The 105,448-nt window shown below is 46.1% G+C and overlaps 6 protein-coding genes across 27 annotated transcripts; 2 read left to right on the forward strand and 4 right to left on the reverse strand.

Moving 5' to 3' along the window:
• Window positions 1-6,902: 6,902 nt before the first annotated feature.
• Window positions 6,903-16,160, reverse strand: gtf3c3 (general transcription factor IIIC, polypeptide 3). Its single transcript, XM_035392655.1, has 18 exons — window positions 15,721-16,160; window positions 15,053-15,143; window positions 14,663-14,946; window positions 14,273-14,396; window positions 13,719-13,910; window positions 13,228-13,393; window positions 12,695-12,842; window positions 12,432-12,567; window positions 12,176-12,276; window positions 11,531-11,702; window positions 11,049-11,251; window positions 10,770-10,871; window positions 10,359-10,494; window positions 9,924-10,149; window positions 8,968-9,158; window positions 8,415-8,539; window positions 7,895-8,047; window positions 6,903-7,519 (listed from the first exon to the last, which is right to left on the reverse strand). Exons 1-18 carry the CDS (start codon window positions 15,817-15,819, stop codon window positions 7,397-7,399), a joined length of 2,772 nt encoding a protein of 923 aa, XP_035248546.1. The 5' UTR covers window positions 15,820-16,160; the 3' UTR covers window positions 6,903-7,396.
• Window positions 16,161-16,624: 464 nt separating this feature from the next.
• Window positions 16,625-33,710, reverse strand: pgap1 (post-GPI attachment to proteins inositol deacylase 1). The gene is made up of 27 exons (XM_035394426.1): window positions 33,467-33,710; window positions 30,928-31,081; window positions 29,794-29,969; window positions 28,999-29,170; window positions 28,345-28,505; window positions 28,126-28,178; window positions 27,564-27,630; window positions 27,151-27,256; window positions 26,945-27,003; window positions 26,770-26,853; window positions 26,619-26,668; window positions 26,178-26,229; window positions 25,793-25,870; window positions 25,515-25,590; window positions 25,294-25,367; window positions 25,141-25,192; window positions 24,612-24,678; window positions 24,395-24,500; window positions 24,230-24,268; window positions 23,933-24,026; window positions 23,746-23,836; window positions 23,274-23,519; window positions 22,968-23,103; window positions 22,685-22,735; window positions 22,297-22,511; window positions 22,016-22,120; window positions 16,625-21,231 (listed from the first exon to the last, which is right to left on the reverse strand). The coding sequence occupies exons 1-27, from the start codon at window positions 33,596-33,598 to the stop codon at window positions 21,093-21,095; spliced, it is 2,835 nt and encodes a 944-aa protein (XP_035250317.1). The 5' UTR covers window positions 33,599-33,710; the 3' UTR covers window positions 16,625-21,092.
• A 1,220-nt stretch (window positions 33,711-34,930) lies between these two features.
• On the reverse strand, window positions 34,931-37,824 carry maip1 (matrix AAA peptidase interacting protein 1). The gene is made up of 6 exons (XM_035393977.1): window positions 37,819-37,824; window positions 37,237-37,579; window positions 36,400-36,471; window positions 36,128-36,254; window positions 35,761-35,911; window positions 34,931-35,571 (listed from the first exon to the last, which is right to left on the reverse strand). Exons 2-6 carry the CDS (start codon window positions 37,546-37,548, stop codon window positions 35,493-35,495), a joined length of 741 nt encoding a protein of 246 aa, XP_035249868.1. The 5' UTR covers window positions 37,549-37,579; window positions 37,819-37,824; the 3' UTR covers window positions 34,931-35,492.
• Window positions 37,825-37,831: 7 nt separating this feature from the next.
• tyw5 (tRNA-yW synthesizing protein 5) lies at window positions 37,832-42,422 on the forward strand. The gene is made up of 8 exons (XM_035393976.1): window positions 37,832-38,221; window positions 38,318-38,472; window positions 38,679-38,748; window positions 38,923-38,967; window positions 39,197-39,334; window positions 39,511-39,598; window positions 40,127-40,243; window positions 40,579-42,422. Exons 1-8 carry the CDS (start codon window positions 38,138-38,140, stop codon window positions 40,923-40,925), a joined length of 1,044 nt encoding a protein of 347 aa, XP_035249867.1. The 5' UTR covers window positions 37,832-38,137; the 3' UTR covers window positions 40,926-42,422.
• A 521-nt stretch (window positions 42,423-42,943) lies between these two features.
• Window positions 42,944-44,302, forward strand: LOC118214384 (coiled-coil domain-containing protein 173-like). The gene has a single exon (XM_035394300.1). The coding sequence runs from the start codon at window positions 42,944-42,946 to the stop codon at window positions 44,300-44,302; it is 1,359 nt and encodes a 452-aa protein (XP_035250191.1).
• Window positions 44,303-46,128: 1,826 nt separating this feature from the next.
• On the reverse strand, window positions 46,129-103,396 carry lrrfip1a (leucine rich repeat (in FLII) interacting protein 1a). Of its 22 annotated transcripts, XM_035393973.1 has the most exons (28): window positions 102,303-103,396; window positions 84,314-84,400; window positions 74,732-74,749; window positions 74,348-74,395; window positions 71,837-71,881; window positions 71,032-71,082; window positions 69,890-69,934; window positions 68,519-68,575; window positions 67,799-67,840; window positions 67,406-67,465; window positions 66,582-66,665; window positions 65,951-65,995; window positions 64,901-64,966; window positions 63,682-63,759; window positions 62,139-62,237; window positions 61,389-61,424; window positions 60,350-60,475; window positions 60,132-60,203; window positions 58,961-59,131; window positions 58,469-58,561; window positions 57,831-57,923; window positions 57,266-57,358; window positions 56,766-56,910; window positions 49,102-49,151; window positions 48,708-48,825; window positions 48,280-48,359; window positions 48,084-48,188; window positions 46,129-47,832 (listed from the first exon to the last, which is right to left on the reverse strand). In XM_035393973.1, exons 1-28 carry the CDS (start codon window positions 102,390-102,392, stop codon window positions 47,722-47,724), a joined length of 2,208 nt encoding a protein of 735 aa, XP_035249864.1. In that variant the 5' UTR covers window positions 102,393-103,396; the 3' UTR covers window positions 46,129-47,721. The 22 variants fall into 22 exon arrangements, with proteins under 22 accessions (XP_035249864.1, XP_035249865.1, XP_035249866.1 ...); XM_035393974.1 differs by lacking the exon at window positions 62,139-62,237 and having other exon boundaries at window positions 102,303-103,393; XM_035393951.1 differs by lacking the exons at window positions 46,129-47,832; window positions 48,084-48,188; window positions 48,280-48,359; window positions 48,708-48,825; window positions 49,102-49,151 and adding an exon at window positions 50,842-55,853 and having other exon boundaries at window positions 102,303-103,378.
• Window positions 103,397-105,448: the final 2,052 nt, after the last annotated feature.

Below are 105,448 nucleotides of genomic sequence, written 5' to 3' on the forward strand. Positions count from 1 at the left end.
CACTTCTGATATGTTTTCCAGTCAGATGATAGTTCTAACATGGCTTCAAATTGGATTATACAGCAAGACAGGGTGTTAAACCCAATTCCTGTAGAGCTAGTGTGCATAAAATTCTGGTTTAGCTGCAAATTTCTCTCTTTATGCGTTTCATTTGACCAATCCTTCACTCAAAGTAGTATTTTACAGATGAAGAGTGGCTGATTTCCCAAGATATTGTACCCCAATACATATACAAAAATGTGCTCTGCATTAATATGAATGTAGTTTGGCAATTAATTGGTATAAGAAAGTAAAGGGTAGTTGGTTGGAACCAAAAATCAGGGTCATAATATCTGCAGGTTTCTGTGGTTTACTTTCAACAGCCAATTTAGATCTTGGTAACAAGGTGTATAGACATCTTAGACAACAAATGACTCAAGTGCTGAAACAAAAACAGACGCAGCACTCCAGGACTGGAGTTGGGGTCCCTTGTACAGTGTCCAATGCAGGTAGGTGTGTTGCAGGGGGTCAAGTCATCCTTATGCCTCCCTATAATTCACCAATCCCTGATAATTGGCCGTCCGGCTCCAGTGCCCTGGGAATGCCCACTCTAATGAGCGGAGGTCCCAACCCCTGGGCCTGGAGAGTCCGCAGAAGTACTGCTCTTCCTTGTGTCTCAGCACTTCACCAATCAATTCAAGCAGTTGATTACACAGTTCAGGGTTCACATCTGCCTGGTTTCTCTAGTCTAAACTGCTGGCTGGTGTTCAGGCAAACATCCAGTGGACCCTGCAGTCCTCCAGGACCAGGATTGGGAACCCCTGCTATAGATGGTTTTCCAGAGAACAAAAAGGACTCTCAGACCCCTTCCAGAGATGCCCCTCTGTAAAGGCCAGGGGCACCGATCTAATTTCCCAGCGGGCTGTGTGCAAGTTTCTGCTCCAGCATCTGCTCTTGACATCTCAACCTCCCCAGCCACTTACTAGATTAGGTCCTTTTGTTAAAGTCATCATGCTTGAAGATCTCACACGCTCCTTAACAATCAAACCTATTTTGCTGCAACTTGTGGAAGAGAGGCCCATATACCTGAATGAATGCCTAACACAGCACCTTTCACACACTGTTATAGAGGTATGCTGGAGAGCAGTGTGCTCTCCATGACCGAGGGGTTGGAGGCAACAGGACCCCAGGGGTGGAACCTGTTAACGTTGCCCATGGGACACTCAGCGCAGGAAATTCCAGTCATGTCTACAGCGTTGTTCTGCCTCATTGTTCCCTATCGCGCGGTGGGTATTTTTAACCCCTCTAACCCCCCCACCCCTGCAGCCTCACTCCCAGGGGAGGCGTTCCACCGTTGCTCCGACCCCCCTCCTCCCCAACCTCGGGCCAGCGAGCGCTCAACCAATGAGTCGAGCCTTGCTGCTCAGCCTGGCTCAGCTGCTTGCAAGCTCATTTCCTGCCCCCCACCCCCTCCCCATCCCTTTCTTTCTATCCCTCCCTCTCTAAACCATGCTCCTCCATGCCTCCCACTTTCTCTCTATCTCTCCCTCTGTCTGCCAGAGATGGTTCTTGCAGCATTCACAACTGCTTCTGCCACTCTGCTGCACTCTGGCAAGAAGGTTACAGTGAACAGGGGCAGATTTCTCCCATCAACACTCCAGACATAGAGGCTGATTAAGCACACTGACTGTCCTGGAGAGGTTAGGGAAGAAACCAGGCTCGGGAAGAATTCACAGATGTATTAAGTCGCATGTTGATAACAATGTTTTGAGATAGGCAAGCATTAGTCAGGAAATGCAGAAATAGCCTATTTAAGGGTGAGGGTCTGGTGTCCGTGACACTGGCAGAGATCAGACGCAAAAGATTGTAGGCTATTTCTATTTCGTATTTTAATTCCAAGTGGGGGGGTTAACCATTCGTCATGAGAATAACATGGCTGTCGCTGACTGACAGATTACGCGTCTTTTCAGAACCAAAATCAGAATCATGTCAGTCTTGGAGATAGGAGGGATGGAAGAAAATTGTCACCCCTCCCCTCTACAGAAGACAGCCTGTTCGGTAGAATCTAGGGCCCTCCTAGTCGGTCTAGATAAGTTTTTCACTGTTCCCTACCCACCGCGTCAGGTTTGAGAAACCCACAGCGAGCGCGACTCCCTGCTGCGACAGCCTCGAATGCCCCTGGTCCTGCTGTCACAGCTCCACTACCGATAAGATTCACCATCAACAGCTCATATGATCTCGAGCAGTCACTGTCACTTAACATCACGATATAGGCTACAGTGTCACGGTATCGTTTACGCATTAAGGCCACGGACTAGCACAGTCTACGCATTTACCGTACAGACATATTGACAGATAAATAAATAATAACTCTCTTGTGTGTTGATGGCCCTGAACTCTCTTGAATTCAACTGCAAAGCTTGTTGGAGTGACGCCGGTTGACAGGCACACTGAAATGCATAACATTGCGTTTGTCATGAGAAAACTAGATACGTACCTCACAGCCATCGCTAGTGTCCGCTACAGAGTTACTTAGGGAATTCCCTCTATGATTTTGTATTTATTTGTTTCCATCAGTGTCTCAACACAACGCAGTAGGCTACAGCTCATTGTAATGTCGGCTTCAGTAAACAAACTAAACGTTTTCTTTTTTGTTCATTTTCTTTTTCTGTTTATTTATTATAAAGTGCGGTTTCCACGCATAACAGTCAACTGCAAAAAAAAAAATGTCAATGCCAGGTTGGTTATATTTTACTGCGGACCATATGCCTAATAAACAACGCCTTCATCATTTGCGTGCGAAGCTATTTGTTTATTTTTGTACTGTACCAAGAAAAAAACAATTTCTGGGCATTTGAAATCAGAGCAAGCAGCGCATTACGTAAGCACACACCTCACCACTTACCCTCAGAGGGACGTAAATCCGAGGAAAGAACGAATAAAACAAAGGTGTTCAGTACACCGGATTGAGTTAAAATGGTTGCGTTTCACGGTTCTCATGAGATGCAGAATTTCTTTGTAATTCCTGCTCAGAATCGGGGTCGCAGGCGACGTTTTACTGTGGGCCCAACCCTGCTGTCGAGAGTCAGCCGTGATCCAGCGCTCGCAAACCGTAGCGACGTCTCCCTCTATACGAACAAGGATTTTACAACACCGTTGGCCGTGGTTGCAAGGCTGAGGGGTAGTATACGTCCGTGTCTGTTATATTTCGCCGTGCAATGGTTCTGGAATTGTGTTCGGTTATGACAGGAAAGCTGGACCAGTCTCCCCTACATTGCTCAGCTCATCTTTTATTTATTTTGAAGACCCGTATCCGCCCGTCCGTTTCCGCTTTTGCAGCAACAGCAGCTCGTTCTTGACGGGAGCACACTCGGTTTCATCTGTCCCGATGGTGGCCCAAAATACACTGCGCTCTATCCCGTCCCTTCCGTGTGTATGAATACGTACACTGAGAAAAAAATGGACTATAAATTAGTCGTATCCAGTTTTTGTTAAAACATATAAATAAATAATTCGACAAATATTCTCCTTACTACAGCCTACAGACTCACGTAGCGTTAAAGGGCCGTTGCCTATGGATATCGTGTGTTGCGTGGACCCCGGAGCATTCGTTTTTTTCTAACGTTTGACGTGTTCCCGTGTGTGAGAAAGACTGTTGAGGCAATGAGAGGGGATAGACCAAGCCCGCAGAGAGGGAGGGGGATTAGGGGCTAGCTGGTCCCTGGAAACAAGGTCCTTTTATTTAGCGTACCTCAAGATACATATTGCGCGCATGTTCGCCAGGACTGTCTCCACTTAGATCATTGTTTAATGATCTTATGAAGTTCTCGTAAGACGTGGTTTCGTCTGCGATTTTACATTGTCACGTGATGCAATAGCACAATTCACACCAGAATTCATTTCAAGAGGATAAACTCTTCTTTGTCTACGGCAGTTTTTATTTTATTTTTTTATTTGCAGTCCTAATTAAGCGGTTCGACCAAGTGAGGAATTGTGCCTCCACACCAGTAATGTAGTCGATACTCCAAGCAAGGTTTTATATATTCTCTCAAATTGTAAAATCGAGAGCAACAACCATATTTCTTTAAAATAGCAGCGTATAGGTTAATTTTTTATAATGTCTCCTGGAAAAACCAAGTCTGACTTTGTTTTATAATCGAATTCCATAGGTTCCTCAGTCAAATGGACTTTTAAAATCAGGAAGCCACCTGTAATGCCACTTCCGACTGAATATTAAAACTTCATAATTAAGATTTGTTATTTATGATCTTATCATCTGAATCAGATGAATTCTATAACTAATTAAACAATCATATTTGTTAACATGTTTTAGATGCTAATATTATTCACAATAAAATGTCACCCAGAAAGTTCTGTCATTTTCTGGGTCAGTGATCTCTTTCTTTTACAAATAAGGCTACATTTGCAAGCTATGGTTTCTGTGTGTATTATTTTAAATATACTCTTAATCATTAAAGAGTTAGAACAGACATGTAACATAATTGTTAGGTATTACCGTTTAAAGAAGCATAAAGAGAGAGAGAGAGAGAGAGAGAGAGAATGCATGTATTGTGCACACAACCGCTCACACTGAAATACAACAATAATATGGAGTAGTGACTATAGACAACCACAAGTCTTTCACACAAAATGTCTGGTGGCTTTGATCATGGAAGAGTATATCTATCATGGAGGCAGCATGACATGTAGCAAACATAAATGAGTATGTGTTGATAATAGTCATGAAGCTGTGCCAACAGTTTGTCTACTCAAATGTGAGAGGAACAAGAGAATATTATGATAAATTATCCACAAGTCTAAACAGGCTGTTAGGAGGTCATACTGGTGGGGTTTTGTACCAAGGTCACATTTTGTGAACACAGTGAACATGTCTGGTGGTCAGAGAAAGAACATAAAATGAAGTCACACCCAGCTATTTGCATACATCTACAGACTGTGTCCGAACTATTGTGCCAACTATAAGAAATAAGTACCTTAAAAAATTCTTCATATGGAAAAATAGATTTGATAGCAAAAAGAGTTCAGTGGCACTAGACTTCCTCACAATGTTAAATATTTTACCCAGATATGTGAACCAATGAATGTGAATCTGGAACCAAATCAGACAAGAATAAGTTATGCAAGGAAACTAAGGAATATAAATTAGGAGCAAACTGATTTGCTTTCAACAACAGCAGATATCAGGCCTGACAATAGCCTCAATACACATCGTTATTGGTTTTGACAGCCTAATTACGGTAGCTGCAACTATTCTCTTCCAGTACTGAACTCGCATACTCAGTATATGCCTTCGAGCCAGCTCGTTAGTTCCAACTTGCAAAACAAAATAGTATGTTAGTGACCCCCAGTGGTTGTTTTCATAACAGCATCTCAATCTACAGTAAGAAGCTTTTGTCATGGAACTGGAGACCTGCCTTTGTCTGAATGGAAATCAATAGGGAAAAATGGATCACAAAGGCAGCAATTAATTTTAGTTTGACAGCATCCGATAATAAAATCCATCATGTATATAAGAGAGTCCAAGTGACTAGTGCCTCCGGAAACTAAGAAAGATGATTAGCCTACAACAGCCTGGGTTGTTAGGTAATTTACTCATGTAGTCTACGGGAATGCATTGATTCGGACCTGTGTTAGATATACTCTTCATCTTGGCTCATAACTTAGTCTGATTCAAGTATTCGTCGCGATTGCATATGACTAATTTAATTATATAGAAACATGTTTGAAGCTCAAAAGTTTTTTATGCACTGTCGAACATGGCCAGAGAAAATGGTCACGCGGAAACCAAAACGCTAAAACGGCCGCAAATTGAAAGTACAGAACGTCGGGGTTATCATGTAGCCAAGTGCTTCTCCATACACAGGCAATCCATTCACATTTTACAGTACAACTACAACACAGTCACGGAGACGTTAATAACACCGGACGTTCCAGACTGGTGCAGCCTATATGCCACGCAGACCCTGTATTTGGGTTGTAGCATAAAATTAACTTCGTGCAGCTTTTTCAAAATGAAACGTGATCCCACAAAGGCAAATCAATGTTATTGCGTTATTAATTCCCAGACGGATATGCGCATTGACCCAGTCACAATAGCAGCTTTTGTTTACTGACGGTTACAGTAGGCCAAGTAAATGTTTTTAAATGTTGCACATGAATCATGTGCAGTCTATTACTTTTGCATAACACACATCTCAAAGTAAACTGTTAATATTGTATATTACAAATATACTTGCATTGAGTTCTTTCTTGAGGCTATTTAATATTTGTTGTAGCATTGAAAATAAATTTGGCCTTATATAACATTGCTCGCTTTAATTATTATTTAATTTCTTTTATTATTATTATTATTATTATTATTATTATTATTATTATTTAAACGCTCACATTCAGAGTTGTATACTATTCGATATTTCATAAAGTGCTCTCGGTTGACTGTCAGACTGCGGCTCACATCGGAGGCGTGGTTTGTTGTCTCCGAGATGAACTCCGCACAGCGCAAATCTGGAGAAGCGCCAGATCGCAGCAAGCGCTTCCAATATCTGCAGACCCCGCTGCTAAAACGTACAGCATCCGCAAAAAGCTCATGCCGACAAAAACAAGCTGTGACAAAACTGACAAAAACGCTTACAAATCCCATGTCTTACAAAGGCCAGGTCCTCCCTAGCCCTCCTGAGAACTCGACGGACACTGTACGGATGACATTAGCGTTGCGCTGCAGTCTGTTTTTATGTCATTGAGCTCCTATACACTTCAATATCGCTTTTGATAATGTGCTAATATAGTCTGATGAAGATGACGTTACCCACATGCTACAGGCATTCTGGTGGAATTTTGCATTAGCAGGACTGGCTAATAAAATCCACCTATGCATTTAGCATAGTACTGTACATAATCACAAATAACATATCTGACATGTTTTATTTTACAATGATTTTCTTAAAAAAATAAATGTATTTTTAAGTCCAACATTTTTACAAAGGTAAACTACAGATCACACAAATAACCACGGGAGTGAAGCTCCATGATCGTGGAAACTAAAACATTACCCAAGTGTTTTCTCTGATCTTCTGTCGTCACATCCAGAGGGCAAAGGTGAGGTCCAGACCTATGCTCAGTCCAGACTCATGTTGAAATACTAGTCAAAGTCTTACAGATCTCTGACAATGGAATAAAGAAATGATCTACCCACAATATCTTTTCAGAGCAAAATTCTTCACTCACAACATTGCACTGTCTCGTACGTAACATGCTTCTGTAAAAATCCACAGGAATCTGCAGGAGCATTTTCTAATTTTACCAGCACCTGGAGTTACAGGCTCTCCTGTTCCTCCTTCCTGTTCCTGCAGGTGCCGTATCTGACAGCAGGTGTAGATTCGGTGCCAGGATGGAGGTATCAGATGGTGCAGTAGGTGTACAGAAGGTGGCGCACCATCTCTTTGTTACCACTTGCCTGGTATATGAGTGACAGGTTGAAGGCAATTTCTCGGCGCAAGTCTACCTGGTCGTCTTCAATACCCTGCCAAGTTAGCACGAGGGATGGGTAACAGAAAGAGAAAGAGAGAGAGCAGAGAAAATGCAGAGAGGGAGAGATGGGGTATAAAAGGAACAATAGAAAGAATCAGTGTAGACAGACTGTAAATTCAAACTGAAAACTAAAATGCTCTCCAGGTCGACTGAAGCTTACAGTATTTCAATAACAGCTGAAGTGATACAATTTTATCTATGATTTATGCTCCTTATATTTTACTGTCTGACTGAGCAGAACATATTAGAGTTTTGTATGTAGCATTTCGGCGCTTACTACTGCTTTTCAGACTTTACGTGTGCGTGTGTACGTGCGTGTACATTTGTAGGTGTGTACGTGTGTAAGAGCTGTTTTGAAGGGGAGTACCTCCAGTGAGGGTGGGGGGGTGTTCAGGGCCTTCTGGTAGTAGTGTATGGCCAGATGTGACAGCCCCAGCTGCTGCAGGGCGCGGCCTATGTTGTACAGGCTCTCCTGGGAGTGGCCACGGAGCTCCGAGTATCGCGTCAGGAAGGAGAAGCCCTGGCAGGCAAGGGGGGGGGGGGGGTATTACTAGTGCTAGTGCTACACACTGTATGAGCCATGCAGTACAAAAACCTCAAATAAAAAAGGAAATTAAAACCATCACCTCTCCTCCATTTCCTTCCTTTAAATATTTCTGCTTACTGTTTGAAGAGAAAAATGCTGACTGTAGTGCAAAGTTTAAATTCAAGTTGAATGTAAGGTGATACCGAGGGGGCGGAGCTGAGGGCCAGCGGTGCCTATGGGACTCCTCCCCCATCATGGAGCCCTGACCTGTAGGAGCAGGGGTAGGAGCAGGGGGCGGAGCCGAGGGCTGCCGGAGTCAGCCCTCCTCCCCCCTCACGGATGCCTGACCGGGGAGACTGACCTGCAGCAGGAGGGGGTGGCGCTTGACCACAAACTTCTGCGAGGCCATGTGGAAGAAGGTGAGCCCGATGCACAGGTTATAGAGCGGCTCATTGGGTCTGGTGCGGAAAGCCTGCATGTACTGCCCTGTAGAGACAGAGAGGTCCTACATCAATGCACAGGCCTTCATCAGCACATATACATATACATACACATATGCCTGTAATTACCGCCTCAATGCACAAAACCCTTTCTAAAGATGTGCATGCATACACCCACAGATGCATGCATGCAGACCCAGACACAGTAACTGCCTCAATGCACAAACCCATTTCTAAATCGCGCATGCACGCACCCACAGATGCATACACGCATGCACGCACATGCGCATGCACATACGGGGTCAGCATATCGATGCACCTCGCTAACCTTCACTAACGCAAACCTTTAGTTCAGTGCACCAGGCATAGCATTTCACATTCGGGCATTGGACAGATGTGACTCGCACAGCTTGCACTCTTTGCACAGGACCCATTAGCACAGCTGGACGTGGGACCGCTTTCTCGCTGGCGTACCGAGCGCGTGCTTGAAGCTGCCCGAGACGAAGCCGTTGTGGCCGTTGAGCACGCACAGCGCGTGGTTCTCAGGGTTCTTCAGCATCAGCCGCAGGCAGAAGCGATGGTGCCGCACGTCCTGGGAGTGGATGGTCACCTGATTAAAGACGTTCCACAGCTGAGGCCGATCCACACTGTCCATCAGCATCAGCCTGCAGCACACAGACACACGGACATGCCCTGTAGACTTCACACTATGAGCACAATATACACTTACATGCCCTATAGACTTCACACTGTGAGCACAATATACACTTACATGATCTATAGACTTCACACTGTGAGCACAATATACACTTACATGATCTATAGGCTTCACACTGTGAGCACAATATACACTTACATGATCTATAGACTTCACACTGTGAGCACAATATACACTTACATGCCCTGTAGACTTCACACTGTGAGCACAATATACACTTACATGTCCTATAGACTTCACACTGTGAGCATAATATACACTTACATGCCCTATAGACTTCACACTGTGAGCACAATATACACTTACATGTCCTATAGACCTCACACTGTGAGCACAATATACACTTACATGTCCTATAGACTTCACACTGTGAGCACAATATACACTTACATGCCCTATAGACTTCACACTGTGAGCACAATATACACAAACACACGCCATTATAAGAGCAATATACTACACCTGCACACCATTATAACAGCTATTTACATACTTACACACCACTATAACAGCGATACATACACCTACACATTACTATAACAGGCTTATCACCTGGAACAGCCAGACACACAGTACACACAGTTACACACACATACATATACAAACAACAGCAGACTCCACTGCCTGTGAAACACATCAGTGTATGCATATCACAAACCGTCACACACACACACACACACCCACACACACACACACACATCATTGATCTGACCTTATGTAGCCGTAGGCCCTCCTGTAGTTGCGGTCCAACATGGTGGCTGACAGGCCAAAGTACTCCAGCTCCTTCCTCTTGACGCGGTCGTCATAGAAGGAGTAGAACTCCAGGGAGGAGTCCACCAGAAGCTCCGCCTCCTCGTACCTGTGCAGCTCACAGAGCACGCACACGGCGCGCAGCAGCAGCTGCCACCAGTCGTCCTTCGACAGCACATTCGTCTTCCCTGGGGAGGGGGAGGGGGAGGGGCAGAGGGCGGGGCCATATCAGTACCAGCGTGAGAGGGCGTGGCCATCTCAGTACCAGTGTGAAAGGGCGGGGCCAAATCAGTATCAATGTAAGAGGGCGGGGCCATCTCAAGACCAGCATGAGTGGGCTTAAGTGAAGAGAGAAATGACAGACAGGTGCCAGGGAAGTGCCAGTCAGGGACATTACCTACAACATCCAGGTAAGCGGCCTCCTGGTCATCGATGTCAGAGACCTTGTCTGGGGTCACCTTGACGAGGTAGAGGTGCTTCTCTCCAGAGCGAGAGCTGGAAACCACACACACCTGGGCCCTGTTCATCGCCACCTGAACACACAAACAGAGGAAGAGGGACAGAAAGAGTGAGAGAAAGAAAGGAGCCACAGAATGAGTAAAAGGGCACCACAATTTTTCACAGAAGGACAACTTTAGATATATATATATATATATATATACACATTGTCTTTGGTGCTGGGTCCTCATTATGTGCTGAATGAAACAGAAGCCCATCATTCACAGAGTGATTACACACAGCATGGCATTAGAGGGACCATGATAATACACTCCTGTACTGTAGAAACAGAGACGGGAGTAGTGGGGACCTTGAGCAGCATGGCCAGCATGGTCAGCACTGTGTCCATGTAGTCCTCCAACCGGCCCTGAGAGTTCAGCAGGGTGGAGCGGTGGAGAAGCAGCTTCAGCTCCTGTACACACACACAGCATGGGGTCATTCACTATACACACATGCACACACACACACACTATACACACACATTTCACTATACACACATGCGTGCGCACACACACACAAACACACCCCTCAGACACACACATTCACACACACTCAGTATATACACACACACGGCGCCCCCTGCTGGTACCTGCTGAGCGGCGGTGGAGTCCTGCGCCAGCGTGTCAGGGTCGTGCATGGACTCCAGCGCCTGCAGGGCCTGCTCGGGGTGGCCCAGCTGCTGCTGCAGGGTGGAGAGGGTGAGGCGGGCCTCCAGGTGCAGGGGGGCCATCTCCACCACCTTACTGTAGCTCTTCACCGCTACCTCCATATGGCCCAGAGCCTTCAGACACTCTGCACACAGCACACGGGCACACGGGCACACGCGTGTTCAGTGCACAGGCTCTACATGTGCTGTGTGTACATTGTTGAGAGGTGTGTGCATGTGTTCAGCAGTAGCGTACTGTATTGGGGGGCAGGTGTGTGTGCATGTGTTGAGCAGTAGCGTACTGTATTGGGGGGCAGGTGTGTGTGCATGTGTTGAGCAGTAGCGTGCTGCATTGGGGGGCAGGTGTGTGTACATGTGTTGAGCAGTGGCGTACTGCGTTGGGGGGCAGGTGTGTGTGGGCGTACCTGCGTGTCGGAGCCACACCACGGCCAGGTTGTATCTCTCAGAGCAGACGAGAGCAGACAGCAGGGGCAGGGCGGAGCTGTACTCCCCCTCGTCCAGAAAGGCCTCGGCCACGTCCAGGTACAGATCACCCAGCTCCTCCGGGCTCTGCTCCATCAGCGCAGTCAGCATGGGCTGCAGCAGGGAGACACAGTCAAATATACACACACTGAGTCATATACACACACACACAAGCACACAGGCATATATACACACACACACACACAGTCGTATACACACGCGCATGCGCGCACACACACACACGCACGCACACAGACAGGAATGAGCACTGAGACAGAAGTGAGCACTGAGACAGAGAGGAAGTGAGCACTGAGACAGAGAGGAGCACTGAGACAGAAGTGAGCACTGAGACAGAGAGGAGCACTGAGACAGAAGTGAGCACTGAGACAGAGAGGAGCACTGAGACAGAGAGGAAATGAGCACTGAGACAGAGAGGAGCACTGAGACAGAAGTGAGCACTGAGACAGAGAGGAGCACTGAGACAGAAGTGAGCACTGAGACAGAGAGGAGCACTGAGACAGAGAGGAAATGAGCACTGAGACAGAGAGGAGCACTGAGACAGAAGCATAGGGCGTGTCCGTACTCACGCCCAGAGGTTTGAAGATGTGCTGGTGAATCAGGCAGACCATCAGCTTGATTCTGATGTCCACTGGGATGTGTTCTGGGATCTGAACACCCTGGACCTCCCCTGGAGAGGAACACAGTGAGGATCAGTCCAGTGTGTCAACAGGGGTTATAATGTGTGATAACTACTCATAAGCAACTTGTCTATATGCTTTCATTAACCCAGCAGAGGCTGGCACCCTCAGACAGTTCGGCCTGATAAAAACCAGCCATATGCACCTTCCTCTTCCTCCTGCGGTTTCTCTCCCTCAGGTCTCTCTGGCTCGCTCTCTCCGGCCTTGTCCGGACGTCCCCCTGCTGCTTCCTGTTTGGACCCGTCTCTCTGCAGCACGATGCCGCAGAACTGCAGCAGAACCTGGGAACGAGCGAGACTCACTGTCCTCCACTGCGTCACAGCTAGCGTCTGACTGTCACTGCGCAAGAACACTGCATGCTTACACTACCCCTGTACACACACACACACACACACACACACAGCTGACCTGCAGGGCCTTGGCGTGCTGGCGGTTGACGATGTACAGCTCGGCGGCCATGTTGACGCACTCGTGCGTGACGAGGTCGGGGTGGCGGGACAGCGCCTCCTCGATCACCCCGATGGCGGCGGGCAGGTCGCAGGTCTCATAGTAGCTCCTGCGACAGAGAGCCACACGGCCGCTTCAGAGCGCGCTCCGCCTCCTCTCACCTCCTCTCATCTCCCTCACGCTTCGTTTGAAATGCACTTTATTACTATAACGCTCCTATTTCAGTCTGACGCGTTATACACAGCTGTATAGATCATAAGTGTTCCACAAAATAAACTCTTAAAAGCATTAAAGTCAATGATTTTCCCATTATAACAGGCTGAAGGGTTGGGTGTGTGTGCAGCGTTAGGCGTGTGTGGTGTGCTTCTATGTGTCTGTATATGCGCGCGTCTGTGTATGTGCATGCTTGTGTATGTGCGTGTGTATGTGTGTATGCGTGTGTGTATGTGCATGCTTGTGTGTGTGCGTGTGTATGTGTGTGTAAGTGCACTGACTTGGCCATGTCCCGTGACAGCTGCATGAAGTGCTCTCCGTCTGTAGGGGGCAGCAGGCTGAGGAGGCGTCGGTATCCATCCATGGCCAACTTATGCTCCCCTATCTGCTCATACAGCTTAGAGCGCTCCCACAGGTAGCGCACGTTACTGCTGTCATACTTAATGGCTGGGGGGAGAGGACGAGGGCAAAGAAGAGGAGAGGGAAAGGAGTCGGCGGGGGGCGGGTTGGGGGTTTGAGAGAGAAAAAAGAGAGAGATTTACTGGGTATAAACACAAAGCAAATAGCTTGTATGTAAAAAGGTGCAGATTCACATCCAGATAATCCACAAACCAGGAGAACAGCTGACTGACGTGCTATGCTACCCAGCAGGGCCAGATGTCCGACAGTATGGCTCTCCCCCGGCTCTGTGTCCCCAAGACGTCACACACAGGGAGCTGGGGGGGGGCTCTCATCCTTAGAGTAGCAGATGGGGGGGGGGGGGGGCTCTCACCCTTAGAGTAGCAGATGATGGCCTGCTTGATGTTGTCCTGCTCCAGCGACATGTCGGCCAGCTTCACCCACTCCTCGCAGTCGCTGGGGTTGAGGTGAGCGGCGATGAGGCCGAACTGCAGGGACTTCTCCATGTCGCCCTGGTCCTCATAGATCATGGCCAGGGTGGAGAAGGGTTCATAAGCCAGAGGGGCTGGAGAGAGCCAGGGACAGAGGGAATGAGGTTGGGTACAGGACACATACAGGGTAAGAGAAGCAGCATAGGTGAGCACAGAAACGGTAGTGTTGGGTACAGGAAACAGGTGCAGGGAGAGGGTACAGGAAACAGGCGGTAGTGATGCGTAGAACACTCAATCTGCTTACATATGTCTGACTACTCTGCTGATTGCCAGAATGAGCTTTACTAAGCAATCACCCTAGATGAATAATTCTCTTCCTTCTTACTACCTCTAAGATCTGTTATAATTCCCACTGCTCTCACTTAGAGAGCGCTGTGGGATTATCTCATTGTGAAAAAGAGTGGCTTTAAATAAAGTTGGAGTGATTGAATCTCACCCTGCCTGATGATCTCCATGCACATGGTGATGGCGTCCTCCTTATCCCCACGGGCGTAGCGGATGTTGGCCTCTCCCATGAGACCCCGCAGGGCTCGGGGAAGCTTGCTGCGGTTCCGCCTCTCCTGTAGTTTGCACGTACACACACACACACGCACAGACGCACACATACGCACGCGCAGACGCACACACACACACACAGATACAGACACACACACATTAAGCCAAGTTTCAAATCTACCAAGATCAGGCTTGAAATCAGAATGCGTATTCTAGTCTATTAAAGTTAAAGTACAACACACAAAGCTTAATGGAGAGCATGTGCTTGAGCGTTATGATACAGGACAGCATAGGGCCTGAGTGCTCATGTGTGCCCACACACAGTCCTCACCCTCATCATCTTCTTGTTCTCTCGATTCAGCTCCATCTCCAGGGCGAACACGTCCCCAGCGGAGGGCAACTCTATCCGCTCCTCATCCTCGTCCTCTCCCGCTGCCTCCTCCTCCTCCTCCTCCTCCTCTTCCTCTTCCTCTTCTACACCTCCTTCTCCGTCGTCATCGTTGTCCTCCTCCTCATCATCATCCTCATCCTCCTCCATCAGTTCCTCATCTTCCTGCTGAAGCATGGAAGAAAAGGCCTTGTGGACGCTGGGGCTCACCCCCTCTTCCACGCCCTCTGTAAGGCAAGAGAAGAGACGCATCAAGCTCAATTTCTGCGGCGCTACTCTGTTCAGAATGTGGATATGAGGGAGGCCCTGAGACGGGGAGGCAGACGGACGCACCTGCCTGGCGCTTGCGAGTTCTCCGGGGGACACGGGACGTGCTGGGGACAGCATCGTCAGGTGGAACCCCATCATCTTCATCTGAGCCCGCCTGTAAGAGAATGAGAAAATAAAAGCCACCCTTTGATATTCTCCGTAAACACAGCTTTCTAGTCAACAATAGCCATTTCTGATAGTATCGCAAACCTAAAAGTCTAAAAAGTTAGGCAAGCATGGATAAGATAAGGCCAATAAGATATAGTATTTGCAATACTAATGGAGGCACATGACCTCATACCAGTCATACCAGTGAATTTTAAAAGCTATAGCTCAGGGGCTAGTAACCCTTTCCGTTCAACCTTATAATATATAATTGTATTAATTAAGAGGCTTAACACATGTGACTGTGTGTTAGAAGCACACCGTGTTACACCACTGAGACTGCATATTCAGGTTCATAACAATCCAACTCCAGTACCAAGCCCAAGGTTTGCTGGTCCTGCTGCAGCGAAACAAAAATAGGTTGCTACATATAAGCTAATATTATTAAGTTAGCTATTATGCGTACGAGACTTAACATAATATGACTACTGATAAAATAGCTAACAAGCAAAGTCAGCTATTAACGTTACTTCAAATATGAATGCTTTACAACTCGGTCAGATAGCCGGTCAAGGAAAAAACTTTACCTTCTCCTTGGATTTTCGCTCTTCTCTCCGTTTCTCAAATTCTTCGAAAGAGATCTTGCCTTCTAAATAGTCAATGAGTTCCGGGTTAAATCCAGACATAATGCACAGAAGTCGTACAATAATACTATAAATGCTGATGTGGACTAGCTCTGTAGCTTGTTACTGTGCTTGTTCAACTAATACCAGCTTGGACCACACTCCCTGGTATTCAGGGAGTTAACATGTTAACATGTATTGGTATCGTGAGCTTATTTTCATATTAACTTCATTGAACTAGATGAATGCATAAATTAAGGACATGTGTGATAACTTCAGCTAAATTAAATGTTGTTGGTATAGTAGCTAGCCACAGCAACTAACACCGTGAACACAATTCATGCATGCCACACTGAATTGATGACAGCAAATCAACAAGACCGCGGTAGTAGGCAGACTCGCGAGAAATCCAAGTCCTATCACAAATACCTTCCCCCTGCATCCAATAACGTACATTCGTTCCGTTTTTTATCAAGCTATTTTATTGTTGGATTATTCACATTGAATAATCAGAAGTGCCATCTAGCGAGCTGTTTTTCAAGATCACAGTAGTTCCACGACGGATTACAGGCAGAACATAGGTAAATACGGGGCAAAGGGCTTATCCTGGACTGTTGGGAACTCTACAGTTGTGACAGTGAAACTGATGCTATCCCATTACTTAGTCTTGAAAATATTCCCAAATTAACAAAATTTCCAATAGCTAAATTGAGTTTATCAGGTCAAACACATTCAGCATAGCTCTCTGCAATGCATTTATGAAATGAGGGAGTACTTTCCTGCTTCTGTAGCGTCCTGCTGTTTCCTTTTCAGGGTCGTTTTGAATGGTTTGTTCCAAGTTTACAAATAAAATACAAGGACAGACAGCTTGTTTCCCTCATTTATTTGTACTTTCATTGGAACAACAATAGTGTGCACAAATTGCACAAAATGTCAACTTAAAAAACAGTATTTTAAAAACTGTGAAATGAAAAAAAATAAACACCACCACCTGACATCATCTTTAGTAACAATGCTTACACCTGAGAACTGAGTACGTGTCTTCGTCATGTGACCTTGACCAGATAAACCAAATGGTTACTGCTCAAAGAGAGATGTCTTTAATCTTTGTGACCGAAACAGGTTAATGAAAACAGTTCAGAAGGTGAATTGCAAAGATTCACATCTTCAATCGACTCCGCCCCCCCCCCCCCCATCTTCAACTGACAAATTTAGAAAATTTCTCCCCCTGCAGCATAATTCCCCTAGTCAGGTAATCCTGAGGACACCTTGTGTTTATAATTGCCGTGGTCACATGTGCAAAAAGACTGAGAAGTACTCTGACCATCTCCACACACAAATGAGGAAATGACTTAAGTAGATAACCTCACTAATTTGCTCATAGGAAGATAGGAGGGCCATTAAGATTTATAGCTAGGTAGATTCTCAGGTAAAAAAAGAAAAAACAGTTACAGCATTGATACTATTAGGCATTTATAGACATTTAATCTCAAGCGCAATACCAGAGGGACATTTTTGACTGCAACTGAACCCCAACAGGACCAGGCTGGTAAGATCCAAATCAGCGGTCAAAGAAGCTGAAAACAAAACAAAACTAACAAAAAAAAAACAACCCTCGGGTCCTGTTTAGAGTAGAACGCTAAAATAAGCCCTCAGCTGGGCTGACGGCGACGTGTGCTTGTACTACAGACACCACTGAACACAGATCAGTGAAAAAAGGCATTCACAGAAGACCAGATGTGCCTTCCGCACTCTTATTACTCCAACATGGTCAATAAGCAATTTCCTAGTGTGCTAAACAAACAGTGTAGACAGCCGGAAAATGGGAGAGTCCTATTCACAATGTGGAGCTACCACAGGCCATACATTTTTTTTTTCTTCCTGAAAATCTGATAATCATTTCTTCATTCCTCATCCATTTAGGTGTATCCATAGCTCCACACAGAGCAAGGCTGGAGTACAAGGTGCAGCCAGACCAGATATGTGACTTTGCTTGGGCAGACTTCATTTGGACCTAATGGTAACGATGCCACAAACCACACATAACTGGCACAGAAGCACTCTAAGTTAGCAGAAATTTTAACATTTGATAACAGCTGGTAAACAACTCTCCTACATCACAGCACAGTCACATTGAGCACTGATATAAACCACAATCATATCAATATAAAACATCTCATTGTGTGTGTGTTTTTTTATTTCTTTTTTTAAATCTTTTTTTAAAATTAAGACAAAGTTCGGCCTGTACAAATTTGTTCACAATTAACATTTGGTCAGAGGCAGGGTCCGTACAAGTTAAAGCACGGGAACTGCACCATACGCACATGCACACAGACATGGACACACACACGCTCACATACGTGTACACACGCACACACATAGCCTTATGCGCAAACACAGGCACACACACACACACAGAGGTGCAGGTACAATCACAGTGCAGGAGACACAGACCTGTGTCGGAGGTGTGTATGTGTGTATCACCCTAGCAACCAGGAGAAGCAGAAATGCCAGAAATGGAGAGGGGCTACGATATTACAGGGAGCCAAACGCTCATCGGTTACAGGTTGAGGCAATGGTATATCTCCAACAGAGCGGTATTCTCAAAGAGTTAACTCTGGGGGTGGATGGAGAGCTGCACAGAGAGCTGCATATTCTGCATGCACACAGGAAAGCAACAATCTGAAGGCCTCACCCCAGCAAATGAAAATATGAACGGATGGGGTGGGGTGGGGTGGGGGGCATTTCTGCATGAAGGCACCGGCTGTGTAATTGAGGAGGGAGAATGGAAAGGCGATGGGCGGCACTCCTGTTCAGAATCACGGCGGATTTTCCGCCAGGCCTTGTAGGAGAATGGCCAGGGCCTGTATCATGAATCCGGGTTAGTGAGCTAGCTGGATAACTGCCCCGACTAAAACTAATATATGCATAGTCCCCACTGGCAGAATGCAGGACCAGCCCAGGGAGGCTAACCATAAGAGAGCTCATGGATGCCACTGACTTTCCTGTCCCTTCCTCATTCTCCACCGGTTTTAGTACACACATTCCGAGGAAGTCTACATCTCAGTCTCCGCTCATATGAGGGAAACCCCCACCCCCCTATGTGCACAGCGGCTAGACAAACTGGAGTGAAGCGTAAGTAAAAGTGAACACTGTTACAGCATATGATTAAAAAAAGTTTTTGAGCAGAGACAAAGAACTGCAATAGCCTACCAAGTAACTGTTACTAAGCCACTGATTGACAGCAACACAAGGAACTCATTCTTGTAAAAGTAGAGGGCTGGGGAATTACAGGGGACCAGGCTAGTGTAGCGCCCCCTGGTGGCCGTGAGGGAGTGAGGTAGCAGGCGCGGCTTGGGAGCATGAGAACAGCTGTTCAGGCGGGTCTCACTCACGCACGCACACACGCATGCACGTACGCACGCACACGCACACACACACACATAACGCAACAGACAGCAGGAAAGTTAGCAGTTGTAACCTTATTTGCACATCTAACCCCGTACGATTCAGTTTTGCCTGGCAAAACGGCTAGGTTTTTTTTCCCACCCAAAATCGGCAACCGAGAGTTAACTGTGCAATCACTTGCTTTGACTGATCAGTTAAGTGCTGAGTAGCAGTGAACACCTGCACACCCTGTGGCTCTACAAGGGCAAGCCTGAGACCCCTCATCCAAGTCAAACTTAGAATACAGGGTGTAGAAAAATTCATTGTGCGAGCAGGCCAATATATTGCACCTAGTAAACACTTTTAAGGCAAATGACCAAATTCACAATATTTGAGCCATTCAACCCCTGGGTGAACGATGGAAAAGTACCAGTAGCAAGTTTTCTATTGATGTGCGGCCGCTTTTCCTTTCTTGAACTGAATCTGAACGCTTCACAATACATTTCGTAGATGTGAAAGTTTCTTTATATAAAGGGACATAAGAAGGGAATTAACAACTGATTGGTAAAACTGCTGAACCAATCCATGGAAAGGAGGTATCTTCACATTGTGACAGTGTGCTGGTTTGATGGAAAGGCTCAATATTGCCCCTGTAGAGTGACCAAACTGCCGGGCATGCTGTCCAACGCCCTGCTCATGCCCTGCTCACGCCCTGCGTTTGCACAGCGCGCAGAGGGAGTGTCAGGGTCACGCAGATCATCACAGGGCAGGGGGGAGTTTGGGAGGGGGGAGGGCAGGGGCAGGCAGGAGGACAAGGTTGAGGGGTTGAGGAGTGAGCCTGCCTAACAAACAAGTACGGTGTTTAAAAACAAGAAATCTTCTGTCAGGCTCATTCCATTGGCCGAGAAGCAAGGCAGTGGCCTGCCTGCTCAGAATGACGGACACCTCTTTCAGAGAAAAGGCAAGTCAGGAGTTGTAAGGACATCAGAACAGATGCTAAAACATCATCCACACATTCAGCATGTCCAAACTTTCGACTTGACAATTGGAGCTGGCTAGTTTGTGGCATCTAGTTGTGCTTGTTTCAGGATGTGCAGGTGGACAGTGGGGGCAGGTGGATTTTGGGTATCAGACAGGTTCACCTTCCTGCTCTTTCCATACTTCCGGGTTCCGAAGTCACTTGGTACAATGCAGCCAAGATTCCAACTGCTTCCATTCTGTTGCTTTGAGTAGTGATGATTGCTTAAGGCTAAGAGTGTTTGGCCACTGAGGTGACAGCACAGATCATCTATTGCAGCCAGATGGTCAGCTCCATATTTTTCACAATGAAAGTTCTGTCCTTGCCACTGATAAAGCTGCAAGTGTTCCAATTTGCTGGTTCATTATGAATATTCACGATGGGCATGGCTGTATTCAGAACATACGCAGCTACCACAGCAAAGCAGATGGCAGAGGAACCACCTGCTGCCAACCAGAACCTTACTGGACAAGGAAGTACAGAGAAAGGGATGCAGGAGCTGACCATCTGGTTTGCACATAGAGCATCTGCGGTGACAGCGATGAAGCGCCTGGTAAGGATGGCAGTGCTGGGTTACAAGTAGGGACTTACGGAGAGAGACACTAAAGTCTCTCCCAACGACCAGATTATTAACATAACACAGCCACGTCACAATACCAATAACAACATGATATTGGAATAGATAAATTAATGTACAATTATAATAATAATAATAATAATAATAATAATAATAATACCCTGTTGGGAATCCCCAGGAGTGACATCATGAGACGGGGGGTGGGTTGGGGCGCAGGGTAACTCCACAGAGATTCCCGTCGTCCCCCACAGGGCCCCGCAGAGAAGCATGGCGGGTGGTCCCGCCCCCCTGACCCCGCTGTGCAGAGAGCCCGTCTCTGTAGGCGGAGCCTATACAGGTGCGGGAGGCGGAGTCTCACAGGCGCCAGGCCAGGGCCAGTAGGGCCAGCGGCACGCACAGAAAGTGTGTCACACGGTAGAGATGTAGCATGGAGAAGGTCACCATGGCGATGCACAGGGGCAGCAGGATGTGGGAGCTCAGGGCCAGCAGTTTACTGCAAAATAAAGACGTGCACACACACAAACATACACACAAACACACACACACACAAACAAACATACGTATGCATACACACACACACATAAACAACGCATGCACACACACACACACAAACGCATATACACACAAACATACACAAACATACACACACATCCACGCAAACACGCATGCACAGTTCAATGAATCATGATCCCATCATTATAGCACGTGTGCCAATAAGTTGATTTGTGATATCCAAAAAATACTGCCATACTGTCCATAATACTGTCCATACTGCCTCTACATACAGAGACAGGAAAATACAAAGAGAGACAGACAGACAGGCAGAGACAGACAGACACGGGGAGAGACAGATAGACAGACACAGGGAGGGAGAGACAGGCAGACAGGGAGAGACAGACAGACAGGGAGAGACAGACGGACACACGGAGAGATAGACAGGGAGAGACAGACACACAGACACAGGGAGGGAGAGACAGACAGGGAGAGACAGACAGACACAGGGAGAGACAGACAGGGAGAGACAGACACACAGACACAGGGAGGGAGAGACAGACAGACACAGACAGGGAGAGACAGACAGACACAGGCAGGGAGAGACAGACAGACACAGACAGGGAGAGACAGACAGACACAGACAGGGAGAGACAGACAGACACAGGCAGGGAGAGACAGACAGACACAGGCAGGGAGAGACAGACAGACACAGGCAGAGAGAGACAGACAGACACAGGCAGTCACAAGGGGCAGTCACACAGGCAGGCTGGTGGCTGGTGTACCTGCGGCGCAGTATTAGTGTGTTGCAGTTGACTAACAGAGTAGTGGCGGTGAGCAGAGGAAGTGCAAATGGCCAGCAGGGGTCAGGATCCAACCGTACAGAATACCTGCAAAGAGAAGAACGAGAAGTGTGTGTGCGGGGGTGTGTGTATGGAGAGAAACAAAGACAGAGCGACAGAGAGAGAGTGAGTGCATGTATGTGCGCGTGTGCGTGGAGAGGGAGATAAAGAAAGAGAGATAGAGAGAGTGAGTGCCCATGTGTGCCTGTGTGTGAGTGCTGTACCTCAGGCTCCGGGCCCAGTGGAGCAGTGATGGAGCGTTCAGCATCAGGGGCACAGTCAGTAAAGCAGACAGACTCAGGTGCAGCTGCAGGTCATCTGTCACCTCCTGCAGCGCTGACTCCGACAGCAGGGGGGCGCCGTTACATTCTTTTGAGCAGCTCTGACCCACAGCGTCCCCTGAGTCTTTCTCTTTCTCGCCGTTCTGCTGCTGGGGAGCCTGGGTAATGCGGTGCGAGACAGGACAATATCAGCTGCCAGCAGGAACCGCCTGAGTGGAACTGAAAGTGTATGCTAATGCTAACTGTGCTATTGAAGTGACGAAACAGACACAGGACACCCCATTTTTACAGAGTCCATAGCTGGAGCTGACCTCACTGCAGTCACACTTACCAGGTTCAAAACGTTCTCCAGCGTCCGCTTTGACATCTGCAGCCGAAGCACCTGTTCAAACAGAAAAAACACAGTGAAGGCACAGTCCAGGGCAATGCCCTTATTTATTGTGTGTGTCAGTGCACACATCTGTAATCCACAGTGACTTATGTTTCCACACCTCAGGATTCCTGTCATCCATCTCACACAGCTTCATGTTTACCGGACAAAATGGGACTTTGCTCTCCCGTATCGAGAGTGGAACCTACGCCCCTCTGGTGCTCTGACGGGCGGGCCGACTCACCCGGTACAGGTGGAGCAGGAAGGCGGCGGTGAGGGCCAGGGCCCCGCAGGTGGCCCAGCCCAGCAGACCCAGGGAGGGGATGAGCAGCAGCTGGAGCCAGGGGTGTAGCGTTCCCCCGTCCCGGGACGCACTGGGCCTAGAGGGACACACGGACAGACCCGGGGGGGGGGGGGGGGGGGGAATAAACAAGATGTGAGCAATTTCATAATTCAGCGGGTTAGCGGAGCCGAATGTTGTAGGTCATGACCCCGAGTTAAAGAGAACCTGCAAGGCACAGGGTGATGATGTCACAACACGGCGCCTTGCCTGTGCAACGGGGCCAGGACCAGGGAGAGCATCCGGAGGAAGAGCTGGAGCAGGGTGCTGCCCCAGAAGGCCACGGTGACCCCCAGCACACACAAGACCAGCGACAGGAGGCGGGTCCATTCCTCCTCAGGGGCCGGCCAATCAGAGGGCTCCGAGTCCCCGCCTCCAGCGTCCAGCGACGACAGCGGCAGGCCGTCCACAGGGGGGAGCCAGAGAGCTGTCCAACCCTCCTGGAACCAGCTGAGCCTGAAAAAGGGCGTTACAACTCTTTCTTCAGCAATGTGCCATAACACATTATCTTCTCAAAAGTGAAATCAAATCAAAATGTGCTGTTATTTCCTCCATTCAAAGAATTCTGACACAAACCCATTTCCATCTCTGTGACAATGTTATTTCAGTGGGAGAGATTCAAAACCAGGTGCCATTCAAATGAAACCCAGTAGGTAGAGTGAAGAGCAGTTATATGACTCACCTGAGCAGCAGGTGCAGTAGGTAGACGGGCAGCTCCACCTTAATGGGCAGAGCAACTCCGCCCACAGCCTCGCTCATCTTCACAGGATGACCTGCAGGGTGGCAGCATGTCACTCACTAACACACATACACACGTAGCATTACACACAAGCACACATACACAAAAACACACAGAGTGCATCACTCACCAGTCCTCACAAGGGCCTTCAGCTGTCCCTCTAAAGCCAGCAGAAGCCCCACTGCAGTGTAGACAGGCAGGGTGGATCCACAGAACCTCAGGACCTGAAAACACGCACACGCACATGCACACACGTGTGCAAGGACACACATGGAACATTGTCAGTGTTACCATTTGTCCAACACATCTCTCACCAATGACATTCCATCCCATTATCTAGGATTCGTTCATCATCGTTCGTGTTCCTTTAGGTCTGAATATATGAAGCTGCTGTGTTTTTCTTTGAACAGCCTTCCTCAGGTCTTACCTGCCCCAGCACCTTGGGAAAGGAGGTCCTCACAAAGATCTGGAGCGAAAGAGAGAGAGAGAGAGTGAGAGAGAGAGAGTGGGAGAGAGGAATCATTAAAACCATGCCGTGGACTGTGGCTCAGTCAGAATGGAGCATGGTGGGAGAAGCGATGGATGCGTTTACCTTGTACTGGCAGTTGGGGGCTGTGTGGAGTTGAAGCAGAGCGCTGGATGTGTTGCCTGGGCGACTGGTGTGCAGCATGGCTGCAATCTCTGTAACCGACGGTAAACTGAGGGACAAGACACAGAGAACAACGTCAAGAAAACGCCTCAAATGACAACGGTGAGTGGGAAAATAAAAACCAGACACACGGGAAGATCTACAGACATACAGATCTAACCTGGCTGTACTGAAGGAATCTTCTCTGAACCACGGCACTGTCAGTCTGTACACACTGGGCAGTCTGTCTGTACAGCGGAACAGGGATAGAAAGAGAAAAGGAGAAGGACAGCTGTTTGAGGCATGCGGTTGGGAGCAGTTAATCCTGGTACAGATATCGGAAAGAGGCGGGGCTGGGGGGGGGGGGGGTTACGTCATTAGAGATGATGTTACTGACACACTGCTGGTGAATGAGGAACACACAGAGGAAGTCACTGACACACTGCTGGTGAATGAGGAACACAGAGAGGAAGCTACTGACACACTGCTGGTGAATGAGGTCCTCAGAGAGGAAGCTACTGACACACTGCTGGTGAATGAGGTCCTCAGAGAGGAAGCTACTGACACACTGCTGGTGAATGAGGTCCTCAGAGAGGAAGCTACTGACACACTGCTGGTGAATGACGTCCTCAGAGAGGAAGCTACTGACACACTGCTTGAGAATGAGGCTCTCTGATGCAGTGAGGTTTGGAGAGAAAGCAGGCGCTCACCTTTGGCAGCTTTGCACTGGCCCACGATGGTGATCCTGAAAGCCTGATAGACCTGCCAACACACAACAGCACATTCACAGAGGGTCACAGAAAGAGATGGAGCGAGAAAGAGTGAGAGAAGAAGAGGGGGAGAGAGAAAGAAAGAGAAAATACCTGGTGGAAGTGCTGAAGCTGAATGTTGTGAAACAGCCCAGATGAGCTCAGAGTGACATCACTGACCGTCAAACCTGAACACGGAGAAATTTGCTCAGGTCAGCACACAAATAAGCACACACAACACATATTTAAGCTCGCCATACACCGTATATTTTTTATCTGTATAGCATTCAGGTGTGGGAAGTGGGTGGACTAAGCCAATGACTCCTCCCACTTACCGAAGGACAGCACATGAGGGACAGGTACGGTCACGGTCCGAGACTCCAGGATGAGCCACTCGCACTCCACGCTGAACTGTGACACAAACGTACCAGAGCGAAAAGTTATCAACCAAGTCTGCAACAAATACAGCTGATACCAACAGAGTCAGAAACGTATGCTGTTATAAAGCACGGGACAGGCTGGTTCCAACCGTGGCTCCAAACGGACAAGTAAACTATCAGACATGTCTAATGAACAGGAGTGGGGAAAAAGCAGAGGCCTTAAGAGGTGGTACCTGCTTCCCACTGAGGTTGGAGGCACCAATGACCAGGTGAGAGATGGAGGATAGATCGCTGAGCTTCACTGTAATTGCCTGGGGGGGGAGTGTGACAGATGGACAGACCAATCACATCATGGATTTATCTGTGCTTCAAGCAACAGTGAAATTTACATCATCATATGCACACAGGACTCTGGGCTTGGTTTGGGTATGAGGAGGGAGATCATATCTGGTAGGTGTGAGTATCTTGAAGGAGAACACATCTGGGTATGTTTGAGTATGTTGAGGGAAAGTGAATCTGGGTAGGACTCAGCATGGTGAGGGAGAGTATATGTCAGTAGGTTACTGTATGCTGAGGCACTGTCTCTGGGTAGATTAGTGTTAGGGGTCTAAGGGTTACCTTGTAGGCCGGTAGCAGCTCTGTTTCCCAGGAAAGGTCTACACCCTGCACACTGAGAGAGGGAGCACAGTCAGGGGTGAGAGTCACGCGAGCTCGACATCACCTAGGACCCATATCACTATACTTTCTGTCTCACGTTTACCTGAATGCCCAAGCTAGTTACTTCATCTGAATTGGTACAGCAACTATTGTATACTATAAAAATGAAGACACAAGACATGAAGAAGACACAACATACTGCCTCCAGTTGTTCAACAACACATCCTTTCTCAGAAGAGTCCATCTCACTAAACTTTTGAGGAACAAAAGAAGCCAAATTGACAAGAGAGGGGATTGTAAAGGAGGGAGGAGATACCAAGACTAAAAGCGAGAGAGAGAGAAAGAGAGAGAGAGAGAGAGAGAGAGAGAGAGAGAGAGAAAGGGAGTGAGAGCGGTACTCACCACATGGAGCCCTCCATCCGAGTGCAGCCATAGAGCCAGCTTGTCACCTCCTGTGAGCACAGAGCAGACACAGAGCATGCTCAGACCACACCCCACACAAGAAGCCACTGACGCTCCAGCCAATCAGCGGAGAGGAGAGCCGTTCACTCACCAGGTTGCTGCTGCGACAGTAGAAGTGGCTGTAGGCTTTTCTGCGACTGGAGAGGGCGAAGAGGAAGTACTTCACTCGCGGCTCCTGAAAGAAAAACATGAGGGACACAAGATACGTGACGCGTATCCACTTAGCACACTGGACTCTATTGCACACCTGCACTGTAGAGTCGCACCTTAGGGCTGCTGTAGGCCAGTCGCAGCGTGTTCACCTCCGTCCAGGCGTCGGCAGGACCTGGGGAAAGAAAGACAGGGAGGCGATTCTGAAAGGGTCCAGGCACCTTAATGTCTGTGTCCTGACCACTCATGCACCTCTGGTCCCTCCCCCTTTCTCAGGCCCCTCCCCCGTCCCTCCAGCCCCTTCCCCCTGCTGGATGCTGACCGGAGAATCTGATGTGAGTGTCCTCCTGGACTCCCAGCAGCCGCACAGGGTGCCTGACGAAGTGATGCCTCAGCACAGTCATTCTCAGCACAGGGTCATCTGTGAACTGAGGAGATACACACAGCTAACACAGGGGACCTGAACACAGGAGATATGTACAGCTAACACAGGGGATCTGAACACAGGAGATATGCACAGTTAATTCACAGTAAACTGAGATACATATGCAGGTAGTGCAATCACCATACAGATGAGACAGGTTAACCAAGCACAGTCAGATAGAGAACAAATGCAGGTGAACTACAGATACATATTCATACACACAGTTGGTGGGGTAGATACTACAATACAATACAATAAAAATAAACAACAGAAACATATGCACGCATTAACACTCAGTTTGCATTATTCACCTGTCTTGTGTCTGGATCGATGAGGTCAAAGAATGCCCGTACCGTAGCAAGAACCAACTCCTTGCACCTGTAACACACACCCACACATGCACATATACACACCCAAAGCATTAAAACTGCAGACAAAAATAACAATGAACTACCATTTCTCTTAAATAATTTTGGGTCAGCTAAGGTTAATGGAGAGCTGGGGTGTGCGTATTGAACTGTCAGGATTTAATTACATGATTTAACAGGAGCCACTGATTGGACGATCTGAGCCTGCCATCTTTCTAGGTGACAGTTGGCTAGAAGCCATCCCTAAAACCCTTGGCATTGTTCTCTAAGAAAGGGAGTGAACGCAGAAGATGTAGATCATCCACAATCTCCACTGAGCCACCCAGGAACTGACCACAAAACACTGCTACAGAATACCTTCATCCATTTGATTGGCTAAGCCTGTTGGGATGTTTTCTGCTTTAAAATATGACGACTCTTACCTCCGCACCCACAATCCCTTGCTCCCCTCATCCCGACCCCATTCAACCCCCTCCCTCCTAGCAGAGGGCCCTGGCAGACCTACCACACAATGGAGAGGTGGTCCGTTGACACCCAAGTCCTGGGGACAGCTGTGGCCTTGCAGAGAGAGAGAGAGGGAGAGAGATAGAGAGAGAGAGAAAGACAGAGAGAGGGACAGAGGGAAAGACAGCATTATTGTTCATTGCCACTGAATCCAGAATGGCCCACTGTGACATCAGCTTAGTCTGTGATAGAAACAGAGGGCGCAATGACTCAAACCTACCACTAGGGAGAGCTTGTTGGGGTCCCCCGCTGGACAGGGCAGGGCAGTCAGGCCTGAGCGCACCTGGTAGTCACGGTAGCCGCCCCCAACTGATAGCACCGTCACGTTGTGCACGTCCGTCGCACCACTGTACCAGCGGCCCTTCACTGCAGAGTAAAACTCTGGAACAGGGACGGACAGACAGCATATACACTCAGCAGCACATTTAAGAACGCAAAGAATTCTTCCTCTTCTTTTTTTTCCTCATTATTAGTAACTTCCAACACAATATTATTGAGAATGACATAGAGCGTGTTATTAACAAGAGAAATACAACAAACACAATTACATTACAACCGCTTGGCAGACGCTCCTATCCTGAGCAACAGTAGTGAAGAATGCCAGCGTTACTCTCAGGAGTACAAAAATGTAGTATCAAAAACGAATGGTTTAAAAATCTCTGGCAACATAAACCTTTACATTATGTCAAGGAAAAAGCATTGATAAACATAAACATAAAGATCAGTGAATTCTTGCCACATAGTACAGACTTCCACATATTGAACACATACGAGCTGCATGAGTTTCACTAGGTTTAAACGAACACAAAAGGCCAGTAGATGAACCCAGCGATTTGATAACCTCTCCATGCGGGGCAGCGGGGTGGGGAGTTACCGAGCAGCTGGGTGTCCAGGGGCAGCACGGGGGCGCTGTGGGGGGACGCCTGGGTCAGGATGAGGCTGACCAGCTGGGGGCTGAAGCGGGGCAAGGTGAAGAGCGCCCGGGCCACCACGCCCCCCATGGAGTGTCCCACCAGCACCACGCTCCGCGGGGGCTGGGCCTGCTTCTGATGGTGGACAGCAGATGGGGGAGAGGGGGGAGGCGGTTAGTTTTGGGAGGGAAGGGGGGGGGTCAATTATGTTTTCACCAACTTCCAGTTTGATCTCTGCCTATTTTTTCGGTTACATTAGACCTGCTGAACTGGTTTTTTCCACGGGTACAAAATGCCATCTGCCTGCAATCCTTTTGTGTCAGCTGTTTCCAGCTCCCCATTTACACCTCAATTTCATGTTTTATTTTGTTTTTTTCATTTATCTCCCCTCGAGCTTGATTTCCACTGGGTTCAAAACCTCGTCCTGCAGCCAGTTGCGTCTGCCAATGGACTCCCAGGCCAATGTCAAATACATTAATCTTTCCGAATGCAAATGTACAACACTCTTCAATAAGACTCTGCTTGCTTATCCATTGTGTGAAACATGTATTCTACTCAAGAGCAACACACCCATTGAAAGCTTTCTCCTCACCAATCAAGTACATGTGGGGTGCAATTATTTAAATTGGTAAAAGGCCAATAGAATGTTATGCGAAGGGGCTTATGGTAGATGGAGTTCTCAAGCTCTCACCTCCATTCATGAATTTACCCTTGACCACCCCCCCCAACCCCCACCCCAGGAGATCACGTGACCTGACCCTGTACAGCCGCAGGATGGCCTTGATGCACTCGTGCAGGAAGTGCGTCTGCCTGTACAGGCTCCCGCCGTACAGCGCCACCAGCTCCTCGTTGAAGTCAACAGTGAAAACGTTTAGGTGCAACTTGTTATCCATGGCTTCTGCTTTCCGAAGGGCCACTGAACCCAGGGACCGAGCTGGATGGAAGGAACAGGAAATGTTTCTGTGTACAAAACCCATTCAGTCAAAATCCCATTCAAGTCTAATAACATGGGTTCAGCAGGCAGATACAGAATTGCATCTGGATTTTTCAAATTGGATCACAAAAATATATATACACTTAGAAAGGCCTAAACTTTGTCTACAGACATAATCAATATTGAACTCATGGTCCTGTCAGAGTACTTTCTTTCACTCACCCATGGAGAACATTTGTATCTCCTGGTGGAAATTCCATCTACCAGACTAAGATGGAATCGAGCTGGAACCAGTTTCTGCTCCAGCTGGATACCATCTGGAATTTGGGGATGGTCTGTTGTCTGTACGAAGCTGGCCCACCAACTGGACATGGTCTTGCCAGCATGGCTGCTATCTCAATCATCTTGTTGCCAGATTGACCATCTCCAAACCAGCTTCAAACCAATTGGACCAGCTTAAAACCAGGCTGGTCCAACTTAAAACCAGGCAGGAACCAAGCTGGAATTTCCACTAGAGTTCCATTTCCACTAAGTGTGTGAATCCACAATTGTAGCTTAACAGTAGTAACTTCTACGATAATGCGTTCCCTTTACTAAGGGAAATTCCAGAGAGCGCAAGCGTTTTAAGACAGCAAGGAATGATTTTAACGTTTTGTAAAGAGGTAGGCTACTTGCAAATCTGCCAAATAACCGTTAATCCTTAATACCCATGACGTAGTTCAAAGTCACCTAAGCCTGGTTTAACAGATGAAAATGAAATAAACATTTTTAGAGCGATTGCCCTCCCTCCTGCACTAGTTCAAACCCTAAAAGCTTGAAAAAGCTCAGATGCTGATTTTACCCAAGCTGGATTTTAGAGGGCTTACAGACAGCTTTCAGGCCAGGACAAATGCCCCACGGCTCTGATGCTGGAGTGCCCTGCTGGGTGTGGGGCCCTGTGGGTGCTGGTGGTTCTCACCTTGCTTGTAGCTGCCTGCATTTCCTGGGAGAAAGAGGACAGGGGCGCCACTTAGCTTCAGGCCCCGCGTCTCCTGAGCGTAGAGGCCCTCTCCGTACAGGTAAAGCCCGTATCCCGGATACCGCTGAGCCACGCGCTGGGGCAGGTGCACACGCTGGGAGACGCAAAGAAACACACGGTGCAGCAGCTTAGCATAGTGGTTAGGGAACTGGCCCGCTAACTCAGAGGTTGCTGGTTTGAATCCCAACTGGGGCACTACCATTGTACCCATCAGGAAGATACCTTACGCGAATGGCTGTAGAAATGGACTGTGGGACCACATCAATATAAAACTTAGGCCTAAGCTACTTAAATTTATATGAAAAAGCCAGTCTGTTTAATGCCTAAATGTAAACAAATGGGGCTGTTGTAACAGAAAAAACATAACAAAAAAGTACCTGGTCTGGTAAGACTCCCATATATTTCATTGCTGAAATCTCCACCACTTACCTGCTAAAGCAGGGAATGTGGCCTTACAATTACAACTGGCCATTCCAGTTTTGAGTATGCTGATATATATTTTCAACTTATTTCAGCTTCACAAAAATACTCAGGAGGGGCGCTATGTCCCAAAAAGAATGAAGCAGTTTTGTTCCACTACTTCCCAAAATGTAAATTGGAAGTAACAGGGAAAAGGCAGCACTCCCAAAAATAACAGTGCAGACAGAGAGCAACCTGGTTTCACATCTTCACTATCAAACTTAATGAAAGACCTACGAGATTCATGCAAATGTGTTTCACCGGTATTTCCTTATGGGAAGGCCTGAGCATCCACAGAGACAGGGATTCTCAGCCCTTCAGACCCTCAGCTCAGACTCAGTTCCCTTCAAATCAAATGCAAAAATGAAGCATAGCTATGAGAGTTGCACCTTCCACCTACCATTTTCACTCTTAATAAAGTTCTGACAGTATTCAAATTTACAGCTATTTAAATGATTTCACAGTAAAGATGTCCCCTTCACCACCCCCATCCACACCCTTACGATTACCTTGAACAGGGGTGAGGAAGGAGGAGTGTATCTCTGTCTGGAATTAATGTGTCCACTCAACTCTTGCTCTTAATGGTCTATTTAGCCCAATCATTCATGTGAAGTTACATTTAGCAACATTTCTTGATAACATCATGAATGAAAGCTGAAGATTCCGAATTAGTCCCAAAACAAACATTTTCGTGTGGTCTAATCTGAGTGAACTACCATTAGTGTGCATGGCTAATTATCTAATTGAGCCAAGGTAACTGCTGGAAACAAAATCCTTAGTACACACCAGCTCTCCAGGACATTGGACCCCATTCCCAATTTACACAATGAAATAATGTAGGTCAAATGACAAACATAAAAAATCGTAGGCTATAGGCTAATGACAAGACAACAGGCATTGTGACAGGCTAATGGAATGAGGATCCGATGAACACAGGACACAATATTCCTTAAATTGTCAAAGGTGGGTAATGTACAGAAAGCATAGATACGCTGATGCAGCAGCAGCGTGAGCACATATTTGTATTCCCAAATCAAGAGCAAATCAAAGACAGACTTTACTGAAAAATTAAGAGAAAAATATAAACACATGAAAGTATTCGCAAGAGGTGAAAGACGCTTTCCACATGGAAAAAGAGAAACAACTCTTATTATGAATTTCCGAGAAAATTCATTTTCAAAAGATAGTAAGATATGAATAAAGAATGAGTTTTGGAAGGAACACGTGACCATCCTGTCTGGTAGGAAGCAAGCTGTCGCCACAGGGACCACCTTTTGATTATAATCTCATGGGGGCACAGCGGTTGATCCACCGTTTGGTACAGTAACTAGACAGAGACGTGCGATTATAATGGATGATCCGAGAGTGGCAGACTGCTGATTTATTAATCACCTTAACGTGCTCAACAGATTTATTCCAAATACGTGTGATCCCGCGACACAGCAGAGATCAAACACCCGACACATGAAAGCGCTGAGTGGCCCACACGCCCAGTTACTATCACGTTAACACAGTATCACACATATTCGGTGTAGACGGCCGGCTGCCCAGCTGTACAGTCGAACAGTGGGAAAAGACAGCGGCCTGGCTAAAGTGATACTACTTGTAATATGACATTTGTCTCCAGGAAGGCGACGATCGAGCTACACTTGTTGAAGAAAAAACCCAGTTCAGTACCAAAAATGTTATACATGGGTGTGCTGACAATATCGCTGGAATGGACAAGTAATTAAATCACGACATGGTGTGAAAGCGATCAATACGGGGACGGGATAGGTTTAAGGCAATTTCGAAGCTTGTTCCAGGTGCCAAAACAACAGGACGTGCAAGCAAACTAGCTAGGCAGCAACCTTACTGAGGAATTTAATGGCATTTCCGCGTGATTCGTTCCGGTTCTAGAGCAAGATAACGAAATCATAACACCATGCTAGTTTTGCATCGGTGCGTCTCCAACGCTCACTCATTAAATGGAAAGACGCTTTGCTTTCCGCATGGGCAAGATTGCTAGCGAGCTACTCACCCGGTACTCAGGGTATTCGAACATGTAGGTCATGCTGCATCTGTTTTCCTCGAACCCCGATAGCAGCTCACGTAGCCCCATCGCCAAAAGCCCCAGGGTACAACCATAAAAGGCCACAGTGGCGATTTTCATTGCTTTAATTTGACGTCTCTATTTATTGTTGAGCCGTTTCCATGTCTACCCTACCCTGTCTACTATCTATCTCTATTGTATCATTCCAATGCATATAGTGGTACTGCCAATCTCTTTCCCGGTAACGTCAGTGTGATTGTTGTTGCTGCTGACCTATGAAATAATACGATGTCAGAATACAAGCCAATGAAGTATAAGAGTAGGCGGGCCTTAAGAAATTACTGATGACGACAGTGTCATATGAAACTTACGAGCGCAAGGTAGGCGTTGTCGGTTTCAAGCAGCCCATATGAAGTGTAGGGTAAGAGAAAGGTAATTTAGTAAAATTTTCCAAAAGGTTCAAATAGTACCATTTATTACAAACAGTTTTACAGTTGTATTTAGTACTGATTCGATGTGATGTCGAAGTGATGACAGCTAAAAGTCTTAACAAGGGCATAATTTATGTGGGGGGTAGGGCGAGTTACAATCCTCCCCAATATTTCAAAACAGGGCAACCTCCCCAAATAATGTAGCTAATAATTTCAGAAAATAAAAATAGGATCTCCATGGTATGATTGGGATATACTGATCAGTATTCTGAAATATTTCTCCCTTGGAATCCAGAAATGGTCATTTCACAGCTGTTCTTTTAAAAAAAGTTTCAGGGGTCATGCTCCTGGACAACCCTAGAGGGCTGCAGTTCTCAAGGTCTATGCGTTTCAAACCCCTCAAAATTCAAACTAAAGTTAGGCCCTTGAGTCTCATATTTACAAATGGGCGTTTCAATTAAAAATTATTTACACTCAAATGCACAAACAGTGCATGCACCTGAGAGTTGAACCTTCTGATTAATGGCCAAGTTCTCAGTCCTCCTGATTATACACTATATAACTGCAAAACCAGGGCCATTTATATTTAATACATAGATCATTTTTGTTACATATATATTTAAACTAGATAGATATATGCACCATATTTCTTGATGGATAGATGCACATACACACTTCAAATGGCATCACAAAAGAAGAAATGAGCAATTTTCATTTTTCCCCCATTTTTTAATGGTTACAAGTAACAAAAAAAATTATGATATCAAGTCAGTTCTGAAATGAAACACAGACATGACCTGATGTAATTCCGACATCTGAGATTATTTTCAACCACTTGCATGGAGTTATGCACACTTTTAACACAGGGAAAATACTGCCACAGATAAAACATACATACCATTGTGCTGTATGCTGGCCACACACATAAACATATGCTTACAGAGCCCGAAAACACACAGAATCATGTAGAAAGAAACTCAAGGACACACGCACTCCAGGAGCATCTTAGATGAACAACAAATTGGTTTTCATAAGATATTTTAATAGATTAATACCGGCACCAATCATCTTTGACACCACAATATCAATTTGCAAACCATACTTTAAAATGAATAAGGGATTTGAGTGCACGTTTCCTTTATTTTTTTCTCCACATTGCAATGGTGTTGCAAGCTCTTCTGCACTGTAGACGTCCACACCACAGATGACATGGTCCCTGCAGCAGATACACAGGTTCTGCCACTGAACATTGGTCAGATGTTCCCAGCAGTGACACAGTCAACCAATCAAAGTGTAAAGCTGACAGTGAATGGGATCCTGGAAGGTATTCTTCCTCACACTTTTACATATCTCTGACCTTCGTCACCATTGTTTCCATTGCTCTCCTGGCCCTTCAGGCCATGTTCAGGTAATTTGAAGGTCAGTCTTAGTGCTTTGCAGGGGCAGGTTTGTTTACAGGTTGGGGCTACAAAAAAGGGAGCTACTGGGGAAGGTTCCCCCATTGCCCCTGTGGTGTCTGTCTCTGCTGTAGGTCTTCTACTGTCATATTACCCCTTACCACCAACCCATCCCCCCCGCCCCCCTCAGTCAAGCAGTTTTGAGTGCTCTATTCTGGTGATGGTCCAGTCCGGTGGAACCCCCTGGGTAAACTCCCGCTGAAACCTGCCGAAAAACACAAGAAATCTGATAGAAGTACCTCTCATAACCAAAGCACCCCCCCCATCCATAAAAATCTCTCTAGCTGCATACTAAAATGCACACCTGCATATAACATACTTTCCCCCCACTAACACCTTTTTCCTGGGGCAGTCTGCCATTGGAGAGTCCTGAGACAGCCTCTTAGTTACTTACTCGTAATTAGCCGTGAGCAGTCTCTTTTGTTCTGATATCCTTTCTCCACCAAGGGCTACCTGGAAGACGCGCGCGCCATCCAGGGATTCATCCGGAAGCTCAGCACTCGTTAAGTACCAGAACCGCATCAGAATACTGACAAACTTACGACCTGTGAGAACGACAGGGAAAAGAGTCAGTGTACGCTACAATGTGGCGGAACATGGTGTAGTTCTGTTTAGTGCTCGTGGTTCAAATCTTGTGAATAATGAGTTGTGAGCACGCAGAAATAGATTCCCACTTAAGTATTAAGTGATTGTTATCTTAATGCCTATCTATGCATTGCTACACTGTACAACATTCCATTGTTCACTGGTTCTGCTGTTACCATTGTCGTCATAATAGATCCCCACATCACTTGGTGTGGTGTACATGATTTCATCTGGTTCTGCAGAGAGTGCCTCCCGGTGGCTTGGAGAAAGAAGGGTACATTTCTCCTCCAGTTTGCCAATCAGCTGTATGGAAAAAAATAAAATGATCCAAGCACGTATTATGCAATTTGCCCCACTGTCAAAACAAGTTTGACAAATATGGTAAATAATCAAGTAGGAAAAAAAAGTTGAAAGTAACTTAACATGAATGTTATATAGGTTCACTTACATCTTTGGCCACCAGACCTTCAAGAGCCTCAAACTGGCATTGAGAAAGAAGCCTTGAGACAAGGGAGAAGGCCTGCAAAAACAAAAAAAAACAAAACAAAAAAAAAAACAATCAAATCATTGACAGGGGTTAAGACATTGATACACTGACATTGTTACCATAACAATTCTACAAAAAAAAATTATGTTAATATATGTCCACTTTCAGACAAACAAGTCTAGCATTACTTTGTTTTTGTTAAGCTTCAAAGCTAACGTTATTAGTCGTTAAATAATTCTGACTAAATTCTAACCCTTGTGTAAAGGTATTTGAGTCACGTCAGCTTGACAGGCTTATCGGGTCAAGTAAGGACATATGAAGCCCTCTGCCCAAGAGTTTGTGAACCGCCAAACCAACGGTAATATTACTAGTATTTATTCCACCACTATTTTATTGACGTTACAATACTGTACGTTTGATGATCTGGGTGAGAGTGCGTATGCAAAATACGTTACAGAAATGTATCCAGCCAGACCATACATTCACGTTAAATTCAGTGTGTTTATTCGTAACGTAAAGGTATTTGAGTCACGTCAGCTTGACAGGCTTATCGGGTCAAGTAAGGACATATGAAGCCCTCTGCCCAAGAGTTTGTGAACCGCCAAACCAACGGTAATATTACTAGTATTTATTCCACCACTATTTTATTGACGTTACAATACTGTACGTTTGATGATCTGGGTGAGAGTGCGTATGCAAAATACGTTACAGAAATGTATCCAGCCAGACCATACATTCACGTTAAATTCAGTGTGTTTATTCGTAACGTCTCATCACATTATCCCGGCACATACCTACCTGCTTTGCCCCATCCGTAAAATCCTCGATATTAAATTCCTTGTCAAAATAGGACCTGATCAAGAAGTAGTATATTCGGGTTCTGAACCATACAAAAGGGTTGGGGACACCAACTACTACCACTTTCTTTGTCTGTCTGTTGGAGTGTCCATCACGGCGTGAACTGAACAGTCGAACCGTGGACAGGACAGGAGCCACCGGTGTCCGATTTATGCTCGTAGTACGGACCAGTACACCCCGATCAACTCTAAAGAAGCGAGTTAGTAACGTTGGAGGCCGGGTGCAACACCTCCCTAGAACGGGCAGCGCCATTGTGTGACTCCCATCTACCCCTGGGCTCCGTCTGTAATAAAGTCCGACGGGAAACATTTGGCATAAAGAAGATATCAGCGAACAAATTCGTTAACATATTATCGACCTCGGAGAACTGTATAATAAATTTTATAATGCAGTATAATAAGATCTTTCACAGTTCTGTAATCGGTCCTCTTCATCTTTTGGAAGTGGACATAAAAAATACCGCCTGCTCATGTAAACTCTAGCTTGTTACAAGATGCAAACACATAGCCTATGTGTTGTTACCTACTAGTGTCGATTTTGACCGCATGCTTATCTTATTATATTAGCAATACAGTATCTTCTTATTTAATATAAAATAACTCTACAAACCAAAAAGACAGCTGCCTGTCTTTAAATTCAAAATTAGGTTATGTTTCCGGGGGAACATATAGAGCAGACACTCGTAAACAGCACGCTGGACAACCTGCACCCGGGGTTTTCTTTGCTGCAGCGTATCCGTTGAAATGTACCTTATGTAGTTAGCAACGTGGTTGCCAGGGTTCGCCCACCCCCGATTTTATTTATTTATTTATTTGACGGAACTACTGGTCGGATTGCTGTGATGATGCAGCATCCCGAGAAAGTTTCGGTGCCCGTGTATACAGCGGTAGATAGGGAGATCTTCCTGAGAGAGATTTACCCAATGGTAAATATATCACCACTACACAAAGCTGAGTATGTACATGAACTGCATTGTATGCGGGAAACAAGTTAAAGAATTGTGTGTTTATGTGTGTTGCAGCGCACTCCGGCTGTGCTAAGGGGTGTCTCCCTTGGGTCTTGCCTTGACAAGTGGACAGTGGATTACCTTCGAGAAAAGGGTGGTGACAGAGAGGTTAAAGTTCATGTATCTTCTGTACCACAGATGGACTTCCTTCGCAAGAATTTCCTGTACAGGTAGCGCCCTGGTTTTGCTGCTAGCTATGCAGCTGAAGAAATAATGTTAAGTTCCCCAAAAAGAAACTATAAAATACTGGGCTTTGAAAAGACTGATCGTATTAAAAACAAAACAAACGAACAAAAAACTTCTCATAGTTTAGTATTTTCCCTATGCATGCAGAAAAACCCTCACCTAGACATCTCTCTTCTGTGTGTTGTCTCAGGACACTGCCATTTGATGTGTTTGTCCAGAGAGCTGCAGAGGCCAAACACTCTGATTTCTTCATCTCTGAGGTCAGGGAATGTTTTAAAAACTTTAATATTAATTTTGATTAAGTTAGATGTGAGTACCATAGGCAGGGTGAATCTATGCACCTGCCACATCTCTGAAGAGAAGGGGGGTTGACATTGCTGGTTTTGAGGGTTATTAGTCTTACCCAGTCTGATTTTGTTTGTGTGTCCCAACAGGAGGAGAGTTACTACTTGCGCTCACTAGGAGATGACCCACGCAGGGTGAGTTTAACTCGTGCATATGTATCTGTTTAAGAACCCTGCAAGACATGCGCAATGTATTCCATGATAATCAATGGCTTCTTTCACTGCCTTCATCCCTTGGCAGTTTTTTCGCTTTTAATGGGATTAAAATTCTATAATCTGAACTATCAGTTATTTATCCTTGCTGAACTTGGATTTAGGAGCTTGTTGAGGGTGTGTTGAACCTGAAGACTTCTCTGTCTTTCAGGAGCCTGCTGACCTGAGGAAGCAATTTCCAGGCTTGGCGGAGGACTTCTCTACCCCAGAGTTCTTTGAGCCTGAGCAGTTTTTCTCCTGCGTGTTTCGCATTAGCTCCTGTGGCCTACAGCTGTGGACACACTATGACGTGAGTGATGGGAAGAAGAAGAGCAGGGTGGTGTGAAATGAGAAGAAATGAATGAGGGATATATGAGAAGGAATGGAAATGTAAAAGATTAGGAAAGTGTGAGGAACAGAGATGCATACAGGAAAGAGAAGGACAGCCACACCCTCCTCATGCTTTCTTGTTCTCTCCTCTGTTAGGTGATGGATAACCTGCTGGCTCAAGTGAGCGGGCGGAAGCGTGTAGTTCTGTACAGCCCTCAAGATGCAGAAAACCTTTATCTATCAGGTAAGACAATCAATTTTATTTACACAATGAACCTGTAATTCTTGTCTGAAGAATCCTCACCAAGTTTCTGAAACCTGAATGGGTGTTGTGATATATTTTCTAGATGTGCCGAGGGTGCTCCTTTCCCTTAAAATACAGACAAAGAATTAAGTTAAAGGTTAGGACACAGAGTGTAAGACATCAGATAAAATGTTCCTTTGAATGTTTGGTTTCGGCCTTTATACTGTATGAAAACTGAAAGTTACAGTGATTCAAATCTATGAGGAGTCATTGGAAAGTAAATGCTTCCTGAATCATGTCATTACAAATGAACATCCAAATGTGGACTACTGGTAGCAAAACGATGGACCTCTTAATCCCATAATCATTCTACATTTTGGTATTAAGTGATATTTTGCGTTTTTGGGACCCCTTTTAATCTAATTACATATTACGTTACAAAGATTAAGGGTTTTTAGTGGCTACTTTTTGTCATGACTGTTGTTGCAATTATCAGCTGCTGCTTAAGCTTCTCATTTCTCTTGTAAGGTGACAAGTCGGAGGTTCTGGATATTGATTCCCCTGATCTTAAGCAATACCCGAGATTTGTGAAGGCCAGGCGGTACGAGTGCGTGCTTGAGCCCGGAGACCTCCTCTTTATTCCTGGTATGGAGGCCTGGGGGTCAAAAAGCATTGAGGCTAGTGGGTGGGGTGAGAGATAGGAGATAAAATGTGGGAGAGGCTGGAAACAGGACCTCCACTTTTGAAAAGGAAAATGTAACCGCAGATCCACAAGTCCTCAGCTCCTTATTCCTAGCATTGAAGGTCATGTCTACTGTCGAAGTGAAAACATTCCAATTTCATGTGTCTTTGGACAATTTGTTAAAGGAACAAGTAGAATACTGCTCTGTATTAAAACGTGAAAAGGTGAAAATAATTTCAAATAGATCATGCACCATAGAACCTTTTGCATCCCTCTAATGATTCCCTTTTTCCCCCAGCTCTGTGGTTTCACAACACCCTTGCTCTGCAGTTTGGGGTCGGTGTCAATGTATTCTGGCGCCACTTGAAGGCTGAGAGCTACGACAAGAAAGACCCTTATGGGAACAAAGACCCTGTGGCTGCCGCCAGAGCGATGCAGGTTCTGGAGCGTGCGCTGCAGGCCCTGGAGGAACTTCCGCCTGACTACCGCGACTTCTATGCTCGTCGCATGGTCCTGCGTATCCAGAGCTGTGCTTACTCCCGCAAGTCAGAGGTAGCAGTGCAGGGGTTCAGCCCCACTGAAACACTGACTGCCAGCGATTCAGAGACTTCAGTTCCCAGCAGCCAGATCACTCACCAGGACTGAACATTTCGCCTTATTCACATCATGTATCAAGAAAACCATTACAATTCAAAGATGTCAGGTTTCTCACCTTATTTATTTTGATGTCCCCATGTAAAGAAATACATGGGGCCGTTGGAAAAGAAAAAAACAATCAATGACCAAACAAGACCGAGACAATTTAATATACAAAATGCAAAGTCTTTGGCTCGCACAATCCAAAGAAGCACTCTTCCCAAGCAGTGTAACATGATGCCTAAATTCTTTTAACTTGGTTCAGTCTCTGCCTCCCCACCCCAAATTAAACATAGTACTGTGCAGTGCTCTTAGGAAATATTTATATTTAAGGGCTGAGGCCATACACCATAAATACTGCTGAGCAATATTTGACCCCCTGTCTTTTAAATCTAACTGCTCATTGGCTGGTTTGTTTATTTCTGAGCCACCGTCTTAACAGCTGTAAAATAATGTTAGCCTTGCAATTTTACACCATCAACTAGTGCTGCTATGACCAATTGAAGAGCTGTTTGTTCTCAAGCGGTCCAAACCAAAAGAATAAATTTAGATACACTTTGAAGATTTTTTTTTTTCCAAATGAAAATGAACTATACGTTGCATATTTCTAAAATGGTTTTGGTGTCAATTTTTTTTCAATGGGTCTTTCATGACTGACTATGATATGATGAGGAGACATGGCCTTCTACTGTTTAAGCTCTCACTTTTTCAGTCACGGCAGGCGGACAGTTGAGGCCAGGTATTTGAGGTGAGACGGTCAGCTGTAATTGCAAAATAATTTTTGATGGTGCTACTGCAAGTCTGCCACTTTAGACAGCTATTTTTAAACAACTATAGACTCATACCTAACACATTCTTCTTCAGTAAAAAGTCAGGCTTTCAAATAAATCAAAGCATGGAAAAGGCTCTAGTGAAAATAGTAAATACCCTCAGGTTAAGTTTTGATAATAATAATGTATCACTTCTTATCCTGAATCTAAGTTTTGCATTTGATATAGTAAGGCATGATATATTAACTGACAAACTGGGTGACCTTTCTGGCAGGTCTTTTTGGTTCTGTACAGAAATATAACAGGGTGACCATTCTTTATCTACAGTACTTTGGTGACCTTGTGTCAAAGACGGATATTACCAATGGAATTGCAAAGGGAAGTATTCTTCGGCCACTTTCTCCCAATGGACAATATCATAATGTTAGTTTCCATTGTTATGCCGATGACACACAACTGTATCTGGGGAACAAAGCAACCCGAGTGTGCTCAATGTATTGACAACTGACTTGTCAGCCATTAATGAGTAGAACATGCCTGAAATTGAACGAGGTTAAGACGCTCGGATGGACAATCCAATCTGTTTTATCTATCGCGGCTTTCCATCTCGAGATAAAAATTTGAAATCTGGGAGTTGGACCATGGTCAGTGACGAAGAAAAATTGCAAGTGAGACCCTTTTAAATACAGTAATATGAGGTGCTTTATAAATAAAGTTTATTATTATTATTAAATCACGTCTGTTATTTTTCCCCGATGAAATGAAACGTCCTTGCCAGGCTAATACTGCCTCCGTCGTGAATCTCCTGAGATTCCCGAGAAAACATTCTGCATTTTGGGAATCACCAACGCTCAAATCGCGCAAAAGCAGTTTGCGTGTTGCGATTGTTGCAAGGGAAATTTAACATTATCTCGACGTCTGGTGATGCACAGGTTGCTGGTGGAAGGTACTTTGTTCAGTTGAAAAACGTTTTCTATTTATCTACTATTTTTCCATTCCCCAAATAACCGAGTAGCCAAAATAGCTACAATCAAGGCATCACTGCTGAAATACCATACCCTAAATTAACCGGAAATATAAATCTCTCAGTGCATGGTTCTGTGACGTCGGTGCATAACCATAAGTTCTGATTGGGCTCGGCACTTTCAAAGCCAGTTGGGGGGTGCGAAACTTGGATGACGTCACAATAAGGACTATGAAGACTCGTAATTCCACTCTATAAAAGAGCGATCTGAAAACCTTGACAATGACGTGAAAATGGAGGAAGGCTCTCTCACCAGGATCCAGGGTGACAGAGAGCATGATGCCAAGGGCCTGCTTGGGAAAAAGAGAGCTGAGGCTCTGGCTAAAGCCACGCGCCACCAGTTCTACCAGAGTGACCGCGTCAAAAAGTTCAACAGCATGCTCCTGCTTACCGAGACCCTGAAGGTGAGAGAGGAGCAGATGGAGATAAAGCGTCAGATGGAGATCGCTGCCGAAGAGGAGACCAAGAAGTTCATGGCAGAGATCAGGCGGCAGGAGCTGGAGGCCGTGGAGAGGGAGCGGGAAAAAGTGAGGCGGCGCGAGAGGGAACAGGCGGCTAATGCTGAGTGTCTGATGCAGCAGCTGAAGAATCCGGACCTCACGATGAAACTTGAGAGGGAAAAGGAGGTGGAGGAGTGCCAACGCTGGCGGGAGAGGTACGAGCGTGAGAAGGCTGAGGTGCGGAAGAGGGAAAAAGAGGAGAAAGTGAGCGCCAGGAAGGCGCATGAGTTCCTCGTGTCCGCGCGGGACGCTATCCGGGCAAGGGAGGCGCAGAGGCACGAGATGGAGGAGGAGCGGCGGAGGCTGGCGTACGAAGAGAAGGAGCGGAGGGCAAGGAGGAGAGAGGAAGAGGGGGCAGAGAGGCGCAGGCAGATCCAAATGTACAAGCAGAAGCTGGCGTATCAGCTGGCTGCACAGCTGCAGGAGAAGGCCGGGCGACACGACGAGCAAACTGACAGGGCCATGGAGCAGGCCGACGCCCGCCACAAGAGCGAGGCGGAGCGCAAGCGACAGGAGAAGGCCGAGAAGACCAAGGCCACTCTCAAAGCCATCGCTGCCGCGAGGGAGCTGAGATGTAGGGTGCTGGAGCAAAGGGTGCAAGAGGAGCAGAGGATTGCGCGGGATGTGCTCCACGCCAACCAGGAGGCAGACCGCGCCCACTGGGAGGGGCAGCAGCTGAAACGGCAGAAGAAGAAGGAGGCGCGCGGCTCTATGGACGGCATACTCCGACAACAAATGGCCGAAAGGCTCACCAAGGGGCAGCTGTCGAGGAGCGAGCTGCTGGACTTTGAAAAGAAGAACGCTCAGCTGCTCGCAGAGGAGGAGGAGCAGTTCCAGCAGTACACAGCGGAGGTGATTGAAGCGGCCGCCAAGACCAACCGCAACACGTGTGCACTCCGTAAGGCCGCCAGGCAGACCATGGTGTGTGGACTGGGCCCTATCACCGGAGGAATGAGGGCCGGTTATCTGATCTCCAGCAGTCCCTCCCATGCAAGGGTGCCCAATTACATCGGCACCACAAATGAGAACATCAAAAGGCTGTACGCCAGCACTGGTGCCCAGCACGACAGAAGAATGGACTTCATATGGTGAAGATAACCTGAGTAATAGTTCCTAATGAAATATATCATCTGGCAGCTGCATTGGGATGCAACGTGTATGATTTTCCTTATATCACCTCCTTGTGCTATATCACCAAATATAGCACAAGGAGGGTACAACACCAGAGAAAAGAATATAAAATTAACAAAATACTTTAAATACAATGCAAGTCAATTATCCTCCACACCCCGAAAGGGGACCAGGAATAATCTAATGCCAGAGAAACTCAGATGCAGAAGTAGCTCATTGAGCAGGGGGTGTAGGGTGGAGCAGCTCAGTGAGGTATGAGCAGGGTGTGCTGTTGGAGCAGCCAAGTGAGGTATGAACATGCCGTACTGTTGGAGCAGCTGAGTGAGGTGTGAGCAGGGGTGTGCTGTTGGAGCAGTTCAGTGAGATGTGAGCAGGGTGTATTGTTGGAGCAGCTCAGTGAGCTATGAGCAGGGTTGTGCTGTTGGAGCAGCTCAGTGAGCTATGAGCAGGGTTGTACTGTTGGAGCAGGCCAGTGAGGTATGAGCAGGGTGTACTGTTGGAGCAGCTCAGTGTGGTATGAGCAGGCTGTAGGGTTGGAGCTGTACAGTGAGGTATGAACATGGCGTACTGTTGGAGCAGCTCAGTGAGTTATGAGCAGGGTGTACTGTTGGAGCAGCTCAGTGTGGTGAGGGGGTGAAACCCATTTAGTAGGTAAAATGAAGAGTTTATTCTGATTTGATGGAGAACCAGTACAGCTTACAGTGGATGGGGTATGCTTGGATTTTTATTTATTTATTTATTTATTTATGTATGTATGTTTGTATGTATTTATTTATTTATGTATTTATTTATTTATTAACTTTTGTGGTGTGGGTTGTTACTTTTGACAATAGAAATACAGTAACGTTCCTATTAATTTGAAGGGTAACCTGAAGATATAATTAAATTCAGTTTGAGCTATAGCAGGACATGTGATCAAACTGTCAGAACAGTTTCAAGACCTGATTCTGCGGTAGTGTTTTCATAATGAAATACTGAAAATAGTATCTATAATTCACACAAATTTTGAGGGGAAAACATAATTTAATAAATATATTCACTTAAGGTATAAATACTTTTTTTTAGGACATTGCTTATTTGAAAAATTCAAATTTTGTGTTAGGATGGGATGATATGATGGCACACAGTGCCACCTACAGACAAGCATGTTGAACTGCACTTTTAGAATTTGGCCCAAAACAATAGCCTACGTAAGTACGCAAACACAGATGCTTTGAGCAACGCAGAGTCGATTTCATGCATTGTTACTTTCAAAAATGTCACCTGAAATTCCTTACGCAAAGCAAGCCTGAGCTGCGGTGTCAAGCGTCGCAGTGTCGCCGCGAGAGGCGCTATAGCAGGTATCAACAGGATGAAGCCATCTTGGATTTGTGCTTTCTTCCGCTCAGTCTTTTCACAACTGTCCTGGATCGCCCCGTAAGGACTCAGGTTTATTACCTCTACCGGGACATAAGTACGTGAATGCAAACGATTCAGTGCCGGGCTGAAGCACTGTAAATGCTCCGTTAGATCCTAGATGATCTGGGTACATGCTGTGGGTTTTCAGAAATAATCAGAAGACTGGAGAATTTTTGCACAAGAATTCTCATATGTTAAACACATGAGGATGGCAGCGGTGTCGTAGCGAGCTTCAGGAAAGCATTTGAGTTCTTGTTGTTGGTAATGCAATCTGTTAACCAAGTTGTCTTGCTAATAAATAGTATGGGACATCACACCAATAGTAACAACTTACTATCTTTTCATCAGATCAGGCAACATTTTTGGCATTCACTAAGCAGAAGACAAAACAGCTTCAACTTCCGCTTTAATAGACATTTCAAATATTGCACAAACATTACAATTCCTTCTTTTTTTAAAAACAGTTTTAAAGCTTTGTAAACAGGGTGATGCATGGTCTCCCAAAGTTTGCGGGATCCAAAGCTCGGGTGACAGCAGGCTGGAGTGGGGTGGGGTGGGGTGAGGTGGGGCTCGGGGGGGAGGGGCTTTCCTCAGCTCTGCTCCGCCCCCTCATGTTACATCATCACCATCTCTGAGGCCTTGCTCATTTCAGACTGCATGACATTGAGGCATGGAATGCTGACCTAAAGCGTTTCTACGAGATCGGTTTGAACTGAGCCAGGCTGTTGAGGTCCATGTGTCAATGCAACAACCGATACATTCAGCAAGAATTCAGCATTATTGCAGCACATTATTAATTCGATTTTCTTAATACAAAATTAATATATATTTATTTTTTTCACGAAGGGTGATAGTTAATCCATGACGTGCTGACATACTTTCTGTGATGATGGCTTTACTCTTTTCTTTGTGCCAAAAAAGTAATAAAAACAAAAACATAAGAAGTGAAAAGTAAGCTTCTTATACATGGCCATTGGGGCCTGTCCCTGGCCACCTAGTGCTATGCTTGGCCAATGTGCACCACGAATGTGAACATGAATGCAGGCTAAGGAAGAACAAGCTCACACGCGCACATAAAGTATCACGGGGTTCCAGGGGCGAGAGAGATGGAGGTCTTTAAAAATAAACAAAACCCAAAAAAATGAAATTCTCAGCAAAGAAGAGAACACACAGTGAGCCTGTTCGGTCCAGTAACAGGTCACCTGTGTGAACAAAGTCACCCACCCACCCAAAGACAAGTGCTTGTCTGCATGGACTGTGCAGTTTAGCAGCAGAGGGAGAAGACCCGTAGCTAAAAGCGCAGTGAGACCTTGAGCACGCAGTGGCTGCAGGAGCAATATCATCGACGGTCATGGGAACACCCAGTCTGTGGTGTTGAGTGGAGGGGGAGGGGGGTGGCCCCGCTAGCTTCACACACCTTTCGGTCCCAATCCGAAGGTGCTCACAGACCGGAACGTTCCGGAAAACCCGCCCCATCCCAGAATGCTGTGAACTCCGTTTTCCAATCTTCTCTCCCTTCAGTGCTGCTGATATGGGGTCCAGAACCATCCTGAGCGTGCGGTCGCGTGGTCAGGTCATCCGCGTGCGGTTCAGAGAAGCGAGGCACAATGATTCAACTGCCACCCGGTTTGGCATGAATGATACTGCCGGGGTTTGATTTGCTTGCTAAAATATCATTATTCATTCTCTTTAACAATAGAAAAAATAAACCCTAGGAAACATGGCACATAGCATATGTCTGTGTGTGTGTGTGTGTGTGTGTGTGCGCGTGTGTGTGTTTGTGTGCGTGTGTGTGAGTGTGAGTGTGTGGTTGCATATGTTTAGGATAAATTTCATTTCATATAATCTTCATTTTTTCACTGTTTCGTTGAAAATGGGAGTGCGGTGTGCTGGGTGAACGGCCGGTGGAAATCTTGAGCCGAGCGACGCCGCCGACGGTCGGTCAGAGATGTGGTTGCAGTCGGGGGGGGGGTCAAAGGTCATTATTGCTGGGAGAGCAGGGCGCTCCGGTTGGCTTTCATTTTCTCTAGTCGTTTGACCAGGTGGCTGTTGCTGGCCTCCAGCTCGTCGAGCTTGTCAAGCGCTGACCGCAGCTATGCCCGGGAAAAAAAGGGTAGACTGGCGTGAGAAAATCAAATCCAATCCAATCCAATCTAATCAAATCAAATGTATTTGTATAGCGAACTTTATAAATATTTGTCACGATACACTTTACAATGGACACATAAGCTAGCCTATGGTGGTGGTGGAGAAGAAAAACTCCCCAGGTGGGACCAAAGGACCAGCCAAAAATGGGAGAAAAGTAAAGAAAGGAATCCTGTGCCTCTGTGGGATGTTTGCCTACCTCTCTCTGCAGCCTGCGCTTCTCAGCTTTCAGCTCGTCCTCAACTTTCTCCGCGTTCTCAGAGGCAGACTTGTAGCGTGTCACTTGACCTTCCAACCGTATAACCTGCAGTGACAAGAAGAGAAGGCAGTCCAGTGTGAACTTAGCGGCAGATGCAGTGTAACTTAAATTCAAACATCCTGAACTCTGTACTTACGTTCTGCTCCAAAGCTGTCACCTCCTGCTCTGATTTGACAAGTTTAAACTTGAGGTCACTAATTTGCCTGTTAGCATCTCCTGTGAAGGGGGAAATGTTGGATGTTAGATACAAAAAGGCTGTGCAATACGTTAGTCTTTTAAGTACCTCTTCAACTGAATAGCCCCTTTTAAAGAAAGCGAAGTCTGATAATGAGGTGTGCATCTTTTGATTAAATATACTACAATACAAGTTCCTCTCCATTTCAATCAATAGATATTTATTGTCTTCCAGGGGTGATTTGGTGGCAGCAAAGATAACGACAGATACACAAAGATACACAGGACACAACAGACATGGGGAGGGATTTCATGGCCATGAGCATTTCTGATTGTAACTTATATACAGTATCTGCAGCACAGGCCCAGGCGCACGTTAGCGTGGCTTACTTTGGACATCCAGGATGAGTGGGTCGGTGCCGTTCTCCAGGACCTCGCTCTCGGGGCTGGCGCCCTCCTGCGTGCCGTTCTTCTGCTTCTGCTCCAGCTGAGCCTTCAGCCTCTTCACCTGTGCAGGGCAGACGGGTGGGTCCCCCCCGATTCAGCTCGGGCCACTGCTCCGACCTCAGCCCAAATCACGGTTTAACCAAGGCCCCCCGCTCTGACCGTTCAACGGCCCATCGCAGATCAGCTGACTGCTCGGTTTGACAGGTCAGCTGAGCTGCCTGACAGCTCAACACAGCTGTACACTCTGCTATAGGTCCTCCAGGTGCTCAAGATTTTGAGCTTAAAGCAAGATAAATCACAGAAATGTGTGAAGCACAGCTGCGACAGCCAGACTTACCTGTTCCATCAAAGTCTCCCTCTCATCCACCAGCTTTCTCAGGCGAATCTCTGCAAGAGAAACATTGAAGATGAAATGGCGGTTTGGGATATAAGGCATGAATCAGAACTTATAATATAAGACTCTGGTCTTACAGAAAGATTAGTACAAAGGCTTGGTAGGGTAAGATTTTGTCAATGGTACAACTTTTTGGTGCAGCAAAGGGTTATGCTGTTTTGTTTGTAATATTACATTTAAGGTAATATTACTTACTGTAGCAAACAGACAATAGAAACTTTGGCCATTGAATTATTTCATTTACAAATTTAAGGTCCAAGATAGAATGAAAACTCTTTTCCAGAGCTTTATCTTCATCAAAACATTGAAATACAAACCACTCATCATTCTTTGCTGAGAAAAAAACAGTCCATTATGATCAAAGCATAAATGTAAAAAAGTCAAATGTTAACATACCAGGGAGAGGAGCCAGAATGGTGGGTAAGGGGCTGGGTCAGGGTAGGAGGGGTTTATGTCACATGAGGCATGCAAATGAGCTGATATCCTCTACTGTAGGTTAGCATGCAGACTGTGGAGTGAAGACACAACTACAAAAACCCAATTGTTGTGCTGCTGACATCACACTCGCTTACTCGCTTACCCTCTCTCTCTCTCTCTCTCTCTCACACACACACACACACACACAAAGAATAGAATTCTCTCTTAATACTTATTTCTCCATGGCTGTAAGATTAGACTGATACATTTTTTGATACAAAAAATAAACATTAGCACATACCTTAATTTATCTGAGCAAAAAGCTAGGTAAAGTGTAATCAGTAGCTGTTCATTATAAGCTGTAAATTATTAAATTTGAAATGCTGTAACTGCTACAAAATTCCAAAGGAGTAATATCTTTTTTATATCAAAATTTAAATCATTTTAATTTGAGCATACATAAATGCTGTAGCAGTCATTTCATATGGTGATGCAAGCTTTCAATTTGACATGCATTAAAAATATTAAATTACAATCAACAAAACATCATGTATTGCATCAGTGTTCATTTTATGTGCTCATAGTCATCATATTACTTTAAGATGGTACTGTATCATAAATTGCACTACAGAATATCATAAGTTATGCAAGTGTGCATTTTCTTAATCAGCATACATCACATTTACTAAAAGTGGGAAAAAGTGTTCACAGCAGGCATATACTGTATTTGATATCAGAACTGCAACATACATACAACCAGTTTACATAGGGGAATGTGTTAAGCTTGGCATATTGCAGACATCTTACCCATGCATTGTTTCATCTCACCTCTACTCAAGTCAATGTGCAAGTAGTATTAAAATGAGTAATATTTAGTCACTGCTTCAGTCTTCCAAGGCTTATGAAGAAAAAGAATGGGCATGCGAGGACACAAGTGTATTGGCAGAATTGGGTGAGGCAATACACTAAATGTCCAGCAGGTGGTGAAACTGAGCATCTAGAGAGCCAGGCAACCTCCCAGCCAATGTCAAATTTGGTCTGAAGTTCTGTTGCAGGAAAGAAATGCCTGCAACAGTTCATGACGTCCATTTTATTCTATGAGCCTTTTAAGTTCACGGTCAGTAATATGTTGATAGCTAAAAACCCCTGACGTCTTCAAATTTTATTAGTCATAGAACTTTGTTCTTTACATCTATCACTGGTAAAATGTGACACCCCTTGGCATGTCTGTACAGCACATTTTATACAAACACACATCAAGGGCCATCAAAGACAAAAAACCCTTTATGCTTTATTTCATCATAAATATATAATTCTTGCACAGAAAAAAGAATGCATTTCAGGCAGTTACAGCTTTGTCAAAGTATAAGAAAGCACTTTATGTGACCAGTGACCCTTCTTGGCAACCTATCTGCATCAATGCCCAGATGTAAGCTTGAAAAAACAACATTTAATACTGCTTCAGTCAAAGAGAAGTGAGTCCCAGTTTATAATTTAGTAACTTTACCAGAGAACAAAAAATCCAAACTAACCACAGAACAGCTTTTTTATGGTTCAAGAGCATTAAAAATCCAATTGTATATGGTGTTGCATGCTCACTATGAAGCTAAACAAAAACATGACATGCTGCTTTAAAGATTCTCTGATAGTGACCACTCACAGAACATTAGGATGGTTCTACATGGGGATGCCCCATATTCTGAAATCAGTCCAGAAATCAGAAATATGTATTTTTGAAAGTTTTAAAGTGTATTACGTTTTACTTTTGTCCTTTTACCATAAAGCAATTCTTTTCTAAAGAGGCTTTGGTACATGACATGGAATGACACTGTTCTTCACACTCTATTAAGCAGGAGTATAGTTAACTGAATAAGCTATTCTCCAATACTCAGTAGTGTTCTTTCTTGCAGTCACTGAATACTAAGAGCGTTTCAAAATACTGCTCATAGTCTAGAGATCTCTTTAACTTAGAACTTTGTAGGCTATTTTTGAGATGAGTTATCTGTTAATTGCCTATTTAAATGATTATACTTTTAGAATTAGTTCATTTCAGTTGGTGAAATAAGCACTGCAGCCGTAATTCACAGCAGAAAGAATATCTCAAACTTAATGACGACTAAAACAAAACCAAGTGACTAAAATGCTATTTGCAGATAACTGATTTACAGATTTAAACATTTGCAAACTGCATATATCATCATTTATCAACAACTGGAAATAACCATACAATTGACAAGAATAACCTAACCTAGATAACCAATATAAAAAAATAAATACACCTTCTGTTGTATACTATCCTCACTGTAAACTATAAGCCAAAATACAATTACTGTGTGATTAAATTAAGTATTTTAAATTTAACCAATTTTACATCTTCATGTAAATATTCATGAGAAATAATCAGATACATTTAAGAGGATTTTCTGCACAGCATATTGCCTCATCAATGTCATGAATATTCCTGGCACAAATGTACAATTTCTTGGAAAAAAAATTAAAGAGGGAAATCAAAGTGAATAACGTCAGGCTCAGAATTGCACTTCTTAGTGCAGCTATCCTTTTTGTTAAAGTGTTACTAAATATCAAACAGGAACTGAATGCAATACTTCCTGCAAGAAGTAAAGGGGTACAATCAAAACAACATTTTCTGTAAAACACCTGACAATACAAGGGTTTAAGGATAACCTAAAGCAACTAATAGTAATAATGGATAATTGCAATTTATTGAAACAGTTCTGATAATTGTAAACACGTTGTGGTGGATATGCTGCTATTGTAAGTGTGTCCAACAAGGACACACTACATTCAGTGTAACATTATAAGCCCCTATTAAAACACATATACTAAAATAAGCATGAAATTGCCATATTATAAATCACTCCTTCTTAACTGCAGTGCATACTATGTAAAAACATGAAGTTAAAAACATGAAAACATGTTGTATGCCACCCACCATAAAGCCCATCTTTCCATAGAAAACTTTCTTTGATAGGTTCAGAGCCAAGAATGTTTTATGTATGCTTTAAGACGACTATGAATTAGACTTGACATGTGACATCCTAGAGTATCAGTGATCTAAGAAGGATCAGGCTTGTAGGACTAAGACATGCGACAGTCTTCTTTGCCTTTACCCTTGCCTTTCTTATTGCTCTTGGATGAATCTCTCCTGCCATTTTGTTCGTTGGTCTGTGATACACTTTCCTCCGTTTCCTGGCTGGCCGTTCTCTGCGTGACATTTCTCTCTGCTGCAGTCGTACATGTCCCTTCCTCAAATACGTCCTCTCCTGGTTGAGTCTCATTTTGCACTTTATCAACCTGCGCTGTGTCCGGCTCTTCTCTGGTCGTGCTTTCCTTGTCCTTCTCGTATCTTGGCTCTTCAGATTTGGTCAAGTGGGCCTCCACATTATCTTGGGTCTCGTTTTGGTCGGTCCCCGCTTGGGGTTCGGCCTTGCTGCCATCCTCCTGTTCTCCCCCACCTTCTGTGGGTGTTGATCCTGCTCCTTCATCCTCATGGGTCCCTCCTCCTGAGACCAAATTTGCTGACACTTCAAGATCATCCTCAAATTCAAATGATTCTCCTTCTTCATTTTCATCCTCCTCCTTGTGGTTGTCCACCTCCTCCTGGGGCAGAGGCTCAACCTCATCCAGCTTTTCTTCTACCACCAATGTGTCTTCCTCTTCTTTGGATAGGCCCTCATCTACCATGCTGTCTACCTGCTGCTGGTCTGCAGATTCCCCACTCTCTCTTCCTGAGTCCTGGCTATTTGTTTCAGTGCTGGAAGTGCCCAGTCCTTCAGCATCATCACAATGTTCTTTCCCAGGGCAATTCCCATCTTCTGTGATCCCCTGCCCCCCTTCTGTAGATTCTTCTCCGTGTCCCATACTGCCCTCTGGTGGTACGTTTACACTGGCGTCCTCTTCTGGTATTGCCATATTCTCTGACTCTTCCGTCTCTTGCTCCACAGAGTTGTCTATGGATGGCTGCTTTTCTCCAGGAAAGTCAGGTGAATCAGTCAGCTCATCCTGCATCAGTGATTCAGCCTCCTTACAGCTGTCAAGGTCTTCAGTTGCTCCTGTCTCAGATGGTGCGGCAGCCAGTTCTTCCGTTTCTGAGGATGGACTTAAGAGTACACATTCCTGGGTGCCTTGATTCGCCACACTTTCCTGTGATGGTGCTTTTACACTGGGGTCCTCTTCTGGTATCGCTATGTTCTCTGGCTCTTCCCTCTCTAGCTCCACAGAGTTGTCCACAGATGGCTGCTTTTCTTCAAGAATGTTGAGTGGGTCAGCTGGTTCATCCTGCAACAGTGATTCGGCCTCCTCACAGCTGTCAATGTCTTCAGTTGTCCCTGTCTCAGGTGGTGCAGCAGCAAGATCTTCAGTTTCTATGGATAGACTTGAGGGCACATATTCCTGGGTGCCCTGGCTCCCCTGAGGTTGCACCTTGTTCCTGTCTGTACCTGTCTCCATTTCCTCCAAACTTTGCTCTTGGGCAGAACCTAAATTAACACAATCTGCAATATATGTAGTCAGGTCAGATTCAGATTTACCTGCATTTTCAACCTCCTGGTCTAGCGCACTTTCACCCTTGAGGTCATCTGTGTTCTCAAGCTTTGGGTTTGGTTCATTTGCAGCCACTGGGTCACCAGTCTTGACGGACTCTGCCTCTTGAGTTTCAGGGCTTTGTTCTTCCTTCACCTCTTCTGTGTCATTTCTTGTCTGAGTTTCCACCTGAGAAGCAGGCCCTGACAGCTGAGTGTCCTCCACCTTCTCAAACCCGTCGGCATTATCAGCACCAGCTGCGGACATGGGACAGCCCTCCAGAGGCTTGACTTTCTCTGTTTTTGCCAAGATTTCGACTGCCTCATCATTAGCCCGTTCTCCTTCAAAGAGTGAGGGTTTGTTCTCTCTATTAGTCATGGTATCATCCTCCAAGCCTTCCGGTAGAGTGCTGGTCTCAGATTTCTCCCCTTTTTCTGATGTGAGGTGCTCCCTGCTGGATATCTCAGCTTGCTCTACTAACTCTTCCACTGTACTTACGCTGCTCTCCGGCATGTCCCCATCATCATCATCTGGTTTTTCACATTCTTTGGAGCTGCTCTCATGCACTCCACCTTTCTTGCCTTTCTTCTTCCTCTTTTTTTTCTTTTTTCCTGAGGCGCCACTTCGATCTTGTTGCGGTGTCTTCGTGGCCGTCTGTGCGGGGGGTTCTTCTGCTTTCTGTTGGCTCTGTTGAGCTGTCGGAGGATGAGGCAAGCCTGTGGTCAAAGAGTCACCTGACTGAGCTTTGTCCTGATCAGCGCCATTGAGTTGCTTTGAATCCATGGCAAAAGTCCCTGGTCCTTGTTCCATATTGGGGACCTCTGTTGAGCCAGGATCCTTTGCGGCCAAACTTGAACACTTCTCGTCATCCTCACCACTCTTCATGTCCCCAAACTCACCCATTTTAGCTGATTTCAAAACTTTTTCTGCCCCATCTCTGTCCTCTATCTCACTTCCCTGTTCTGGGTTGAGATGGTTGGTTTCTAGCCATTCGGCTGTGTCTTTGCTGTCATTCTTGTGGCACTCCAGTGCACTGCTCTCTGCAGCGTTTTCCAACATGTCTTCAATTTGGATGGATCCATCCACACATGATTCTGTATTTTCAAAGCCCTCTTTGAAATCCCCCTGTGCTGCATCTTGTACTGCATTTAGATTTTCATACGCTACTTCGTCCTTTGATTTTTCACTAACTGATCTGGCTTCTAGATTATTCTCAGCAGCACTTTCCACCTCTCCTAACCCAGCACTGTTACATCTTTCACCTACATCTTCTGACCTCTCATGAATGACCTTGTTCTCTCCCTTATCTGCGCTGTTTCCTACACTTTCTCCTTCACCCGTCATCTCTTCCTCTGGGCCTGTTATAACCACCTGTACCTCAGGGTGACAGACAGGTCTGTTGTCAGACTCTGTGATGCTATGGGGGCAGGCATATGACTCTACGCCATTACTGTGCCCAGTATCAACAGGTGCGACCTCATCAGTGCTCGTGGTCGAGTCAGACCGGACCTTTTCCGGGTACTGTCTTTCAGTTATTTCACAATAACGGCTGGAGTTTTGTGAAGACACATGATCTTCACTTGGATGGCCTGGAATCATTGTTTTATCATGCTCTTCTAGAGATTCTGTCTGCCCTTGCTGCCTTTTCTTTAGGTGAACTGAAGCTTTATCCAAGACCGCTCCACTGTCCACCTCCTCCACATCTCTACCTCCCAGCTGTGCCTCCTTGACTTTGCCTGGAAGACCATCAGGAGACAATTGTAGAGCCAAACAGTGAAGAGACGGCAACCATAGCCTGCTAATTTTAGCGGCGTCAAATTAGCGCAGGAGGAAAATAATCGCCACAGGAGAATTAGCAAGAAGGAGGAGGAGGAGGTGGCGGTGGGAGAGAGCGCCAAAGCAGAAGTTCTTGATCCCAGACGAATCAACAGGTGGAGGCACCAGATACTAACCAGAAAGTTGCACTTGGAGCACAGGGGAGAATTACCTCTTACCCTTATAAACGTCTGCCAGGCCTCTGAGCCTGGCTGTTTAAGCCAGTGTTGGTTTATCCAACATCAACCTCAGATTCTCATTTGATTGTATTATTTTTGGACCAGCATCATTTATTAATCTGGTGTAATGCCATAACAAACATTTACAAGGGCAAATTTGTCAATATACTAATTATAAACCCATTTGGAAAGAAATCTACAAAAGCTCTTTTATAGAGGAGATTTGTGATTAGTTGAGTGAAGTTACAAAGTAATATTTTCTCCAGAAATACGTTAATCTTGAATCTGTGAGGAACACAGTCACCCAGAATGAAACCCACAAAATTACACCAATTATTAGTATGTCCACTGAAGCATAAAGAAAACATTAAAATGTAAATATAGAGGGGGAAAAATATAGTGTATTTCCATGGTTACTGAACACCAGGAAATGTGATTGTAGTATGATTGCACATGAATCTTTCTACAGTTTTAGAACAGAACTGGAGTCAGGTGTAGGAAACACACAGGAATGCAAGGAATGTGTATTAGGGGATTTACAAACAAGTAGTAAGCAGCAAGAAGGCCATTTGGTTAGTGGTAAATGATAGACAAGCAATGTTAACTGCAATTGCAAGTGCACAGCAATGTGCAGCTACGTTGACAGCGTCTTACCTAGCATGCCGTCACCGCCCGCATGGGGTGTCTGGGAGTCCTGAGCCAATCTTGTAGCAGAGTCTGCATTGGCCAGCCCATCGAGTACACCTTCTCCTGCTTCCCCATTGGTTGTCAGGTCAGCCCCCAGTACTATCCCGTGTTTCTGTACAGGGGTAAAACAAGGACTATAATTGAATATCAGACTCCACAAAACCCCACAAAACTTTTTCCAAAGTTCGATCTGATTCCAAATTGGCATCGATCGTAGATTGGATAACACCTAGCCACATGCACTATGAAATCATCACACAAGAATATTCAAAGATTGCAAATGATGCTGTAATCGAGTTAGCCACTTTTCACATCTTACATGAGATCTGGAGTTGTGTCAGGAAATTGACAATACATACTACTAATTTTCTAATTTTCAGGTGTACAGGTAATCTCATCTGAATTTAAAGATAAAAAGGATTGGCTCCATTGTTTATGGGGGAAATCCAATATGCACACCAAAATACCTTTAGAACATCTTTCAGTTGGACCACCTCATCCCTGAGCTCATCCCGCTCATTCCGGATTGCATCAGAATACTCCTTCTGCCTTTCTAAGGCCTGAGCAATGCCCCCAGAGGGCGAGGAGGAGCAAGTGCAAGCAAAGAGGGAAATAAGAGATTTGTGAAGCAAAGAGTAGAGCATGTGACACTGAAGAACTGTGGAAAGCAAGGCCTGACTGCTTCTTAAGCAGCTCTAATGTCATTAAATACACAATCCCTCCGAAACTTCATTTTCACAATCCCTCTGGATCATTTTCACTGTATGTGCACCATCATTAACACGCAATTAAAAGTCTAAATTGAACTATAATCTTTCAGTTTCATGCTGAATAAAATGATGTACCATTATCTTCAATAAGTCATATTTTCAGGAGATACCTTTATCCAATATGACTTGCACAGGTATAATGCACAATACATAGAGTCTACATCACATATAATGTAGTCCTAATTTAGCTAATGCAGGGCTAATTTAGCAGACATCTTCCTTTAGACTATGTCTGATGGTTTTGAGGGTCCACCCAGCATACCCCAATCTTTTTATCCTTCCACTCCACGGTTTCCTGCAGGTCAGAGATCTCCCTGACAAAGCCGTCCTGTTTCATACGGAGCTGACGGATTTCCTGGCCATCGGAGGATGGAGTGGAAGGGTGAACGAGAGCAGAGACAAGGAAAGGAAGGAGAAGAGAGGAGAATGAGGAAAATCAGCATGCATAGAAAAACATCAGAAGCAAAAGGGGCCGGCAGACAAAAGACAGGGGTCGTTCCACCAGAGAAAGGTCCATTTCAGAAAGTTAGATTTTTGAATGGTGCCAAGCTCTCCAGCCATTTGGGAAGACGGAAACATAGCAGGTATGCCTCCATTGAGGTGCATGAAGGCAGCCACTGTTGTTGTCTGTCTGCAACTCACCAGCTGAGCTGCACAGTTACTGAGACTGCAGAACTGGTGCAGGGGGACTCGGTACCCAATCAACAGGACAAGTCACTACTAAATGATGGGGGGGGGGGAAGGCAACCTGCTGACTGGAACTCTCCTCCCCTGGGCAAGGATGAGAAGCCTAGCCTAGTGAAACAGATGATCGGAGGGCATGGTGGTCCATGCTAACAGAGGCTCCAGTGACAGTGACACAGAAGCTTTGGCTCTGATCAGAAGCACTTGGGTACTCACGGTCAGCAGCTCCTCGCTCTGTTTTAGGGTCTCCTTCATCTCGTTGAACTGGAACTGCAGCACGCTGTGGGCATACTTCTCACGCTCAAAATCCTGCAAGGAAAAGGATGGTGGGAGATGAGTGCTTGCACTGGGGGGGGGAGGGGGGGGGGGCTGTGCTCAACTGTATTTTTATTTTATTTTTCATCCAATGAATATTAAGAATTGCACATTTATGTATTAACAGTATGACAAATAATTTGTGGCATCAACCTAAGGCGAATTGTCATCGTTCAGAATGAAACTCACTCAAAAATATGTGCTGTGACATTGCATGCAGAGAAACTGTGGAAACGACACTAGTGGTGAAACCTCTCCACCTCTATTGAGTCATAATGCTAACAATGCTATCGGTATATGTTTTTTAATTGTGGGCAGGGTTTGTCCAAATTGTCACTCTCCTATTGGTCCATGTGTCTAAGTGGGGTGTTTCCCTGCCCAATCGTGGCTCACCTTGGCCTTCGCCTCAAACTCTCGGCGTGCCTCACACAGCTGCTCCTCCAGCTCCATTAGAGAATCCTTCAGAGTGTCCACCTGGTACATCAGATTGGACTTCTCATTGTCCAGCTGGGCGTTGGACACCATGGCCTTACGGTACTTCTCCTCCACCTCCACCAGAGAGTCCTGCAAAAACATGCACGCACATGCACAGACACGCGCACACACACATACAGACACACACGCACACGCACAAATACATACATATACAAACGCATGGTCAGAACTGTCTATGGAAAAAATGAACATACGTAAGCACACACGGAGCTCATGCAGACAAGCAATGAACACTTTCCAAAGGACAATAAATTACTGGATATGGAAATATTTTAGGAAAAAAAAAAGAAGAACATCTCTGGTATGTTCGACAGAATTTCTGGACAAAGTCAAAGCCATTTTCCAAAACGATCCTCTATCTCACACCCAACACTCTGGATATGGAAATATTTTAGGAAAATAAAAAGAAGAACATGCCTGGTATGTTTGACAGAATTTCTGGACAAAGTCAAAGCCATTTTCCAAAACGATCCTCTATCTCACACCCAACACTCCGTATATCCATATGAATATGCTCAATATTAGGGATGGTGATTTTCAATAATTTCCCAGATCGAGTGATCACATAATGTGCTTGATTCCAAATACAGATAGTGCATGCATAACAATGTACCGCACCTGAGTTTTCCATGAAGTAACAAACATTCTCATTAATTTATTAGAATTGAACTAATAGGGGTGGTTTCATAGACACAGATTAAGTTCAGTTCAATTCAATTCAGTTTTTTGATCTGAAAATTAGATTATTTAATAATATCATTTATTATTGTACATGCATCTCTCTTTGGGTTACTAACAACATAAAGTATCTCAGTGGTAACAATCAATGCAGGAGCAAAAAGAAATTCATCATCTGGGAAAACCTGTAAGGTCGAAATCCCTTAAACTCTGAAAAACCTCACTGAAAGGTAATGGCACGCCTGCATGCTTTGAGTCTTCACAAACAAAAATCTTGGAGCCACTCAATGACACGGGTGAAGAGCCAAACTCAACCCCAACCCATGCAGACCAGAGCTGAGAAGCTCCAGGGGGTTAATGGGTTAGTCTGCACTCTACAGGCCCCGGGTACCTTGACTTCTTTCAGGCTCTGCATGTGCTTGGCTTCCACATCTTGAATCTGATCCTTCAGCTCATGAATTTCCTGGGACGAAGAGCGTGAGGAAGTTCAGAAGGGAACATACGCCGGGCGCGCTCGCTGTGAGAGCGCCTGACGCATTTGTGCTGCGCGGGAGTAAGGTGCGAACCGGAGAGGAAATAAAACCTGAGCTTCCCCTCTCCTTGTCTTACCTTAATCTCCCGAATGGAGGCCTCCGTGTCGACCGAGAGGGCGGTGTCGCCACTTCCTCTCCGGGAGGAAGTCCCGCCCAGTGAGGCGAGGGTAGCGGCCGATAGGGTGGAAGCGGTCCGGGACCCCTGTGGAGAGACACGTTTACTGCATTTGAGGCAGGACAACATCGGTGCGTGCTCTACGGTAGGAAGGCCTTGCACTCGATTAGGCCTGCAGCTGGACCCTCAGATATAGGAGAGTAGAGCAGATCACACCATATCTACTGTGAGACGTGTGGCTACAGCTTTAAAACTGGCTGAAAGAGTTAGACGTAATTACATCTTTACCACAAGGCCAGATCATCATATTTTGCGGCTGTGTTTGTAGGATCACGTCTTTGACTTCCTGTCGCTGTAAGTGCAGGAGATATGTTTATAACTTCTGTTCCTGCTTGATAAACAAGTTAATATTTACAGCAGGACCGCATGGATTAGACTAACCCCTCAAGCTCTCTGAGTATAAACATCTTAAGAGTCAGGAGGGATTAAGAGGAATGGCTAGAGAACTGGAAGGTCTTATGATTCTTAAAGAGGTCTGTGGGCTATGTCTGTTTCAGCTGCACAGAAAAATCCTCACATACATGTCCAGTACATACACGCAGAATGCACACAATGTCTACACACACCACACACTCTCTCTCATTCTCTATAACACCAGAGTGAACGTACATGTGACTGAGAGAGAGAGAGAGAGAGAGAGAGGTAAACTTGACACAGCTGCTAGTAGTTATATATCTGAGAGCACTGGAGGCCCATCTTCCAGAGTATTCTTAGTAGCGACACACACAGATGGCCTTTCATCAATACAAACAGCTGGAAGCAAGCAAATACAGTACAATAATAAACAGCAATTATACAGGATGCCCCGTCAGATGGGTTGGGGGCGGGGGGGGGGGGTTGTCCGGCTCTTCCAAAGCAGATCTTGAAACATTAGATTCCCTATCTCATTCACTAACTCACTCCCCACTGGGGAGGCCCGTAAATGGAAGAAGATACTCACCTTTTCCAGAAAGTCTCTGTCCGACCTCTCTTCCACCTGCAGAAGGGGGAAAAGGGGAATTTTGTAAGTGGTGAGGATGCCGAAATCACAACGGGTGGCACGAGGACCCTGCTTTTGTGGCTGCCAGCCTCTTGGCGGACCGCTGATACGAGAGATGGCCAGGTGAAATGCATGTCAATGTCACTGCCACGACAAGTACAAGTCACAGAAAGCGTGAGTCAAGACAAGTGCCTTTGTATAGCTTTATACCGTCCTGTCACCTACGGCCACTGAGTAGCCCTTTTTAAAAACAGACTGGCATATCTACGGCAACAGGAAATGTACAGAAATAGCAGTTTTAGATTTTGATCAGCTTCACAGCAAACACAAAATGCAATCATGTTTTGAAAGAGTTTTAAAACAGACCATTAATTCAGCTCACACTACTGATTGATTAGAACCATCTCAAGACTGTTTTTGGGCTTTTGTGGTACGTTTTTTTGTTTTTATGTACAGATTAAGAATCTGGTGTGGCAGTACCCTAAAACAAAACCCCAGAAGTTGCCATTAATACGATGCACACAATGAACAGAACCTGGTGAAACAGTTAGTCACAAACCTGCAAATTAAGACACAGGTGTGCTGGGTTAGGGAATGGAATCTAGATCACCGCAAGTTTATCTTCCGCCACCCAATCTACAGCATGGCATTTCACAGCACACCACTGCACACGCATGCAGGCCTGCCACGCTTAAGGCCCCGCCCACTCACGTCCGGCAGCTCAGGGATGCTGATGTCATCTAAGCTTCTAATGACACTGCTCCCGCTGGCAGCACTGCGCAGGATGCTGGCCACTGAGCCGGAGTCCTCCTGATACCACCAGGGGGTGCAAGATAACGCAACAAGCTTCAGGTTCCTGTCTGAACTGGGCCAGGTAAGCACATGTATGCGCAAAAACACACAGACCACAGCGGCCAAAGCCACCTAGAGGTGAACCCAATTACACACTACACTTCTGTGGTCAGACTCCAATCTCAATATGATATGTAAAGCACAAGCTTGGAACTTCCTGTCATAAGATACACTATAGCTGACCTCCATTTCCAGGTTCCACTTTATGAAGGTTTCTTTATGCAGAAAGGTGCATCTTCACAGGAGAGACAAAATCCTGAGTAGCCGGCTCAATTATTGCATCTCAAACTGAAAATTCTGTAAAAATCAAGGTCCGAGCAGCCAGGGATTGGCCGCCACCTAGACCCCGCGTCCCCAGCTGCAGTCACATTGAATAGGAGTGTTCCCCATGCCTGCTCTGAAGCTACCGTTTAATACTGGCGCCCGAGTTTTCACCCAGCTGCATGGGTTTCTGTTTCCACACGCACAGAACTTGCATAAACAAATAGGCGTCTCTTCCACGTGTGCATGTAAAAAGCACACTGCAGAACGACAGTTCACAGTGACACAACCAGATATTCTGCTCCCTGCTCCCTCCGGGGCCTACTGCTCTGAAAGCTAGCACGACACCCCTGCTTTTGGAGCGAGCTTGCCATTAAATTATGTTTAATGTATCTTTTTTTTTTACCGTTTTTTCAAACTCGCAACCAAGGATATCCAGATATTCAGACGCTCGCTCTAACCAGGAGGATTCACTTTTATCTGAAAAGCCGGTGTGGGTGCAGGTTTTTGTTTTTTTACCTTCTGAAGCTGATGTCTGTCCTCATATATGTCTTCCATGAATATAGTAACCTGGTTTCAGTTTGCATTTGTGCTATAATGTAAAACGAGGAAGTAGCCTATCTGCATCGGCATTGGCCGATATGGCCAGTCAAATATCTGTTATTGACATCTGCCCCAGGATTTCCATACTGTGCACCCCTAGATAGAATCACTAAAAGCACATGGTGGCTCCACCCATTCTGGGGTTCATGAAATTTCTGCCTACAATTGCTTATATCATGCTTACAAACATTTATAATTGCTGAATCATTAGAAGGCTTCAACATTCTCCTGACTGAATGATAAATGACTCTGCAGCAAAGATGATGAAAATGGTCAGTTCTCATGACCGCATGCATATTCTAGAATAAGGAATATATGAGTTAGAGTATAAAGATAAAATACGAGATAAGCATGAAAGGCATGCAGACAAACGGCTTCGGACAGCATGAATGGTGATATATGGAAAAATGTATCAGTCCTTTCCATTCATTATCAAAATATCTGAAGTTTCATCCTAGAAAGAATGTAGACAAGCGAACAGGCCGGCCTTCAGCCTGGGCTGCGGGTTGGACTGAGTGACTGAGGAAAGAGGGCTCACCACTGGGCTGGCGCGGGCAGAGCTGGCCCTGGAAGAAGCGCGAGAGTTGGACCCCAGAAAGCCGCTGTACTCCGATGGCTGGAGGACAAGCGTAAACGTGCGCAGCGCACAGCGACAGATGCAGAGAAGGACAAAACAGGGAGAAAGAGAAGGAAGAAAGCACCTTATCAGCACAGACGGGAAATCAGAAACTGGTTAGTTAGCAGGCAGAAGTCATGCCACAGTATATCACTTACTGAACACACATCTCAACACACACACTAGTTATACATTTGGAGCTTAAGAAGGGAAAGAAACAAGGCAGTCATACAAAATAACTATTTTAACTTTGGGACCGTAAAACAAGACCAGGGAGAACTGGCCCAGTTTAGGAGCTGCCACAAATTCTGGGGGACCCTCTGTATTACTTTAGGTAGTTTTAACCACCTCATGGCAACACAAAGGTATTTTTGATGACGTTGGGAGAGTTGCTCAAGTAGTCAGTCAGACAGTCTGCCAGTCAGCCAGCTAGGCAGCCAGCCAGCCAGCCAATCAGTCAGTCAGTCAGTCAGACGGTTCAGCAAACTCCCATTTCTATGGCCACTTAATCATAGACAGATATAAAATGGCCCTGTTCACTTCCAGAGAGTTTCACATTTAAAGTTATATTTCACTAATCTCACTTTTCTACCATTGGTAATCTATACTCTGTCTTATAATGCTCTATAAGCACACCTGGACACAGGTGTCAGTCAAATGAAAAACAACAATAATATGAGTATTAATATACCAACTTATGCTGCCTTCCTGTGAAATAATTAAGGTATATAAAGTATATAATACATCATATTAAAAAGACTGACACTCAAAGAAGATTTAATGTATATTGTATATTTTAAAGTCATTTGCATAAAGTTTTATTAATCATTACCAACAGACACATTCAACAGTAATTACAGTGCATTCACTCAGTTGTGAAAAGCATGCTGTAGGAATGTAGAATAAAACATGGAGGAAGATTTTTTGGCACTGTCAACAAACCGGGTCTCAAGGACGCAATCTAAATGGTTGACGTTCGTAAATTCCTGTACTTTTTGGGAAGCACAGCTCAGTGGTGGAGAGAAAAAAACAACAACTTCACAAGCCATCAGACCCACAGGGGACAGATCCCACAGAACAACCATGCAGGAGAATGGCACTCTGGGTAATCTCACAATGCGTCAGTATGGGGGGGTCTTACAGCACGAGAACTGGAGCCACTAAATCGCCGTGCGCTGCTGTACAAGCTGTCCTCATACACAGATCCCTGCAGACGGAAGAGAGCCACACACACACTGTCAGCATACACACACATACAGACACACACACGCATACACACATACACACACACACACAACACACAAAACATACGCACACACATACACATACACACACACACATACACACACACACACACACACACACACACACATACACAGATACACACACACATACACAGACACAGACACACATTCATGCACACACACAAACACGCATGCACACACATACACACACACACACATGTACACATACACACACACACACAACACACAAAACATACGCACACACATACACATACACACACATGCACACACACGCAGACATGTATACACACACACACATACGTGTTCAGGCAGCAGGCAGGGTCTCTGCTTGGGGAACATGGGGAATGGACGTGCAGCAGGGGGAGAGTTGGGTGAGATGGTGAGTGAGTTCTACACCAAACTTGCTACAGACCACCACTGACTCAGAACCTCTCCTGAACGATGCTGGTGGAGCCCAGCAGGTTGACTAATTTGATTGGTTCATAAAGTGATATTCGGGATTAGCATCAAGTAATTGCAGTGTGGAGCCACTTGCTGTCAATCACTGACTTGGAGCAGCCAAGCAACTGAAATCCTGCACCTCCCACGACAAGTAAAATGCACTGCTTTCACTCTCTATAGGTCAGGGAGGAGGAGAGGGCAGAGGGGAAAGAAGGATGAAACTGGTGGCGGGAGGTGCAAGATTTCAGTTTCCAGCTCCGGCACGTAGCTCAGGGGTTGCATGGCAGCCGCACAGGTGACCCATGGACCCCTCGCATCGCTGCTTTAGGCTGCAGAGAGTCGGCAGAGATTCGACCCTCTGCCCAACTCTGGCCCCTCCCTGCCTGTACGGAGAGTTCTGGGGCCGGGACGGGTGAACGTGAATGGGGGGGTGAGTTGATGGTGGTGATGTAAAAGGTCAGAGGTCAGAGATGAGAAACACAAACCCTGAGGCTTCGAGAGTGGGGGGCGTCGCTGCACAGCAGGGACGGCTAGAGAGAGAGAGGGGAACGCACGCACACACACACGCATACATGAGTACCCAAAAATACGCCAAAAGAAAATCACAACCCGTGCCCTAAACCACATGTAAACAGATTTGTACTAAAAGGGCTGACGATCTCTACAGATAAATATGCAGTATTACCAATGTGGACCACGCCAATTCTTAGACTGCCCACTGCGTGGCTACAGCTGTTAGTGAACCAGAAAAGGATAAAACAGGAAGCTAAAGCACTATAGCAGGTAAAGCAGACGTGAGGTAGGGAAACCAGAAGGGTGGAAAAGAATGGCCAGTGTCCCAGAGCAGGGGGTCAGAGTGAGGGAAAGAAGGAGGAATCAAAAAAGCCAAGGAGTAAGAGGAGTGAAGGAGGTGATCTGAGGAGGTGGAAGATGGGAGGAGGGGGCTGGGGAGAAGCGAGGGAGGAAAAGGGAGAAACACAAAGAGGGAAGAACGAAGACCAGGGAGATGACACAGGAAAAAGGGAGAAGAGAGGGGGAAAGGGAGAGAGCAGAAAGAGGGAAAAAGAGCAGGGGGTTCGTAAGAGAGAGGGGGAGGGAAAGTAGGAGGGGACAGACCCTGGAGCCGTTCTGGGTGGAGCTTGGCAGTCTGGAGGAGGGAAGGCTGTTGGTACTGTACAGGTCGGAGGAGCTGTAGTTTCCCTGTAGAGGACCACACCCACACAGAGAGAGAAAGAGAGAGAGAGAGAGACAGAGAGAGAGAGAGTCAGAGAGAGAGGGAAAGGTTGCATGGGAAAGAGAAGCAAACAACATTGTCAGTAAAGAGGCAGCAAACTTTGGGAGAGCCACAAGAGGCGCAGAGGAGAGAAGCACAGGACTGATGAAGAGAGAGTGAATGCGAGAGGGAAAACCTGAAAGGACAAGTACTCAGAAAGCAATATCAGAGAGTGACATCAGTCCAACCAGCATACACCTCCTGCGCTGCTGTACAGCACTGAGGTCAGTGCAGAGTGAGATCTACAATACTGTAGACATGCAACGCAAGTAGCAACCGAGTACATACTACTCAGTGTGGAATAACAAGTTCATGCTTCCCTATGAGTGGTTAGTGGGCTGGAGGGTGCTGTCCCACAGAGAGCTGAGTGCACCCTGAGGACCAGCAGAGTGACTTACTCCCTCACACGTGGGGTACCCTCGAGAGCGATTCGTGATAAAGCAGTCAAACAGGATCCCTGTGGAGCGTGACAGAGGAGCGTGACAACTCAAACTGCAAGGGATTGTGGGTGGGAACACGGCGAGACACGGACTTCATCATCAACGTGAGAACAAACGGGGGCGTGCGTGTAGAGCGTCGGTCGTGCACGTGTCGCGCGCGTGGCGTTTGTGCCCCACCGCTCGGACAGGCGGACGGGGGGGGGGCGGGGGGGGAAGGCCACACCCACCAGTTGCAGGTCGAGTCGTGGCGGCCTGGACGCTTTGCTCTCGTCGCTCAGCCTCGAGCTCTGGGCGTAGGGAGGGGAGAGAGAGGGGCTCCGGTAAAGCCATGGCTTTGTGACCACAGCGCCCCCTGTCAACCGTGCAACCACACAGCACGCCAAACACACCTGAACCCTATGGAACCCGCATGTTGTAGGCCCACTACGAGTAGTGGCAAGATTAAAATCCTTGCAAGATTAAAATCCTTGCCACACTAATCACTCTGCTCAAAAAAATGTATAAATAAAAATAACACGTCATGCAGCCTACTCATTTTCCCCACAGTAATGGGGGCCATGTTAGTGTGTTCTGTTCTGCCTCGCATTGACATGAGACACACAACAGGTGGCGCCACTGACCCGACTGGATATTATGCTGTAATCATCCTCATAGCCATTGCTCTGTCAGAAGGAAAGAAACACAAAGCCTCTAAATGGATATACACAATCTGGAATGTCAATCGTTACAAAAAATTAAATTACAAAAAACATAAACAAACAAATAAATAAATCCACTGTCTTGGCCTTCCATGCAAGCTCCTGACTGCACTCCCAGTTTGTAAAGCACAGAATGCGCAACGCATGCTAAAAACATCCAACTGTCCAAGTGCAGAATTCAATCTCACGCATTGCGCATTTGCCCGAGTTCTAAGAAACAAAACTCTCCAGTATATTCATTTGCAGTAAATAAAAGAAAAATGCATGAATGCAGTGTCGTAAGTGGAGGAAAAGAAAACAGAAAGAATGATAATTTTTTGCCATTACCAAACAATAGTAACAACTTAAAGGCTCATTAGACCTAGTTGCTGCCATTGGTTTTTTTGTTGCGCAACGCTTTTTCCATTTCCTGTGAAAATACAACCTCGATATCATTACTGAAAGGTCGAAGGTTAAGCTGCCCTACGGGAGAAGTGAATGTGACAGTAATGGAGACTCTGGGCTGACCTACGGTGTGCACTCAAAAACGAGCAGACGTGCATTTAGGGACGGCAAACGGAACTCGCTGTTAGTGTCACTCGTTAGGGCGCGACCGAAGCGCGTCGCCGGGAGGCGACGGCTCGTTAGCGTGTGGCTACGTACGGCCCGGGAGTGCTTCTTTTTCTTTTTCTTTGACTTCTTGAGCGAATGAGTGGATCCCTGTGGGAGGAGGGGGGGGGGGCAGGGGCAGTGAGACGTGGGAAGAAAGAGACATGATAGATCCTCTATATTGGCAGGGCCCTTTGCCCTCGTGCAACAGTCTAAGCCAGACAAGCGTTCACAAGCCACCAGCTACAGGCTCGCCGTCTACTTTCAGAAGGCCATTCAGGTTATCAGATGTCATTCTGGGCTGTTGACCCCAAGCCACCCTGTTTCACCAATCAGCTCTCACCACAAGAGAGCATCAAACTTCTGAACGTCATGAGCACCATTTAAACTTCTATGTCTGCACTCACACAAGGCAGCACACACACACACTTGCAAGCACACACTCCACGCGTGAAAATAGCAGACAGCGCAACCTCAGACATGCAAGATCCGGCGCAGCGTTTCCCAATCCTGACACTAGAGGGCGCCGTCTAAGGCGCAGGGCTATTTTCAGCCCGGAGGAGAGAGAAACCCTGCTTCCTCAGCACATTCTGACACAGCCACCGTGTTTTTCCATGATTTAAAAAAAACCCTCTCGCTCACAAAAGAAACCTTTGCGCTTTGGAGCTGTAGCCAGTCAGAGAAAATTGAAGCTGGGCTTCTGTTTGCACTGGAACAGAGAGCTCAAGAGTCTGTTGAGGCCAGCACATTCTGACTGTGTGTGTGTGTGTTGCACTGCAACAAGCCCTTAGCGTCGATTTGTAGCAATGGCTCTGCCAGGTAGCGCCCAGCTGTAACTCAGAACCACTAAGTGCACTCTTTAATGCAACAGAGAACGCATCAAGCGTACCGGATTAGCCGTGGACAGCAAGGCAAACCGTGGCCAATATGGCACTGCTCCCATGCTGCGCAGTCATTTCTCATTACTGCTGCTGGTGTTATGACGGGCCACTCAAGCGCTAACGCTGTGCTACATCCTACAGTCCAGCAGACACGCTCGCAGTCTCGTGTTCCAGCTCCTCTGAGGTTAGTAGCACACAATACAGAAAAGGAAGCAAACTAAGACTGGTCATGTATGATCATGTGGCTGTGGCTATATTTAATATAAACGCACACGCGCATAAAAGTGAGGATTATTACATTATTATATTACAGTAATGCGCTATTTTAAAGTGCTTTCAGTAGAAACCATACGTACAGCCTCTGTAATGGAGAACGTGACTGAAGCAGTGTCAGGACACACTCTCTTTTAACCCATATGATCATACAAGGCCACCGGGGGGTTAAACTGGCAAACGTCAGTCTGGGGGTCAAACTGGCAAACGTCAGTCTGGGGGTCAAACTGGCTCTCCTATTCCACCCCACTGCCTCTTCAGCCCTTCTTACCCCAACGCTCGCCCCTCCGTAGGCTCCTGCCGGGTCCAGATCCGACTGTGCAGAGAAACGTCCAGGGGAAGTCAGGGAAGCCCTGCCCTGCCCTGCCCTGCTCCACCCACCCCCATGAGAGCGCCAGCACACCCAACTCTCAACCATCATCACTTAAGAAGCTACCAACACCTTAAGCACCATCACAGATTCTTCAGTCTAACCAGACGGTCAGCTCCATGTTCTTAACACTGACAGCTGGTGCTGAGATTGGTAAAGAGCAGAACGATCTTTGCCACGATAGAATATTCACAAATTGTGGATAGAAGGAATGCAGGAGTGGACCATCTGTTTTGAATTATGAATCTGTTTCTCTGGGAAACAAAGAAACACACAGCCCCTTATTTATAAATGGAAAGAGAAGCCATAAATCTGTCACTCAGACTAGTCTATAGACTGCTTTCTTTGTAAGATGATGCCATTAAAAAGGTTTAGCGTGGTGGTCCTACATAAAAGGGAGGTGGAAATAAGACAAGAATAGGCCACGGGAAAAAAGGTTAAGCTTTATCAGTATCAGCTGGGTGGTCTGGATCAAAGAGGAATGCTCCACAGAGCACCTCATCTGAATTCATCACCACACACGTGACCAAGTGGACCTCTTGAGAACCTCTCGAGAAGCAACACCACATTAATTCAGTTTTCATCACATTCTGTATATATTACCCCTCTACTGTGACATCACAACCACAACACAGTGAGACCTTGCTTTGCCAAAAAGATGTCAGCACAGCAGTGACCAATCAGAAGACAGCTACATGTTGTAATTGGAACAATTCCTAGCAGGATCTCAACATTTTGGGATCTCATCCATCATTTTGTGCAACAGTGCTCCCTGCAGTCATGCAGAAGGATACTTCATCTCGCCTCTCAATATATAACTCACATTACACCTGCCATAACCGCATTGCTTCAGGGTAACATTATGTGGAACACTGTATGAAAATCCCTGTGCTGAAAGACCTCTACTTAACTAAATGTGATTAATTGACCAGTTGATTAAGTTGGTGTGTGAGTGACGAACTGAGACGCAGACATCCTGGTCTGTAGGGGGCACCGTTTCTTTTGAACAGCGAGTGGGAAGGAAGGAAGACTGAGATACTGACCCTTAGGCTGCCTCGGCTCCCCACTGACATCCGCTCTTCATCATCTGAGACCTGAGAAAACAAAAGGAGGGAGGGAAAGTGGGAGAGAGTGAGAGATCAGATACACAGCACAAGCAAATCAAAACCCCATGCCACTTTCCCCGATAATCGAAAAGCAATCATAATAATATAGTACATATGTGCTACAAGTACATTGTATATCAGTGGCACACATAGATCCAACATTGCTGGCAGGCACCTCCAGTTGCAAAATCAACAGCATGACAGGTTGTCTGACAAGACAAACCACAGCATTCAAGAAACAATTGATGAGAAAAATCTAAATGGGCGGGATATTGGCAGAGCACCCCTGGGAAAAAATTTGACCTCCGCATATTAAAATATGCAAGTTCAGGAACGAAAAATGAAGAACTGTCTGGGAAAGAGAAAAGCAGTGACTGGCTAAAATCTGCGAGTCACTATAACAGCTCCACACACTTTGGAGTCAAGAAGCCGCCTGTCTGAAATCATTAGGACTGCTATCATTCTGGAGAACAGTGTGACTGAATAGTAAACTGGCAAATAGTCAATGGCTTAGGAACAATGAACCCTGCTGTGAGTGTGAGCCAGGGGGATGTACAGTAGATACATGTGTAACAGTCCCTCTAGCCTGCAGTAGAGGACATATTACTCATGGTGATTACAGAGAAGAAGCAGGCACAGCGAGCAGAGGGATAGTTAGAAGGAAAAGGGGGAGAGAAAGACAGAGGGAGAGGGAAAGACTGGGGGAGAGCAGACGAGAGAAGGAGAGGAAGAGGATACCGACCGAGGTGTTTCTCCGTGAGTGGCGGGAGTACCTCTCACTGTCTTCCTGAAAGGCAGAGGGGAGAAAGGAGAAAGAGCAGGAAATCAGAGGTCAAAGATCAAGAAACAGGAAACACTATTTCCACTGCCAGGTGCAGGAGCAAGCCAGTGAAATATTTGTAGAGGTCCTGTCCTGTAAAAAAACAAAAACAAACATGTTCCTGCTGGAACCATTCACCTCAGTTCATCAGTAAGAATGTGATTCAGTCATTCAGTTAATAAGAGAGTGAGTCTCTCTTTCAGTCAGTCAGAAAACACGGCTGATTCTGTCAGTGAAAAAGAGTGACAGTCAGTCACTGGCAAAAACTGTCAGTCAGGAAAAGAGTAGAGTTATTCAGTTAGTGAATAAGGGTGAGTCAGTCAAAGAGGAATACTATGTTCCTAATGTTTGTCTCTCCAGTTTAATCTAAAAGCACACTATGCTATGCTTGCACAATTTCACATGTTGTTATTTGCACAAGTGGGAAAGCGGTAAAACAGGTAACTGTCAAAACATGTTTGTGAACTTGGGAACACAAGTGAACATTACAGAGCGTTCCTCTGCAGTCTCCAGAGCTTCAGACCGCGAATCACACGCCCAATAAGAGCCCTGTCTGTCCATCATACCTGCTCTGGATTTTAATAACCTTCCAGCCTCACTGCCATTTCCATAAGCGCTGACCCACTTACAGAAAGTTCTGGATTACTGCCAGTACTTTCTTCAGTCTGAGACTGTAGCTGGATTATTCACATCTACCCGTTTTCACTTACTGATATGTTGTGTGGCAATTCCATTATGCTATTAAGTAAATACACATACGAATAAACAAGAACAGGTCAAAACCTAGTATATGGCTGGACCGAACAGGCCGACCAATGGTGTAACTTCATCAGTCAGTCACTCAGTCACAGACATGCACGGTGTAACTTCATCACTCACTCAGTCACAGACATTCACGTTTATAGGGCTGGCCTCGCTGTTGTGGTCCAGCCAAAAAGTAAAATTCCACATGGGAAAATCTCTGTGAAGTTACCCGTCTGGCGTGGAGATCACAAGATGACAACGTATCCAACTCCGCCTCCACTCAACCAAAGATGAAAGTTTAACTCACAAAATCACAGGGTAAATATGGTACTTTAACTACAATGTCAAATGTTTTCACGTCTGGGAAATAAATATATTTAAATTTGGAGACTAGTTGGGGGAGGATTATTTTTTTTCTATTTCAAATGTGGTGACCCCAATTACCCCTTGTGTCCCTCTGCGAGGTGAAAATCCTAAGATTACATCAGCAAGGGAACAGCAGAGCAGCTGCCTGACTCTCCCAAAAAGAATCTGCTGCCTGTTCTGTCCTGGGACCCCCAGCCTCATTACAGGTGCTGAGCGACAGCAGCACTCAGGATGTTTAAAAATGGCCACCAGTAGAGGACTGAACTGAGGCAAGGGCCAGGCTGCAGCACAGACTGTACAGACTCACTAGATACTCAACTCATGCGTTTCCTGTCCTCTGGGGCCGGTAACAGGAGGCTCTAGTGCTATGCTACAGTACAGAACATCCAGTGCCACTGATATACTCGGTCACGCCCCTTAATTATCAGAAGAATTTTTGTCGAAATAGAATTTCTTGGTTTTAATTTTAATAATTTAAATAGTTATGATATATACATTAAGAACAAAATGTTACCCTAAAACTTGAACTATGGGCACATGTGCCCAGTTTATTATTTTCCAGGTTCCAAATTTTAAAAAGTGGCTTCATGCTAATTCTGTGGCTTAATGAACACGGTAAATGCAAGAAAAAGGTGACTGCATGGGGGTTTTAAGAATACGGAGCTGAGAATCTGATATGCCTGCAGAATGGGTGGCTACGCGCTCCTCCTGGTGTTCCTGGTAAAGGGCACATGTCAGATGAACCCTTGTGGATCCACAATATTCCCTGGAATGCCAGTCATCTGTCAGGATGGTAACAGTACATTATGGCATGCTTTTACACATCAAAAGCACAAACTCACAAACACTCCCATGCAGGTCCAACTATAGCATTCAACACCAAAATGTAATAAATAAATAAAAAACAAATAAAGAATAAAGAGCTGAATATCACTGGGCACATGACATGCACAAGGCCACAAAAAAAATAAAAATTAAATAAATTCTCCATGAGTCCCAGTGTGTTAATTTCGTTTGATACAGGGTGAATATGAGGTATACGGGCAACCCTGTGCAATGTTTTTTTTTTATTGTCCATTGTTTTTAATATTTTCTTATATTGTCCATTGTGACCCTTCTGGTCAGTGCAGATTGAGAATTTTAAAAAGTATTAAAATACATTTCTGGTGAGCGATATATTTCACACTAAAAGTCATGTTAGGTAAAAATGGAAAGTGTGCAGAGCATGCTATCAGCACAGCACCATAAAACAGCTTTCGCACTTATCAAAATGACTCATGCTTTTCCACACACAAAAGCATGCGGCTGCCGCCCCGGGCGTACCATCCACTGCTCAATGTCACCCCATTTGTTGTCCAGGCCGTAGTATTTCTGGTGGTGGTGACAGAAGAAGAAGAGAGGGAAGAAAGTAGAAAGATTTGAGGAAACAGTAGTGAGCGAGGCGAGGAGTTTGTCTCGGCCTTTCTCTCAAATGCTAACTTTTTTTTCAGAGGTGTGTTCTTGGGCCTGTGGGGAAAATGTTGAGCTCTGGCAAGGCCTGGCCCTGGTTCTGTTAAGAGGTTTAGGTGACCAGTGGCGCAGGTTTCATAGCTTATAGGGACCTGACTGAGGCTTGGATACCAGAGTCACCGGTGAGGGTGGACATCCTAAAACTGTGCTCAACAATAAGCAGTGTGAGAAAGCCAGAGAGGAAAGAGAGAGGCCTACCTTCTGGACCTGATAGATCTACACATCACAGCAGGGATCAGGAGACAGGGATGGGCAGCGGAAGGAGATATGGAGAGAGTGAAGGTAGCAGCGAAAGAGAGAGAAACAGGGAGAGTTCTGATTAGAGCAGGGAACAGAAAACAGATCTTGCACAGTGAAATGCAGGAGAGTGGAATGTGATATAAACCCACAGAGCAAGGAGTCCTGAAGTTTCAGCGGAACATGTGACCAGGTTGCCAGGGCAACCGGAATTCTTTCCATTGCTCCTTTGATTCCGTTTGCTGTCCGGCAGCCAATTACGCGGCCCCTGTCGCCGTGTCACCTGGTTGTGCCGGTTTTCATGTCACCTGTGCCAGTTCACTTCTCTATTAAAGGCTTCTTCTCCAATTTCCCCAGTATTTGCATTCAACCTCATTTTACAAGTTTTTTATGTTCTTTCTAAATCATGGTGCTTAATGTGGTTTCTGTTATGGCACCTAACATTGAGGCATTACAAGCCACTCTACGTATCTTATGAATGAAGATGTCTAATGAATGACTTCACTATTGTGCCTTACAATGACAAAATTATGAAATGGCCTCATCGACTTGTTAGCGTCTAAATGCCAAATGAATAGGTGACCTTCACACTCATGATTTTAATGCCTTTCTGGAACACTACATTTGCCAAATTATGAATACATATTTAGGTTTCATCTCTCTGCCTCAAAAAGTACCTGTCTTCGGCATTTACTGTAGGCTAATTCACAATTGCATTTTTTGGATATTAACTATTAAACATAAAAGGGCCTTTAGGAGGTATTCAGCAAACTCTGTTATATTCTAAGTTAAGTAAGACGTGTGAGTGTCATGAGAGGTGTTCACTGGTCCCAGATCAGATGGGATCAGGGGACCACTTCAGAACTGCTGCTTCTGTAACCCTGGTGACATATTCTACACATGGATACTTGCATGAAGGGGAAAAAACAAAAAATAAAATGGGACAAATCTGAACTGCTGAAATTTAAGAGTGAAAATCATGGGGTTCCGTTCATTCATAAAGAATGATCACTGAATTTACTGATAGCTCAGACGACAAAGGTAAACAAAGTCAACATGAACTCAACACTCCAGATGGAATTACTGTCAGAAATACAATAGGTATAATAATGAAAATAACAAGACGGGAGCCAACTGAAAAATAAGATTACTGGCACAGATATCAGTGCCGATCGATGCTAGTCTAGACAGCTGCTTAAACATGCTGTACTGTATTTTCGTCCTATGGTTGCATCACACATGGTTGTCTTTAACTGCTAGCCATGCACAGCTGAAGTAAAACATCAGGAAAGTCACGTTTTACAGGAAGAAAAATCGCTTTCTGGTTTATTCCAGGGTTATTAAAAGAGACCAGAATATCACATAACCACTTACATGTGCCAAGACGGAACCAAACAGAACTCCATTAATTTTCATGGAATTGTTTTGTTCCCGTTTGACACCGGTAAGTAGACACTTTACTGCCTGCATCGACCCCAGTTTAATAACAGGAGCATATTTGGCACCAGAGCTCCAAATCTGTCATCCCAGTAACAGCGCCGATATAATAAAACTGGGCTCTTACAGTAGAGAGTACTCCCTCAAATGAACCATATCTGATACATTTCCCATAATGAAACCAGGCCAGGAAAGAACACGCGGTACCGCAAATGTGCTGGGTCAAATGCGCCACCCCAGGCTGGGCGGTGCGCCAGTGGACGGGACACAAAGGGGCACGCAAACACCACCTGGGAGCGAGGAAGTGTGTTCCAGTTTGGGCAGTAATGACCGCCTTCCTGAGCTCTCAACACCAGACCCGTCTCGGAGAGCGGGGGGAGAAGGGCGGGCGACAGAGGCTCCGCTCAGTGCCGTTTCCATAGCGCGACAGAGCCGGACCAGCCAGCATAGGAGACGCCGCACGTACCGCCCCACCCCAGGCCCCGCCCTTTCCTGTGCCCCGCCAGCCTTCCTCCGCAGGGCAAACACACTCGGGAAGCACTGATTCTTAGACCCTGAATGGCTCTGTTTGGTTTTAGTGCCCAACATCCTCTCCTGTTATCAGCTGTCAACGAGCGCAGAAAGCTCTTGATTTGCGTGTTTGTGATGTACCCGAGTCCACTGTTTTGGCTCGAGACATGTAGCGTCTGAAGAATAAGTACTTCCTGCTTAATCAGGAAAGAAAAATCTGAAAAACACACACCCCTGCTAACTGTAGCTGCCTCAGGCTGGATATTCTCCCACTCCACAGGGGGAAAGGGTGGAGAAAATGCACCAAAACAAAGGCGGTGTCCAAAGGGGACATCCGGTCCGCTCCGATCGAAAGCCTCGCCACCCTGCCCCTCCCCCTCCTGGCACGAACAACCCCTGGCTCCATCCATTTTCTCATTTAGCTCTGTATGCTAGCCTGGCCCCGTCCATTTTCTCATTTAGCTCTGTATGCTAGCCTGGCCACGTCCATTTTCTAATTTAGGGGCGACATAGCTCAGTAGGTAAGAGCGGTAAGAGCGGTTGTCTAGCAGTCGGAGGGTTGCCGGTTCAAACCCCGCCCTGGGCGTGTCGAAGTATCCTTGAGCAAGACACCTAACCCCTAACTGCTCTGGCGAATGAGAGGCATCAATTGTAAAGCGCTTTGGATAAAAGCGCTATATAAATGCAGTCCATTTACCATTTACCATTTAGCACCGTATGCTAGCCTGGCCCCATGCACCGCCACTCCACTTTGCAATGTTTCTTATTCAGTGTTAGCTGTCATGTTCTTACGGTAACATTGCCCAGCCTCGTCAGAATACTGGTTTAAATTCATCAAATTACACAATTGTCTTCAGATACTTTTCAAATATAGCATGCAATATCAGCTCTGTCAGCCCCTCTGGATTAGGGTCTGCAAAAGAAAACTAATAACAATCATAATTTTGACAGTAATCCTTTGTCTCAATCATCTCCAGTACCATTTAGCTCTAGCTCCCAAGCAATATTGCATGTGTATCTCCTTCTCATTTGTAAACCATCTCTGTTATTTGCCACAGTGACATGGCAGTTTTGTGACAGTTCTGCCCTGCAGGATTCCACGCTGAATAAAATGCGATGCAGACCAATAGAACAGGGAGAGAAACGCCCTCCGAGCTATCAGGAAGGTCCTTGGAATGTCCTCTAATTTAATCTCACATTTTATGCGGACTAAATTATTTTAGAGCAGCACCTGTTTTACCATGAGAGGACCTGCATGTCTGCGGTCCAGAGCAAGTCTGCTACGGGCTGACAGGCCTAGGGTGATGTGGCGATGCGACGGGTACGGTAAATGGTACGGCGCGGCAGTAACGGCGGTGCTGGTGGCCAGCGGTCCGGTCCGACTCACCGATGGCGGCGGGTCCGACGGCGGTATCGGCGCCCGCTGATCTCCGAGGCCCCGCTGTTCTCACCCTGCCTCCGCCCAGCGGGACTGTGCCCGCTGCCCCGCCTGCGTCCCGTTTATAAACCCGCTTCTCCCTGGCACTGCCCCGCCCTCCCTCCACCCAACCTCCATTAATCCCGATTTGCCGTCCGACCGATGCGTTTTCTGCTGACCCCGAATCTGCGAGCGCCTTCGCTGCGCTGTCCCTGTCGCCGATGGCGACGCCCGCTTCGCTTTGCCCCGCCAGTCGTCCGCTCACCGGCCGCAGGTGGCCGGCTAACCCCGTCTCAGATTTACGGCTCTAGTTCTGCGAAAGCTCCTTCGCTGCAGATCGCTGACCATGTCCAGAGCGGTTCCTGACCCACCCCCCCCAAATGACCGCAGTCAACCGCAGTCTCACCACCGCGCCCTCTCTCAGATTCAGCCATCTCACCCCAGACTTCTCTGCTGTTCCTAAAGTCAGAATCCCACTGTTCCCAATCCAACATGATTAAACAGGGCTCTTTGTTCATCCAGCCTTTCTCTTATTTTCTGCCACAGGTGTGCACGTTTGATGAATGAAAAACAGCCCAGGGTCATTTGAAATACTGGAGGTTGATAAAATTTGAAAAGACTTCTGCAGATCCCGGAGAATTTCCAATGAAACTTCTCACTAACCAAAGACATAATCATATGAAAGAATAATTTTCTTCTGAAGTGTGAGTAACCTGCAGGGATTTAAAATAATTATTTCACCCTGGCTTTATTAAAAGTACTAGATACAGCATTAACCCCCTGTATTCCACTGTTCTGCCACCAGAGGAGCTGTGGGAATCAAGACCACTTTCCAGTGTATGCAGCATGACCACAGAGGAAGAAATAGCACCATGTAGCCCAGTAACCTTTACCCTCTCACACAGTGCTGATAATAAACAGCTCTAAGCTTGTGCTGTAAGACAGGGAAAATGACCCACTGAAACAGAGTCGCTCAACTACAGTAGCTACCATGATAAAAATCATTATAGCACAAGTGCTCAATATAGACTACAGTGCTTAATAATAACATGCACTTTGAGGTGGTCTCAATATTGGCATAACATAACATAATGTTTCATGTTCACTAAGTTGAAAAACAAAATCAACTTAATATTATAATGCCGTTATTTTATGCATATTTGAAACAAGAAAACTGTTATGCGCTGCATGGTAGAAAAAAAATACCCTCTAGAAATTCATCAACATTTAAATATTTAAATATTGCACATACAGAACAACTGACAGGATGAACAAGTATGAAAGCTCTTTGCATGAAAATGACAGGTGATTTCCTGTGGGTAAAATTAGCAAGAGAGTGTGAGATTAGCTCACCTAACCTCAAATGACAGTCAAATTACTTAGTGATTTGGGAAAAACCAGAAACCCAAACTAGCAACACACACAACTATCTGCATTTTTGATGAACATAACTATATAAATACAACCACACACACACACTTCTTGTCCATTAAAGAAAGGTCACTCTTAGAAGCATATTTAACCAAAAGTTTGAATATCTCTTGTCCTGCAACATCCAAAACACCTTCCCTCTCCCCCAGACTTTGCCCACCTTCCTCAGCAGTGGGGCACCGGGGTGGCCCCCCTGTTGGGCCCCCCTGCCTACCAGATGCCTCCCGGCCGTCCCGCCAGCTCAGGCCGACCCCCAGGTTTCCATGACTCCCCGCTTAACTGCGCCTCCACCAAGGGCGAACGCTTCACGGTCCGAGGTCACCATCCACAAAGATCTCGGCCGAAAGAAAGGTTCTCCGCGGTCCTGCTTCCAGCAACAGCCCTTCCTCCTCTCCCACCCTGCACAGTCCTCTTCGAACCCGTGCTTGTGACCGACTCCCCCGCCCACGGTCCTGTCTGGACACTTCCCCAGCACCCCAGTGCCCCGATCCGGCCCTGTGCTCTTCAGAAGCAGGAGAACAGAAGCAGGGACATGGTCTCCGTCTCGCCCCGTTACAGCAGAGAGAAAGAGAAGGAAAGGAACAACCCAGACCGGCTCAAAACAGCCCCATAATCCACTTTAGGATTTGCCTGGAGACTTAAAGCTGCATGGCCACTCTGAATAATCCGCAGCACGTGCATGTCAGTGCATATGCGAGATATGCCTGTGTGCATGTTCGAGGGATACACATTTGTGTGTGTGTGTGTGTGTGTGCGCGCGTCTGCTCATGCTTAGGTAAATGTGTGTGTGTGTGCCTGTGTGTGTGCGTCCGCTCATGCTTAGGTTAATGTGTGTGTGTGTGTGTGCACACGAGTGTGTGTACAAGTATGGGTGCTTGTGTGCATGCGTGTGTGTTTGTGTGTGTGTGTGCGTGTGTGTGTGTGTGTGAATGCAAGTGTGTGTGAATGCAAGTGTGTGTGCAGGTGTGGGTGCTTATGTATGTGTGTGTGTTTGTGTGTATGTGTGTGTGTGTGTGTGTGTGTCCATGCGAGCATGCTCGTGTGCACGTAACATAAGGCCTTAATGCAGGATACTTTTTCCATTAAAGGTGATATGGCTGCAGATACAGCAGTGTCAGAGACCGTAAGACTGCAGCTGTAAGGAGAGAGCAGCAGACTCAGGTGGAAAACAGAGGAGCTAAATCACAAGGCCGGTGCAGAGCCACCTGCACCTGCCTGCAGCCGGACGCTGAATCAGACCTGCACTGAGCACTGTGGGGTTTTAAATCTGTTAGAGAGGACCTGCTGGAGTCAGCACAACCCAAGCATTTTCTTATATCTTTTGTAACAGCAGTAAGTTAACTGCAAACACTGTGTCTCATCCTGGAAGGCAAGATTAATTACGTGACCCTTGAGCCTATGGCTGCCCGTCTCACAAGTACTGGGAAAGAGCTTTGTGGGGCCCCTAGCGGTACAATCAACCAATCAGAATGCTTGACACCAGAGACAGACACAGCATGATATGCAGTCGCTCACAGGGGGTATATGAGCTTCTGAACCCAGGGCTGCACTTCATTCTTCAAATGCAAGTTGCATTTGGATTTGCAGGGCTCTAGTCAGCATGTATTTTTTTGTTTTGTTTTTTTTTTTTTTACAAATAGTGTACATAGTGGACATTTACTTAGGAGGATGACTGTGTTCTTAGGAAGTTGTATGTTATATTGTGCGATATATCTATTCTCACTTACTTGCAGTTTAAGGTATGAAATGCTGAAATAGAAAAAAAAGAAGCAGAACGAAAAAGGATACTGGGTCACAAAATGGACATGCGACAGCCTGGCACCGAACAGAAGCAAAAACAATAACAACCAAAAAGGACTGGGACTACCATAAAAACCACAGAGCACTGACAGATAGCCAGACTGCTTCATCCCGTCAAAGGCAGACTTAGCAGAGCCCTGAAACCCAAACACAGCGATTACGGAGCGACTGCCACTCAGGACAGACAAAAGCTGGGCTGGTGGGGGGGTGGGGGGTAGGGCTAAGACCGACGCCACCCGCTTTCCACAAGCTAAATCCCCACACATCCTCCAGGGGAACCTCCGTCCCCCCCAAACGAGGGAAGAGTGGGCTTAGTGGGGCTTATGGGATTGTGTCGCTCTTGTGCCAGAAATGGGCTGTCATGTCTCGCAGACGGTTGTGTGGAGGAGGGAAATGAGAGCTGTTTTTGTAGGACTTTATCTGTAATTGAACAAGTCCATTCATCTAAACGGGCGTTGGTTAGGCCCCTAAGGGACACCACCCCCCCTTCACGCCCCACTAATTCAACAGCCCTTCACTAAGAACCACGTTCAAAGCCCGTACTACTATATGAGGTAGCATCAGATGTGACAAAGATAGTAAGGACCTTTTCTCTGGTTTATCAGAAGCTCTTATACACTGTCAGTGACGAAAAAAATGAAAAGTCCAAAAAAACGTCACATACGAGAGTGGCAGGCTCAATTCTACATGGAGCACTTAACCCAAGGAACTGCCCTTTATATCCAGATAATACGTGAAGGTATGTAAGGTTCTGTGGGTGCCTGCTATGCAAATAAAAAATATATAATATAAATAGTATGAGTCACAGGAAAACACTTGGGTCTGTCCAATCTTTCAGTCAGCAATCACGTATGTTAATGCATATGTTCTAAAAGCAAAACAAAAATATAATCAAACAGAAATGTTACATTTGAGCTGATGCCAATGCTTCTCTTTCGTGTTTTAACTGATTAGGCTGCCTCAGGAATTCAGGGGAACGCGAGGAGAGGAGTCTTTAAAGAGAACGTTCTTTGACACCACGGTGCTAGCATTAGCCTAGCTTAGCTGCTGTCCTGTTCAGTGGCGTGTTGCTATGAACCCGACTGCAGTCGACTGAGCATCTGGGACAGAATCTTGGTATAGTGAGGATTGTTTATCGCAGACGGTCTGGGGTGGGGGGTGGGGGGTGGGGGGGAGGGCGCCCCTGCATCGTACCGCACGGTCGGTTTAGCTGATTATTAAAGCCGAATCCAAAGCAACCTGGCGCTACGCTAATCCGGCTCACCTCCTGCACCCCTGCCACTGCGCTTTGATCTGCTGTTATCTGCCGTTTGGGCAGTGTGGCGGAAACGTGGTGCGTACAGCGCAGATGGGTTAATGACAGTAAACAGCCCCTCTGGCGCAACATGAAAGGCTCGTGGATTCAGAATGGAACTCCCTGTTCAAAGGAAATACCTTAATCCTTCATCATGAGCACAGTCTCGCGACTAGCTGCCACACACACACACACACACACACACACACAGTCATTTCCTGGGAACTACAGAAGGTGTACCTTACCCAGGCACATAATAAAGGATCCTTATCAGTCTTAACCAAACTTACCATGCCGGTCCTGCAGACTCCACAGTTCTGTACAGTGTACGCTGGGGACTATCATGCTGTGAAACAATGCAGCCCCCCCACCCCACCCCCCACCTGATAGCCAACGGTATACTCTTGCCAGACAAAATTATCATTGACCAGCTGCCCATATCAAAATTGCGAGAGTGCAGGTCTGAAACAAGACAGGGTTCCTTTGCTTAGCTTATCAGCCAATCACTGTGAATAGACTTGTCTGAATAGACTTCATCACACATACAGTTTGGCGTCAAAGCCACACGGTATGTGTGAAGAATGAAAAGGCGAATTTATTACCGCAACATTAAGCGAAACTTTTAAGCGAAACATTGTTCAGAATCCAAGACATGATACAGTATTGAGAAGACTGCAGATAACGATTCAAGTACTCCAAGCACCCTGAGTCTGATATAACCATCTGTGTGCGTGAGGCCTCCATTTCAGATGCGCTCACACACACACATGCCATGACTGGGTTTCTCTAGTCCTTCATTTGAGTGACAACGTCAACACAGTATGACATGCACAAGCGTATTTGGTGTGCAACTCTTGTCTAAATATTGACCAGAGGCGAGCTGAACTTGGCCCAAGAGACCAGTGATTGCTGCCCGGGTCTATGTATAGCGCAGTTTGAATTCCTGCTGTTCCTCTGGACCAGAGCCAGAGATGGCAAAGCCCCTTCTTCTAATAGGCATGGAACTGGCTTCAGAGGAGCTTCAGATCACTTATCCCCTGCACAGATGAGGCCGTAGAGGGGATACTGGGGTATGTTTGTATTGAGGTCAGAGCTTCCCCCAGAAATAGTTTTAGGGTAGGTGCTGACCTGAGATACTTCACCCACTCCCCCCTCCACCCTCCCTCAGTTGATTCCAAATAATTATTTTCTTGTTTATTTAACTGATGTGGTCTTCTTAAATATTAATTATTTATGACAAGACAGCAGTGGAAAATATTCAGCTAGGTGGGTATTACTGTGTCATATTTCAAAAAGTTCATCCCTTGACATTCCAATGGCACATGAGTGATAGCATGCTGCAGGGACCCCATGCCCTGCTATGTTAGATACTGGCTTCTAATGCAGTAATCAGGCTGGCAACTGGTCGCAAAATTAAGTGTTTCAAAGACGGCGAGTCACCGTTGAGTCATAAACTTGTTTTTTAATCTTTCATAACAGAATGCTGCAAGTGCCTCTTACTGTGTTTTTCCTTAACGTCAGGTGAGGTGTTGGGTAATTTAGGGGGGGCGCACAGCCTCTCCTATAAAGCACTGGGGGAAATGCTGGAGATGTGCTTCGGACCAGTGAGTGTGAGTGTGCTTGTGTGTGTGTGTGTGTGTGTGAGTGTGTATACCTCTTTCTGTTGTCTCTCCAGCTCCTTCATGCGGATCTCTCGAGCCTCTGCCCGTGCCGCTCTCTTAGCTGCGAGTCTCGCCTCAGCCTGAGAGAGAGAGAGAGAGAGAGAGAGAGAGAGAGAGAGAGAGAGAGAGAGAGAGATCAGATTGACATTGTTACACCAGCAGCGTCAGCACCAGTCTGAACTGCTCTTACAGCCCACCGTCCTAGGTCACCCAACCTGACACTTCCACACTGAGCTTCTGGTCAACAGAACAACCTCACAACCTCTACAACCGACTTCCTGCGACTGCTAATCAACCAATTTACCACCAAAACCACCCAATGACAGCGCTGCCAATAACCACAATGAACTGAATGCCTGTTGAGGAGGACTCCCTCCACTAATAAAAGACGTATTTTTAAATAAAAAAAGCAAAGAAAAAAACAGAGTAAGCAGATCTTCAGTGACCAAAGTGTTACTGCCTAATTAAGTGGGCTCAGTGCCTAAGATCATTCACTTTCTCATTTCTATGGTATTCTCTGTATATATTTGAGGCTGAAGTGCCCTTCAAAGCAGCTCTGACTGTGATTGGACAGGATCATAAAGGCTCACAGGCATCATTGTGCTGTCATAAAACCCCCTTACTTGGTGAGGCCTCTTAAATGTTAGCTAAAAACAGAGTATTATAAACAAGTGACTGTTACAGAGAAATACAAGGATAACATGCATAGCAGCATCTGATAAGCAATTTAACTGAACTTCTAATAACAAATTATTTGGAAGGAGAGTGCAGTTTCTTCTGTAAATCTAAATAAATCTAAATATTTACACATTATGTATTTATACTATTCCACAAACACTACACCTGTGTAAATGCTACATGAAATCACTGGACTGGGTTGAAAAACACCAGGAGTATACGAGTGCTTGTGACTGGTTTCTGTTCCTTCCTGTCTCTCTCTCTCGCTCAGAGCTCACTACATTTTAACCTCAATTCCCAGGATCCGCACGCACGCACGCACGCACAGACGCACGCGCACATTATTTGGACTTTCTTCTACATTCATTTGAGGCAGATTTCCCACCAACCCCACCTCCCCCCACCCACAACTCGCTCCCAGATTCTGGTCATCGAGAGGGGGCTTTCTCTCAGAAGGACACAGAAGGACTCATTTTGGTGACTCACCCCCCCTCCCCTCCCCACCATGAGCCACCCAGCACCGTATTCAGAAAGTCTGCAAACCAGGAAGGAACCTCACACTCACTGGCTCACAGAGAGCACTCTGCCTTTCCTTAAAAGGCTCTTTTTTCAGGCTAGTGCGATGGAAAAACACACAAACACACACACACACACACACACATTTTCACACAATGCCCATACAGACAAATTCAAACATGTATGCAGTCACAAATACACACACAAGCACATGCACACACATGCGCGCACACACAGACTAATTTTTCGCTATCATTAGTTTACCAATGAGAGCTCAGCCTGAGAAACGGTACAACTGTGACCAACAGCTAACGCAAGGCCAGTGGAAACCTGGCTGAACTGCCAGCTTACACGTTTCAGTTAGGCCTCTGCTTAGCAGCCTAAACTCACATCAGGGAGCCACCTTCTCACAGGAGAAGCAGGGTAGGTGTGCAGAAGCAGGGCAGGTGTGGGAGAAACAGGGAAGGTGTGACACTCCCGCCTGGCTGAACAGCATTGCACCATGACAACTAACCACAATAAATCAAAAATCAACATCTTTAGATTTTAGGGAAGGGTTTGAATGGTGTCATCAAATTCCAATTGGCTCACCCAAACAGTAGAAAATGCAAGTGACAAATGAGGTAAACAGACGAACAATGTACTAAGCATGACAGAAAGCATTCTGTGCTTATTCAACTCCAGTCCTTCATCGGACACCACAGTTAACCTTCATTATAACCTTGAGCAAATTGACACTTTTTTGCCATTGTTTACTCATTCACTTTTGATTGTCTTGTTTAACAGATGAACACCTAGCTACCTTGCTAGCTGTTGATATTTCTCACTGCATCAATCTCCTGAGTTTCAGACCCCTGAGAATGACTCCTGACATGACAGGTGGAGCCAGTCCTGCTTATCATGGCTTTTATCTTGACTTCTTTGTGCTATTTCTCCAAGGCTAACTACCTCGGTCTGGTCACCACCCCTCCCTTTGGACTACACTTTCAGGGCAACAGAGGAATGTCTTTGGGACAGGAGGATTAAACCTTAGCAGCTTGTCTCTCCAAGCGTTAAAAGAGGCTGTGGCAGGCAGCCCCAGTAACCAGGCTACTGGGAAAAAAACATCAGTAAAATTAAATACATGAAAAGATGAAGATTTTTAAAAAACCAGAATGAAGCTGGTGATTATAGCTCCTTCTTGATATCACTGCAACTGAACCCCAAATATCTTCAGAAGCTAATGCTTACGGAGGAACTCAAATGAACCACCATAACAGGAAACCTCAGCAGCACACTGCAAATACGGTCTTTCTTCCGTCTCACAACACGAAGAATACTGTCCAAGAAAAAGAAATAAACAGAATACCTGTCTGATGTCAACACTAAAATTTAGGGCAGAGCGTCCTAGACTGAGAACTGCATAGCACACAAATACTTTTGGGCTCTGTAACAAAGGGAATTTCACTTAGTTATCTAAAAGCACACAATAAAGCTACTCTTCACCAGAACTGTAATCATTAGATGGGTGCAATCACCTTAAACAATCATTAAGAAGCAATACTGAAGAAGTCAAGGCAACTGCTCAATGAGTGAATTAGACAGATTTCCTGGAATGTGATAAAAGGCTGCTATTCACCATGGGGCCCAACAGACCAGCAAGACAGCATTTATACACAGAAATTCACCTGAACTGCAGCTGTGGTGCAGAAACTGTGTGCGTGAGTGTGTGTCTGTCTGTGTGTGCATGTTTGTGTGTGTGTGTGTGTGTGTGTGTGTGTGTGTGTTGTTTGTGATCCTTTACCCAGTAGTCTCCCTCTACGATTGCTTACTTGTGATATAGAGTTAAATATTTGGATAAGCAGGAATGTGGTTAGACAGTTCAGGGAAGCAATGTCACCCAATGCCACGTAACCAGCTGGTTGACCCTGCATCCACCCTGCATCCACCCCTCATTTTCTGTCAGGTGACCTGCGGGTCACTATAAAGGTCCCCTACACAGTGAAATTTCCAGTGTTTATTCAGCTCCAACAGTGTTAATTCAACTCTTAACCAATAACATTTGGTCCCACATTCCACAGTGGGACCAGATGCTATCTGTTGAGAGTTTAATTAACACAGAACATTTAACTGTGTAACACACACAGGCAAGTCTGCTTCAAAACCATGTCATTCATGTGCAGCTGATTTGGTCCCTCCTTAACAGACATGCGGGTACACATACCACTATGACAGCTGTGATTTATGAAGGGGCACTGTTTAGCTTCTGTGTGAAATGAAAAAGGTCCACTGCCAATCCACGGAAAGGCAAGCCTGTCGATAAAGTTATTAAAAATCCAAGGAGCTCACGAAAGCACAGCAGCTCAGACCGCCACCAGCCCCACACCCTGCACCCGACACGCTCCTCACCTGCAGCTGCCCAGCAACCGTCAGGAAATCCATCCCCCCGGCAACACCAAACTGCGTCTGAAGGTTTCCTCTCCAGCGGTCCCGGGCTAACCCAGGCGCTTTTCGATCCGACGGGACTCGCGCGCTGTGACCCCCACCGCGCTGCGAACGGCGAGAAGGACTGGCGGCTGCCTCCGTGAGCCGCGTCTCGCCTCAGATCAGCCCCACGCCCCGCTACGCCCTCGCTACGCCTCGCTACGCCCCGCCCCGTCTCCCAGGCGTCTCCCCGCTCACCTGAAGCGCTGAGCCCTGTGGCGTGGGTCGCGGCGTGCGTAATGGAGGCAGAGAGCTGGCCCTGACTCAGGGCTTTCTGCCCCGCCGCTGTCAGACACCGGAGTTAATCATTGCCTGAGAGAGTCGATTCCCCTGACGCGCTCCGTAGGCCACATAGTACCTGCTGACTGTGACGGGGGCAGGGGGCGGGGGGCAGGGGGGTGGGAGAGGGCTGGATCGCCACTTTCACAACCTTTGATGACCTCGTCGGCTGTAGGATTTTGCACTTTTGCATGACCTGTGGGTGAATTTCAGCATCGCGTATTACCAGTAAAACCACTGAGAAGCAACTTCCACTGTCTCTCATTGTTTAAGAGTCATTTATCATGACAAAATAAGGCCTGTTGGAAACAAATGCCTCATTCAGTACAAGCCTTTGTAGTAGGGCAAAATACATATGGTGCACATAGCCACTGTTTGAAATCAGCTACTATAATATTCAAACAATTCAAACAGCATATTACACAACCTAAGCGATCAGCTATAGGGGGGCAGGGGGCCTACTCTCCTCTACAGACGACATGTAGCTTCATACATAAACAGGACTGCTCCTTACCCTCAGTGAGTGAGCTGGCTTTTGATGACTTTAAACAGTGAAGTACCACAAGGAACAGGAGCAATAATGTCATAAAAATGCTATCTGACATTCATTCACTGGCAACTGCATCACATATGCATCACCACCTAGCCAATAGAATTATGGGAGACACTCTGGGAGAACCCTGAACTTAGTCCTGATTAGGGGTTTCCTTGCTTTTGTAGGACTGACTATAGGTTTAAAACAACGTTATGACTAATTATTATTATTAACTCTAGTATAATTCAGCCAGTCACCAACTCCCAACATCAAAATGCAAGTTCATGTGGAAGGGCCTGCTTGTCACAATTACAGTCATATAGACAGACATCTCTCTCCATGCCAGAGAGGGTGCGAATATTCCCAGTTCAGGTCCAGGGACCTGGGGACGAAGCCTGGATTGAATGCCAGCACCAAAAAGGCCAAGGTGAAATCGGACACCACAGTTAACATGGCAGCCACTAGAGGACAGTATTTTCCATGGGCTTCCAAAGAGCTGAGGAGGTAGGTGTACTAGAACTGCTCTATATCCCTCCTTCACCAAAATCACAGCTAAGCTTATAACTGAGTAAAAACAAAATACATAAACTGATACTACATTAAAAACCCTGAAAACAATTACTTAGTACTAAGTATGAATGTTCAACCATGACATCAGAAACAGTGCTAGTGGCAGGAAATGAAAGTGTGAACCAGCTGTGAAAAGGACGGCTGTACTGTGTGCTTGCGCTTGCTAACTACGGGGCTGCATGAGCAGGACCAAGGATGGAGGGGAGACTGGACGAGTGTAGACCTCCGGCTCCCAAACAGAGGGGAGGGAAAAGAGGACGCCCGTGATGGTGGCTCAGAGGAGACAGAGGAGGCGACTGACAGCACCAAACAAGCCCAAAGCCAGTGTGGTTAGCAATATTATTCACTAAACTCCTCAACTTCCAGCCCTGGACCCAAAAAAATACACTTCTGCTACTGCCAACAGTACTAATTTAGTAACGTGTGGTCTACAGATAAATATAAAAGTTATGATTTTACACCACATGATCTGGTTAGCTTTAGACTACAGAATATATAATATTACAATATTATTGTACATACAATATTACAAAAAAGCACTGCATACATACGATGCCTGCCTACTCCTGTGACCATTAACCTTATTATACATTCTTTTTCTCACATGAAGAACAGATATTGATGCTGTAAATTTCAGTAGTTAGTAGCACAGAGGCAAGAATGAAAGGGCTGGTGTATTTACAGCTCAAATCGATCACAAGTGTAAGCTTAATCCTCAAAAGTAATAGTTTTATATCAAAATAGCCCTTTTCCCCAATATGGAAAGGCAAGGCTTTCATTATGGTGTTCACTTCAAAAACAACATCTTTCAGGGACCGGGCACCATAAGAAGATTAGATCGATTGGCAGTTGCCTAATCGGACAAGGCAGTTTATATTCAAATCAATTAACTACGATTCAGTTTCAAACTGCTGTGCCCAGGTGTCCCCAGGGTGGCGACCTCTGACCCCCGCCAGGTGCCGCAGCGAGCCCGCTTTGGCAGAGAGACGCCCCAGGAAGAACTGACTTCATTTGAGGAAGTGAGAGAGCTGACTCACAGCCCCAAACCGCAATGCAAGCCAGCCCAACGACTGCACATACCCGTTCCCCTTTGTCCCGTCCCAGCCCGAAAACTCCGCCCCGTTCCCACGCACCCTTACCTCCTTGCAGTTGTTAAAGTACGTTAAGATATCGTTCATGGACAGGCTGCGGTAACGGGGGTCGTCCGCGTTGCCGCACATCGTCCCGTCCCCACCGCGACCGTGCGGCTCCTCTGCTTCTCCACACAGTGCGCCAAAGTGGGCCAGGGAGAGCGAGGGAGAGGAAGAAAGGGAGAGATAGAGAGAGAGAGAGAGAGAGAGACCTGGCTCCCTTTTCTCCCTCTCCCACTGTTCAGCTATTTTTAATGACCCACATGCACCAAAATCCTATCAATATCCAGAAAAAAAAATGCTTCTAATTCAACTCCTGTGAAAAATAACTCTCCTCAAGGGGGGCCCTGAGCTAGTTTGCAATTTAACTCTGGGATGACATGTACGCACACGCGTGCTTACGATTCACTGTACACGTGTACGTGTACTTACGATTCACCGTGCACGCATACGTGTACTTACGATTCACAGCAAATGCTGCAGACACGTCATACTTTTTATTACTACTGCTTTGTTTAACGCTTGTTCTCATTTACGTTTATTTTATAAATTTAAATGTGTATTAGTGCGTTAGGTTTCGGCCTGAAAATGTAGTCCTCCTCGCCCATAGATGGCACTGTTAGCTAGTGTTCCGCAAATAAAAATGTCCCCAGTCACAGGTACCAAGTCTGGGAGCTTTTCTGCTCCCTTCGCTGGGAATATGCCGTCCACTGATTGCAGGGGCAGGTAAAGATGCTGCGACTGGTCAGGACTACGAGAAGGGCGGGAGAGTGAGTCATGCGCCATTGTGCCAGAATGTGAGGACCCCCCCGGAGTGGCAGGGCAGTGTGCCTGCGTCCTGTCTGTCGCAGACCTGGACGTGCGGACAACACGGAGAATGATGGGGGTCTTATCGCCGTGCACAGTTCCCCGCAGTGAATGCCAGCCTGCCCAGCAGGAAGGTTATCTCCCACACTCCGCGTGCCAGTAGGCCTATGCCTTGCAAAACAGGCTTTTTTTAGTCATTGGTGGCAATAAATGCACATTTGGCAGAACAATGGTAGGAGGGAAGTGAATTCTATGCAGAAAAATGTGTAAGGTCAGAATTCGGGGCGACGACACTAAATAGGGCAAAGAGTTGACAGGTCCTTTCAACAGGTCCAGCCAGCACTTGCACCAAAAGTCTTCATTTACTTGTTCACTCGATGATCCTGTAAGTCATTCGCTCACATACTCAGAGACCCAGTGATTTGTTCTCGGACTCCATCCTTTGGACAGATTTCCACCCTTCCCCCCCACCCTACAGGATCAGGCAAGGCCTGAGCATGTCACAAAAGACCTGGTGCGTGTCAAAGAACAGCCTTTGTTTAAAAACTGCCAAAAACAGGCAGTTCCAAAGATGCACTGATAACACCAACGGCACTGGTAAACAAGGGCCTGCACCCGAGGACGGAAAATGTAACAATCATGGAGGGGGCTGGAGCTGGGGGTGGAGGGGAGGCTGGGGTTTCGGGCGGAAGGGGGGCTCAGGCTGGGGCTGGAGCTGGGGGGGGGGGGGTGTTTTGGGAATGCAGCTGAGAATCCATAGAGACAGCACGACCTGTTACAGATGCAAACACTGAAATGCTCCCGTATGTGTCAGAGAGGTGAGAGATGCTGGGTCACAGAACAGACAGGGTTGGGTCAACCCAGCGTGCAATCTCTCCCCCCTCGTTTCAGGGCCAGCACATCGGCTGTCTTTGTGAATCATATCCCAGACCAGACATGCCCAGATAGCACTGGCCGGCCAAATCGCCAATAACACCCTCCCACACACACACACAAATCATTCGTAGAAGGCCTTGGTGGTCAAACCATGTTTGTGCCAATGTTACTTTTTCTTTCCATCTAAATATGGGTAGAGCGAACAAAGAAAACCAGAAACAAGTGTTTTATTTACATTTACATCAAGATGTTTAATAGACCTTCTATTTCATTTACGACGGAATCCGAGTGCGGCCAGGATCGCGGCGAGGTGGGCCTTGGGTGGAGCTCTCCGCCCGACCGGTCCGCCGCAGCTTTGGTAACAGGAAGGAAGCTCTTTTTTTCTTCCCGCCGCAGCGATGCCTGACTGCAATATGAGTCACAGGACCTGCAGAGGCAGCGCTCAGCCCTCTGCTCAGCTCCTCAGCCCTCACTGCTGCCTCTGCTGCCACGGTTACTGCATACAGCACGCACTGTAATACCTCTCAGCCCTGCCCCCGCAGAGCCCCCTTAAAATCAGGAAACCACTTACACCCGAGAAACCAGATGTGCAGAGCTGGATGACAGGCCGTTATGCCCCGCTCACGATCCCCGTAAACCCCGCCCCTCGCGCCCCGCCAGACTCCCGGTTATAATCGCTCACACATGCGGAACAAAAAAAAACAAACGGTTTCGTCTTTCGCGCCGCCTCCCTCCCCTCGCCGCGTTTTTCCGTGACTGTCTCCTTCTCCCCTTTCGGGCTGCCTCCAAACGTGGCCCGGGATACACGAGCCGCCGGTCTGGCCGCTACCGTTGGCCTGGGCCGGGAGCCTGTGGCGGCTGGTGAAAAGACTCCCGCCCAAAAGCAGTCATCCGGCTAAAAACAGCACTGCCTCGCGATCCAGATGTTCTCAATTTTCCCCCAGTAGTGCTGAGACCTTGCTGGCTTCCCTGTGGAACAGCTTCCTTTGTCCCAGAGAAAATAACAAGCCCGGTTTTTTTAAGATGCTGGTGCCGTATGTGTGTGTCAGTGTCTAGAGGAAGTGACCTCAGTGCTGTAAAGTGCTCTGGTGAATAAGCGGAGGAACAGTAACAGGGCTGTACACTTTCACCACAGTTCTGTGACATTGACCGTGTTGAGCCCCACCCTCTTCCAACAAGTGCTCAGTCATTGGCTCAGAATTTGACAGGTACAATAGCACTACAGTGAGTGAAATACATGCTAATCAAATACTTAGTCATTTCTAATTTGTGCTCAGATTATACTTTGCCATTTTCAGTTTTGTACTTTCTCTCAGCTCAGTCTATTTTGTTCAAGTATGCAGGCAGCAATGATCTTTTTCAACAGGAACTGCAGTATGCGAGCGTACGTCTGAAAAGCGTGTGTGAAAGTGTGTATGTGAGAGATAAAGAGAGTGACAGGAAGGGACTTAAATGGTGTATGTATATTTGTCTGAGGGGTGAAAAACTAAAAGTGACTGAGACAGTCTAAGTGCATATGCAATGCAAAAGAGGTAGCAATGTGGTTAAGCAGGTGTGAAGGACAGTTCTACCGCAAGTCTGAAATATAGAATTTATGAAAAATGATTTATTTAAATTTTGCAGAGGACCTCTTGGGATTCCCTTGCAGGACCCAGGCACCCCCAGGCACCAGTTCGGGAACTCCGGGATTAGCTGCTTGCACACGGTATCATTAGGACCTGATCAAGAGGCAGCTGTTGAGAGAAGGCCAATGGCTAAACCCAGCTCTGTGGCTGTAATGGACTCCGTGCACCAGCGCACCCAAAAGAACCACAGGCCTTCAGAAAACTCTCCCTAAGCTCCCCCTAACCACTCTACGGAGGGCAGACCAAACAGGAAGAGATCTGCTGAGACAGGGTTAGCCCTGCTTTGCACACTGAAATCGATGAATACTCTGCCACATCGCTCTCTCTTGCTCTTTCCCATCTCTCGCTCTCTCTCTCTCACATCTGTGAGTCACCTTTGAGGTAATTTAATTGTTTTTTTTTGTTTTTTTTAATCCTTCAGACACCTGAACTGAATATCAAATTTCAACAGATGGTTCACATGGTTGATGCTTGTACAACTTATTAAAAATGAAAAATGTATGGATAATTGCCCAGAAAACAGCTATAACTTTTGCGTTTATGTGTGTGTGTTTGTGTGTGTGTGTGTGTGTGTGTATGTGTGTTTGTGTGTTTGTGTGTGTGTGTGTGTGTGTGTATGTGTGTTTGTGTTTGTGTTTGTGTGTTTGTGTGTGTGTGTGTGTGTGTGTGTGTGTGTGTTTGTGTTTGTGTTTGTGTGTTTGTGTGTGTGTGTGTGTGTGTGTGTGTGTGTGTTTGTGTTTGTGTGTGTGTGTGTGTGTGTGTGTGTGTGTGTGTGTGTGTTTGTGTGTTTGTGTGTGTGTGTGTGTGTTTGTGTGTGTGTGTTTGTGTGTGTGTGTATGCACGCTCCAGCGCAGCACTCGGCAGCCCCAGACTAAGCCACTCCAAACGCTCCGACTGCCAGATACGCGCCACTTCACCCCACACCCCCGTCACCCTGCTCCACCGGCCAACCTAATCTGAGGCTCAGCCACCCCAAATGGTCCCTCAGTCAAACCAGGCCACCCGACAGACGTTAAGGACGCACTCCCCGGAGAGTTCCACACTGCAAATCCCACTGAGGGAGAAATACATATTACTTGTGGTGGCAAGTGCTGATGGGCACTATGCAAACAAACCCAAAACAAGACCATGAGACCATGACTCTCCAAATTTCATTATATGAGAGGTAAGTGAGGAGTAACCCTTGAACTTTTGCGATGGTAGACCTGGAGAGGGAGATGAGGCTTGTGTGCAAGGCCTGCTGCAGTTTTGGGTTCAGCAAACAGTGGACTGGAAAACTGCACAGCTGCTGAGGTACTCTCCACTGCAACAGCCTCCAGTTTGTCTCTACATGGCCATCTTCAAGCTGGGTGGACAAACACGCTTTCACACCACTATTCAAATACAGTAGTGCCACATCAGTGTTGGCAAGAAATATAGGGCAATTTTCTACTTTCCTTTTTTGCGCACTCACACACACACAATTTGTGTCATTTTAACTAAACTGGGTATTTGGTTTAATAGGCCACCTCAGCCCAAGTTAACTTTTTCATTTTCCAGAGCATATGCAGACTATTAGCAAGGAAAGGATCCAGCTACACTTGAAGCAGAAAGAAAGAAACATGCGCCCGAAGTGTTGGTTTTAAAAAAATAACAGAACTCTTCAAGTCTTCAAGTGTAGCTGTAGTTTTTTCTCATGTTGCCACCGTTTTCCACTTCTTGCACCTTATAGTTCAGTAAATTATAAATTAGAGTCCCTTATTTTTTAAGACTATCACTGCAGCCTGTCCAGTGAGAACATATTAAGGAAGGAAGATGTGTACAGTAAAGTGCAGTTGTGTGGTAATTAAGCACCCTTATCCACACCTTGTGAGGCTAACGATGAAACTGGCTAAATGAGCAGGGATTTGTGTGGGGGGCGCTGAGGTGGAACCAAGCTTTCAACGAACAGCCCGTGCCCCACTTCCACTGAGGGTTTGGAAGGGCCAGTTGTGAATTTATTTTTGTCTGCGCCTGTCTGTAGAGGACGGCTGCCAGAAAAAAAAAGGAACAGCTGTCAGCCCCAGCCAGTCCCCGCCCCCTCCCTCCCTTACTGCCATCACTCACTGCAGTCACCCCCTTTCCAAAGACTGTCACCTCCCCCCTCCCCCAGGCCCTACTGAGCTGGGCAACAAAATAAAATGTGTTCCTTCCTTATTAGTCCACAGGCAAGCAGCCCCTGTGGACCCCAGACTCCGCCCACCGGATATACCCCTATTTCAAAACAATCCAGACAGGAAAAGGACTTTAAATGCCAATCCCAGCTAGCATAAAGCCCAAAGGAAACACAGAAAAAAAACTCAGAAAGAGAGAGAAAAGAATATCGCTAATGAACTCAAAGCACAGTATGTGGGGTGCTGAGAGGAAGAGGAAGAAAGCAGAGGATGAAGAAGGGTGAAACACAGTACACCAATGCACGGTGCATTCAGACCCTTCAAGTTAGCTTTTTAATGAATAAACATTTCAGCTGTTTTCTTTACAAGGACAGTTCTTTAATCCAGAGGGTGATTTATTGAGTCCCGATTCTCAGAAGACGGGAAAAACGCGCATTCCTTCGCGCCTGCCACTGAAGTGAGACAGCCCACGCTCGTTTATTTGTCCAGCCGACGAAGCGGCTCGGGAGGGGGTTATGAGGAGAGGGGCGGACTAGTGCCGCACACTGCAGGCTGTGCTCTGGAGGATGACGGCTCCCTGCTGCTGCAGAGCCACGGCTAAGCCAGGCTCTCCACCGACGCGACCTCAGGCAAAGCAGGGAAATGATCTTTCCCAAACTCAGACACTGCGGGTTGATTGGCCCCGCCCCTCAGACTCAGGTGAGTCAGGCGGAAGTAGGCGTGTTTACCCTGTAAAAATACCACAGCCAGTGTCCATAAGGATTCTTTACTCCCAGGTAACAGTCTTAGCCAGCCTTTTGCAGAGACCTAGTGCCCTTCGTAGGCCTTGAAGTCCGTTAAAAGCGCTGTCCATCACAATCAAGGCTCATGAGCAAGCAGTGGTCACCAGTCACGCTAATGGCCAATCAGTACTCTTTCATGCTGCAGCCATGATGAATAACTGTGCAGCTGACACAAGCCCTCTGTCAGTTTCCTCATCCCAGGCAGGCACGCGCACACACACTCGCACTTGCACTCACACACGTCCATTTTTGAAAAATAACCTTCCACCTCCAAACAAAAACGAACAACAACTGGCGACGGGGGTAATGCTTTTGTTCACTACTGCAGATGTCACAGACAGGGCCTGCAATTCTAAGCCTCCACTCCTGGTCTTAGGTGACAGTCTTGTTTATCCAAAGCACTGTAATTCCCTGCTTACACCGCACCCATGTTAATCTCTTAAGCTACCGGCAAATTAGCTCGTCTGCTGTCTTGTGTCAGGGGGGCCTGTGATATGTTAAAATCTCACATCTGTGTGGAGACGCGCAAAGAGCTCGTTCGGTTTCCAGGTCCTGTTTTCAGCCAACTCCTGAAATGAGTAAAGCTTTTCAGTGGCGACCAGTTGAGAGGCAGTTAAAACTAAACCAAAAAAAGAACCGTCTTTGAGCACCACCTTCAAAGACAACTGAAAACAGACAAATGTTTACAAGCTAGCAATAAACAGCGCTCATGGCAGCAGGGAGTGGTCAAGGGGGGCGAGGTCTGAGAGGCTGACAGCAGGGCCTGTGGGGGAGTGCGGTGGGGGGCAGCGGGGGGGGGGGGGGGGTTCGGGGGTTGAGCGGGGGTTGCGGAGAAACCGGAGCAATGACATCTCACTCGCAAAAGTCACAAGCCTCCGTTAATGAAGTCGCGAAGCGCACGGCACAAAATGGCGCCCTCCACCATCTTGCCTCGTCAAACACAAGGAGGGGAGCGGGCCGGCCTGAGCGTTCTGCAGATCTGTGGGAGTCCATCGCTTGAGGAAATGTCTCTGCTGTACAAGGGGCCCACTGTAGGCCAGCCTGCATGAAAAACACAATCTTATCCACCTAAACTTCTCACAGAGAGATCGCCAACCAGCCAGCTAGATCAAATTGTGAATAGCTACTTCTGTTTAATTCAAGCCTTAGTCTCTCTCATTACTCTTCTAAAGGACAGCCCACTGTAAAATAATCCATAAAATTATAGTATTCATTCAACCCTCTCACTTTGAAAGTGTCAGCTGACAGGAACCTCTTGGTGGTACAATAAATCATTAAGAACTGGGGGTTTTGTTATACGTTGTACAGGTTTGAATGTTTAAGCATGATGCGGACCCATAGGCAGAGCAGGGCTTGGACTTCTGCTTCAGTGTGGGACAGTGTACATTTCACTGCCCCTTTCTTAGAGCAACACTAACACTCGATATGCCCCTGGCTCTTTCCTACACGGACTGCAGCCTGTGGTAAATATCACGGATCGCGGACAGGGCTGCAACAGAATCCTTTCAGCAACACGGAAGGGCTCAGGACTTCAAAGGAACCCCTGAAGTTCCACATTTTCTTTAAAGGACATCTGGCTGACAAGCTGCCATACAGCAACTTGTTTCAGTCGTGGTGCATAAATGGGGAGGGTTACTTTTTGAAATTAAGTTTAAAAAAATACCACCAAAATAATGAAATTAATTCCATGGTAATCAAGCAACTTGTTCAGTCCAGTGAGATTTCTTCCCTGCCACATTAAAGCTGCCTTGCTAAACAGCAGCAGTTCAGATCTCCAATCTGCAGACACCACCCTCAAAATTGTTGCAGTAGGGGGGTCTGGTATGGAAGCGCATTGTAGAAAATCTTGGCCATTGCTGACAAACCGTTTGGGCATGCTTGCACTGTGTAAGTGAAGTTACGAGTGGTTTCCACTGGTCCCTCAAACCGGCCGGCGCTCATGTCTCAAGCTGTGTGAAGAAACCGTGTCGCCTGGTCCTTCTATGGTCTGTGATCTTCAGTAAGGATGACTTAGCGCATTAGAAAAGAAAGAGGTCAGCGACGGATGGCATTGACCTCGATTGTCAAACCCGAGGGAGATTACCACTCCCCCTCGTCTTCCAACACATTTAGACAGGAGGGGCTGCTTTCGCTGAAACACACTGCCAACCCAGAACACAGTGAGCCTTTCTGAGGGCTAGCACAGCTTGGACCCAACGTTTCAACATCACACTGTAATGAACAGTCACATTCTAACACAAGCACAAAAAACTCTGGCCACTTCACACCCACATGAATGGAGGAAACGAGTTTGTGTTGCTTGCAATAAAAAATTCTGTGAAGTCCAGTAGGTGGTTTCAATAGAAAAGTCCATTAAGGGTGGGTGCTTGGATACCTACAGTCCTAGATGGAACCTAGCTCCTCGCTTCTCCATAGCAACAGTGAGATTTAAAAGTAAAGTTCCTCTGCCCACCCCCCTCCCCCCACCACCCTCAAGCTATTCATATCCTGTCAGAGGGATGGAACTGTGTAGAGAAGAGGCGGGGCTAAAAATTCCAGCAAGCATAGATGATGCATGCATTTCCAAATTATAATGTCTGCTGGTGATTCAGGCCTTTTGAGTTACATACATCATATGTTTATTAATGGAAAGCTATGAGTGGAGAAGAGAAACCACTTTGCGCAGATGAGATTTGGAGTAAACCCTTTCTGACAGGGTTCCCCCCCCATTCCCCTCCCCCACAGGACAGGAAATGCTTTCCAGATGAGCACTCCACAGCTCACGGTTCAAACAGTGTCACAGCGGTGATCCTGTTTAAATACCTGTATGTAACCTGGAGTCAGAGGCAAGGCGAACCCTACACACTTTAACGGCTTCATAAACGCATCTCCCGCAGACCACCATAATGGCCTCAGGATATCGTCATACAGAGCGCAGTCAACAGCAGCCCAATCACTATATCTTGGGAGCAGGAGCTGTGTACAGTTTAAAAACACGTGGACATGTCATCTACGCCCGACAGTGCTGCCCCTTAGTCCACAGTCAATATTTTCCCTCTAATAAGCACGACGTGAGAACGTTTTCCCCTTGTGTTGGTTTGCACGCTGGGTGCAACATCAGCTGATCTTAGAGGCATTTCTATTTTTGCAGCACCCGTCGCAGATTCCCCCAGCTCATCAGGATCGGCATACCGGGCTGTCAGGCTTTGGGCAGCGTCAGGCACCACCTGCCTGCAACCCCCCAGTACCCCCCCCCCCTCCCCTCCCCTCCCCTCCGGTTAAAGGGACAGCTGCTCCCTGGAACCAGAGCGGCCAAACCGCAGCACCCGATCAGCAACCCGGCAGAGGAGCTGACGTGAATCAGAAAATGAGCTTGAGGGACGTCGGCACACGAGGCCAAAATGCAAATCACACCGGCTGCAACATCCGCCCTCGCCGCTTCCTCTGACGCAACCGCCTGCTCTTTCCGCTGCCTGAACGCACCCCTTCCCTTCTTCCTCTAACCCCACAACTCATCATCTCTCTTGCTTGAGCAAGCCACCTCGAACACGCTTCCCTTCCAGGACATTGAGGCGCCATTTTTTATGTCACCCCCCTCATTAAATGACAGGATGCCAATCTGCGCCCCGTGCAAGCTAGAACAACAGTTGCCAGTTTTATCCAATTTGTCCACAGAAAAGTACTCATCTGGCAACCATTTACTTTTTCAGTAAAACCTTTACAGTACATTCAATGGACTGATTTTAAACAGCGTGTAAATGCGCTGCAGTATCAAGTACCCTAGATAAGAAAAGTCATTAAGTATATTCCACTGCAAAAAAAGTTTGTTTTCTGTAATCTGCCAAATCTGTTGATTGTAGTGCTTTCAAGGAAATGCTTATCACCTCCCAGATTTGCTCTTAATTGATCTAAGATCAGGAAGACGGTTGGGAAACCAAATGTCATAAATCTGTACCATGATGTTGCAATGCTGTAGAAATATGTGTGACATATCTTGGCTGAGGAGTTTTTATAATGCCATTTTTTCTGTCATATACAAATGCTCATAAGAAGATGAGCTTAAAATGTCCATACAGTGGCACCTAGAAAGTCATATTTATACTTGGTCAAACTTGAATGTTTTGAGAAAGTACTGATCTGTAGAATAATGCATGGATTTTGGCCAGACAGGACAGAAAGCTGTTCTGTCTCTCACACTCAAACCACATCTACAGGCCATTGGATTGTCCTTTGATATTGCTCAGCTGTTGGCAACCCCAAATGCTGAGTAAGGCCTCAACACTCCTAAATAAACATGTCAGTTGATGTATGTGCAAAACACTCAAAGGCCACTGGTATTATCCTGAAAACTGCACACCTGTCAATGCGCGTAACACATTCTTACTCACATTTTGACTGTATGTTGAACCTGTGTAAGTTCATGCTTGTTAAATATATATTTTATTTAAAAGACTTGGGAAAACAATATGGTCTGACACAGGACGTGGGGAAGATGACGTTAAAATCAACACTATGGGGGACTCCAATACAATATACACGTAATTTGTCTCTTACAAAAAACTGCAATGGATGTCTGAATGTTTGCATGGCCAGGTGACTGCAAAATGACACAAACACCAGGAGAGAGGTTACGGACAGGGACAAACCTATCCGAACGCGATGCGAGACACCTGTCAGACCTTGAGGCTGTGACGATGCTTCGTCGGCTCACATTTCTGTCTTGGGCACAGGGTTCTGTATACGTGAATGCCAGAGAAATCACTTCTAGTGTCCGTTTGTTCCATACACGGACATTCTATGCGTCAATATAGCATATTATAAATAAAACATAAATGTTAGCACAAGAATTGGAGGTGGACTCTGGCCATTGAAACATCGCCGATATTTATTACAACATTTAGAAAAAAGCTCTATCGTCAGTGTGACGTCGTTAGCCCCTGGATTCTCGTTTTCTCCTGTCGTCTGAAATTACAGACTACTCTGCATCTGCATGCAATCTCTAATACATAGCGGTTATAGCGGTAACAGCCACAAATAACGCTGCATCACGAGGAGACTGACCCCCGTCCATTCAATGTGATTTCTGTACTGACGTTCTGATCTGGGACGAGCTCGCATGTGCAGAATCATTGACAGTCTGCCCAAAATCCTCCCAAGACATTTGCGAAACAAGCGCACCATTCATATATTTCCTTTCGATCATTTCAATATACATACACAATCATGTAGGTCAAGCTAAGAGAATGCTCTGGCTCTCTGATGCAAACAATGCATCATTGTGCGCCGGTTGAGATAACGCTTCATGTTAGCCAGCTTTGACAAACTGAACCATTCTTACAATCAACAGAGAACGCTGCAACGCTGTTTTCGGAAGGAGGCATAACTACCGCATGTATCAAGCAATATGTTTGCTGCAGGGTAGGCTACCTTCAAATTAACATAGACACATGTGAAGCTGATAGCTAGACCCACTTAACCATTTACGTTGCCTTTAACACTAATAGTATGGAATTCATGGTCGGCTACATGTGCCCGACCACAGATAACAGTGTAGCAAACATTTTGCGCAATATGACAAGACGAGCCGGGAGCTATATCCTCAAGACTTACCTCTCTGGCTATTTGATTTAAGGCATCATCTTCTGCCGTCAGTCTCTCCCTGTTAGGAATTCTTTTCCTCCCAGTACCCTGAGTTCCCATATTTGGATTTATACTTGCTTTTTCACCGCAGTCCAAGTTAGAAGATCCCAAATTTGAAATGTTGCTACTAAATAGAAAATAATATGAAAGAAAGCCAAGTTCGCCAGACTGAGAGAAATTCAAAACGATTTCGGAGTCGTTTCTTCGAGGACAACGTCAAATGAAAGCAAAAAAATAAAAATGAACAAAAATTCTTAGCTGGCTAGATCAGATATGAAGTAACCGTTAGCTTTTCGGTTTGGCGTTGGGTCATTTTGATACATCCGTTGGATCTCTTCCTGGATTGTGACTATTCGAGTGCGATATGTATGGCAAATTGAAAATATACTACCCACATCTATTGCTCATAAACATTTTTGTAGCACACATGTTGCTTTCTTATGATCAAAATATATCCGACGATTAACAGCGTTTCATTTAGGCTACTGTTTCAAAGCAGTTGTCTTCTTGATAATCCGCCATTATAAAATCCAAATATATTTTCACCTACAAGAAACAACAAACCGGCAAAAACCGACTTCAGTTACTGGTGGCCAACTCCGTGGCAATTGCAGGTTATATTATTTGAGTTATCCGTCAGATGAAACAGAAATGATGGTAAACTGCCTAGATTACATTAAGCAATCCAATCCCGGATGAAGACCAGACCAAAATGAATACACGTTCCGGGGTACAGCTTTCTGCCAGGGACCGCACAGCATATGAAGTATAGCTGCTGCGTTCTCACACGCTTCGCTATTTTTAATGATGAGCGGCGAGTGCTAAAAACAGACATCTTATCTTGTACTTCTTAAAGGTGTAGACATTTCTCCACCTAATTTCTAACAATGTACCATGGGAATGGTGTTGTATTAAATTTAATTGAGTTAATAAAGCACACGCATTCTCATATGTTGGCTTCAGTAACCAAAGTCACTCTGTCATGTCCTTATTTGCCTGGCAACTGTGAGTTCGTGGGATTTTTTTTAGTCACAAACCAGTAGTTTTGGTGGTTATTCCCTTTGAAAATGCGTTTTTAAAAATGAAATCATTGGCCACACCTTCAGTCACAACTATTAGATGAAGCGACACATTTTAATAGCTAATCATAAAGAGATACAGGAAGTTAGTATAAACTACCAAATATGGGTATGGAGTACAAAAGAAGTGTGCATTTTCTTACAGTCCTGCCCATGCTTATCAGTAAATATCACGAGAACAAAATTTAATTAATGGCGTGCACTTCGCTCTTATTGAAATAAAATTATGATTTATTACTGATCAAAGAAATTATTGTTTTATTATACTCCACGGCTTTTTTTACTGCTCCTTGTACAGTATTATCCATAGACAAGTTCCATGGCAGCTTAATTTGTAGAATAATTAGTTCGCTCAGAACGTGCTTGACAAAAACCGTACTTGTTCAGATATCCTGGGTATGTATCTTCCCTTGAAAGTTCACTAATCCCCAAGACTAGAGCATACTGAAACAAAAATAAATAACTTGGTTAATTCAACGGGATATAATGAGTATTGTGTAACACGTGTGCAGCCAAACCACGACAATGCATCCGACCACTGTACAACAACGACCTCTACTGATGTGTAAATTGAGCAGACAAGGCTAACGTTGCCTCTGTAGCAGTCTGGGTACCTCCTGAATTGTTCGTTCAATGTAACCAGAGTGGTTCTGTCCTCCAACGTTCAATAACGAATTTATGGGAATGATACAAGTTAGAGTAACTCCTTAATTGACTGGTTGTTGCCAATGACCAGAACCCTCAGTAAACGCAGGTCGTGTGGAAACAGGGAGGTTGGGGTATAAGAAAACGATAGGCAGAACCTTCTTATGCAAAAACAGTGTGTTGCATTCAAACGTGTAATCCTCCGATCCCCTCTGAAGTATTCAAGGTCCTTGTAAGCACCTGAGTGCAGCTAGAGCAATTTTATCCTGGTCTATTTTGAGTCTTTGATGACTGTTTACTCACTGGAATTTTTGCTGTAGCAGATGCATTTTTTTGTACAGTATTTTGACTTTCATTACTGAATGGTCTGCCCCTGGCAGGTGGGGATGTAGAGCACCTCAGTATTTTCCAGGCTGAGCTTCAGATGGTGATTTTCCATCCAGCTCAAGATGTCATTCATGCAGGCTAAGATGTGTGCCAAGATCAGACAATGGGAAGGAAAGAAAGAGATTATTGTCATCAGCATATTTATGATGTTGCAAGCTGTGAGCAGCAGTGACAGGACTAAGGGATTTGGTGAAGAGCTAGAAGAGGAGTGGACCAAAGACAGAGCCCTGGGGAACGCCTGTAAAGAGGCTATCAGGTATTGAAACAGTGCCAAACAAAGTGAAAGGAACATCCTTTGAGATAGGATGCAACGAAGCTCACAGTTCCCCACTGAAGGCTGGGGAGACCATAGCAGTGACACTCGTATAAACAAGCTTTGGCCCTTGCTCTATGATCCCCAACAACTAGACCATGCTTCCCATCCTCTTTCTGTGACTATTTTTATTTAATGTTTTTATAAACACAACAAAGTACCTCACTAGTGCTGAAGTGGGGCCACTACACCCAAACTACAATGACTATGTGATGATGGCAAGGACTGTGACAGCTAAATCTGAGTCCTAACGGCCTGCCAGGCTGGTGCAGTATTCTGTACCAACTACAGTAAAGCCTAACATAACACAATAATACAAGAACCACTGGAAATATCAAAAAGCCCTTCCCTTTTGTTTAGTGTGCAAAGTTCATACTTAGGCATGTGATTTGGAGTCTCAAGCCAGGTCAAGTATGAAGTAATCCAGTGGGAAGTGGAAAACCCAGGTTTTGCTTCAGTGATTGAATCAAAGCCTTGGGCTTTCCAATGCTCTAGAAGAAGTGCAAACGAAATGTGCAGTGTCGTGCCAGCCCCTTCTTTGTTCATAGGAAACCCCCAATGGCACAATAATGTACCCAGGAAGCCGTGCTCTAACAGTTGAATAAAACAGTCCAGTCAAGTAATCCTACATTCAAGCATCTCCAGATAAACAACCAAATGTTTATGGAGTAATTCAGTATGTATTCAAAAAG

The sequence above is a fragment of the Anguilla anguilla genome, chromosome 15, assembly GCF_013347855.1.
Source record: "Anguilla anguilla isolate fAngAng1 chromosome 15, fAngAng1.pri, whole genome shotgun sequence".
NCBI classification, from domain to species: domain Eukaryota; kingdom Metazoa; phylum Chordata; class Actinopteri; order Anguilliformes; family Anguillidae; genus Anguilla; species Anguilla anguilla.

Coding starts and splice junctions, on each gene's coding strand:
- LOC118214384 (XM_035394300.1), top strand. CDS start 42,944: ATGGAGGAAGGCTCTCTCACCAGGATCCAGGGTGACAGAGAGCATGAT.
- tyw5 (XM_035393976.1), top strand. CDS start 38,138: ATGATGCAGCATCCCGAGAAAGTTTCGGTGCCCGTGTATACAGCGGTA. Junction 38,749..38,922: donor CTGATTTCTTCATCTCTGAG/GTCAGGGAATGT, acceptor GTGTCCCAACAG/GAGGAGAGTTACTACTTGCG. Junction 39,599..40,126: donor AGAAAACCTTTATCTATCAG/GTAAGACAATCA, acceptor TTCTCTTGTAAG/GTGACAAGTCGGAGGTTCTG.
- gtf3c3 (XM_035392655.1), bottom strand. CDS start 15,819: ATGTCTGGATTTAACCCGGAACTCATTGACTATTTAGAAGGCAAGATC. Junction 13,911..14,272: donor CATGGAGATCATCAGGCAGG/GTGAGATTCAAT, acceptor GGCTCTCTCCAG/CCCCTCTGGCTTATGAACCC. Junction 8,048..8,414: donor GCCACCCCCTCCTGCTGCAG/GTCAGTCTCCCC, acceptor CTTGCCTGCCAG/GGCTTCTCCTTCCTGACGCG.
- maip1 (XM_035393977.1), bottom strand. CDS start 37,548: ATGGCGCTGCCCGTTCTAGGGAGGTGTTGCACCCGGCCTCCAACGTTA. Junction 36,255..36,399: donor AAGGTCTGGTGGCCAAAGAT/GTAAGTGAACCT, acceptor TTTTCCATACAG/CTGATTGGCAAACTGGAGGA. Junction 35,572..35,760: donor CTGCTCACGGCTAATTACGA/GTAAGTAACTAA, acceptor GTTTTTCGGCAG/GTTTCAGCGGGAGTTTACCC.
- lrrfip1a (XM_035393951.1), bottom strand. CDS start 102,392: ATGGGAACTCAGGGTACTGGGAGGAAAAGAATTCCTAACAGGGAGAGA. Junction 61,425..62,138: donor GCATCCCTGAGCTGCCGGAC/GTGAGTGGGCGG, acceptor CCCCTTCTGCAG/GTGGAAGAGAGGTCGGACAG. Junction 57,924..58,468: donor AGAGCGAGGAGCTGCTGACC/GTGAGTACCCAA, acceptor TCCGATGGCCAG/GAAATCCGTCAGCTCCGTAT.
- pgap1 (XM_035394426.1), bottom strand. CDS start 33,598: ATGAAAATCGCCACTGTGGCCTTTTATGGTTGTACCCTGGGGCTTTTG. Junction 29,970..30,927: donor TGCAGGCAGCTACAAGCAAG/GTGAGAACCACC, acceptor CCTTCCATCCAG/CTCGGTCCCTGGGTTCAGTG. Junction 27,631..28,125: donor GACCACCTCTCCATTGTGTG/GTAGGTCTGCCA, acceptor TGTGTGTTACAG/GTGCAAGGAGTTGGTTCTTG.